This window comes from Homo sapiens, chromosome 22 (assembly GCF_000001405.40).
Source record: "Homo sapiens chromosome 22, GRCh38.p14 Primary Assembly".
NCBI classification, from domain to species: domain Eukaryota; kingdom Metazoa; phylum Chordata; class Mammalia; order Primates; family Hominidae; genus Homo; species Homo sapiens.
This window is the reverse complement of record NC_000022.11, coordinates 27487252-27616575: the sequence shown is the minus strand read 5'-3', so window position 1 is coordinate 27616575 and position 129324 is coordinate 27487252. Positions and strand designations below refer to the sequence as shown.

Below are 129324 nucleotides of genomic sequence, written 5' to 3'. Positions count from 1 at the left end.
TTTGACATCCCCTGGCATTCTTGCCCCACATTCCAGGAGGCAACTCTGGGTCCTGGGGGTCCAGTGAGGGGGCACTGGCTTCTATTTTGGGGACCTCAGTTTTCTCATCTGGCAAATGGGAATGCCAATCTGGGCACGAGTGCCTCTCTCTCAGGCAGCTGTGAGGATGAACTGGGAGCCCAGAGGGTGAATCCCTCATGCCTTGGGAAGGCATCTTGGCTGCAGTCATTCCTGAGCTTCCAGACACCTCCTGGGACAGTTTGGAATTTTTATTTTTTGGTTTTTGTCTGTGAGGGGGAAGCGTGGGCCTCTGCATTATTTTCATTCCATGAGGCCGGAAAGGGGGGGTCTGCACAGGTGTTTTCTGGAAGGAGGAGGGGGAGGTGGGAGCCCTGGGGCAGCTGTTATTGGCAGGAGGCCAGATGTGCCTGCTTTTCAGAAGGACGGAGTGAAAGGAAAATGCTGTATGATGGAGCACCTACTGTCTACCTGTTTGTGTACCAGCTGCCATGCATACCCTAACTTCTGAACTCCTTCCAGCAACCCTTGAATCAAGTATTGCTGCCACCCATTTTAAAGATGGGAGAACTGAGACTCAGGAAGAAGACATTTGCTCAAGGTCACTCAGCCGGGAGGTGGCAAAGCCAGGTTTATGTGGCTCCAGAGTTATGATCTTAACCTCCAGTGACTGGCGCATCCATGGAGCTGGGTTCCAGTTCCGGCTGTGCAGGAATTTGACTTCTGGGAGCCTCAATTTCCTCATCTAGAAAACTGAAGTAACAAAATCTGGTGTGGAGACTTGAGGTGAGTCTTTTAAGCCTTCTTTCGAACAACGGTACTGACAGGAATAATAATACTCTTTCCATATGGAGAATTCTCCCTGGCTCACAGAGGGCTTCGGGGACACAGGGGAAGCCCAGAGAGACAAAGTGACTTGTCCAGGGTCACACAGCATTTCTAGACCCCGCGATGCCGCAGAAGCTGTTTTTGTCGTTGTCCCCTTGCTCCTTAGACCTGTCCCGGATAATCTCACCCTGACCCACACAGGCCTGCACCCCTGACCTCAGCAGGACCGGCTGAGCGGGGAGGGTAATTAATTCCTCAGCACCCAGGAACTCAGGGAACACATGTTTCTGGGCCACCTGCCCACCGCACGCTAAGGAGACCCCAGATGGTTGTGAGAGGCTGAAGATGTTATGTCCCACTGAAGGGGAAGAAAGGTCTCCTTTTCTTGCACATTTGCAAGCACCGTCTGGAGCATCTGCCCACCTCCTTGCTACTTCTAGCTGCTCCCTCTGCCTGGAACACTTGCCCACCACTCCTTGCCTGGTGCTTCAGCTGCCTCCAGAAAGCCTTCCTGGACCACAACCTAAATCGAGGTCTGACCCCCACCCTGGCCTCCCTGACTCTCTCATGCTTGCTTTTCTTCTGGAGCCTCTATCTGGGTTTTGAGGCACTCAGTAAATAGCTTGATAGACTAGATGCGTCCTCCAGTGCCTGTGAGGCTAGGGTTCAACCCAGAAGGAGGACAGAGGTAGTGAGCTCCCCACACATCTCTGGATGATACCAGGCAGGGGGCCCAGAAGGTTACCGTTCAGGGGGTCCCTCATCCCTGTGGTGTCCCAACCAGGGAGCAGACTGAATTCTCACCTCGAGTCTCCACGCCAGATTTCGTTATTCCAGTTTTCTAGATGAGGAAACTGGAGCTCCTAGAGGTCAAATTCCTACACAGCCAGGAAGTGGCAGAATCGAGACTGGAATCCAGCTCCGTGGATGGGCCAGACACTGGAGGTTTCTGCCACCCGCTGCCTGCCAAGGTTTGCAGGGAGTGCGCAGGGCTTTGCAGGGAGCAGGGACGATCTGTGCCTGAGGCCCAGAGAGATTAAGCCACTTGCTCAAGGCCACGCATGGGGTGGCTAGGGGGCCCTCCTAGAGCCCGCTGGGCTCCCACCCCGGGGTCGGGTGGTGGGGGAGGCGGTGCTGGGACTGAGCCGGCGGCTGAGATCCCGTCCCTCTTCTCGGGACCATCCCGCGGGCGCGGCGCCCGTGACATTGGGACATGCAGGCCGTATTTCAGCCGCCACCGCCACGGCGCCCGCCGTGGGTGCGCGCAGTTAATTAGCGGGCCTCGGAAAGTTCATCAATAATAGATCTGGCGGCGGCGGCTGATTGCCGCCGCGCGGCGGGCGGCGAGCGCCAGTAAATCAGCCTGACGGGTGCTGACCACGCCGCCGGCCGCCGTGCGATGAGAGCGCAGCCCCCGGAAGTCAGGGGGTCTCCAGGACCGTGGAGCAGGCCTGGGGCAGGGGGGCGGGGACGGGCTCCCCCCGCCCCCCCCCGGTCTCCAAGGGTCTCTCTCAGCCCCTCCGGCTTTCTCCAGCTTCCTTATCTCCATCTCCGGGTTCTCCGTCTCTTCTCTCTTTTTTCCTCTCTCCTGGTCTCAGCAGTGAGAACTCCACCCCCACCCCAGCCCACGTGTGGCCACACACAGCCCTCAACACATGCACACCGCCTTCCCCCCACCCCTCCATGACAGTCCTCTGGTTTTCTTGTAGGTGAGATCGTGCCAGGCCTCTTCCCATGCCCATGTGTGTGCCAGGTACATGTGCCATGAACACACACATTTATTTATGCAACATGTGCCCACGTGTCTACAAGTGTGAGATCTCCACGTGCCTCCCGGTTAGCTATGCGAATCAACTGGGGGAGAAGGTGCATCTGACAGAGGAAACAGGATGTGCAAAGGCCCTGTGGTGGGAGGGGACGAGTGTGCTCAGGGACTGAAAGAGACAATGTGGCTGCTTTGGCCACATTCCCTGGCTTTCCCCAAGAAGACCCCAGGTAATGGGCACTTCTGAAACCTAATGCAGGGTGTGATTCGGTCTCTGTCACAGCCTCGCCAAGCAAATGCTCCTCAGGTCCAAGTCTTTCAGCCAGCCTCCACTCTGACTTTAACCACGAAGTCGGCATCTATCCCTCCTGATTCGACTCTTTTCCCCCTGCCCCCGAGAGGGGCTCAGGTCTCTCTGGCCAAGCCCAGTGACCTCACTCAGCTTTGGCGTGAGTTGGGCAGAGAAGCCCGGACCAGGGTGGGGAGGCCGGCCATAAATCTTCAGCAAGTTGTGGCTGGCAGTTCTCTGCCTGTTCTCAGAGACTGTAAAATTTTACTAGAGCAAGAGCTGCTGCCCACTGGGGAGGCCATACAAGATTAGAACCCGCTAGGGTGGCAGCCGTCAGCGCCTCCGTCACCTGCCAGGCTGCACCCCCTCTGCCCCAGGGCTCATCTGCCCTGCTTGCCTCCCCAAGAGACTTGGGACTGGCTACCACCTGCCCAGGGCAGAGCTTTACAGCCTAGGAAGTAATTCCCACCAGGCTGGGAGGAATCTTCCAGATCTCCCAGGGAGCTGGCAGAGCTGTTACCATGCTCACTTGACAAATGAGGAAACGGTTAGAGAGGGTGAACCTCTCTGGTGCACAGCGGATTAAGTTGAGGTGGTAAACTTGAATCTAGGACCCCCAAGTCTTATGGCAACAGAGTACTTTTTCACTCTTGGTTTCTCTCCTTTCAAATTCTGTCTACTCATCAACCCATTGTTCTTTCCAGCTATCCATCCATCCACTCCCCTGTCCCTCCATCCGTTTATCCATCCACCCACTCACCTATGCCTTCAATAACCATTTTGAAGCATAGACTACATACAAGGCACAGAGGTAGAGAATGCACAGCCCTGTCCTCAAGGAAAGAAAAAGATCCCCAGGGACAAGGTCGCAAACACCCCCAAAGCACCCACTGGGTGTCTCAACGTGCTGGGTGCTGATAATGAGAGCCTAAACATGACAATGGCAGCAGCCATCATCTTTCATGGCTACGAATCTCCCCTCCGTGTGGCAGAAACGGTGAGAAGTATCCTCCGCTCCTCCCACAAAAGTCTATCGAGAGCCTACCATGTGGCAGGCCTTACACAGTTGATCTAATTTACTGATCAACTCAGTCTTTCGAGGTCAGAGTATTTTGACTCTGGCTGTGAAATAGGGAACTGAGGCTGGGGGATGGGGTGGTTGTGGGGTGCAGTGGGAGCCAGGTGGGGTGTGCTGAGCTTTGTCCCAAGGCGGCTGAGGAGTGGGGGCTTCTGGGGAGGGCTTGCGGTGGGCACTGGGCAGGTTCAGCCTGGCTGCAGCCTGCACAGGAAACATCTTTGCCTGGCAAACAGGATGGTCGTTTGCTGCTTAGGCCTTGGGGTGCACGGGTGCCGGGGGGTTGGGGGAGGGAGAGGGACCTAGAATAGCTACTGTCCTCCCCATGACCCCTGCTCCTAGCCTGGCCCCTGCCAGCCTTTCTGCAGTCCCCAACTCCCTCCAGTGCCCACAGCAGGGAACCTTCACCAATGAGGCCACTTCCTTAGAGCCTCCCACAGTCGTGAGCCCACAGAAAGGAAATGGAGGCTCAGAGGGGAATGGCAGCTGACCCTGCCTGTTTCAGCTGGTGCATGGTGACCCCTGACTTAAACCCACTTCCAGCTCCGCACTCAGGGTTCTCTCAGGATCTGGGGTGGGGAGAAAGAGAAGCTGCCTTTGGGGGTCTACCCTCTGGCGAAGCTAGCATCTGAGGAGGCAGATCCAAGTCCCCTTTTCTTGGGGCTCCCAGCCCTTGTCACTGCACCCCATTTCTCCAGGGCTCTCAGAGAACTCTTGCCACTGGGGAGCAGCAGGTGACAGACTCTTCCCAGGTCACTGCAAAGGCTCTTTCTGAAGGCAGGCAGCTCTGATGTGGGATTTCTGGCATGGTGACACAACAAGGTGTGCATTCATGATCCTCCTTGCACCCCAAAGGTCAGCTGAGCCCTCTCGGCCTCTGACAAACTTGGAGTCTAACCCATCCCAATGGTTTCCCCCTCTTGCACCATGCAAACTGCCAGTTCGAAGAAGAGCGGGACACCAGCAGCTCTGCCAGGGCCTGGGATTGGGGGACACACTGGACTCCAACCCAGCCTGCCCCTGGGAAACCCAGCCCTGCCTGCTGGGTGATCTCAGGGTCACACACACCCTCTCTGGGCCTCACCACTCACTTAATGGAGAAGACACCATGGGGATTCTTGCTCTTGAATTTTCTGATTTGATGATTTTTAAGATCCCATTACCTTCAGGTTCTGCAAGTTTATTTCACAAATATTTTGATTTTAAGATGCTGTGAATCTCCAACTCCAGAATTCAAAAGTCTTTTTGGAATTTTCTTAACCATGTGCACACCTGAGTGTTCTCAGGTGAGACACAGTGCGGGACGGGTTAATCTCGCGTGAGACGCAGTGCGGGACGGGTTAATCTCGCGTGAGACGCAGTGCGGGACGGGTTAATCTCGCGCGAGACGCAGTGCGGGACGGGTTAATCTCGGGTGAGACGCAGTGCAGGATGGGTTAAGGCTCTGAGAAGTCCAGTGATTCCCTCCAAGGTCATGCTTCAGAGGTGTCACCCCTGCTTAGGACTTGCCCCTGTACCCCCAAAGTTGTTTACACTGTGGCTTGCCAGGCAGCAGAGCTCCCATGAGAAAAGTATGCCTCTGCTGACATGCTTGAGGCAGAACCAAATTCTTTCCTTCCTTCCTTCCTTCCTTCCTTCCTTCCTTCCTTCCTTCCTTCCTTCCTCCCTCCCTCCCTTCCTCCCTCCCTCCCTCCCTTCCTCCCTCCCTCCCTTCTTTCCTCCCCTCCCTTTCTGCTTCACATTTATTTTCTCAGTCCTTCACTCTTTTATCCAATCATTTATTCATTCAACAAACAACGCAGAAATAATCTCTCTTATGTGATTTGTGGGCTTCCCTTTAAACGACATAAAAATGTCCCAGAACCTTTTTATTATTATTATTATTATTATTATTATTATTATTATTATTATACTTTAAGTTTTAGGGTACATGTGCACAATGTGCAGGTTAGTTACATATGTATACACGTGCCATGCTGGTGCGCTGCACCCACTAACTCGTCATCTAGCATTAGGTATATCTCCCAGTGTTATCCCTCCCCCCTCCCCCCACCCCACAACAGTCCCCAGAGTGTGATGTTCCCCTTCCTGTGTCCATTTGTTCTCATTGTTCAATTCCCACCTATGAGTGAGAATATGCGGTGTTTGGTTTTTTGTTCTTGCGATAGTTTACTGAGAATGATGATTTCCAATTTCATCCATGTCCCTACAAAGGACATGAACTCATCATTTTTTATGGCTGCATAGTATTCCAAATGTCCAACAATGATAGACTGGATTAAGAAAATGTGGCACATATACACCAGAACCTTTTTTGAACAAGGAAGGGAGGGCTCCTCGATGGCTTTCAGGCTGTATGAGCTTGGGCAAGTCACTGCATCACTCCAGGCCTTAGTTTCCCCATATAACAAATGCGACAATGGTGCCCACCATCCTTCCTTTTCTGCCTGCTGGAGAAAGGTTCCCTTCAGGAGAAGACATGGGCTGGAATGAGACTCCAGGACTACTGTTTTGGTGGGGAGACAAGGCATCAAGTGGGGACGGGGAGTGTCCTGGAAGACCCAGGAGGGGTCTGAGGGCCCAGGAGGCACCCTGGGCCCTGGGTCCCAGCCTCAAAGGCCCCTGTGGGAGTGAATTCAGGAGCCGCTGGGCAGCAGACACGGAGAAGCCGGGCATGAAATCTAGGCGCATGTAGAACTGCAAAGCATGGGCTGGGTGGACGCGGACCATCCTTTGATGTGCTTTTGGGGTGTGTAATTAACTGTAACTGAAATATTATTTGATCTTTTATGTGGAAAATCAAATTGTGTTGTGTCAGACGTGAATAAATACACACCAGCCGGTTTCTGGTTTCTGCAGCCGCAGTAGCCCCGCCCCCGCCCCCACCCCCACTCCCTGCCCCTCCCCCTTCGCCGGTGGAAATATAATTCTCGCCTTTTAAACTTTTCCCTTTGTCTGGTTGTGAAAGGCCCCATTGTCCTGGGGGAAGGGACGGGAGCGGGCTGGGGGCCGGGTTGAGGGGCCGAGGAGGGGGTGTCGCGCCCACAGACAGGGCTGGGGCTTAGGAACTTAGCCTTTGGGAACTCCACGCCCCTTTCCCTGGCCACTGGCCTGGGGCAAAGCGCTTCAGCTATCTGAGCCTCAGTTTCCACACCTGGGTTCCATGTGACAGGCGCACTGCCCACCCCAGGCACCCAGGCCTCTATTCCCGCTGGGGGAGGCGCATGTGCAGGTGACGGGCCATCATAGCTCAGATGGTGGAATTTGAGGTACTGGCAGTTACTTTTCCATGGAGGTGACAGCCTCTATGGAGACCCTAAAACCACTCCCAGAGCTCCCTGCTGGATTCTGAGATCTTCCTGCAGGGAAGCCAGGAAGGATGGGGAATGCAGGGTGCAGGAGCTGGGGGCTAGGGAGGAATAGTATCGCCTAATAATTACGAACACACTTTGGAACCAGGCAGGCTTGGGTGTAAGTTACACCGCCGCTGCTCACCAGCTCTGAGACCTCCCTGAGCCTCAGTTTCCTCACCTGTAAAATGGGGATGACCTCCTTCATTGGGTTGAAAGTCACCTCAATCTTTGCATACTCTATCCCCTCTACCTAATAGGCCCTTCCCTCCTCTCTCCTCCTAGCCATCTCTCATCTGTGTGGGCTCAGCTTAGACATCACTTTATTTTTAGGAGAAACTTTTGCTGACCCATCTGAACTTGCCTCCTTGGGGCGTTTTCTTGCTCCCCTCCCACTCCCCTCCCTACAACCCCATGCACTCACTCTATATCTGCCTTACCTGCCACACGGTGAGCTGAAGAAGGTCCCAGACCTACCTCTCAAGTGTTCCAGATGGAACAGCATCTGGCACAGAGTAGGCGCTCGGGAAGTGTTAGTTGTAATTACACCCTGCAAACTCTGGCTCCATTAGGTGCCTCCCCTACCCCAGGCTGTGTCCAGGAACCCCCTCGAAGATGCTTTACCAGTTCCTATAGGGAAACCTGGTGCTGGGAGCAGGGGGATCAGAGACAGTCCAGGGAAAACATTATGAGTGGGCCTCGGCCTAATCAAACATCCGGGAATTATAAAAATAAACAAAACAACAACAAAAAAGCACTAGAGAAGCCACAGTTATTGTCTGAACCTGTAATACTTAGATGAGATGATTTTTCAGAGTGGGCCAGCGCATTGCCAGCTCACTTGCCCCGGGGTGGGGTGCAAGGTTTCATTGCTTCCCCAGGTGGAAAGGCAGAGATCCGAGCCAGAAGGAGACCCCCAACTCCAAGGCTGTCACTGTACCACTGGTGAAACTGAGGGCGGCAAGGAGACAGCTTCCAGAAGTTACACAGAACGGGACAGAGCCCAGAACACTATCTTTCCTGACTCCTAAACTAGTGCTCCTTCCTCTGAGGTCAACACCAACAAAATGCTAAGAGCATTTGTTGAACTCATGCTGGGTGCAGGCCGAGCTTTCCATGTGCGTGCACACACACCCCTGATGCTGGGTGCAGGCTGAGCTTTCCACACACACACATACACACACACACACACACACACACACACAGACACACACACCTCATGCTGGGTGCAGGCTGAGCTTTCCCTGCGTGCGTGCACACACACATACATACACCCCGATGCTGGGTGCAGGGTGAGCTTTCCACGCACACACACACACACCTGATGCTGGGTGCAGGCTGAGCTTTCCACACACACACACACACACACACACACACACAGACACACACACACACACACACACACATATTTTGAAATGGAGTCTTGATCTGTTGCTCTGTTGCCCAGGCTGGAGTGCAGTGGCATGATTTCGGCTCACTGCAACCTCTGCCTCCTGGATTGAAGTGATTCTCCAGCCTCACCCTCCCGAGTAGGTGGGACCATAGGCACCCGCCACCATGCCCAGCTAATTTTTGTATTTTTAGTAGAGACGGGGTTTCACCATGTTGGCCAGGCTGGTCTCAAACTCCTGACCTCAAGCGATCTGCTCACCTCGGCCTCCCAAAGTGCTGGGATTATAGCTGTGAGCCATTGTTCCCAGCCTCCATGCAAATATTTTTTATCTTCACCACTTTATAGAGGCCACATGATGGCTTTCCTGGGCCCCTTTCTACATTAAAAATATTAAAAATTATATTTCATGACTGTGGGTATAAAAATGAAAACATTAATTTTGTATATGAAAACATTTTCATCAAAAAGTCTTTTTTCTTCTGATTCTTAAATAAATTAAAACATTTTTAAAGCTCCTAAAAGTATCGTTGGGCCCTAGGGACGGTGCTTACCATGCATGATGGAGAAATAGGCTCTCTATAGAGGGGAAACTGAGGCACAGTGAGGAACCTGAGATTCAGTGTGGTAAGGCCACTCACTCAGGGACACACAACCTGTTAGCAAAGAAGCTGAAAAGAGTCCAGGCCCGTAGTGTGTGCATATTGCTTCCAAGTTCCCCCCAGGAAAATGGGGGTACCCCTGCTGTGCCCCAGGGTTTGCACCTGTCCCCAAGCCCCCTCTCCCTCAATGTTCTTCTGGGGCCTAGCTGCTGCCATGCTGGTTGACGTCTCCTGTCTGTGAGGCCACGGTGGCCCACAAGGCGAGACATTCCCAACCTGTCCTCCCAGAAGCCAGCTCAAGGGCCTCTCATTCTTGGTATCTGTGTTTTTGTGGCCTCTTGCTGACTATCCAGTGGGGGGTTTGGGTCAAAAGCCATTGTTGGGTGTGTGAGCACAGGGACCCCTTAGATCACCCCCTCCCTGCCTCGGCCACTTGTAGGTCAGGACCTCAGGTCTTTCCAAGGGCTGGATCACCTGCTGTTGACACAGAGGACATTAAACAGCCCAAATCAGGCAGCGAGAAAGTGGTTCTCCATCAACCTTCTTTTTTGTTTCTTTTTTTTTGAGACGGAGTCTTGCTCTGTCACCTAGGCTGGAGTGCAGTGGTGTGATCTCAGCTCACTGCAAGCTCTGCCTCCTGGGTTCACACCATTCTCCTGCCTCAGCCTCCCCAGCAGCTGGGACTACAGGTGAACACTGCCACGCCTGGCTAATTTTTTTGTATTTTTAGTAGAGACGGGATTTCACCGTGTTAGCCAGGATGGTCTCCATCTCCCGACCTTGTGATCCGCCCCGCCTTGGCCTCCATCAACCTTCTTATAACATGGGAGAAAGTCTCCGTTGGGTGCTAATGTATCTTAACACTTCTCTCCAAAGCTTGCTAATCTGCCTTTGTAAAACCTGGTGGTGGAGTGGGGAGGGCAGCAGAGGATATCTCTAAGCTGGCGATGTTGTTTTGTCTTCATTTTAATGGTTCTTTTATATCTATGACATGCAGAGCTAGTTTCCCATTGAAGGTAATGATAAAAAGTTTTTAAAATAAATGTCCTTATTTATTTACTCAATAGATAAGTTTTTTTTAAGTACAAGAAGGAGGTCAATTTAGGGAAAAATACTAAGTAGATGATCACAGAGAGGAAGTGTGACTAGGACAGAAATCATGTTGAGGGCATCTGAACCAGGGAAGTTTGGACAAGCAGTTAGAGGCGACCAACACTTCTGTGTTGCTTTGACTTTGGGGCTCAGACAGGGGCAGCGACTTGCCTAGGATCACACAGCAAGACTGAAACTCAGGTCTTTGTGACTTCAAAACCTATGCTTTATTCCAGGGGTCGTTAACATTTTGGAGTGGGTTGGGGTGAAGGTCAGGGCCTTCTTGGTGGACTATTTCCTCAGCAAAGCTTATGGGAATACAATTTCAGAGGTTTGGTGGTTTAGGCTCACCAATTCTAAGTGTCCTATTCTGCAGACACTCTGCCACCGTGTCCTCATGAATCCCCATCCTTAGATGATGACAGATGTTTTCCCTGGCTGTGACTCCATCCTTCTCCTGAATATGTTCATAGTGTCCCAGCAGTCCAACTGGCCCCTTCTGTAAGGACCACCATGGATGCAGGAGAGGCTAGAGGTGGTTAGGAGACACGTGTTCCGGTCATGTGTCCACATGGCCCCAGAGGGCGTGCAGGGAGCCTGTTCTCATAGCCAGAGCTGTTCAGTAGGGCTGCCTGGGCAGGGAATGATCTCTCCATCACTGGAAGTGTGCAAACAGCAGCTGGGGGGCCTTGTGGTTGGAATTCCCACCCTGGGAGAGGGACTGTCTCTAAGACCTCTTCTTCCCAGCATGTCCAGGGGGTTGGTGATTAATCCAATAATCTCAAGCCTAAGGCAGGAGTAGGTGGCTACCTCCCTGCTTTACTGCCCTTACCTCCTCACCTGGCTTGATTTTTCTTTTTTTTCTTTTTTCTTTTTCTTTCTTTCTTTTTTTTTTTTTTTTTGTGATGGAGTCTCACACTGTTGCCCAGGCTGGAATGTAATAGTGCTATCTTGGCTCACTGCAACCTCCACTTCCCAGGTTCAAGCAATTCTCCTGCCTCAGCCTCCTGAGTAGCTGGGATTACAGGCACCCACCACCATGCCCGGCTAATTTTTTGTGTTTTTAGTAGAGACAGGGTTTCACCGTGTTAGCCAGGATGGTCTCGAACCCCTGACCTCGTGATCCGGCTGCCTCAGCCTCCCAAAGTGCTGGGATTACAGGCATGAGCCACCGCGCCTGGCCTTGATTTTTCTAGCACTCTAGCACTTTTTAGCACTCATTACTATGCCTATTTCATATGCTGTTCCAGTTATCCGTTGCTGTGTAGCAAACTACCCCATAACTTAGTGGCTTAAAACAGCAACAATCATTTATTTGGCTCATTAATCTATAATTTGAATAGGGCTCAGCATGGACGGCTTCTCTGTTCCAAGCAGTGTGGGCTGGGGGCTTGATTGGAGACTGGAAGATCCCCTTTCAAGATGGTTCACTTCCGTTACTGACAAGTTGAATGCTGGCTGGGAGCTCCTCTTCCCCTCCATGTGGGCCTCTCCATGAGCTGCTTGGGGTTCCTCAGAGCATGGAGGCTGAAAGCATAAGGTGGAAGTAAATGACATTGTTATGATCCAGCCTTGGAAGTAAAATACTCAGTTTGTCAGGCAGTCATAAAGGCTTGCCCAGTTTCAAAAGAATGGGGATAAGGGGTCCACCTCTTGAACGTAAGAGGCAGAAGATATTGTTGTGGCCAGCTTTATAAAATACAATCTGCATGCGTCTATTTGCTTCTTTATTTACTGTCTGCCTCATTAGTTCTGGGACCTTGTCTTACTCACTGCTATATCCCTGGATTCTGGAACACAGCCTGTCAAATAGGTGCTCAATAAATGTTTGCTGATAACCTAAATGGAGAGATGAATGAAAAAACAGACAGAGATATAAAAAAGACAGAAAAGTGCAGAAAGAAGGGGAAAGAGACAGAGACATAAAAGGGGGAAACAGAGAGAGACAGACTTGGTGAGATACGGTCAGGGCCTGGCTGAGGGTACCTGGTCCAATGGCAAGGAGGCCTTGGGGGAGGGGAGGCAAGTGGGGGGGACACCTGCCGGGCCTGCTATGGGGAGGCAGGAGTTGGGCAGCTTCTGGGGACTGCAGCCTGTGAGCTGAGGCAGTGCCAGCCCAGGGAGGGGGGTCACAGGCAAGGCAAGCGAAGGCCACGTCCAGCAGGAGCCTGGGACCACAGCCAGCTGGGGCCTGGTCTGGCGGTGGTGGCTGGTATAGGCAGCTTCCCCTCTGAGCAATTTCCCTACGGCCAGAGCAGCCGCAACCAAGAGTAACGAAACAGAGGAATGTCGGTGACATTTTTCTAAAGAGGAAAAATGTGAAGTTTCCAGTCAAGCTGAAAGACTTACTGGGTTCGCAGTGAGGCTAGAGCTCACTTTTGAGAACAAACTGCTAGACAAGGGGCACAATCGAGTCCCCGGCAATGTTCACTCCTGGCCCAGCGCGACGCCTGCCGACACTGTTTTGACTACATTGTTCACGTTGATTTTCCTCCAATTCCTCAGCAAATGCAGACTCAAGACATCTTCAGGGATCGAATCAGGGAGGCCAAGAAGGCTCTTCAAAGAGAAGTGCCAAGCAAGTTGGGTGCCTGGGGGCTGTTGGTCTAGGGCACTGGCTGGGCAGGGGCACTGTCTGGGCACTGTGGGATAAGCTATAAAATTGATACCCATAGCTGGCACAATTTGCCCAGCATTTTTCATTTTTTCCACTGAGAAAGTTTGTCTGTCTGTCTGTCTTGCTCTCTCTCACCTACACAGTCTTATTTCTGACCCTTCTAGCAACCCCACCCGGCTCAGAGGGCTAAGGGACTTGCCCGAGCTGACACAATCAGCCAGTGGCTGGCCCAACGCTGCCCAGGTCTTCTGGTTCTTGGGCCACTGTGTCTTCTGAATGGCAGCAGTCTCTGGGTAAATGAGGGCATCCTGGCTAGTTTTCTGGGCTTCAACAGCTGCTTTGGGGACCTGCATTTCACACCTCCTGACCTATTTTCTGCTGCAAATGTCAATTCTCTAGTCCTTCATTTACTGGGTCATCTGACCAATGTGATTTTCAATTTTTCTGTTTTTCTATTGGAACATTGGTTATGTGTTTAGCTGTGGGCACTTGATATCTAGAACTCACCACGTCCCAAACCGAGCTCACCATCACCCACCTGGCTCTCCTCTGGGGTTGTCTCACACATAGCAGGGCCACCTCAGTCTTTCCTGGAGTCCCCCTCGACTCTTCTCCCCCTTACCCACAGTCACGACCACCTCAAAGCCTTAAGATTCTTCCAACTAAATCTCTTTTGAATCTGTCCTGCCCCTCCCCACCCTACTGCCGCCACTCCCTTAGGATCACCATCTTCTCTCTCCTCAATGACTACTATGGCCTCCCTAAGGTCATTCTTGCTCCTGTAACTTATCTTCCACCCAGCAGCCAGAGGTACCTCTTCAAAATGCAGATTACACCCTGCTTAAAGTCCTTCTTCTTGGAAGGACTTGGTTCTTGGGCCCCAGCTTCTCACTAAAGCCCGTGAGGATCTACAGGACCAGATCCCGTCCACTGCCAGCCCTACCTCCCAGGCCCCGCCCACAAATGCCCCTCCCTACCCTCCAGGCCCCGCCCACCCCAGCCCCGCCCACCTCTGGATATCTCACTTCTCTCAAGACCAAACCACCTTCCGTCTCCTTGAATGTTCCCTTCTCTCTCATACCTCAAACCTGCAACCCCTTGCCCTTTCTGCCTGGAAAGCCACAATACATTGAAATGATCTGCTTTCCTGTTGCTGTCCTGCCCCAGGCTGTGATTCCTTGGAGACAGAGTCTGGGCTTCACTCGCCTTTGCATTTCTAGCATCCATCAGAGACCTTAACACATCCTGGAGGCTGGGTGCATGCTCATTGAGTGAGTGAATGACTCCATCTTCTTGGTCAATCAAGTCCTAAGAAGAGGTGGTCTCAAGCACTGGGGCTTGACAAGGCACTTGGTGGGTTCCAGGGGCCTGGACATTCAGCACAGGAGTATCATGGGGTCCAGCTGTGGGGAGGTGGTCTTCAGGGCTGGGGGTAAAATGGGCTTGCCATCTGGGAGCTGTGAGCACATGGTTGTTCAGGGAAGACTGTCAGGCTAAGGTGGTTTGAGTCTTGTTTAGGGGACAGGGAAGGGAGCCCTACCTGCGAAAGGCATACTTTGAAAGGTGCAGTGGTTTGTGCAAAGGCACTGAGGCTTGAAAAGGAAACGGCTCCAGGATGCAGGGAGGGAGACATCAAACACCAAGGCTTGTCTGAAGTCACAACTGGTGCAATGTCAGTAAGACTGTCAAAGCTGAAAGAACCTGTAGAAACATCCTATCTAGCAGGCCGAGCGCAGTGGCTCATGCCTGTAATCCCAACACTTTGGGATGCTGAGGCAGGTGGATCACTTGAGGTCAGGAGTTCGAGACCAGCCTGGCCAACATGGTGAGACCTCGTTTCTACTCAAAATACAAAAATTAGCTGGGCGTGGTGGTGCGCACCTGTAATTCCAGCTACTCAGGAGGCTGAGGCACCAGAACGGCTTGAACTTGGGAGGCGGAGGTTACAGTGAGCCGAGATTGTGAGATTGCGCCACTGCACCCAAGCCTCGGTGATGGAGTGAGACTCTGTTCCAAAAAAATAAAAAGAGACTTTTTATCTAATCCTCCATGTACAGGTGGAAAACTGAGACCCACGATGGGGGAACTTGCTTAGTCACATAGCAGAGCTGGGCTTGAAAGCCAGGACTTCCAACTCTGAGTCCAGCTCTGTTTATTCAGGAATAGGCTTGTGATTCATTCTCAGGGGGAAACTGGGAGATTCTTGGCCTAGAAGAAAGCGTGTGGAGGCCAAGGAAGAGAGTCGCCAATTCTCAGACCCGTTCAGATCACCTCCATTTTACTTAAAGGGCGGTGGGTGTTTTAGATACACTGATTGCAGTTTCCCCAGAGGAAACGAGCTGTCGTCTACAGAGAAAAAGACCTGGGGCTGAATGCTTGGGGACCTGAAGCAGAGAGGGGGGAACAAAGAGAAGTGAACCTGACAAAGCTGTATGTCACTTTTCTTGCCAGCAGCTGCGCCCGTCCTCTGGGCCAGCCCTGCTGTCCATGGCCAGGGCAACTGGAGATCTCCAGCTTGGAAAATTGCTTTCTTTCTGATCCTGTTCCAGCCCTGTCCTGAAGGGCTGGATGGGGCTTCTGTCTAGACCCTTCATCAGCTGAGGCTCAGATATGATCATCATAACAATACATAATAATCTCTACCATCAACTGAACATTGCCTCTAAGCCAGGCATTGTGCATTGTGAGTCTTACTTCTTTTAAACTTCAGGAGTTAAGGATCTGTGATTCTCTCCATTTCACAGATGAGGAAGTGGAGGTTCGGTTGTCTGGTTTCAAATCCAGGTGCTCTGGCTTCAAAGATCTCAGGGATTAAATTCTGAGTGTCATGGATCTTCTGGAGACTGAGGCTCAATGTTCTCACTGCCGCTGCATGCTAGAAACTAGCTGGCCCCAGCTTCCATTGCAGTGTGTGTGGGCATCTCAGTTCTGTGATCTAAGGATACTGACAAGGCACAGTATCTTCCCCCAGATGCTTGATCTATTGGGAAGGCCAGGCTTCCCATAATATACCTTACAGAACATCCCAAAGGATGCCTTCCTGGGGTCTCATTAGATTTGAAACTCATGAAGCCTGGGACTGCATCCCTAGCACAGTGCCTGGCACTCATAAGTCCTCCATCAACTCTTGGTTAATATCATAACACACACACAGACAGACACACACACACACACACACACCCCAAAGTAAGCCAGGATATGTAATTGAGTAAGCCAGGACATGTAATAAGTAGATTATAATCAGGAAAGTGCTTTGAAAGGGCTACTACTTTATGTTTACCCAAGTGAGCCATGTTCATTATAGAAATACTAGAAAATTAGGGCAATAATTACACACTCACCCTCCATACTCCCCCATAGCCACTATTACTATTTTGGCAAATAACCTTTCAATTCTTCTAAGCTAAATGCAGGGTTGTTGCATTCCCTGACTCTGGAAGCCACCATACATGTCAAATTCTGAGTGGCCATAGTAATCCATTTCACAGCCTGGGCAACTGTGTATGGCAACCCTGGATATGTATATGTCTGTCAATATTTATTCTTTACAAAAATGACACCAAACTACACATACTGTTTGAAAAATTGTATTTCTTTTCTTTCTTTTTTTTTTGAGATGGAGTCTTGCTCTGTCGCCCAGGCTGGAGTGCAGTGGCACGATCTCAGCTCACTGCAAGCTCCGCCTCCCAGGTTCACACCATTCTCCTGCCTCAGCCTCCCGAGTAGCTGGGACTGCAGGTGCCCGCCACCACGCCTGGCTAATTTTTTATATTTTTAGTAGAGATGGGGTTTCACCATGTTAGCCAGGATGGTCTCGATCTCCTGACCTCGTGATCCGTCCGCCTTGGCCTCCCAAAGTGCTGGAATTATAGGCATGAGCCACCGCGCCCGGCCGAAAAATTGTATTTCTTACTAAAAAATACTGTCATCATCTTTTGTGTTAATACAAATCTCATTTTATAATGTTTAAAATAAATTACTGGCTGTTTTTTATTTTATTCTTTCCAATACCATGATGTACATTCTTTTTGGGCATTTGTCCCTTATGTTTTTGAGATAAATTATATATATATTTCAAGCAAGAGAATTGATGTTTAAGGCATTTGATACAAGCTGCCAAATTCTTCTCTAGGAAAGTTCCAGCAGTGTGTTGTTCCACCATTAATGCAGGAAAGAAAAGACCTAGGTAAATTTGATAAAAAAAATGCTGGGAAGAGGAAAAGGAGAGGGTATCATGAGGGTATTTGACCTCCTAGGGATCTGTGGAGTGGGCTTCCTCTTTAAGAGGTTGAGAGAAATACAGTCTGTTGGTGACTGTGCGGCCTCCTGGTCTGTTGTAATAAAGCCACAGCATCCCAACTTCTACCTTCGACTCTGCCCTGAATCTCTATTTGACTTTGAGCAAGTCATTTCCCTCTCTGCAGCCAAGTTTCTCTTCCTGCAAACTTGCAAGATTGGGCTAAATCTGGAATGGCAAATAAGATCACCTCATGATTGATTGGTAGTGCCTATCTTGGAGGTCTGTGTTGAGATTGTCAAGCTGTCTGAACTCAGCAGGAAAGAGTGCTGTGATAAATTAATAATGTCTGCCACAGCTGTGGGAAGTGGGATGGTGGTACTTTTGCCATGTATTTGTTATTCCAGGACTAGACACTCTTAGAGGCTCCTCAAGCTCTGAAAAGGCAGAGAGTTTTTCCTGATGCTTTGTTCCTCACAGATGTCTAGATTTGGGGGAAAGCTTCACTGAGTTAGTCAAGTGCCCCCATCTTGGTCTATCTCATTCTGGGTGTATTACAATGGAGCTAAGAGGAAAATGACATCCAATTTCTGTTTCTCAACCTTAATCTGCATCTCATGATATCGTCTTCAGCCTGCAGCAAGAGGATTGGGGATTTCCTGCAATTTCAGTATTCCATTCAGTTTTTATCATTTTAAGGTTCATGCGTTTCTAATTGTTATGAATACCATGGCAAAATTAATAGTTCTATGGTTGGTTTATTACATTTAGTAAAATTACGTGCATGCAGTGTTTGCCAAGAGATGATGCGGCAGGCTCCTTAATCATGTAAAGATGATAATTTAGTTGTTACACTTGTTGAAATGATGGGATTAATTTTTAAAAAGTTTGCAAACTGGAAGAGAAATGTAAAACATTAATTTAGTTAGACAAGCAAGCTGACAACTGACAAATCCTTTCAGCCAAACCTGGTAATGGAGATGCTACAGACCCAGTGGGAAGGAGGCTCATCAAGGAGGCATAGGCACTTTTAAGGAATTGGGAGCTTGAGGATAGAGTGTGCTGTGTGACTTTTGGGGAGACACTTTCCCTCTCTGGGCCTTCACTTTTCTTCTATAAAACAGGACCAGATGAGTAGTTTTCAAGCCATGTTCTGCAGAGCCCTAGGGCTTCAGAAAATGTCATGAGGGCTAAAAGAGAGGCAGGTGGGGTGAAGTTTCAGTGGAGGGGGCATCAGTTTTGGGGACCCACCAAGATTCCCTTTTTGGGTGCTTTCACCCTGATTTTACCTTAGGGAATCACTCTTTCCTTGTTATTAGTCCATGTGGTTCTGGAGGGATTATTTCACCTCTGACTCCAGAGGGTGCCATAGGACTCAGCAGGAGTGGCCCATGAGATCAGTGCATTGCCCTGGTAACCGTGATTGGCTGGGAACAATCACATGACTCAAGCCTGGGCAATCAGAGCTGATTAACCTTTTCCCTAGCACCATTGCTGGAACTGTCTAGAATGAGACTCTTTCCTTTGGGGGTGGCTGAGCAAGGAGGATGGGAGGCTACAGCTTTGGAGGCCATCTGGGTCATGATTTGGGAAGAGAATGTCTGAGAATGAAGCCAATGCAAAGGTGAGGAGAGCCAAGATACAAGGCAGATTCCCAATGTCATTGTTTCAACTCCTGAATCCAGGTCTACCTGATGTCTTGAGCTTTCCTGTTACATGGGCCCATAAATTCCTTTTTTTTTTTTGGGCTTCAGCAACTTCCAGTTGAATTTCTGTAACTTTTGACGCAAAGAATATCATCTCTTGCATTTCTTTCATCGCACTTCAAATGGATCCAATCTACATTTATCCATTTTATACTTTGGAATTCCATTTCAAAATTTTGCTTGAACACAGGATTCTGTCACTAAAAAGTAGGACTAGGACTAGATGATTCCCAAGGGGCTTGCTTTGCCGTGATATTTAGGTAATGACATAGGTGCGTGTGTGTGTGTGTGTGTGTGTGTGTGTGCATGTGTCCACAGTTGTATGAATTAGGTGCTGACACACACAGAGCAGGGAGGACTGACTCCAGGTCAGTTTTACTAAGAAGGACCATTTGAAGTGCATCCTGAAGGATTAATAGGAGTTTTCCAGAGAGAAAGAGAAAGTGAATGGGATTCCAGGCAGAGGGAACAGCATGTGCAGATGGCCTCAACGTGGAAAGACTGGAAGGCATTTGGGGAAGACTGGATTGTCTGGTGTGGCTAAAGTAGGCAGCCTGTGGGTTGTGAGAAGGTGGAGGCTTGAGGAAAGGACATGGAAAAGCAGAAGAGGCCCACTGTGAAGAGCCTTGAATGTCAGAGCGAGGAGTTGGATTATAGCTGGCAGCCACTGGGCAGCCATGATAAATTCTTGAGCAAGAGAGGAGCAGGGCCCATGGAGGGCTGTTTGCTGGGAATAGGAGAGACTGTGGGAGGGAAATTAGTCTTTCTGGGTGGCTGTGCTTGAGACTTCTGGTTCTTCTGTATGAGGCAGGAGGTGAGGGGGATCAGACATTCGGCTCTGGAAGGATCCCAGCTCTCCACAGTCTGCATTCCAGAGCTGGCTAGGCCTCACCATTCTCAGCACTGGAATCTGAGCACTACATTGAGGAGGGGGCCTGGGAGGCCGCTTCGTGGAAATTAGGAGGATGGGGAAGGAATTCCTGACTCTGCTGGCTCCATTTAACTGGCTGTGATTTATGGGGATGTTGCAGTAGTTCCCAGGGGGAACCAATCCTTTCCCACCACAGTGGAGGCTTTGAGTCTAAAGATATTATGAAAATTCCTACGAGTTCTGAGGGCCCTGTTTTCCTCTCCCTTGATGGCCCGTTTCCCCAAATCCACCATATGGGCTATGTTACATTATACTTCAGTGGCTTTTACTCATGCCATTCCATCTTCCGGATCACCCTTCTCAGATTTTTCATGCCCCAGGGTAATAGTAACAGTAATAGCCAGAGAACCAGCAGCAACAACTATGGCTGTGAACGTGTATTGCATGCCCACTCTGCGTAGGTACAGTGCTAAATGTTTATTTACATGCATTTTCTCATTAAATTCTCTCAGCAATCCTACAAGGTAGAGACTTTTATTATCTTCAGTTTACAGGGGAGGAGGTACAGAGAAATGAGGTCATCTGCCTAAGGAGTATAGCTGTGAAGAAGAGGAGGGGGGATTTGAACCTAGGGCTATCTGGGAAGGAACAGGCCTTGGATTTGGGAAGGCCTGGCTGGAATCCATGGCCAGAAATGTGGTAAAGGAGAAGAGTAAGAAGGGAGAGATGAGACAGAGAGGTGAGAGGAGAGGATTTGGAGGAGGAAGAGAGAGAAATAGAGTTATGTCTTGGCATCCTTGATTGAAAGAGTCTTAGAGGAAGAAACAGAACTTTTGTAAAATATCCACGAGGCTCTAGGTAAGAAGTAAAAGAAAAAGGTGCAGGCAGAAGAGGAAAGACAGGGAGTCTGTGTTAGGAGGAAGATGAGTGGGAAAGAGATGGGGGTGCAGCAAGCCGGAGCTCCTGGGCCCACAGTCTGAGGGGAGGTGGTGGCGGGGGAAAAGGTGCCTGATACTCAGGGCTTTCCAGGGAGAAGGGAAGCGGCCAGCCCTGGCTCTTTGGCTTTCTGTGCCTTCTGATCTATATTCTCAACCAAGGAGAGGGGTCCCAGGGTGACAAGTACACAGGGGTCTTTTCCATGCTCGCTTTGACCAAAGTGCAGCTTTTAAGGCAGTAAGGGTGTAAGGCAGGGAAATTGGGTTGTGAGGGGAAAATGACTATATTTTAAAAAATATTAATTTGCAGGGTGCCATGAGGGGTGTGATCTGGATACCAGGCAGAGCCAATCATGGCCTCCTTTCAGCTCTGTTCACGAGTCACTTGTTCCTTTTTAAAATTTATTTATTATTTATTTTTTGAGACAGAGTCTCGCTCTGTTTCCCAGGCTGGAGTGCAGTGGCACCATCTCAGCTCACTGAAACCTCAGCTTCCAGGTTCAAATGATTCTCCTGCCTCAGCCTCCTGAGTAGCTTAGACTACAGGTGAACACCACCATGGCTGGCTAATTTTTGTATTTTTTATAGAGATGGAATTTTGCCATGCTGGCGGGGCTGGCTTCAAAATCCTGACCTCAAGTGATCCACCCGCCTCAGCCTCCCAAAGTGCTGGGATTACAGGGATGAGCCACTGTGCCCAGCACGGAGCCCTCCCTGCTGCCCCTGACCTTTGTGGGTCCCTGTCTCTGGGTGCAGCTTGGGATCTGAGAGTTTGACTATCACTGATGCCTCCAGGTAACCTCTGCAGCATTTGGCTCTAGACCCAGCTTGACCAGTGGGGCCGTGGAAGCTGCAAGCTACAGATAAGATGGGAGAGGAGGATAAGGAAGAATGGCGTGCAAGTCAAAGGAACAGCAAATGGAATTACATTCATGAAGGACACAGGCAAAAATAATAATGATAACGAGCAGGCATTCTCTGAACGCTGTGCCTGTGGCAGGCCTTATGTTGAGTGTGTTTCGTGGATTATCTTACTGAATCCAGACAGCAGTCCTAGGAAGCAGGTACATTTATAATCCCCATTTTACAGATGGGGAAACTGAGGTTTAGGGAGATGAAGAGAAGGGCCTGGGATTCTGGCGTCACTTACACATCACCCTATGCTGTGCAAGATCCACCTCTGTGATGGGTTCAGGAGCACACAGAGGCAGGGGCATGGCCAATGTGACTCCTTGGGCCATCTGTCCTGTCCACAGACTCTAGGCAGCATAGAACCAGAGCTGACTGGGCCATCCAGTAACATGTCCCCCTTCCCTTGCCTGAGAGATACATAGGTTCTAGGGAATCGGGACTGGTTAAGCCAGCCAGGCGGTTCCTCTCCCCAAGGTGGGGCTTTCCTTCCAGATCTTGGCTAGTTTCCTTGGCAGCAACAACAGCAGAGGGCAGGGGCTGTGCTCCTACTCTGGGCCTTTGCAGAGCCAGGCCCTTGCCTCATTATCTAATTGAATACTGCAACATCCCAAGGAGGTATGATCAATATGCCCATTTTGCAGAACAAAGAGACTAAGGCACAGAGAGGTTGAGTGAACTGCCCAAAGACACTCAGCAGCAGGCAACAGGGCTGAAAGATAAACACAGGGCCCTTCCTCCCTCCAGTCCCTCCCTTCATCTGTTCTGAGGCCAGCATGGCAGGAGAACTGGAAGTGGTTGACCCACCTTCGTTCAGCCTCTTAGGGACATGCTGAGCAGGGCTGTTGTTTCAGGCCTGACATGGACCACGACAGGAGCCACCACTTGAGGCTGCACTTACGTAACATGGTTTCACCCAGCCTGGCCCAAGTGAAAGGTTGCGATTTATGCTGAAACAAGCCACCATATATGTTTAATCCTGAGGCTGTGGTGACCACAGCATTGGCCTGATTTATGTAGCTGTTTTTTTTTTAATAGGAAAATCACTACCTGATGATATTCTGGTCCTCCTAGTATTGACAAGTGTTGGGCCATAAGCTTGAGAAGCTTTGAGAGAAAAGGAGAATTTTGTTTTGTGGCTTCTGTCTGTGGGTTGTGGCTGAAGCTGCCTGGGGATGGCAGGAGATGCACACGCAGGGAGTCCCACACCCTTCTGGAAATGCATGCACCTGTATATGGTGCACGTATATGAACATGTACTTGGTAGTACATGTTCATGCCTACACATGCATGTGCACATGCTTTTGGCATGCCCACATGTATTCACACATGCACATATGTGGAAGAGGGAATGTACACAGTTACACATATGTTCATGCTTATACCCAGCCACAGGCCATGTGCATACTTGTACATGTATGTGTACATGCTGCAGTCATGCCCACATGTATCCACATGTGCACATACAAAGCCATACATATGTGCTCAGGGATGCACCCAGTCACACCCATGAGTGACTAGGCGTATACCTAGCCTTAGTGCATGGGCACATTTGCACCAATACATGCAAGCACACCCAGTAGACATGCATGCCTATGCATACACATGAATGCCAAACTGCCAAACACACTGTACCCTCCTACATCCACACTGTAGGCATGCCCACACACTTGTGGATGCTCATGCATGCACATACACATATGCCTCTCTGATGTGTGTGCACACTCATGCACACCCCACACACACTAGCCCTTTTGCTTCTCCACAACTGGCCTGCAGATGTGAGGGGGGCCTGAGTGAGGAGATACATGGACCTGGGTTCAAATCCCAGCTCTGCCGCTCCCTAGCTGTTTGGCTTTTGGTAGATATTTTAATTCTCTGGGCCTTGGTTTTCCCACCTGTCCAAAGGGTGTCATGAGAACCATCATCTCTCAGAGTGGCCGTGTGTTTAGGGAAGGCAATGTTGATAAATAACTTGGCACAAAGTGAGACTTAGGAAATGGTGGCTCTTAGAACCAATGACCAGATCACCAGGAGCCATGATGCTGAAAGGTGTCACTACTTCTAAGCTTTGCTGTTCCTGCCTTTTCTGATCAGGCGCCTGCTGTTTCCTCTATGTCCCGGGAACAGCCCACGCTCCAGTTATCTGGAACTATTTATGATCCCAAGTCCAGTATGCCTTTCAGGCCTCCAAGATTTTAACCATGCTGTTCTCACTGCCTGGAATGAGCTTCCCCACCATTTCTCAAGAAAACTCCTACTGTTTCTACAAAATCCAGTCTAGGAGTCACCTTCTCAAGGAGGTTCTTCATGATCATCCTTCAACCCCAAGGCCCACCTACAGGCCCTGCCACATCTATTTGTTTGCCAGTCTCTCTCCATTAATCTTCAGTGGCTTGTGTGTAGTAATTACTCACTCCATCATACCCTTTAATAAGAGGTTAGCCAACGAACCGGCCGGCAGAACCCAGCAAGTTGAAATCTCAAGCCTTCTATTCTTAGGATTGTGCTCTTTTCCTGTCACCAAATTATAGGATGAGTGATAACTGTAAAGGCTGACACCAGCTGCTTCCTGCTGAACCCTGTGCTAAACAGTGCCGTCACCATCTCATTAAATGCCCCCACTGATACCGTGAGGTAGGAACTCTTATTATCCTGTTTTGCAGATAAGCAAGGCAAGGCATGGAGAGATGGAGAGGTGAAGTGGAGGGCCCGGGGTCTCCCAAAGGTGAGGAGCTGTGCCTGATACCTGCTTGACTCCAATGTTTGAGTCTCAGTTGTATCCCGTGGCCAATGAATAGACTGACTTGATGATGAATGGCTGGTGGAATGGCTGGTAGAATGACCACCTGTCAAGTGACAGGTGGAATGAATGAATGAATTAAGCAAAGAACAGAAGATGCAGAAACCCACATCTGGGTTGCTCCACAACAAGTCCCCTCAATGCCACCAACCCCAAGACAGATGCTGTAGTCCCCTCTCCAGCCATGTGGCTCTAGGGGCCCCGGGCAGCCTTGGTTTCCTGGCGAGCCCCATTCATCCCCTGACTCACAGCTCCTTTTGGTTATCTAGATGCTGCTGAATTCTGGGTCAGAGCTACCTGTTGGATGTGGATGCTGGGTCCCTCAGCCCTGGCAGGCACTCTTGCCTGGAGTTGCCAGGACTCCAGCAAGCAGGGAATGACCAGGTATCACTCCAGGGCCCAGTCCTCCTGCAGCTGATGGGCAGAAATTTGTCCACAGTGAGTTAAGACCCTCTTGGCCACTGCTTGTGTGTTCCTCCCACTCTGAGGCTCAGGACAGCTGGGGCAATGAGACAAAAGTAGGGCAATGGCAGCTCCTGCCTGTGGACGGACGCCGGGCATAATTCACACGGGAAAGGTGTCAGGAGCGTATTTTGACTACAGCGTCATGAGCTCCGGGATTCGGGTCTGCAAGTGCCATCCTGACAGATAAATTGGTCAGAATTCAACTGTCTGTGACAAAAGGGCTGATCTCCCCAACTGCTTTCCTCCTGGGACCCTGTGGCCCACAGGAGGGGGAGCTGGAAGTCCTTTGGCTTGCAATCGCCCAGCTTCTGAGAGGTCCAGCCCCTGGGCAGAGCCGGCAAGGGGGCTGGCTGCCTGCCCTGGTGCCTCCCCCAGCTCTGGACGCCCTTGCCAGCACATAGCTCAAGGCCGGTGCAGGCCTTCCTGGTGTGTGCACAAAAGACGGGAGAGCAGGTGGACAAATGGGGTTGTACCGAAAGGCTGTGACACTTGGGGACCTGGATGCTGTCTTGTTGTGTGTCCTTGGAACCTCTTTTTCCTCTCTGGGCCTCAGTCTTTCTTGTTTTAAAATGTGGAAGTTCATTACTTCTCTTTTTCCTTCCCTTCTTCCTTTTCTCTCTCCCATCCTTCCCTCACTCTTCCTTTCCTTTTTCTGCCTCTCTTCCTCCCTCCCTCCTCTTCCCTCTACCTATAGACTTTCATGAAAGCTCCTAAGTGTTATACACTATGCTGGGTGCTAAGAGTTAGGTAAGTCTTAACCCAGGAGGTGGAGCTTGTAGTGAGCCGAGATCGTGCCACTGCACTCCAGCCTGGGTACAGAGCGAGACTCTGTCTCAAAAAAAAAAAAAAAAAAAAAGGGGTAAGTCTTACAAGGGTCCTAGCCCTCAAGGCAGATTTTCCTTCATTCACACATTTATTCATTCAACAAATATTTACTCACCCCTGACCTTGTGCCTGGCTCTGGTAAACAGCAGGGCACTGGGAAGACAGGGCCCTTACCCCCCTGGAGCTCACAGTTCAGTGGGAGACATTAATCAAATCAATCTACCAATGAAGTCATGATTATTAATTGTGTTGAAGAGCTATAAAGTGAAAAAATAAAAAGTCTGGGATACAGAAAAGCAGGGAGTCCTATCTGGAGAGGGAGGTCTTGCAGAGGAGGGTATATACATATTTTTTGAGACGGAGTTTCACTCTTGTTGCCCAGGCTGGAGTGCAATGGCACGATCTCGGCTCACCACAACCTCCGCCTCCTGGGTTCAAGCGATTCTCCTGCCTCAGCCTCCCGAGTAGCTGGGATTACAGGCGTGTGCCACCATGTCCAGCTAATTTTGTATTTTTAGTAGAGACGGGTTTTCTCCATTTTGGTCAGGCTGGTCTCGAACTCCCGACCTCAGGTGATCCGCCCACCTCGGCCTCCCAAAGTGCTGGGATTACAGGCATGAGCCACTGCGCCTGGCTGAGGGTACATTTAAGTTGAATGGAGGTGGGCAAATTGGGGTGAGGAGCATCCCAGTAGAAGATGGGTCATGCCAAGGTCCGTGGTGGGATGGTCAAGACTCCAAAGGGGAGTCATGGTGATTCCAGAATTTCCGGGGGTGAGAGAGGCTCATTGTTTACCTCCTGGGCCACCTCAGTCTGGTCTGGATCTTGGCCCGTCTGAGATTTTACACTTTAGCCATCAGGGCTTCAGTTTTTGCATCTGTACAATGGGTGCACTTCTATTTGGGCGGTCCCTTTCACCTCTATTATTCTTTAGTTGCTGAGTAGAGCTAAAAGTTTCCTGGCACGTTTGACTTAAAGAGTCAGCAGAAGGAGGAGTTTTGACCTAGGTCTCGGCATCACACACGCCCTAGTCTGAATTCTGGCTCTGCTGCTCTAGGGCTGGTTGACCAAGCTACTTTACCCCTCCAAGTCTCAGTTCGTCTGGTCCATGAAAGGGTAGTTTACTAAATGTGAAAGGTCATCCTGAAGATTGAACCAAAGGACACAGCATTTGCCAAGGGGTGGTCTGAATTTCATCAGCAGAAGGAGCAAGACATGAGCAAACTTTCCACTTTCATGTATTTATTCCAGTGTATATTGGACACAAATAGAATGAGCACATTCTACCAGTACTTTCGTGGATGTTCTTGCCTCAGATGACACCGAGATTAAAAAAGTGTCCCCGAAAGTTAAAAAAATGATGGACAAATAGTGGGGGAAGGATTTATTTGAAGGGGCAGAAATGGTGAGAGTGGATGAATGGCCAAAGTGTGTCAGGTTCCAAGGGAGATCATGTGAAGTACTTAGCATCACGCTAAGGGCTCACCATGGCCTCCAGGATGGGTGGCTACAAAACAATGATGATGATGATGATGGTGATGGTGATGATGATGATGGTGATGATGATAGTGATGATGATGATGGTGATGATGATAGTGATGATGATGCTGATAATGATGGTGATGGTGATGGCGATGATGGTGATGGTGATGATGATGTAACGATGATGGTGATGATAATGATGGCAATGGTGATGGTGATGATGGTGATGGTGATGATAATAGTGATGGTGATGATGATGGTGATGGTGCTGGTGAGGAGGAGAGGAGAATGAGGGTGATGATGATGGTAATGAGGAGGATGATGATAATGGTGAGGATGATGGTGATGGTGATGATAATGATGATGGTGCTGGTGACTTTTTGTTGTTGAGGGGACACCTCCTGTGTTATTGAGAAATGTGAATTCTTTTTGATTAAATTACTATGCAGCCTCAGGCAAAGTCCTCCCCCTTTCTGGGCTTGGACCACTCACCCACTCGAGATGTTAGTGGACTACAACGTCCTTTTATCTCCTATGGCTGCTAGGCCTGCCTGTTTTGCTGAGGTTCTGAATGGTAAGGCTGTGTTGAGGCAACCTCTGTCCTCAAACCCTGGGGGAAACTTCTGGTGTAAATACCCAGGCAGAGCCCCAAAATGCGAACATCTGGTTAAAACCTGGCAGGGCCCAGCCACTGCCTCCCAGAGGTGGGATGGACATAATAGTTCTTTTGCTAGACCCGGTGATTTATGTACCTGCCCTGGAGGCTGTGATGTTTGCACTTGTTTGACGTAGGAAGCAGGGGGGCCAGGAAGGTATCAGGAAGAAGGTGTTTAATGATATTGGGTAAATATTAGGTGAGCAGTGGCGATGACCATAGGCTGGGAGCTGGGCCGAGGGTGTGTCTCCAGCTGGGAAGCCTGAGAGGTCTTGACTGTATCAGGGCCCTGTGACAGCTGCTGCAATCCATATTCCTCACTCCAGAGTGTGCGTCTGAGCAACAAACTCACCTGAAAGGGAGATACTAATCCTTAAACTGCAGTACCTGAATCCAATTCACATCTTGTTTTTCCTCTCCAAGAGCAGCCTGGAATAGGGAGGAGAAGGCCAGGCCTCAGATCAGTCTTGGATTCAAATCCTGGCTCATTAACTATGTGATTTTGGGTGTTATATTTTGCCACTCAACCTCAGTAACTTCCTCTGTAAACTGGAATGAATCAATGCAGCTAAGATTCCTGAAGAAGAGCCAAAATTGCATGGAGGTGATTGTGCTTGGCACAAATATTGGGTAGCAGAGCAGAGCAGAGAAACCCAAGGGCACTGTGAGGATGAAGCCCACCTCATGCCTGGCATGCAGTAGGCACCCATCAGTGTCAGCTCATGCTTAGCCTTCAGGCTTGAGAAACATCTCTCAGGGAACCTGAAAAAGAGGCCATGATGTATATAGCAGCAAGAAGGGGCATCCCTGGCAGAGGGAACAGCACATGTGAAGGCCTGGAAGTGGGATGGAATCTGGGTTTGGTTAGGGAACAATGACACATTCTAGGTGACAAGAAGCAGGGTCAGTATTGCAGGTAGTGAGGCCAGGGAGAACGAAGAAAGGGTTTGGGGGTAGCACATGGGGAGGTACAATCAGATTAGGGTTTTCTTTTTCTTAAATATTTATTTTGTTTAATTCCTTTATACACTAGTCATGTGCTATGGGGTTGAATGTGTCCCCCAAAGTTCGTGTGTTAAAAACTTACTCCTCAGTGTGATGGTGTTGAGAGGTGGGACCTTTAAGAGGTGATTAGGTCATGAGGGCTCTCTTCTCATGAGTAGATTAATATTGCTGTCATGGGGAATGGCTTCATTATGGCGAGAGTGGATTTGTTATAAAAGTAAGTCTGGCTCTTGCTGTCTCTCTCTTGCACATACTTTTTTGCTCTTCTGCCTTTCGCCAGGGGGTGATGCAACAAGAAGGCCCTCCAGATGTAGCTCCTTGATCTTGGACTTTCCAGCCCCCAGAACCATGAGCCAAATGCATTTCTTTTCTTTATAAATTACCTAGTCTCTGGTATTCTGTTATAGCAATACAAACGAACTAAGACACCAAATACGTAATTTTATATACCTGCCTAAGTGTCATGTCACTTATGTGTTTCTTTAGTGCTGACAGTTTTGCTTCCTTTTTTCTTTCTCCTTGGCTTCCTCCACTGCTTCCTCCCATTGCAGACCACCCCCCAAGCCAGGTCACCCAAGTTAACTACCTAGTCTGAATTCTCCTATAATTTTCATAATTCTCTTCATACTCATGTCATCACATATGTGAAGCATTGCGATTGATGTTCTTTTCACAACGGGATCACATTGCACACACTTTCTCCATAGTGCTTTTTCCATGCCAGACATCTCCTGGTAATATCTTGAGCTGATTGGTACAACTCTATTCCCTCCTGTCCTTGGCTGCATAATACTCCATGGCTTGGCTGTACCCTGATGCTTTCACCATTCCCTGACTGAGGCTTTGCCTTTCCTTTCTTTTTGCTGCTATGAATGATACTGCAGGAAACATTCTTGAGCACATGGCTTTAAGTGCTGTGTGTTTGTTTCTGTGGGAGAGATCCCCAGGAGGGGGATTGCTAGGGCATAAGGTAGATTTTACATTTTCAGAGATGTAGCAAGATTGCTTTTCTAAAAGGCTGTAACACTTTACATCTCCAGCAGCGATGATTGAGAGGGTATTTTCTTCCCAGTCTAGTGGGGGTCATTGTTTCCAGGCTAATGGGAACCAGAGATTTGGGTTTTCAAAGGCTCTCTCTGCCTCCAGAGTGGGGAATGAGTTAGAAGGTGAGATGCATTTATTCAGCTGATTATTCAATTGATATCTGCGTTGTGAATTCTTCAAGATCAGAGTCTGGTCTATCTAGTCCACTCCTGTATCCTCCAGTACCTGACACATGGTCTGGCCCAGAGAAGGTGCTCAATGAATATTGGTGGAATGGAAGAAGAAATGGATAGATGGGTGTGTGGGTGGGTGAATGGGTGAGGGATAGGTTGGTGGGAGGAAGGGTGGGTTGATGGGAGAATGGGTGGCTGGATGGGTGGAAGAACGGAGGGATGGATAAATTCTGAGAGTGAGCCATGATTTCTGAGGACTTCCATCTTTCTCCGGTCCTGGGTGTGAACAAATCCAAAATTAGTAAACTATCTGCTCCTCCTTTCACACTAAGGAAATATAGCAGGACAGGTAGTTGGCAGAACGCCGGGAAAAATGTGTCCCTGAAAGGAGAATTAATGAGCAGTTGTGAAGATTACAGAGTAAGTTGGTTTACCTTGCCCTGCTGGAGCTGGCTTAAGACTCTTGGGGTGCAGCAACAGGCAGCCACATCCACGACACCCCCCTGCCCAAATGCGTCCCGTGGTAGAGAGAGAGCTCTCGAAGGTTGAAGACAAGGCTCCCCTTGGAGGGCCCAATTTGTGATGAGAGGCTGGAGTGATGCCACTTCTCAAGATCTGATAAGAGTAACCAACACTGGCGGGGCACGGTGGCTCACGCCTGTAATCCCAGCACTTTGGGAGGCTGAGGCGGGCAGATCACCTGAGGTCAGGAGTTCGAGACCAGCCTGGCCAACATGGTGAAACCCTGTCTCTACTAAAAATACAAAAATTAGCCGGGTGTGGTGGTGCATGCCTGTAATCCCAGCTACTTGGGAAGCTGAGGCAGGAGAATCGCTTGAACTCGAGAGGCAGAGGTTGCCGTGAGCAAAATTGCGCCATTGCACTCCAGCCTGGCGACAGAGTGAGACTCTGTCTGAAAAAAAGAAAAAAGTAACCAACATTTATTGGGCACTTACTGTGTGAAAGGGGCTGTGACTTACATGCATCTCATTGTGTCCATATCAACTGCTTGGGCAGCTACTCCTATTATCGGCATTTTGTAGATGAGTAAAAGGGGGCTCAGACAGGCTTGTTTACTCATCAGATTACACAGCAAGGAAGTGAGCAGTTGACTAAGCTTCAGCCACAACTTTAATCCACTGCTCCTCTAATGCTGCCCAGTGGCATCCTACCTATGCAGGAGGGAGCTCAAACTTTCCCCTTCACATTCTGGCCTTAGCCTACCTACTTGGCAGCCCCAAGTGATCTTCGCCAAAGGGCCAGGGTGCTTTCAGCTCTTCCTGCCTCCTCTGCCCTCTGGAGGTCTATGGTGGGGAGGAGGGGAGGGAAGTGTGTCATGAAGAGAGGAGACCCATCTTCTAGTTCTGCCTCTGCTACTTCCTGGGCCTCAGCATCCTCATCTGCAAACTGGGTTTATATCTGCCCTTGAAGGATGCTGTGATGAATCACAAGGTTGCTGTATTCTTGGGAGAGAGATTATTATCCCTGACCCTGCAGGATCTTTCTTGCTGTCCTTGCAGGGTCATGCATCTGGCTTCATGAAGCTTTTGCGATCACCTCTAGGATGGCCCCCACACGGCATAACAAGAGACCCTGATTTCCCACTTTATTCCCAGCCTTGGTCCTGGACCACACACTCAGCCCTCCTCGCCTCCGCCTGCTTCCATTGTTCTTTCCTTTCACCTGGTCCTTGTCTTACCTTGGAATTGACACCTAGGCATCCCTTCTTCTAAGTGCCTTTGTCTGCCCTGGATAAATTACTCTTTCCTGAACCAGTCCAGCCTAGACACTTTAGCTCAAACACATAAGGAGGAATGCTCTCTGTATGTTCACCCCAATCTCATTCATTCATTTAATCACTCAATAAATATGCATTGAGAATCTATTATACCATGAGCCAGGCGCTGTTCTAGGAAGTAGGAAACTAACAGTAAAAATACTCATCCAATTCTCATGGTATTTGTATTTTTCAATGAAGGCATAGGCAAATAGAAAAAAATTATAAATGGGACTTGGGAATTTTTCAGGCTTTGTTCAGTGTGGTCCAAGGGGTGGAGGAATGAATGGAAAGATGATTAAGCTCAATGGAAAGACAGCACATTACTCTGTACCTAAAATGGGGAATGAGCTCCCTGTCTTTGGAAGTGTGCAAGCAGATCCTAGACAACTCCTTGACAGGGCTCCTGGCATCAGTGATGGGGTTGGCCTGGGAGACTTTTAAAGCCCCTCCCAGCTCCAGGTGTCCGTGACTATGGGCTGGACGCTCTCCAGGCTCCCCTGCTATGGAATTGCCGGAAGCCTGATGGCTGTGAGCCCGTTTGCACTCAGCCTTCCTCGCTCCCAGCTCACCTCACACTGACTTCTGGCTCCTCAAACCTGTCTGGTTCTGCAGGGCACCCCTGGATCCTGGGGCTGGCTGGGAGGGGCCCTTCCCCCACTGCCTCCTCCTGGGCCCCTCCTGTTTATGAGGCTGTTGTCCAGGGTTGCTGGAGCGACGCTGGATCCACGCCCCACTCGGAGCCCACTGACTTTTGGGCTTTTTCATGGCTTTTGAACATAGCAGCTACTCCTGTCTCCTGTCTGAGTGGGTCTCTTGGATGAAAACCCATCGATGAGGGTGTTTCCAAGCACCCTGGGCTCACAAGAGCTCCTGGTTTTTCCTTCTGGCTCCAGCCGTGAGACCTTCTTCCCAGCCAGGTAGGGTGAAGTTCAAACCCAGGCTCTGTGGCTGGGCTGTATGAATTCAAATCCTGCGGGATCCTTAATCCTCCCTATGGACGTGCTTAGCTAGAGTGTCTAAACCCTCCCTGTGTCTATCTCAATGATGACAAGGCTTAGTCTCTCCTGGGGAACCTGGACAGGCTTGGGTGGTGAGGAAACCCTCTTGGGATGAGGGAACAGAGCCTAGAGCGCCCACCCCGACATTCCCACCGTAGTGGATTTCTGTTTGACTCCAGGCTGAAGGCTGGGTGTCCATGATGACCGATGGGCCTGCTTGTTTCCCGAAAATCCCTTGACATTCCCGTCATTTCTCTCCCATCTCTCACCTGACCTTAGGCCCGGAGTGGGGCTTGTGTCCAGGATGCTCTGTCCCTCCTGGACCTTGTGGAACCCAGAGTCCCTTCCACCCCCCATTGGAGGGCCAGACACCACTGGCTCAGCAGATGGGGAACCTGAATGCTACGCTACTTTATTAAACTCCACTGTTTAGCTTTCGGCAGGTCATAGCTCCTTTCTGGGCCTTGGTTTCCGGTCCAATGTTTGGGTCAGGTCAGGTCAGTGATTTTAGACTTTATCCTCCCTCTCCCGCACACCCTACTTTTTAAATTTGCAGCAACATCTTTCCTTTGAATAAAATCTTAGGTGAAACAGCGCGAACAAGAGGGGGGCAGACCAAGACACAGGTGGGGATCTAGAAAATTCTCCCTTGGAGACAAAGGCAGCATTAGGGACTGGCAAGGAAAGAGGCTGAACAGTTAAAATTTAGGATCACCTGCTGGGCCCCTTGCCCTGTCAAAACATGTCTGTCCTACGTCCCATTCTCTCGTGTTCCTGTCCTCTGTTTAGAACCAATTGTGTATAGACAGTCCCTAGGTGAACCTATACATTTTTGGCTTTAAGATGGCTCAAGGCTGGGTGTGATTGCTCATGCCTGTAATCCCAGAACTTATGGGAGGGGGAGGTGGGAGGACTGCTTGAGCCCAGGAATTTACAATCAGCCTGGGCAACATAGTGAGACCCTGTCTTTTCCAAAAAATTAAAACAAAAATTAGCCAGTCATGCTGGTCCGCACCTGTAGTCCCAGCTACTCAGGAGGTGGAGGTGGGAGGATCGCGTGAGTCCAGTAGTTTGAGGGTTCAGTGAGTTGTGACTGCACCACTGCACTCCGGCCTAGGCAATAGAGCGAGAGCCTGTCTCAATAAATAAATACATAAATAGAATAAAGATGGTTTGAAAGTGATACATATTCAGTAGAAACTGTACCTTGGATACCCATACGATCATTCTGGTTTTCACTTTCAGTACAGTGTTCAAGAAGTTACATGAGACATTCAACACTTTATTATGTAGTAGACTTTGTGTTAGATGATTTGGCCTAACTGCAGTCTAATGTAAGTGTTCTGAGCACGCTGGAGGTATCCTAGGCCAAGCTGTACTGTTTGGTAGGTTAGGTGTATTAAATGCATTTTCAACTTACAATATTTTCAATTTACCATGGGTTTATTCGGACACAGCCCCAGTGTAAGTCAAGGAGCATTTGTAATTGGTTCTACCAGGATGAATGGGTTTGTATTTTAACAGGGGTTTCCCAGAGACTTTTAGCTGGAGACGACCCTAAGAGGGAATGACAGGAGGGCTGAGGGCCTGGATGAGCTCTCGGGAGCAGGTGGACCGTTGGCGGAGACGTGAGCAGTTCCTTCCCAGCACTGAGCAGCACATTTTGTTTATACTGGGAGGCTTTCTGACTTCACAGCGAGAGTATTTTGGGAGAAACTGTCTCTCCCACATCTGGATTGGGGCAGAGACCAGCTGTTACTCCCATCTCTGTGTTCACACTGTTGTCATGTGTGGGGAAGTGCTGCCAAGTGCTGGGCGGGGACTGGAGCCTTCTGAATTCTCTCCCTCCCGCGCTCCCTCTGCCTCTTCTGGTCTTGTTGGAAGACTCTGGCTGAGGCAGTGGGACCCAGAGGGCTCAGGCCCAAGGGTCTGGGTTTGGATTCTGACTCCCACTTGCTCACTGTGGGGCCTGTGTGCATGACTTCCCCGTCCCCAAGTTCTTGTCTGTAAGATGGGAGTGACTAGTAAGACCCACCTCTTCTAGAGTAGGGAAGATGAAATGAGACCATGCACCCAGACATTCAGGGCACAGCAGTCGTGGCCACCTTTTCTTCTCCACACTGGAGGCTGTGCAGAGATGGAACCGTGAAACCTACCCAAGGGGCAGGGCCCTTCCTGGACTCTAGCCAGTGCCTTTAGTTCTGGGGCATCTTCCCCGAATACACACGCCCACTGTCTCCATGGACACACATCTATTCAGAGATGGACACAGACAGATGCATGCAGACACACTAGCACACGGGTGCACATGCCAGCCCTATACACATGGGCACATGCACACACACACCTTTGCACACATACACACACGTGAACACTCAATATGATTTAGCCGATGAGTGTATTTCAAGCAGGTCACGTTAGACAGCTCTTGCCGACTTTGAGAAAGGCAGGTGAAGTCCACATCCTCATGGAACATCTTGTCTAATGGGGGAGGCAAGCTCTCAGAGAGCCCAAAACAAACCACATAGAACAAAATCATTTAGACTGGGGAGGAGCTGTGCTGGAAATAACCTGGGGTAGGATGGTGAGGGTCATGGGGGGCACAATGGGGGCATCAAAGAGACATCTTCCCACCTCCCCCACCCCATATTGAAGCCCATATTGAAATAGTGGAGGATGAGAAGGAATCGGTTTTGGGAAGATCTGGGGGCAGAATGTTCCAGAAGAGGGACAAGGCCTTGAGGAGTGGCAGGAAGGCCGGACGGAGCAGGTGGAAATGAGGCCAGTGACAGTGGTAGTGGTAAGGCAGCACATTCAGGTTCCTGCGGTCCTGGTGCGGAGTTCAGATTCTTCCAAGTGCGACTGTGAGCTTAGAGATTGTTCTAAGACCTCCATATCCGCTATATGATGCCTACACACATGTATGCGGGACACCCTCAGGCACACACGTGTGATCTGGTCTCATTTGTGCACAACCATGTGTGGTTCCTGTTGTAACATGCATGTGGGTGAACTCTTAGGCACACACGCACTGCACACAGAGGGACACCCATGTGTGGTGCCCGCTTGGCACACACATGGCCTCACCCCTTTCCTGCTGGTGTTTCCACTTAGCAGAAGTGGCCAGGAGGTGGCAAACTGCCGACCCGCCTTGGTGCCCCCATCTGGAGCCGCCAGGGCTGAGGCCAGGGCATGACTCAGGGTTCCTGGTTGCAGAAGTCAAGGGGCAGCCTTGGCTCAGGTTTAAGGCTGATTTCAGTGAGCGGCTGCTTGCTTTATGTTGTTCTTTTGAGTGGTGGGGAGGCAAAGCCCAGAGAAGCAGGGAGGTGGAGAGAGCCACACTGGCTCCGTTTTCCATTGTTGGGCCTCAATTTCCTCATCTGCAAGCTGAGCAGGGCAATCGTGTGCCACTAAATTCTACCACGACCTGAGGATGAGGCAGTGGAATGACCTGTGATTTTGAGGTAAGCCCTGCAGTAGATTCAAGGCAGGAGAAATCAGCCTGACAAGAGGCAGTCAAGGAAGGCTTCTTGGAGGAGGAGCACTTGTGCCAGACTGCATAGCCCATTCCTGCTGAAACAGAACCCAGAACTGAGCTGCCCTTCATGGCATGTGCTTGGGAAAGCTGTGGCAGGACCTTGGGCCACTTTTGTGCTGCTGCCTGTGATGTGCACCCTGTGTGCAGTTCCACACACGGGACCCTGCAAGGTTGATAGGATTATCCCCATTTTACAGATGGCAAAGCTGAGGCTTAGGTTTTATGGCCCATGTCAAAGAGCTGGGAAGTTAAAGCCTAGGTAGGAATGCCAGATCTGCTGCCCGATTTGCAGGAGCCCGCACGGTGTCCACATCTCCTGCAGTTGCCTTCTCCTCCTTCCTCACACCCAGCCCCATCTCATTCAATCCTTAGTGCTCTGTAAGTGACAAACTGACTCCTTTCGAATGACAGTACCTGGAGCCCATTATGGGCAAAAATTAGGGTACAGGTCCCTTAGGAACGAGTTGGAGCCTCCAGTGTGTGTCAAGTTCAGCATGCATGGTTCATTAACATGCCCTTGGCGTCTCTCTGTCCCATGGTGATCCCCCTTGCATGGGCAAGGGGTGACAGTAACCCCATCTCTCTGTTTGCAGATGATGGCAGTTGGGGCTGTCTCAGCCTCTTGGACACTTATGTCCTCCAGTGGGGTCAAGGGAGGGAGCATCGAAGATGAGGGTAACTGTCGGCTCCTGCTCTTGTGTTTTACATGGATGGGTCTCCAATCTCCTTCACAGCTGCCTGGGTGTGAAGATGCTCTGACTGTTCCCGGGGATGGGGAGTCCCTGTGGGGACAGCCTGAATACTCGAATCAGACAGACTCAGGCTCACATTTGCCCTTTGCCTTGTCCTAGAGCTTCATCTCATCTCCAAGACCTCTCAGCTATAAAACAGCCCTTGTATCACTGAAGCCTCACCAGGCAGGGATTCTCCTGGCTTGTTTACTCTGGAATCTTCTGTGTCTTGAATCAAGTAAATGCTCAATAGCCATCTGTTGGAATTGTGAACTACAGAGCCGTTTGTGTGAACTACAGAGCTATTAAATGAGATAAAATGTGGTTAGGGCCTGTTACACAATCAGTGCTTCATAAATGATCCCTGCTGTATTCATATAAAGTGCTTGGAACAGTGGCTGGAAAATAATAATAATACAATTAATAGTAATTCAGGATATGATGATTAATTTTTTAGGCTTCTGATACAAGTTCCGCAATAACAGTCACTCCTCTGGGCATCTGTTATTTGCCAGGCATCTTGTCAGGTGCTTTTCAAGACATCTTCTCATTAGACCTTCGTCGTGGCCTTGGGGGGCACCTTTTATTATCCCTATTTCACTGACTAGGAAACTAAGGCTCATAGATGCCATGACTTACCCATAATTTTATTTTTTAGTTTTTCTAGAGACAGAATCTAGCTCTGTAGTCCAGGCTGGAGTGCTGGGGTGCAATCCTAGCTCACTGCAATCTCCAACTTCTGGGCTCTAGTGATCCTCCTGCCTCAGCCTCCTGAGTAGCCGGGACTGCAGGCACACATCATCACACCTGGCTATTTTTAAAATTTTTTGTAGAGATGCAGTCTCACTATGTTGCCCAGGCTGGTCTCAAATTCCTGGCCTCAAGTTATCCTCCTGCCTTGGTCTCCCAAAGTGCTGGGATTCCAGGCATGAGCCACTGTGCCAGGTCCTTACTTATAATATCAAAACCAAGAAGGAGAGAAGCCAGGGGTTGAGATTACCTTCTCTGTGGAATATCCCCCAGTCTCGGTCTTTCATGGCCACCTAGGTAGTTTTTGCCCCATTATTAACCCAACGTCATTCTTTAAATCCACTTTACACTAACTCACTTAAAAAAGATTTTAGCCTCAGCCTTAGCAACAATATCCATGACATCCCAAATTGGAAGTGATGATATTTTTAATACACATAAAAATAAATATTTGAGAATTAAAAACAAAAAGTTTTATGCCTGTGTACCACCATCTCCCAGCCACTGGGGTGTTTAAACCTCTTTTTGGGATTTACTGATCCAGTTCAACCATCTTATTTCATGGGTGGGGAAATGGGAGTGTCACACAGAAAAGTTCAGTGATTTGCCTAAAGCCACACAGCAAACACAGCTGAGACCTCCTGACTCCCGAGCCTGGGGCATTCCCTGCCCCTCAAACAAGTGTGTATGTCAGGAGAGGCGGAGCTCACCCAGGGGTAGGCCCTGCCTGAGTTTGGAAGGAGACCAGGCTCCGCTTCACAGACACCATCTCTGTTAACCCTCAGCGCACCTCTTAAGGAATGCCTTCTTGTTCCTATTTTAAAGTTGAAAGGACTGAGGCTCAGAGAGGTAGAGCAAGTCTCCAGAGGACACACAGTAAGGGGTGGAGCTGGGATTTGAACCCCAGATCTGGGTGCTGTGCATTGGAGAATGTCGCTAAGGACGCGCGGACTTGGTGGAAGGAACACCGCTGTCAGGGGTGACGGTGCGGAGGACACAGGTTGGCTGGGAGCCTTCAGTGTTGGGACCGAACGGCCTTCTTTTCCTCTTAGCCTGAAACATCTATGCTGCTGTACCTTTCCGCTTTCTGGAATAGATTTAGGTTGCAGAGGCCTTTGCTGCAGCTGACGTGCTGCGTATTTTTAACTTGGAGAAGAATGTCCTGGGCTTTCTGAGCCTCCCGCCAGCCGTACCTCCTTGGGACCAGGAATGCAGCCTGCTTCCTGCCTTCAGTAGCCTCTCATTTTCTCCCCAGCCCAGCAGCCCTGTCTTCTCAAGTCGAGACGGCTAAAGGTCTTGGGAATTTTCGTAAAACTCTTAAACCTGGCTGTGAGCCAAAGGGAAACAGCTCAGAGAAGGCTGACGCTGTCTGGGAGATGATAGAAATATGGCATTCCTGCGGCAGGCGATTCCTGAATTTACGGGGGGCGGCATGCAGGCCCATCAACAAGCAGCCGGCCCTGATGGCTGGATCTTTGCGGCACCCAGAGACGCAGCCGGCAGGAAAAGAAGCGGAATAATCGCAGCCAGTTATGCAGCTTTTGCTGTGGGCCAGTGTTCATTGGTCTTCATGGGTTAGCTCCCCAAAGCCTCATGAGCTGAATGGGGTGGGTGCTATTGTTAGTGACCCAGAGAGGTACACTAACTGGTTCAGGGTCACACAGCCAGGAAGTGGTGGGCCTGGAATTCAAGCTCAGTCTTTGCTGCTATACATCCCTGTTACATACACCTAGACACATCCACCTATCCATGTATGTACACACAAGCAAGCACGGACACAATACATGTGTGCATGCAAACACACAGACAACATACACACAAAGACATGGATGCAGCACAAGAACACATATGCATATGCAACATGCATGCACATACAACACACGATGGACACAGTGCTTACACGAACACACGTACACACACGTATACCATGTGTGTGCATGCACTGACTCATAGACACATTCCAAAACCTGAAGCCAAAGTGCTTACCTGGCTATCTGGAGCAGGGCCAGGACTCTGTCCCTCAGACCCTGGGAGCACCAGCTTCCTTCCTCCCTTCCCTCCCTTCCCACAGATGTTTGCTGTGGTTCCGGCCAACTAGCCAGATGTGCGCCACGGCCCAGGATGTCTCAGAGACCCAGAGGCTGAGGGGGTTGCCAGACTGCCCCCAGATGTCTCCGTGACACCATCCGGCCCCAGGCTAAGAGGAGCCAGACCCTTGAAAGGGACCCATTGCTCTGCAAGGTTGCTGGGCTCTCATGGTGCGGGGGGCAGTTTGCCACGAGAGCTGAATTTTGTGGTCCAAGCAGGAATTCTAAGGCTGAGTCCAGTTTGAAGCTACCACGAGACTGGGGGCTAGCCCTCTGCCCTTCCTGAGCCTTAGTTTCCACTGCGTGCAATGGGGACAGCCAGGCCAGGTTGGCCTCTCGAGGGTGTCTTGGGGACTGAACACATTTAAAATGGAAAGGAATCTTAAAGATATCTTTAGTTCTCAATTTGCTGATGGGGAAACTAAGGTTCGTATCACACTGAGAGTCAGTGGCAAAATTGAGCTTGGAAACCGGCTCCTACAAATCTTGGCTGGAAATGTCTCATATTTAACTTAACCAGCTTCTTCATCGGCAGCATGTAGCGGAACACAGGAATGAAAAGATTGTTCTGTCTTCTTGCTAGCAGGCCTGTTCTGACATTTCCTTTTTGCCCTAAGACATTTTTCTCTGGGGTTACTGATGAACAAAATGGAATTTTTTCTGAGACGCATCCAGTTGGTCCAAATACCAGTGCCCCCAAATATAACATTTACTTCTCCCAAACCCCGGGCTTTGGTCTGTTTCACCCCAGACTCCCCAGTCCAGATTTCAGAGGCTTGGGGTCAACGGCAAGGACATTGCATTATAGTGCCCCGTACTGATGCGACTATAGGCTGGGTTTGGGCTGTCTCTCTCTTCTCAGGGAGGTGGCAAGGAGGGAGAATGTCAGTGTCAGGAGTATGGGCTTCCGAGTGAGGCAGATGTGAGCTCAAATCCCCGCCAGGTCTCTCACCAGCTGAGTGACCTTGGGCATGTTTCTTAACCTCTCTGAGCCTCAGTTTTCTCATCTGTAAAATGGGGATGAACGTATGTCTTGAGGCTTAAATAAGATAACAGATGTGCAGTGCTCAGCAGGGCTGGCACGGGAAGTGCTTGGCAGTTAAGCTCATTTTCCAGACAGACAAAGGGACGAGTCCTAGGTAGGCCACCTTCAGAAGGTGAGCACTGGGCAGAACCCGGGGCCAGATGAGCCCACAGCTTGGCTCTGGCTGTAGGCCAGCCTCCTGGGTGACGTGTGACTTCATTTTTCCATGCTTTCCCTCTGGAAAAGACCTCAGCTTCTCTGCAGCCACCATGCTCGCCTATCCTAATTTCTCTTTGCAGACAAAGATCCCTGTAACTAGTTCCTGCACTACCTACTCAGTCTCAGCCCTATAAAAAGCTGACCGGAGCTGTTATTTTAAGGGCTGTCACTGCATTTCCCTTCGAGGGTCCCTGCTGGAACTGGCCTGCCGTTCCCATGGCTGGTGGCAGATCTCTGAGCTGGCTTTCAAGGACAAGGAATGGACAGAGAGTGGCGGCCACTGCCTGGGGATGGGGGCTAAATTCATGCTCTGAGGAAGAGCAGCCCCACCACCCTCAGCCCTTCCTCTACTTTCTCTCTTATTTTTCGGCAGCCGGAGTACCTACTCTATGCTCCGAGGACCTCCCGGGTAATCTTTTTACAGATGAGGAAGCCATGACTCAGAGAGGGACAGCGCTTTCTCCAAGGACACACAGCAGAAAAGTGCATGGTTCTCCTGGACTCCCGGCTCCAAACGCTTTTCCCGGCTGCCTCTTTTCTTCATCTGCTGCCTCTTCTCCCCTCCCTGAACTCTTCCTCCTCTTCCCCTTCCTGTATTCCTTTCCTTCCTTCTCTTCCCTGTCTCCTTCCTCTTCCCCTTCTTCCTCTCTCAGCTCCAGTTTCCCTTCCCTCCTCTCTTCCAGGTCTTTCTCTAGACGTCTTCTTACCCCACCGGCTTTTCCTGTCGCCATCATCATTATAACATTGGAAACACATCAGGAGAGAGAGAGATGACATTCAGCAGCATGTCTGGGTTCCCCCCGGCCCAAGTCCTGCACCCAGTCCATCCCATGCATGATGTCCTTCAACAACCCCAGGAGATGGGTACCATATCTCACCATTTTACAGGCAAGGACAGGACAGGGGGACCCGGAGGAGGAAGCCACCTGCCAAGGTCACACATGAAGCTGGGGCTTGGGCTGGGGTCTCAGTGTAGATCTGGCTGACATCAGAGACTTCATGTTGTAGTAAACACACACACACTCACGCTTTAAAAAGGAGAGTTAACTTACAAACTCTCAAGCATACAGAGTATAAGAGAGCAGCGCAATGCATTTTTACATGTATACACCACCCATTACGAAATAGCACATTTTCAGCACCCGGAAAGTTTCCCTTGTGCTAGCCTCCCAGCTGACACCCAGAGTCCCTGGTCTTAACTCAAAACTTCAGCTCTAGCCGTATCTGGGCTGAAATCCCTGTTGTGTGACATCGATCAAGTTGATTTGCCTCTCCGTGCCTCAGTTTCCTGATCTGTAAAACAGAGCTACAATCCTCTCCCTCATAGGACAGCTGCAGAAAAACCCTGACTTAGGTCACGCAGCAGGCACAGCCGAGAAAGGTGGGCCTTGTGGTTAATGTTATGAATGTGCCGGAGCCTGGGCCCCCCCTGCTCCCAGCAGTCATGGAGGCTGCTGTCACCCATCAGGCCCCCAGCCCCTCTCTGAGTCCCAAGGCCCCAGCCTGAGAAGGCCCCAGGAGCCAGGCCTGCTTCTCTGGGGAAGTGAGGCACAGTGGCCCCTGACCCCAGCCATTTTCCCGACCCCCAGACCACAGCCTGCAAGAGGCTAACCTGCCCCCCGAATACTGCCGGTGACCCCCCCCTGGGCTGGCGAGGCTGCGCCCGCCCGCACCCATTCATGTATTTTGTATTATAAAATGACTGCTGTCTCCATGGCAACATAAAAGGAGCCGATCTCATTACTGGGGCCCGGACACATTATTTTCTCCAAGGAATTTCTTCTTTTCATTATTTCCCTCCAAAGGTCAGTTATCCTCTCAGGCGGGGCGGGGGGCGGCAGCGGGGGGGTCTTCGAAAGGTGAGCCGGATTCATGGCAGAATTCCCCTGGCGGAATTTACAATCATTTTGCCTTTTTCCCCTGCTCTAACACCGTTGGAGAGATTTTCTTGCGGCCAGGCAGTTCTCTTTAACCCCTGCAGCCCCGGCAGGCAGCAGACAGGCTGTTCCTGTTGCACTGTCCTGGGAATTCCCGCCCATCTCTGTGCCTCCTTCCTCCTCCTCACAGTCACCTGCAGCTGCCCGACTTCAGGTTCTGAGAGCAGGAGAGGTCTGCAGTTTGTCTGATTAACCATGGAGTAATTGAAGGGCTCAAAGGCAATTTGCTTTTATTCTAAGCCCTCCCACTGAGAAAAGCACTCCTTTAAAAGTTAATACTAGTGATAATAATAATTTATATGGATATCTGGAATGCTGTGTAGTGTAGTAATTCAGAATTTTGGTTCTAGGGTCAGAGGGACCGGGGTTCAAATCCTGCTTCTGCCAATTTCAGGCTGTGTGACCTTGGGCATGTTGCCGCATCTCTCTGAGCCTCGGTTTCCTTATCTGTAAAACAGGCCTCATACTGGCATCTGCCTTGCAGTGTGGGGTAAGGATGGAATGAGATATGTATGTAAATTACTGAGCACAGTACCTGGCACACAGGAAACAATATTGGTGATGATTTATCTTTGGGTATATAGCTGTCAGTTACTGTGTATGTCAGTTATCTGTTGATGTGAAACCAATCACTCCTAAGACTTAGTAGCTTAAAACAACAATAAGCATTTATTATCATTCATAGTTTCTGTGTTTTGGGCATCTGGTAGCAGCTTCATTGGATGGATTTGGCTCTGAATTTCTCTTGCTGTTGCAGTTGTGTGTCTGGGGCTACAGTTATCTGAAGTCCTGACCAGGGCTGAAAGCTCTAATTCCAGGGTGGCTCACTCATGGCTGGCTTTTGATCAGGGGCCTCAGTTCTTCTGGATCTTCACATGGTCTGTCCTCAGGGCTGCTTGAGCATCCTCACAAAATGGCAGCTGGCTTTCCCCAGAATGCGTGATCCAAGAGAGCAAGATGGAAACTGTGATGACTTTTATGATCTTCTTTAATCTTCTCAAGGGAGATTCAAGGCTGATTTCCATTTTACAGAGGCGGTTGGGGCCCAGAGAAGGAAAGCAATTTGCCCAAGCATTGAATTCCAGATCTGAGTTCTTTCTCCTGCCCCTGCTTCTCATGGACCCAGTAACTATGGTGGTTGGATTCTGCTGCTCCAAAGGGAGGGAGACTTGCTGGGAAGAGAAACTCTGGGCAGCCCGAGTCTGTATTGCAGCTGGTTGGGGCAGAGCAGTGCACAGACACTCAACAAGTGAAGCCAGTCAAAACACTCCCCCCAACGAAGCCAGTAGAAGAAGCGTGTTTGTAAAACTGACGGCGTTTTTGTTGACAGGCAAATGTCTATATTACATGGCAACAAATGGCTGGAAGATGCAAAAATGCAGTCAATCATCAGGGATTGTTTTTTCTCTTTAGAAAAGAAAAGCTCTCCCACCACCAAACAGGATGAGTGATGTTTGCTTTGTGTTTGCAGATCATTCTCTGATTTAGCAGGTTCCTGGGGTGCGGCTATGGAGACCCAGGGGCAGCCCAAGTCCTTTTGAACCAAGCAGGGAGGGGTTTTCAGGGTCTTTCCAGTGACCCAAGGGAGGAAGGGCTGCGCTGAGATGTGCCACTTTCAGGCAGAGAGAGAGAGAAAGATCTGGGGGTGAGGGGTACTAGACCTCTGGATCGGGTGTCATCGGCTCGCTCCTTGGCATAGTTTCAGACCCGATTTTCTGGCTGACTTTCAGAACTACAGTATTGCTCAAACTCTGCTGTGCTCAGAGCCTCGTAGGAGAACTGGTGAGAATGCAGATGCCCAGGCCCTAACCCTGGAGATTCTAATTCACAAGGCTAGGGAGGTGGCCTAGGTACCTGCATTTTAAAAATACCCACCTTCCCCTTCCTAGAGATACTAATGCAGGTGGTCCTGGGAAAACACTCTTGGAAAAACACGTGATGTGGAAGATAGACCCTGTGGCCTCTGTTCCCTTGATCTAGCACATTCCTGGTCATGTCAGGGCCCAGCTGGGCTGTGTCTCCAGGAAGTCATCCCTGATCCCCTCTTTCACAGAATAGGTCGCACTCGTAATGACACTGCTGCGCCTATCCCTCTCATTTCTTCTGGCTCAGTTTCTCAGAACTACACAAGGGGAGCCTGAGGTCTGAGTCCTCTGCCTGATGTCAGTTCTTCAAATGTGGAAGCCATTAGTTCATTCATTCATTCATTCATTCATTTGCCAGGTCTGTATTGAGCACCTGCTGCATGCCAGGCACTGAGGACAGAGCAATGACTGAGACAGATTTGGTAACTGTAACTGTTGCCCTCCCAGAGTCCAAGGTCTAATGGGGGAGACAGCTCAAACAAGCCAAGACACAACTCTATAAAACATCTGTAAGTTGTATGTTTCCCAAGGGGATAAACATAGATGGGGACCTGGGGGGCAGCTACTTTCACTACAGGGCTGGACAGAGAAGGGCTCTTCGAGGAGAGGACTTCTGGGTTGAGATCCAAAGATAAGAGGAGGCTGATTACTTGAGAACTGGAGAAATGCCGTTCCAGGCAGGAGGAACAGCATGTGTAGCGGTCCAGGGGCAGACAAGACCCAGAAGTGTTCAAGGCAGAGGAAGAAGGCCAGCGTGGCTGGAGTGGAGTGGGTAAAGGGGAGAGCACCATGAGATGGGCATGGAGCACACCACATACAGACTGCAGCAGAGTCTGGGTTTTATTCTGAATCAGACAAGAAGCTGTCAGAGAGTGTTGCATGGTTAGAAGTGAAAAGGCTGGCCGGGTGCAGTGGCTCAAGCCTGTAATCCCAGCACTTTGGGAGGCCGAGATGGGCAGATCATGAGGTCATGAGATTGAGACCATTCTGGCTAACACGGTGAAACCCCATCTCTACTAAAAATACAAAAAAATTAGCCGGGTGTGGTGGTGGGTACCTCTAGTCCCAGCTACTCGGGAGGCTGAGGCAGGAGGATGGCGTGAACCTGGGAGGCGGAGCTTGCAGTGAGCTGAGATCGTGCCACTGCACTCCAGCCTGGGCGACAGAGCAAGAAACCATCTCAAAAAAAAAAAAAAAAAAAAAAAAAAAAAAAAGAAGTGAAAAGGCTAACAGCACACCATTTTTTGGACCAGATCCCTATCCTTTGGCAAGTGAAGCGTTAGCATTTTACCCATTTCCTGGGAAGCTTGCAGTAAATGTGGCAATTACTACTATTATGACTTAGACCTTAGATGCCACCTCCTCCAGGAAGCCGTCTGTGCTTCTGCTCCAACAGCTTCGTATTCACCTCCACCAAAGCATTCGTGATGGATACATGAATATGCCATGACATGCCAATATATCTGCAGAACTGTAGCCAGTGCCCGTTTTGCTGAATGGGAGAATCCAAGAGGGCTCAGCCTCATCTTTCATCTGTGTCTTCCAAACACTGAGTGAGGCCTGGCACAGAGGAGTGTGTGCGTAGCATGGTGGGCAATGGTGAAATCAGACTGAGTTCAAATCCTTGTCTACCGTTGGCTAGCTGTGCAACCTTGGAGGGCTCCATGAGGAGTGAAGAAATAGTAGTCTTTGTCAAGGTGTGTGCTGTGATGAGTAGGAGAGCAAGTGCCTACAAACTACACACCACGGTGTTTGGTGCACAGAGAGTGCTGATGGCTGTTGGCTGTGCTTGTTATCCTGTACCCAGATATTTATTGAATAAAGGTTTTGGGGGCAGCCCCGCTACCCTTTCATTGCTCCCACCACCCTGCCACTGCCTGCTCCCACCCTCCTGTGGACAGGAGTTTGGCTCATCAAATCCTTGAGTGCTGGATAAGGATGTGTCAGGTTTGATATCTGGCTGCTACTTCCAGTTTCTCGGATTTCCGGTCCTCATACACTTTGGAGATCTGTGTGGGGATTTGTGGTGACCTGGGCACTTTATAGTGAAACAGCCAGAAGAGCCTGGAGAGGGCCTGGGGCTGGGGATCACAGGACCCCCACCCCCAAAGCTGATTCCCTGGTTAAAAGTACAGGAGGACACTTTCCCTGGGAGGGGACGGGGACGGTAGGACATTGTCCCTCAGATGGGATGTTTGGAGCTTGGGTCACTCCATATCCATCTGTCCGTCCATCTGTCCATCTGTTAGTTGATTATTCACTGAGCACTGCCTGTGTCTGGCACTGGGGACCCAGCAGAGAACAAGGCAGATGCCATCTCTGGCCTCATGGAGCTGATGTTCCCTGCAGAATAAGAAAGGAGCCGGTGTTTGGTGAGCGCCTGATAAGCGCTGGGCATTTCTCCCACGTGATTTTTTTGGGCTCACCATCACTCAAGGTTGGTTTTGTTGCCCTGCTTTCCAGATACCAACCTGTGAGGTTCAGGGAGGTGATGTCAGTTGCCCAGGGTCACAGGCTTGAGGGTGGTCATGCTGGAATTTGGACCCAGCCTGTCTGGTTCCCCTATATCTCCCATCTTTCTGTAAAAGGGAGCTTACCTTCAACTTGGAGGTTGCCGTTCTGTCCCACCTCTGTGGTGCTCCGATTCTTAACCTGGATCTGCCTGAGGACAATATCCACGTCTTCTATATCCTGGTTCCCCGCAGATTCCAGCATGTTGCCAAACTGGCAGCAAGGGTGAGACATCAGGGCACCAAACAGAACCCTTCCAGCATCCGTCCCCTTTTGGGCCCTGGTTAACCCACCTTTTACATGAAGCCTGCCCTGATTGCCCCAACAATGGGGACCTTACTTTCCTGTCTCTGACCCTGAGAAGCCCAGACTCTCTGAGGCATCATTAGTGCCACCATTCTCCTCCCCCTTGCATTCGCTCCCGCTCCTCTAAGTGGCAAATATTAATTAAGCACCTCCTGCGGTGAACTGTGCAGTGGTTATGGGCATGATCTCTGGGTTCAGAGGGCCTGGGCTTGAACTCAAGCTCTGCCATTAGGGATGTGGCCCTATGAAAGTCCCATTACTGCCCCGACCTTCCATTTCTTTATTTCTAATGTCAGAAGGTTCTTCTGAAAATTAAATAAGATACAATGTAGCCCTTCCTTCTTCCTTCCTTCCTTCCTTCCTTCCTTCCTTCCTTCCTTCCTTCTCTCTTTCTGTCTTTCTCTTTCTCTCTTTCTTTGACAAAGTCTTGCTCTGTCACCCAGGCTGGAGTGCAGTGGCAAGATCTCAGCTCACTGCAACCTCTGCCTCCCGGTTCAAGGTTTCAAGTGATTCTCCTGCCTCAGCCTCCTGAGTAACTGGGACTAGAGATGCATGGCACCATGCCTAACTAATTTTTGTATTTTTAGTAGAGACGGGGTTTCACCATGTTGGCCAGGCTGGTCTTGAACTCCTGACCTCAAGTAATCCACCTGCCTCTGCCTCCCAAAGAGCTGGGATTACAGGCGTGAGTTTCTTTCAATTAAGAGAGTGAATCTGGGAGACTTCAGAGCACACCAGCTATATAGCCAGGAAGAAAATCGCTCTGCCCAGTAGAATTCCTGATGACTTGCTAAGAGCGGATGAAGAGCTGTGAACTAACCCCTCTTAGTTTAACCGCTCACATCAAGCCATCAAATAAGCTTTGGAAGAATACCTATTACGTATTTACTACTGAGAAGGGATCAAGACACACGAACAGACAATTCTGTGAAGTGCACATCTGTGCCTTCTCTCCTGATGTTTCCCTCCCCAAGGGCTCCACAACATTCTTCAGCTTGGAGCACAAACCTGGAGTTCCTATGAACTTTCACTGGAAGGATATTGTTAACACCCCCTGCTCATTAGTATTTCTGCCAGGTGTGACCCTTGAAGAAGCTTCATTCATTAGGCAGATGTATCAATAATCCAGATATATCTTTCAGGCAATTTTTTTTTGTTTTTTGTTTTTTAATGAATAAGCATTTATTCTCTTTAAGGCCCTGGAAAACATGGGCTTTGGTGCTAGAGCATTCAGCTTACGCAAAACACCGTGAATGCTAAAATTTGCTTCTTTTTGATTTAGTCTCTTGCTAGCTTGAAGGACTGGATTTTATAACAGGTCAATTTCAGACCATTTGATATTGATATATGAAGATCCTTAGGGATTATTGAATGCATTTTTCATCCAGCTGCGATAGTATCATATAAGGAAAATGGGATTGACTGTTAAGTACAAATTGAAAAAGACATGGTCATTTAAGATAACTCCTTATCTGTATACAAGGAAATGGTATCAGGGAAATAGACCACCAGTTGACAGAAATAAATTTCACCTTGGGTTCCTCCTCCACACACCTCCTCGACTGCTGTTCACACTCGTCTGGGATTATTCAATTATTCTGGGAGCTCTTTCCTGGGGCCCCTGTTAGAGGATGCGTCTGGAGGGAGAAGAAAGTCCTCTGCTGTTTTATTCTAGAAGGAAGGATTGGATAGGAAGAGCTGGGGCCATTCGTGGGCTAACCCTTCAGGACTTTGCAATGGGGCAGCTTTATCCCAGAATATGGCAGGTCTTCCCAGCAGAACCTCTGATGCTTGCTATAATAGAGCAGGCGGAGAGGTGAGAACAATGATTTCACACCTTTTTTCATCCACCAGGCTCACTCACATGACCTCTGTTGCTCACACTGGGGACACTCAGCCTGTGTCCTGGGTGATGGGTTGAGAATTTCTATTCTTACGTGGTAGAACGCTTTTCATAATTCACATCTCTTCGGCCCATGACAGCTCACACAATCTTTTGGAGTGGCGTATACACCCTGTGAGCCAACGTGAGTTCTGCCTGACTCCTAAATCTGTACGTTTTCCTGCATCGTGCACAAGAATTGTGGATTTGAAGCCCAGTTGGAAAATTCCCCAAGCCCCCAGATATTCCCTTTGCTGATGGTTGGGATGGCAGGAAACTTTTCTGGTCCTCTAGAGTGGTAGAGTGCACTGGCCTGTTTCTGTTCTTCCTGTGCCCTCTTCTCTACCACTCTGGGGGTGGTAGAGGAAAAGGGCTGCTACTTTTACAGGTCCTACTTGTGGAGAGGTCAGCTGGGAAGTGCATGCTCTGGGTCCCCTAGAGAACAAGGCTTGGGGTGGTGTTGGACATGACCTTGAGGGAAGCAGGGTACATGCTCCAACTTGGCTCCTCTCACACTACAGGGGAAGTCAACATCAGAAATCCTCTCCAACTTCATAGAGGAAAGGGCTTTCAGAGACCTTAGAGACCTCAGGGGAACCAGGTGATTTGAGGCCTAAAAGTCATCCCCCTTAAGCTGACTTAAGGCTAACTCATTATTCCTGAGGACTTACTGTGTGCCAGATTTGCCACTTCCAGGAGACTCTGAGAAGGGCGTGATGAAAATTGGACCAGTCTCTTTATATGCATAATGTTGTTAGAACTCACAGCACCATCACTCTCATTTTATGGATGAGCATCATCAGCTGGGCAACGTGACCCCCATTTTACAACTGAGGAAACTGAGGCTCGAGGTGAGAAGTAACTTGAACAAGTCACACAGATGTTAGTGGGAAAGTAATTTGAAACTGGGGTTGTTTAACTTTGAAATAATTCACTCATTCACTCATCCACTCATTTTTTCATTCATGCATTTCCTTACCCACCTACCCATTCATCTTTCCATCCATCCTTCCTTTCTCCCTTCCTTCCTTCTGTTCATCCATACACCCACCCACCCACTCACCCTTCCTTCCATCCATCCACCCATCCATGCATCCATGCACCCATCCATCCATCCATCCATTTATTTTTCCTTCCACCCATCCCTTCATCCATCCTTCCACCCCTCCATCTATCCATCCATTTATTTTTCCTTGCTTCCATCCATCCATCCATCCATCCATCCACCCATCCATTCATTCATCCACCCCCATCTATCCATCCATTTATTTTTTCTTCCTTTCATCCATCCATCATCCATCCATCTATCCATCCATCCATCCATCCATTCATCCATGCAATCACCCACCCACCCACCCATCCATCCGTCCACCCATCCACCCACTCACCCATCTATCCATTCATCCATCCAATGTCAATCAAGCACGTGCTTGGCAATAACCTCCCTTAATCGCTATGAATGATTTCTTGGGGCATCAAAGGGGACCCCAAGGCTTTCCCCAGGGCTACCACATCCTGGGGCTGACCAGAAGCCATCATGACAAGACACTGGAACCATGTTGAAGGCCTTAGTCTAAGCTTTGCCAGGAAGAGGCAGGAGGCAACAAACTGCAGGACATCTCCCACCTGGCATAGGGATTGGAATGTGGCATCAGAAGATGCGCTTGGAAGATGGTGTGTTTGGGGGGTGGAGAGAGTGGCTGGCATAAGTAGTTCACTTCCCTCCCAGAAACCCACAGGCAAACTCTCTCCACCAGCCTATAATTCCAGCTCACCTGTCAATGGGCACAGGGCATGGAGCCAATTCTTTCTGAGTCTCATGAATCACAGCACTCAATTCTTTGGTACTAATAAAATGCACTCTCTCTCAAAGACTTGACTGAATGAACCACAAGTCCATCGAGATCCTCAAGTCTCCTCTCTCCTTCTCTCCCTCTCTCTGAGTCTGCACTCAGGCAGGGCCTTAAATTGCTGGCTGAAAAGGTGATGTGCCCTTGGGGGCTGCAGGTCTGCTTGGCAGGAGCTGTGGGTGGGGTCCAGGGCCCTGGGTTCAAGACCTGCCACCCTCTGGTCCTGACCTAAGGAGATTGTTCCTACGGCTTCTGAAGTCTCTTCCAGCCTGGCCCAGCAGGGGCTGACTTTCTCTAGTGCAGAGTGGTTAGGCAACCCCACTTATCTGTAGATCTCCAAACGTAGTCCTTGTATTCTAGACATTCACAGTCTAGAGGAAAGACAGATGTGCCAGCAGCTGTAATTCACAATCATAGTGATGCAGGAATATTAGGTGAACCAAAACTGTTACTAGTTTCCTGTTGCTGCTATAAAAAATGACCATAAAATTAGTGGCTTAAAAATAACAAAAATTAATTTTCTTACAGTTCTAGAGGCCAGAACCAAAATCAAGATGCTGGAAGAGCTGTGCTTTGTCCAAAGGGCCCAGGGAGGACGCTTTCTGGCCTCTGCCAGCTTACGATGACTCCAGGCATTCCTTGGCTTGTGGCCACATCACTCTAGTTCCACCTCCATCTTTGTGTAGCTTTCTCATGGGGAGCTTCACTGATCCTGAGCCCAGGATGAGGCACTTTGTGTTCATCATCCCTAGGAATCACTGAAGACAGCTATGAGCCAGGTGGTGCGGTGCCCGTTGCACAGAGGAGGAGAGCGAGGCCCATGTCCTGTCCTCGTGGGGTGCTCAGCTGCAGCAGCCCGGAGCCCTGAGGTGGCCACGAACTCTGGCCAGGGGGTGGCAGGGGCACTGTATGCGTTGTAGGGCCTGTTTGGGAAGACATTGAAGAGTAGGCGCCGGTGAGTCAGGTTATCTCCAAAGAGAAGTCAAAGATGAGCTCTGGGTGGAGAGTGTGACCCTGAGTGGCCCTCTTCATTTTACAGATGGGGACACTGAGCCTCAGAGAGAAGAACGATGTGGCCAGGGTCCCGCAGCGAGGATGCGGCAGAATCAGGATTGGAACCCAGACCTGTCTGACTCCAGAGCTTTCGGGGACTAGGATTCTTTCTGCACGCCTTTCTCTCTCGCCAAGGTATGGACCTTCCATAATGATGAACGAGCGCCGACATTTGCCAAGTGGCTGCTCTGTGCCTGACCTGGAGCTCAAAGGTCTGGAAGAGACTCCAGCTGTGGCCTTGATGACCAGTGCCTTGGGGAGGGCAGAGAGGGGGGAAGCCCCGGGAGACGGTGCAGCAGTGGGAGTGAGTGTCAGCGGAGACCCCTTTAAAACCACTCCCAGGGCAGAGGGATGGAGGCAGGAGAGGCCCCTGATGACCCTGGCTGGAGCCACCATTGTCACTCCTCTGGATTATTGTGGCAGCCTCCTTGAAGGCGTTCCTACCTCCATCCTTGTCTCCCAGTAGCCTATCTTCAGCTCCAGCAGCCAGAGGGACCCTAAGGCATGAGTCTGCACAAGACATCATCTGCTGCACACCTTCCCAGAACCCCCTCTCACCGACAGCGCCAATGTGCTCCGGACACCCACACTTCCCTGCCTTCACCCATCTCTCAGGTCCCGCCCCAACACCTCAGCCTCCTCCTGGCTCCCTGACACCTTCTGCCTCAGGCCTTGCATTTGCTATTCCCCCTGCCATGACTGTTCCAGGTCCAGACATCTGCAGGGCCATCTTCCTCATCTCCTTCCCAATGTGACTTCTGCCACCTTCTCCACACGGTCTCCCTGGCCACCCTCTTAAGTTATTATCCTGGCCCCAGGACTTCCCATCGCCCTTCCCTGCTTTATTCCCTGCTTGACGGCACTTTTCACCTTCTGCCATATCACCTACTTATTTATTATCTTCCTCCCCTCAACTAGAATATAAATTTCGTGGAGGCAGCAAGTTCTCTCTGCTGCGTTCACTGTTCAACATCCAGGAGGCTTGGCACCTACAAGGCATGTAGTGGACCTCAATCCATCTTCTATGAATGAACAAATGGGTGTCAATCACAATTTTGGGGGTTTTGGTTAATGATCGAGGAGCCACATAGGAGAGTGGTTAAGGGGACAGACTCGGGGTCAGCTAGACATTAGATCAAATTCCAGTGGTGCCACGTATCAGCTGTGTGACCTGAAGCAAGTGACTCAGGTTCTCCGTGCCTTGATGTTCTCACCTGTTCAGTGTGGATGCTAGCCTCACCTGCCTTGGGAGGAGCTTGTGAAGACTGAGTGAGCCATTGCATGCAGGGCAGGTAGCATGAGGGGAATACAGTAGGTGCTCACTCAGTGACAGACCTTATTACTACAGATGCATGGGAGATTCTTGGAATTTCAGCAAAGGGGCTTGGAAGATCATCTGACCTTTCTTCCCCTTGCAAGTGGGGAAGCCAAGGCATATTCCAGAGCCTGGGGAGGGTCAGAGCTTTTCTTTCTTTTTTTTTTTTGAGATGGAGTCTCGCACTGTCACCCAGGCTGGAGTGCAGTGGCGCGATCTCGGCTCATGGCAACCTCCGCCTCCCGGGTTCAAGTGATTCTCCTGCCTCAGCCTCCCAAGTAGCTGGGACTACAGGTGCCTGCCACCACGCCCAGCTAATTTAGTAGAGACGGGGTTTCACTGTGTTGGCCAGGCTGGTCTCGAACTACTGAACTTGTGATTTGCCCGCCTTGGTCTCCCAAAGTGCTGAGATTACAAGCATGAGCCACCGCACCCAGCCAACTTTTCTTTCTACGTTAAAAGCCTGAACCCCCAGGATTCTCCAGGGTGAAGTCGAAGCTTGCAGCCAAGCCCTACTTCAGGGGCAGAATTCTCTGCTCTGGGCTGTGTGGAGCAAACACAACTGGGCCAGAAAGGCAGCTATATTCATCGGCGTTCTCTAGAAAGCCAAAACCAATAGAAGAGAAAAGCATAAACACATATATGAATATATATAGAGATTTTTATATAAAATATATACTTAAAAGATTTATATATAGAAAGAGGTTTATATATAAACATATATGAGGAGATTTATTATAAGGTTTTGGCTCATGCAATTGTGGAGGCTGAGGAGTCCCGGGGGGAATCTGCCATCTGCAAGCTGGAGATGGAGGAGGGCCAGTGGCGTAGGCTGAAGGCCTGAGAGCCGATGGTATAGATTCTTGTTGGTGTCCAAAGACCTGAGAACTTGGAGCAAGAGGGCAGGAAAAAGACCAGTGTCCCAGCTCAAGCAGTCAGGCCAAAGGAATTCAGCTCTCCTCCACCCTTTTGTTCTATCCAGGCCCTCCCCATCCTCATGGGGCAGGGCCATCTTTACTCAGCCCGCCAATTTCAATGGCAGTCTCTTGCAGAAACGCCTCGCGGACACACTCAGAAATATGTTTAGTCCTGAAAGATGAGCCCTAATTCCACCCAGCAGCTGGCACATCTGGACCGTGACCACTGGGGCTGACCCTTGGGGCTGCTGTCACGATTATGTCCTTGGGACACCTGGGAGGTTCAAGCCACTGGCAGCAGCTGGGTTGGACCAACAGCTGGTGAGTTGGGCTGGTTAAAGGCTGGCTGGGGTCATGTGCATTAACAATACTTTGCAGCTTGTGGGATCCATAAAACCTCACCTGCAAGGTCCCAGGTAACCAGGTAAGGTTTCCCTGCTCTGTTCATGTCCTCCTGCTTACCACTGCAGACAGTGAGTGATCTTGTTAAAGCACACATGAGATCAGCCCCTGCAGTGCCTTCTCCCTCTCCAGAGAAGGAAAACTAGACTCTTCCCCACGCTTGGCCCCCCAGGCCCCTCAGGATCAGACCCCTTCTTCCTGTGGGACCCGAGGTCTTGCAACTCTGTCCTCTCCCACTCCCTTGCAGTGACACCAGCCTTGTCTCTGTGCCACAAGCATGCTGAGCTTGCCTGGACCCCAGGGCCTTTGCACATACTCTCCTTTTCTGTGGAACCTCCTCCCCCCAGACCTTGACGTTGCCCACTTGCCTCCTGCTGCTACCACCTCCTTAACTCCTGGCAACCACTAATCCGTTCTCCATTTCTATAGCGTTGTCATTTTCACAGTGGAATGTAAATGGAATCATGCAATGTGTAACTTCTATGGGTTTTACTTTTTGGATTGGACATAATTTTCTATTGATCCATCCAGGTTGTCGTGTCCTCTTCAAACCTCCCCTCTCCAGATAGGCCCCTGACACCACTCCTGCTAAGTCACCTTGTTTTGTTGTGAAATTTTCTTGTTTATGTGATAACTGGTTTAACATCCAACTCCCCTAGTGGAGAGTGAACTGAGCCTGTTGTATCCATGCAGCCCCTCCCGCCTTGGTAAAAATGCCCCACACAGAAGCAGTGCTTAATAAATATTAATTTCTTTGCTGAGTGCGTGCTCAGTTGCAGATGTGGACACAGAAGCTCAAAGAGGAGAAGGGATGTGTCTTGTACTCCACTGGGCAGTGAGTGAGTGGGCGGTAGAGTCTGGAGCAGGAGGCAGGTGCCCGATTCCCCACATGCTGGGCGCTTCTCCTGTACCCTATTTTGGGCTTTCCCATAACTCTCTGCCAGTCTCATCGCAGCCCGCCGGGAGGTGGGGCAGCTGGGTTGGAGAGGTGAGGATGTGGCTCTGTGGCTGAAGGTTTGGGAGGAGGGCGGTGCTGGAGAGATAGCCACCGAGGGGTACGGTGTGGGTATGGGCATGGTGTGGCCCACCCACATGGAAAGGCTAGACAGACCTCAGCACTCCAGGGAAGATGCTGTCCCTTCTCTCTTGGCCTGGCGTGCCTTGTTCACTCACTTGCAGCCTGCAACCCCCACAGGGCCCAGGTGGTGAGTGGCCACACCAGCTGAAAGTACCAAAAGTTTCTGGCCGTCTGGAGCCCAAACATGTAAGCTATGGGAACCCATAGCTGGCATGCCCGCCAGTGACACTAACAGGGCTGGCATGCCTGCCAGTGACACTTCCCAGAGCCTGCACATTCTGGAGCTGGGGAATACCCTGGGGACCCTAGATCCGGTGGGTCTCCAAACTGCTGGTAACCCTGAAAGACGGAGTGGGGGCTGTGGGCCAGGCATTCAGTTCAACAAGAGTGTCTTCGTGTGCACCCGGCACACATATGGGCCTCATAACATTCTACTTGTAGAATGGGCTCTGTGGTTTTTATTTTTATTTTTAAATAAATCTTTTTATTTTGAGATAATCGTAGAGTTGCATTCTGTTGTAAGAAATGATACAGAGATACCGTGTATCCTTTACCTAGTTTTCCCTAGTGATGACATCTTGCAAAAAGTCTAATGTCCCAACCTTGATATTGACGTTGATACAGATACAAAACATTTCAAGATACAAAACATTTCCATCCCTCAGGTGGCCCTTTTCTAGCAGCCACGCCCACTTATCTCCTGCCTCCACCACCTCCTTAACTCCTGGCAACCACTAATCCGTTCTCCGTGTCCATAATTTTGTCATTTTCACAATGGAATGTAAATGTACATACAGCATGTAACTTCTCTGGGTTTTGCTTTTTGGATTGGACATAATTTCCCATCGATCCATCCAGGTTGTCGTGTGTATCGATAATCGTTCCTTGTTACCGCTAAGTCATATTCCATGATGTAGCTGTGTCACAGTGTGTTAACCCAGTCACCTGTTGAAGGGCACCTGGGTGGTTTCCAGTTTTGGGCTATTACGAATAAAACTGCTATAAACATTCATGTACAGGTTTTTATGTGAACATAAGTCTTCATTTCTCTGGGATCAGTGCCCAGGAGTGCAATTGCTGGGTTGCGTGGTAGAATATTTACTTTTTAAAGAAACTGCCAACCTATCTTCCCCACTGTACAGCGTGAGAGGGAGCCCGTTTTCCCTCATCCTCACTGTCATTTGGTGTTGCCACTTTTTTTTTTTTTTTTTTTATTTTAGCCATTCTGACAGGGGAGTGGTGATAGCTCATTGTGGTTTAAATTTGCATTTCTCTAATGGGTCTGCTGGTTTTTTTTAATGTTTTGAACCATGATTGGGTCCCACTGGCCCATTTCACAGATGAGAGAAACTGAGTCCTGGAGACTGCAATAAACATGGATCTCCTAGTTTTCACCCTGATCATAGGCCATTCAGAGAGGAGGGAGATTTTTGAATAGCTCTTTAAAAGCATGCGTACTTTTACTTGGAGGTGTGGAAAGCATCATTCTGGTATTTTAACTGAGGCGGGTGTGCTTTCTCTGATGTCCTGCCCCTCAGGATTCTTGTCCACTTGGAGTGCTGGCTTCAAGCTGTCTCCGAGGGATGTGTTGTCCCCCCACAACGTTGCTGGATGCAGGGACACCTCTTCTTTATAGATCGAGAGCTCTCTTGAGCTGCTCTGAGGGCAATGGTGGAGTCTGGCCAGGGAGTGGGGGCTGCCTGACACTGACCCCCACCCAGTCCACAGAGGCGTTGCATCTTGATGCTAAGGGGGTGTCACTAATCTCTGCCCTGAGAGAGACATGGCCACCAGCGAGGCTCGAGGCTATAGCTGGCCTGGGAGCCACAGGTCAGGGTTGAAGCCCCCCCCAGCCGTGCCCTTCTCCCTCTCCGGGCCCCCTTGCCCTCTGTCCCCCACACTGCCACTATCCATTCCTCACAAAACATCTTCTCCCCTCCTTGGCCTCCCAGAGCTGTTGTGTGTCTTATTTTATCTCATTTTATTTTTGGAGAAAGACGCATTTGTGAGACCCAGGAGGAGGGGAACACGGCATCTGTGAAGGAAGGGCGTCTGGAAAAAGACAACACAGGCGCACACACACACACACACACACACACACACACAATTTTTAAAAGCATGGTAATAAATGCTATTCAAAAAAAAAAAAAGAAAAAAAGTAGAGAAAAACCCACCCCACAATCTCTGAAAAACACAGCCCATTGAAATGACAAGCCGAAAATCATTTGCTAAGCGCCGAAACCATTCCCTTTGTCACCCAAATCCTTCTGTTGACAGTTACCTTTCAATCCCACAATTGTGTGGCAAGGGCTGATTTTTATTCAATGTTCTATTCACCCTCCGTATTAATGAAAAGGGAGGAGGGAAAAAAACTTGTAAGAATGGTGTTTAATAGGCTGATAGACAAGCCGTCTGGATTCCCCAGCCAACCCCCTCTTATCGGTGGCTCACAGTGGGGCTGACGCTGTCTCTCTGTCCTGGCTCAACTTGGCGTACTTGCTCAGTCTTGGCCCCTGCAATAGAAACTCTGGGATGGATGGATTGATTTTCTTTATATATATATATATATGGTTTGATCTTTTCTTCTTTAGGGAGGAAGGAACACACACAGGTCATGACTTCATCCTATGATTCAGATACGTACCCAACAATGTTTATTGAGTGTCTACTGTGTGCCAAGGGTCTCTGCTGGGTGCTGGGGTTGGGCATTGGACTTTGAACCGGCAGACAGATCAGCAAGCCAGGTTGGTCCAGGTGTCAGGAGAGATCATCGTAGGCCCCACTGATGTAGGAGACTGTGGGCCTCAAATCATTTCTCTAAGTTCCCCCAAGGCAGAGGGGCCTGGAAACTGTCTGGCCCCATCTTTGCACAGATGGGTTGTATTTCAGCATCGAAGGAGGAGGCTGCCCTGGGTTTCGTACTCACCTCTCTTCGTGCCTGGTGCGAGGCAGGGGGCTGGACAACACGAACACCCCAGTCAGTTCTGTTCAGAGACTGTATGGGATCTTGAGGCTGGAATCTCACCTCTGCCATTTACTTCCTGAGGCGCCTTGGGTGAGTCGGTTCACCTCTCTGAACCACAGCCCCCTGTCTGTTCTGTGAGGGTAGTGACATCATTGTAGTGGAGTAGCATGGAGGAAAAAGGGAGATTCTGTGAGCTGAAGTCCCTGGCCCATTCTCTTTCTCTCCCTCTTTTACCTCCTCTCTTTGTTTTCTCTCATGGATTCTAGAACTCCATGATGAGTGCTGTGCTGGGGCCAGGTGGAGGGAGAGCTCAGGAAAGCAGAGAGGAGTGCAGCTTAAAGGATGTGTTTCTGACAGTGAAACTGGCTCCCTGGGTGGGTGATGAGCTCCCCACCATCCGAGCGGTGTAAGTGGAAGCCAAAGCCAATGCCAACCTGGTGAGGATGTTCCAACAGTTGCCACGTGGATTGAGGAACCGGTACCAACCTTGCAACCAGCCCACTTCCAGTCCTGCTTTGTTCCCTACACAACCCACTCCATCCCCAGACCCTATAGCAGTTGGCCTCATTTTGCTTCCATCACACAGGCCCCATACTGGGAGGCATCCTTGAATCTTCTCCTACCCACCACCCCGTGCTCGACCTCGGCAACTTCATCTTTAAAACATCTCGAGTGGTGCAGTGACTCACGCCTATAATCCCCGCACTTTGGGAGGCCGGGGTGGGCAAATCGCTTGAAGTCAAGAGTTTGAGATCAGGCTGGCCAACATGGTGAAATCCCATCTCTACTAAAAATCAAAATTAGCCAGGCGTGGTGGTGGGTGCCTGCAATCCCAGGTACTCGGGAGGCTGAGGCAGGAGAATTGCTTGAACCTGGGAGGCGGATGTTGCAGTGAGCCGAGATCGCACCATTGCATTCCAGCCTGGGTGACAAGAGTGAGACTCCGGCTCAAAACAAACAAACAAACAAACAAAACAAAAACACATCTCAAGGCCACCAGCTCTCACCCCCTCCCTACACCTTTTACCTGGCACCTGCAGTGGCCTGTCTCTGCTCCCTGCTTCTCCCCGGGCCCTTCAGTCCTTCCTCTTCACAAAGCAGAGGGAAGCCTTGAATCCATGTGTCGGATCTCCCCCATCTGCTCAGAACTTTCCGATGACCCCCATCTCAAGGCCCTCATAACCCAGCCCCTGTTACCCACAACTACTGCCTGTCTCCCTCCTATTTGCTCCATTCACACCTCCCCGGAACTTTTGCTGTCCCTCGAATATGCCAACTGTGTTCCCTGTGCGCTGGCTGTTCCCTTTGCCTGGAATGTCCTTCCCCCAGGTCCTCACAGGGCTGCCCCCTTCTCCGTTCAAGTTTCTGCTTTAAACACCACCTCTGAGAAGTCTTCCCTGATTCCCCATCTGTCACTACCTAACCCCCTTTTCAGCTTTATCTTCCTTCTCTGCACAAATCACTGCTTTATACCACATCATGTATGTGTTCAATGGATCATTGTCTGCCTCCCATGCTGGCCCATGAGCTCCTGAGATCAGGCATTGTGTCCCCAGGTTCATAAATGGGTTCACGCATAACCTCCAGGCCTGTGGTGGGGCCATCCCTGGATCTCATCCTGGGGCTTGTGTCCACCGACCTCCTGAATCAGAGCCGAGGGGTGATCCCATTATTGCCCCCTCTTTTGAAAAACAACATGAGCTGGGCAGCATTGATGAGTAACAGCCACCCCTTATCCTGACCGCTCATTCAGTCACTCAGCAAACATTTATTGTCCTATGCCAGGCAAGGTGCAAGTGTTTGGGACCCAGCTTTCGGATAAGATGGGCACAAAGCTGACATTTTAAATGGGGAGATTGAGGTTAAAAGTAAAAAATATACATGATGGTGTCAGTGTTTATGAAGAAATATAGAACAGGGTAAGGGATTGGGAATGATGCTATTGTCAAGGGGGCAGTCAGGGAGGACTTCCTGAAGGAGGCAACCATAGCAGAGTTTTGAATGCAGTGCTGCTGACGGGCGCAGGTTGGTGGGGGGACTGGTGAGGCAAGGCAAGCAGATGTCAGTTAGAAAAGGGCCTCACAGGCCCAGGGAGGATTGTAGGCTTGGTCTTTGGTGCCGCAGGGAGATGTGTTAAGGAAAGGATTCAGCACAGTGAGAAGTTTGAGTGGGTGCCCAGGAAATGCTGAGTGAATGAAAGAATGAATGAGTGAGTGAGTTGGTGAGTCAGCACCCTACACATACTGTGCCCTCCTGAAGTTCGATGTCCCACCCTCTTTTATCCCTTTCCCCCAACATCGGCCCCACCTGGCAGGTGTCCCCTTTTGAAAGCACCACCTGCACCATCTTGGCCCCTCTTCCTTCTCTTGGTGCCTCAGCTCCACAGCCAGGATTAGTTCAGCTTTAAACGTGAGCATTTTTAGTGAGCAAAGCAAGAACCCCCCCCCAGGCACACAATGAGCTTCCCGTCCCCTGGCCTCCTTGGATGGAGCGATCATCCAGACAGTCATTTGTGTTCTGGGTTCTGCATGGCCCCTCCCCTCCCCGCCCTCCGCTGTGATTGCTGACGACGCAGATTTTAATATATTCACACTGGCAGAGCTATTTGCATTCAGATACAATTATGAGGCAAGATACGGCTTCCTCAGAGCGGGCCCCAGAAAGGGGAGGAGGATTTGTGGCTCTTAGGCTGGGCTGTGTAGTCCTGGCTGAGCTGAGCCCTGTACCCCTGCTTTCCAGAGGAAATATCCCAACAGGTCTGGCACCCTCCACACCCTCAACCCTGAGCTTGCTAAGATCTGGCTTATTCTGGCTTATTCTCGGGGTAGGAAGAAGTGTTTGTGCTGGTGGAGATGGGGGCAGGGCAGCGTTTTCTAAACTCCTATGTGCCAGACAGTGTGCTTGTCTCTCTGTCTAGGCCCTCAGGAGCCACACACAAGAAGGGGTTAACTACTAAATAAACAAGCTTATGACACATTGGGGCTGCGTGTGATGGCTCTCGCCTGTAATCCCAGAACTTTGGGAGGCTGAGGCTGGTGGATCACTTGAGGTCAGAAGTTCGAGACCAGCCTAGCCAACATGGTGAAGCCTCGTTTCTACTAAAAAATACAAAAATTAGCCAGGTGTGGTGGCCTGCGCCTGTACACTCAGCTAGTTGGGAGGCTGAGGCAGGAGAACCGCTTGAACTGGGGAGGCAGATGTTGCAGTGCGCTGAGATCACACCACTGCACCCCAGCCTGGGCGACAGAGTGAGACTCTGTCTCAATAATAATAATAATGACACATTGGAACACGGGCAAGGAGGGAAATCAAATAGGCAAAGTGACACTCTCTGAGGGTATTTCTTAGATAAAGTGGTCAGGGAAAGTTGACGGCAAAAATGCCCTGAACCTTTCACTCCTCCTGGTAGCCACTGCCCTTTACCGCATGACTCTGCCACCTAGAAGGGGAATCTACTTCCCATCCCTTGAACCTGTGCTTGGCCATGTCCCCTGCTTTGGCTGATAGGATGTGGTATAAGTGATACATGTCCAGCTCTGACCTGAGGCCACAGAGGCCTTGCACATTTCTTTCTTTCATTTTTTTTTTTTTTTTTTAGAGACAGAGTCTTGCTGTTACCCAGGCTGGAGGGCAGTGGCGTGATCATAGCTCACTGCAGCCCCAAACTCCTGGGCTCAAGCCATCCTACCACCTCAGCCTCTCAGGTAACTGGAACTACAGGCACATGCCACCATGCCTGGGTAACTTTTTAATTTATATTTTTTGTAGAGATGGGACTCTCACTACTTTGCCCAGACTGATCTTGAATTCCTGGCCTCAAGCGGTCCTCCTGCCTCAGCCTCCTAAAGTGCTAAGATTACAGATGTGAGCCACTGCACTGGCCTGGCCTTGCACATTTCTGCTTACTCACTTGGAACCCTGTGACCACCTTGAGTATAAGTCTGGGCTCTTCTGCTGGAGGATGAGAAGCACATATAGCAGAGATGAGCTGTCCCAGTTGAAGCCAACCTAGATCAACCAGAACTGGGCTGATCTGCTAGCTAACCTCAAAGGCAGAGCAATCATTTGATGAGCCCAGATCAGTAGAACTGCCCATCCAACCTTCAGCCACAGAAGCTCTGCAGCCATACAAATGCCTGCTCTTTGTAAGCCACAGAGTTTTGAGATGTTTTGTTATGCAGCAGTAGCTAACTGATACAAAAAGTCAGTCTGAGCGGGTGACATTTTGTCTGAGGCCCAAAGGATCAGAAAGTAGTAGTGGTGAGAAAAGCTGCAGGAGGAGAATTCTAGGGATAGGGGACAGCAAGCACAGAGGCTCTGAGGTGGAAAATGCAAAGGCTTGTTTTGGGGACAGAAAGGAGGCTGATGTGGCTTGGGTGTGGTGAATAAGGAGAGTGGCATGGGATGTGGGTGAAAGATGGATGGGGGCTAAATCATGCAACCCTGTAGATGATCCTGGTGTTTGAGGAATAGCTGTCGTGGGTCTGGGTTCTCATCCTACCATGTAGCAGTAGGAGTGTGAATGAAGGCGGCTGCTGCTGTTGCTTATTTTAACAGTGTACATGGCAGGATGCAGAAGAGGCGACATTTACTAAAAATATGATCTTGGCCTAAATGTGCTTAGGGAACCAGTGACTGGTGTGTGTGTGTGTGTGTGTGTGTTTGTGTGTGTGTGTGTGTGTGTGTGCGTGCGCAGAAGGGGATTGTATTAGTCTGTTCTCCCACTGCTATAAAGAAATACCCAAGACAGGGTAATTTATAAAGAAAAGAGGTTTAATTGGCTCATGGTTCTGCAGTCTGTACAGGAAGCATGGTAGCATCTGCTTCTGGGGAGGCCACAGGGAGCTTTTCCTCATGACGGAAGGCAGAGCAGGAGCAGGTGTCTTCCATGGCAGGAGAGGGACTGAGGGAGATGCCACACGCATTTTTTTTTTCTTTTGAGATGGAGCCTCGCTCTGTCGCCAAGCTGGAGTGCAATAGTGATATCTCAGCTCACTGCAACCTCTGACTCCCAGGTTTAAGCAATTCTCCTGCCTCAGTCTCCCGAGTAGCTGGGATTACAGGCACACACCACCACACCCAGCTAATTTTTGTGTTTTTAGTAGAGATGGGGTTTCACCATGTTGGCCAGGATGGTCTTGATCTCCTGACCTCGTGATCCGCCCGCCTTGGCCTCCCAAAGTGCTGGGATTACAGGCGTGAGCCACTGTACCCGGCCACCACACATTTTTAAAACAACCAGATCTTGCAAGAGAACTCACTATTGTGAGAACAGCACCACAGGGATGGTGCTGAACCATTCATGAAGGATCTACCCCATAATCCAATCACCTCCTCTGGCCCCACACTCCAACGCTGAGGATGGCATTTCAACATGAAATTTGGGCAGGCACACAGATCCAAAGCACATCAGGGGTGCATGAGAAGGTACGTGGAGAACCCACACCCTCATTTACTTGCCCCACCCATTCCGGTAGGAGAGTGTGTCAGTGTCACAGGGCTGCCATGACAAAACACCCCAGTCTGGGTGCTTAAACAACAGAAATGTGTTCTTTGGCAGACCCGGAGGCTGGAAGTCCAAGATGAAGGTGTTGGCAGGTTTGGAGATGATCACGTTCTCACTGCGCCCCCAGGAGGTCTTTGCTCTGTGTGAACACAGAGCAAAGGTCTGGCGTCTCTGTCTGTGGCCTAGTCTTCTCTTATAAGGACTGTTATATTGGATTAAGGCCCACCCTGTTGACCCCATTTCCCCTGAATTATCTCCAAATACAGTCCCGTTCTGAGGTCCTGGAGGTTAGGACCTCATCATGTGAATTTGAGGGGGACACAGGTTAGCCCGTCATGGAGGGGTTTTAGCTCATTGCCCCTCCACTCTGGCCACACACCTTTCTGGCATCTGGTTTTGAAGTTTTCCTTCATTGGTGTGACTTCTCCCCCAATGGGTGTTCCCCGCCCTCCACCTGAGATGGGGGAACTTGGGGAACAGAGGTTGGAGGTGGCGTGGGGCATGAAAGGAAGGCTGGAAGGGGAGGTGTGCCCGCCCAGTGAAGTAGGAGCTTCCTGTGTCCCGTGTCACAGACCCTTGGCCTCCACTCTGATTTCAGGGCAGCTGTGTGCACAGACTGGGACATGGTGCTAGCACCCCACCTGAGCCCTGGCATAGCCTTGTTGTCTGTCTCCGGTCTTGAAGGAGCCCCTCAGCCTGCACAGGTGCAGCCTGGCTCTGCAGGATGCCAACTATGGATGGGGAACTGGGATCCTGGATAAATGGCCCAGCCTCCTGTCTTTTGGAGGGGGCAATCCTGAGGCATATTGTATTTGGTTTCTGGGAAGGTCTCCAGAGGAACAGAGCCCTGGGTGCCCACAGAGTCATCCCCCAAATCACCCCTTTCCTGGCTCTCCCTCCTTCCCTGTCTCACTCTCTCTGTTCCCTTGTTGCTTTTTTCTGGAATCTCCTCCCCAAGTCCTCAAGTCCTTGTCTCAGTGACTGCTTTCTTGTGCAAAGATAGGGGCTTCACCCTCTGCTGGGTCAGGTGGAGGCTTGGCTGGGACACCCAGAGGGGAGTCATCCTGAAGCTGCAGGGGTGTACCGTTGGGGGATGCGGAGAAGCCACTGATCAGGCAAATGCGACACTCCCCAACATGGCTCCTGCTGGAAAAAGAGTAAACACAAAAGGAGCACAGCACTCTACGGTTTATAAAACCCTTTCCCTACCGTTGGTCCTGGGCTGTCACAACAACCAAGTGACCTCAGCCAAGAGGCACAGTGCACCTCATCCTCAGATGAGTCCAGTGAGGCTCAGACAGAGGCAGCAGCCTGCTCAGAGACACACGAATTGCCTGGGACCAAGGCCGCCACCTCCCAGCAAAGTGTTTTTTCTTGGGAGATCCTGGGTGCATGCAAAGCCAAGTATCAGACAGATCAGTTTCTAATCCCAGCTCTGTAACCTTGAGCAAGTTACTTCCCCTCTCTGTACCTCAATGTCCTCCTCTCTAAAATGAAAGTTATCGTGAGGGATTAAATGCAATGAGTGTGTCCCTGGAGCGGCCTCCCACTGGCCTCCCTGCCTCCCGCTGTCCTCCCCAAATGCCTTCCCCAGAGTAATTTTTCCAAACAGCAAGTCTGGCTGCCTCTCCTGTGTGTAAAACCCTCCAGTGGCCCCTGGGGTCTTCAGGACAAGAGCAGACTTGAGCACAGCTAGCCAGCACTGAGCCCAGTGAGCCAGGCCACACTCTCCCGCCTCACCTCTACCCTTCCAGTCATTCTCTTTGCAGATTCTCTCTCACCCCAGAAAGTGAGCCCAACCTTTGCACATGCTGTTCCTTCTGCCTGAGACTCCAGCTGTCTTCCCGATAGCCTGGTCAGCCCTTTGGATTTTTTGTTTTTTTTTTTTTTGAGATGAAGTCTTGCTCTCTCACCAGGCTGGAGTGCAGTGGTGCGATCTCAGCTCACTGCAAGCTCCACCACCTGGGTTCAAGCAATCCTCCTGCCTCAGCCTCCCAAGTAGCTGGGACTACAGGCGTGCACCCTCACGCCCAGCTAATTTTTTGTATTTTTAGTAGAGACGGGGATTCACGATGTTGGCCAGGATGGTCTTGATCTCTTGACCTCGTGATCCACCCGCCTCGGCCTTCCAAAGTGCTGGGATTACAGGCATGAGCTACTGTGTCCCGCCTGTTTTTTTTTTTTTTAACTCAGTTTTTGAATCAGCATCACATTCAGATGCATCGAAATTCACAAGGTACAGAAATGTATACACCGAAAACTGAAACTGCAAAGCTCTCTCCCATTTTTATTCTTCAGTCCGCCCAGGCCCCTCCTCACAGGCAAACCATGTGTTCAATTTATATGAATCCTTTCAGAGACATTTTATGCAAATATAAGGACATCTTAAAAAGATTATCCACCTGCTGCCTTTTACACAAAAATGTACAATACTCCCTGCATCTTTTCCCACTCACTGTAATTTGGAGCTCTTCCAGATCAGTAAATAAAGTGCTTCCTCATTCATTTTACAGAGCTGCATGGTATTCTGCTGCATGGACACAGCCTCATTTATTGATCTAGTCTCCTGTTGATGGGTATCTAGATTGTTTCTGGTGTTTCGCCATGACTTAAAATGCTTCATTGAATAATATTGTACATCTACCTGCATCTAGGGGAGAAACTATAGCATTCCTTCCTAGGCCTGAAATTACCAATTTATTATATTGCTAGATTGTATCTAATTATCCCCCATAGAGGATACCAATGGACACTTTCCCCAGCCGTGGACTGACTGATGGGTCAGTGTTTTTGAGGACTGTGAACAGTGGTCACCTCCCTCAGGAAGCCTTCCTAGACCTTCAAGCTAGCGCAGGAGCCTTGCCTGGGACCCCATCCCAGCGCCATGCATGTGGCACCCTGTATTGTAATGGACTATTTCTTTTTCTGTTCTTGTCATCGGACTGGCAGCTCCCCAAGACTTGAGACCTGAGACTTTGATTATTGGAGAGTCTTCTCAGTGCAGAGCTGAGGGCTGAGTAAATATCAGCTCCCTTTCAGCAAGCTCCCAGGGCTGGGGGCCCCAGGATGGGCAGCTTCTACTTACACCTCGTTCCCTCTGCCCCAGAGAGAGGGTCTTGGCCTCCGCCTTGACACCTGCAGGCCAGTCCATGTGTGTGGTGTTCCAGCACCGAGCCCCCTCTCCCAGCCTCTGGGGCCTCCACCTTCTCCCTTGAACAAATAATAATTGTTAGAAAAAGGCCTGTGGATAAATTATTATCGTGACCCTCATTCCAGTGCAACAAACTTTTCCTAGCTGCCAAGTGAAAAGTCAAAATTTGCATTTAAATAGAAAACGTTAGGCGGGCTGAACAGGGAGGCCAAGGCCCCCAGAGGCCTCTCTTGGGTGGGGAGCAGCAGCCCCCGAACCTCCTCAGGATCCTAGCAGCGGGGGAAACCTTCAGAGCCTGAGTTGAACCTGGTCCTTTCTGGGGTTCATGGTCTCCTTGGGGCCTATAAGTTCCGGTTTCTGCCACGGTTCCCCAAAGATCCTGCAGTCAGGCCAGATAGACCTCTTAGGTGCTCTCCCTCCATCACCCCTTGAACTTGTTTTCCTTTCTCGACCCACAGTGAGAAGGTAATCACAAACATTAAGAGCAGATAGAAACTTCACAGATCATGTTCAGAGCATAGTTTTAGAGTTAGATTGATGGGTCAGGGCTGGCTCTCTGCTATGTCGCTTAGCCTCTTCAAGCCTCAATTTCCCGATTCGTAAATGACAAATAACACCTTTTTTTTTTTTTTTTTTTTTTTTTTGAGACAGGGTTTCACTCTTGTTGCTCAGGCCGGAGTGTAGTGGCGCGATCTCGGCTCACTGCATGCTCCATCTCCTAGGTTCAAACGATTCTCCTGCCTCAGCCTCCTGAGTAGCTGGGATTACAGGCATGTGCCACTACACCTGGCTAATTTTTTGTATTTTTGGTAGAGACAGGGGTTTCACCATGTTGGCCAGGCTGGTCTCGAACTACTGACCTCAGGTGATCCACCTGCCTCAGCCTCCCAAAGTGCTGTGATTACAGGCGTGAGCCACCATGCCTGGCCAACACCTTTTTTTTTTTTTTTGAGACGGAGTCTCCCTCTGTTGCCTAGGCTGGAGTGCAGTGGCATGATCTCGGCTCACTGCAAGCTCTACCTTCCGGGTTCACGCCATTCTCCTGCCTCAGCCTCCTGAGTTGCTGGGACTACAGGTGCCCATCACCACACCCGGCTAATTTTTTGTATTTTTAGTAGAGACGGGGTTTCACCGTGTTAGTCAGGATGGTCTCGATTCCCTGACCTTGTGATCCACCTGCCTCGGCCTCCCAAAGTGCTGGGATTACAGGCGTGAGCCACTGCGCCCAGCAGGCCAACACCGTTTTATAATTTATGTGTGTGTGTATATATATATATATATATGATGTATAATCATATCATAAGTTACTACATTAACTTATTAACATTAACATGACATGACATGACATTAACATTACAATACATATTTATTATATAATAATACTCATTATTAATTATAATTTACTATAGTTAATAAATGCAGTTATTTCAGTTTGTTAGTCCAGTTCTTTTTTTTTTTGAGATGGAGTCTTGTCTGTTGCCAGGCTAGAGTGCAGTGGCGTATCTCTGCTCACTGCAACCTGCGCCTCCTGGGTTCAAGCGATTCTTGTGCCTCAGCCTCCTGAGTAGCTGGGACTACAGGCGCGTGCCACCACATCCAGCTAATTTTTGTATTTTCAGTAGAGACAGGGTTTCACCATGTTGGCCAGGATGGTCTCAATTTCCTGACCTCGTGATCTCCCCACCTCGGCCACCCAAAGTGCTGGTATTACAGGCGTGAGCCACTGTGCCCGGCCCGTGTTTCATTTCTACCTGGGTCACCGTGGACGCACCAGCTTCTCTGAGCGTCAGCTTCCTCCCTGCAAAGTGGGAAGGCTGGTGATGATCTCAGCATGTCCAGAGTCCAGCTCGGTGGTGTGCATCAGTGCTCAGTGAAAGCTCATGACCAGCTTACAGCCATTTGGTTCTCATATGCATAAGAAGATAAAGACTTCTTATTCAATTCAGCAGTTGTATCTTGAGCTCTAACTCTGTGCCCATTGCTGGTATACAGCCTTCTTTCTTAGATGTGATCAAAAGCATCCCTAGGAGGGCAGGGACACTGTCTGCATCGCAACTGTTGCATCCTGATATGGTTTTGCTGTGTCCCCATCTAAATCTCATCGTGAATTGTAGTTCCCATAATCCCCACATGTCGTGGGAGAGACCAGGTGGAGATAATTGAATCATGGGGCGGTTTCCCCCATCCTGTTCTCGTGATAGTGAGTGAGTTCTCACGAGATCTGATGGTTTTATAAGGGGCATTTCCCCTTTTGCTCGGCACTTCTCCTTGCTGCCACCACGTGAAGAGGGATGTGTCTGCTTTCCCTTCCCCCAGGATTGTAAGTTACCTGAGGCCTCCCCAGCCGGGCAGAACTGTGAGTCAGTTAAACCTCTTTCCTTTATAAATTAGCCACTCTCTAATATGTCTTTATTAGCAGTGTGAGAATGGACTAATGTACACCCACACTGCCCAGCACATAGTAGGTGCTTAATAAATATTTGTGTCTAAAAGTTGTGAATAAAAGTTGCTTTTTCTTCAGCCTCCAGGACAATGCATGGCAAATAGTAGGTGCTCAATAAAACTTGGCTGGAGGAGGGAGTGTAGGTACAGAGGAAATATATGGCTAGAGTTCTGAGTGGCTTGATCAGAATAGGCATTTGGAGCCACATGGATCTCACATGGGACCCTTCTCCTCTGTTGACACATGTTGGCCATTGCCCTACTATGTGGTCACTCTGTTGGTCTCCCAACAAAAAGCTGGGCTGAAATTCTCTAGGTGAGAGGGAACAGCAGAGGCCTCTGTACTTAGGGCTTGTGGTGCTGGGGAAAAACAGGATCTGAGTGGGAGAACTTGCACCTGACAAGGGTGGCCAGTGCCCTTGCTGGACATGTAGGTACTGCAGAAGGGGAAGAGGGGCTGAGTGCTGGAAAGATCACCAGCATCTTCCCAGAGGAGGGGACCTCTGAGATGTGCTGGCTCAGGCTCAGGACAAGGTCAAAGGCAACCATTTGTCCAGTGAATTGGGGGTCTGGGGAGGATGCCAAAACTAGGTTGCAATATGAACACGGGAGACAGGAGGTTGGAGGGTGGGGCTGCCAGGGGCTGGGGCTCCTGAACGCTGCACACACCATCAGTCTGTTATGAAGGAGCTGATGTGGGCTACACAGAAATCTAACTCATAGCAGAATGTTCATCAGACTGCTCCTCCTGCTCTGCTCCTATCTGCCAGCCTTTCCACTACTCTCTCTCCTCTCTCAGATTTCACAGCACTGGGGAGATGGATCTGTCATTATCATGCCTTCTAAGTGCTGTGTACTGAGCTACTCATTTTCCACAAGCGGAGACTCTAGCAAGCACGTCCCCAAACTACAGCAGTGGTTTATTGCACGTCCCTTGAGCCCCCCAGGTTTATACAATCATCCCATTTTAAATCCCAGCGATTGAACCAAACAGGTGTTCTTATTCCCACGTTACAGCCGAGGAAATGGATTCTCAGAGGGGTCAAGAAATCAGCTCAGGACCACGCAGCCAGGAAGCAGTGGAGTGGGATCTCAAGCACTGTGTCTGTCAGATTTTTAAACATGTATTTTTAGGGAAAACATGTCTATGTAATTTTTTTTAACATAATTAAAATGGAAGGAATCAAATATACAGTGATACATATTATTGAGAAACGTGGAGTTAAGAAATGGGTGAAAGTGTGGAAAATAGCTGCCTCTGGGAAGCAACATGGGGAGGGAGGGAGTGGGGGGTGGGGTGGGGACCCCTCATTTAGTTTACAAGCCTTACAGTGCTACTGGATTTTGTTTTTAACTATGAGCCTGCATTCCTTTTTTTTTTTTCTTTTCTTTTCTTTTTTTTTTTTTTTTTTTTTGAGATGAAGTTTCACTCTTGTCACCCAGGCTGGAGTGCAGTGGTGTGATCTCAGCTCACTGCAAACTCCACCTCCCAGGTTCAAGCAATTCTCCCGCCTCAGCCTCCCAAATAGCTGGGACTACAGGCATGCACCACCATGCCCGGCTAATTTTTGTATTTTTAGTAGAGACGGGGTTTCACCATGTTGGCCAGGCTGGTCTTGATCTCCTGACCTCGCAATCCATCCACCTCGGCCTCCCAAAGTGCTGGGATAACAGGCGTGAGCCACCGAGCCTGGCCGCCTGCATTCCTTTTACAGAAAATAAAAGATTAATTATAAAAAGTGACAATTTCCCATAAAAGACTACCTAAACCGTCTTCAAGGTCCTCAGGGGGAAAGGAAGCTCTCAGCAGCTCAGGTCCCACCCCAGCCCATGGAGGTCAGATTTCTAATTTTTAAGGTTGCACGGCATCCCTCCAGCCTGGCCACATCTTGTCCCCAATAATAGACATGGTGGTTGTTTCCACATTTGCAAGAAGCAGCCAGGCTGAGAGCTAGCACGGATTCTCAGCCTCCCTGGTACCGACTCTGGGCTCATCTGACCTTATACTTGGTGGGACCCCCTAAGGGCAGAGGCTGGGCCCCACCCGCTTTCTACTCCTGGTACCCAGCTCCTGCCCTACCACAGTGACCTTCCTCCACAGCAGGACTGACCAGGCAGACCAGAGCCTGTCCTTGGTCTCTCTGGTTGAATTAGAGGAGACAGAGAATTGCCCAGATAAACTTCCCTAATTACAGTCAGTAATCGGTCCTCTGAAGGAGATCGCCTGTGCTGAGAGTTGGCAACAGGGAGGGCTTCCTGGAGGAAGTGACATTTGTGTTGACCTCTGAGGGCATGGAGAGGCATGAAGCCAGCCAAGGTGCTGGGAACAGATGTCTAAGTCAAGGGAACAGCATGGATGAGGGCCATAAGAAGGGAAGAGGTTGGTTGTCCAAGGAACCACCTGGACACCAGTGTGGCTGGACACATGGGAGGAGGGGAGCAGGGAGAAGGGAAGATGAAGGAGGAGGGAAGGGAGGAGGGAAGAAGAGGCAGGGAGGGGAGGAGGCAGGGAAGAAAGAGGAAGGGAGGAAGGAGGAGAGGTGGGGAGCGGGAAAGAGAGATATAGGGAAGAGGGAGACAGGGAGGAGGGAGCAGAGAAACAGGGAGGAGGGAGGAAGAAGGAAGGGAGGGCCGGGCCAGGATTCCCCAGGGGACCTTGTCTCAGCAGGATGAGATCAGTGCTCAGGGCTGCCAGGAGGCCTTGGTCCTGGGACACCTTACCTGGGAGAAGAGCTGGAAGCTCTGAGGGCTGGAGTCCCCTCAGTGGGCAAGAGGAGGTGCTCCCTAGGCTGGACAGGCCTAAGAGAGACACCCCAATGAGCTAAGCCCCACGGAAAGGTTAACCAGGTTCCCGCTTCCCTCACTAGAGTCCCTTTACACATTTACAATGTACCAGTCAAACCAATTAGCCATAAAATGTTGTAGGGACTGCATTTTATTGGATTCTGTTCAACTCAGAATTGGTTAAATAATGTCTGCTAAGAAAAATAAAAGCACCACACAAGACCCTCCAGGTGGGGGTCCCTGGAGGCCTGTGGTGCAGCTGGGGAAATGGGTTGGACCTGGGCTGGGAAAGGTTGTGCTGAACTTCTGTAAGGACATCTCTGCCCACAAAAAGTGGGGGTGGTGGTCCTCACAGATCTTTGAGCCCCCCGTGGGTCTCAACCTTATCAGGTCATTCGAATCCCTGGGGAACTTTTGAAACCGACAGCATGAATGCCTGGGCTGCCACCCAGAGCGGTTGCATCTGAACTATGGAGCAGAGCACCATTCACCTCTCCAAGTCCTCCCAAGGGGATCTGCTGTGCAGCTGGGGCTGGCTCTACTCCAGTGTCTCTACTGGGGGTGATGTTGTCTCTGCACCCAGAGGAGGTTTGGCAATGTCTAGAGATGTTGTTGGTTGTTACAACTGGAGGGGGCGGCTGCTGGGATGCAGTGGGTAGAGGCCAGGGATGCTGCTTGACATCCTGCAATGGACAGGACGGCTCCCCAACAGGAACCCTCCAAGCTCAAGCATTAGTAGTGCTGAGGCTGAGAGACCTTGAACTGGTCTAATCTACCTGTTTGACAGATGAGGAAACTGAGGTTCAGACCGGTCAGTGGGGTGTATCTGGGGTCACACAGAGCCTGGCAAGCAGGGCTCATGAATGTCCATCCCTGGGTGGTGTACCTGACACTGCTAAATGCTCAGGGTTAGAGATTGTTCTGTTAGATTCTGCAGGCCAAGGTGATCAAGTGACTTTGACGGACATAGCCTGACCCAGGCTGGGGTGAGTCTGAGGGTCTGAGGACTGTACCACTTCTATACGTTGTTCATCTTCCCCTGAGGAAACTCCAGACAGAGCCCATTCCTCTAGCAGGCTTGACCCCAAAAAATGGTTCCACAGAGGGCAAGAGAGGCCTGTTTTGATGTTGCAGAGGGCACAGGCCTGAAGAGGTTTCAACCCCATGCCTTTGGTCATGGACTGCCGAGGGACCATCCATTTGGCCATTTGTGCATCCTGTGGGGGTAATCTGAGCCGTGTGCAGGGCTGGGGGACCAGGCTAATTGCAGGCTTGGAGAAAGCCACATTGAGCAGTGACGGCGGGCAGTCGGGCAGGCGTCTGGGGCCGGGATGGTACCTGATTAGCTAAATTGCCAGCACCTGCTTGCTTTTATTGCAAACATAAACACGGCCGTGCAGACAATCGCCAGCGAGCCTAATGTTTTCCGCGTTTGCCACATCTGCAAGGTCCAGGGTCGGGCAGGGGGAGGCTCAGGCCTCAGCAGAATGGGAAGACAGAGAGAACTGGGTGAAAAGGCGCTGGATTAGGCACTGGAGGAGGGAATTCACACTTGGTGAGAGGACACTTCTGTGGCAGGCACGGCGCGAGGCCTTTCTATCCCCGTGCAAAGACATCTGACCCTCAAAGCCTTCCTGCGAAAATAGTATCACTTTTCTTTTTGGGACTCAGAAAAGTTAAGCGATGTCCTCTGAGTGATGTAGCCAGGAAGCAGCTGATACAGAATTTGTATTCGGGTCTTTCCGTTTCCAAAGCCCCTATTCTTTTTACTAACTGGAGATAGGGAGTCCTGGGGGTTCCTATTGTGATTTATTTAACTTTGCATCTGCAGCACCAAGCAATTAGCCAGTGATTGCGTGTGTGTTCAGGAAAAGAAACACTATTTCTAGTCTTCCCAGTAATTTGCTAGGCGACCGCAAATTTGCCATTTCTTCTTTCTGTGCCTCAGTTTCTATATCTGTAAAGTGGTCATCTAGTTGCCTATCTTCTGCTTTCTGAACTGCGGGACAAGGAGCATGGTGTGTGGGAGCTTAGCCTGCAAAGTTGTCTGAGATCAAGTCCAGCACTGGCTGCCATCACCCACTGAGGCTCCTCCGTGCTTCATGGAACAGTGTCGGCTGTCACGTCGGTCGCGTGATCCCAGGATGAGTCCGAGGCCTGCAGGACCCCACCACGGCTAAGGCAATATTGACTTCAGCCCTCTCTCAGCAATTGGCTGACAAGACAAACGGCCAAGGAAACCATTTCAAATTAACTCCGTCTCCATTACAGGCGCTTTTATTAAGATAAACTATTTGGAGGATGTTTACAGGAGAGAGCCCTTTGGAGCTGGCCAGAAGGTCAGAGGGAAAGTCGGACCGGACTGCACAATTGTCATTTGCAGGCGAGCGGCACTTCTCTCAGATTCAAATGTGCGTCTCTCCCAGTCAGTGACAGATGCTTCAAGCCTGTGACATGCTTTGTCAGAATTTCATTTGTCCGAGCAAGCTTCAGCCTCGTTCTTGGCAGATGCCAACGATAGGGGAGCGTGTGCGTTTAAATTCCCTTCTGCAGTCCTTGGAAATGAAGTGCGGGTATTTCTCCATCAGTGCAGAGGAAATTGCCAAATGTGTCCTAGAGCCCAGGAGAAGGGCAAATTTTCATTCATTCATTCATTCATTCACTCACTCATTCATCGCTCCCCTTGCTGATTATAGTAACTGGTTTATTAAATAGTTCTTGTTGTCATTTAGTCATTCCTCTAATCGCTTTGAATCTTGACTTCTTGTGTGTCCTTATGTATGTCAGAGCCTCAGTTTCTGCTCCTGGGAATGGGAATGATGATAGTTTAGGATGACACGAGGGCTAAACACTTTGTTTACTCCCTGGCGCTCTGTTTACTCCCTGGCACTCGGCAAACACCCGCAGGAAGGAGCTGGTACTGTGGCTGGGGAGGGAGTCGTGGAAACTAACTCCATCCTGCAGAGGTTAGGTCGCTGCTCACAGCGTGGTGTGTGGATGAAGTGGATTGAGCCCACCAGGGGTCTGGTTCCGGAACCTTTATTCCTTCCTTTGGATCTGCTCTTCTGCACGTGTTGCCTGGGTGTGGTGACAGCCCTGCACTATCAGCTCCACAGTTAAGTGGTATTTGCAGAGCGCAGATCCAAACTCAGATTCTTAGGTCGCCTCTTGGATGTCTCTAGGGTGGGGTCATCTTCTGTAGGATTCCCCAGCAGCCAGTGCAGGCTATAAGTGGTATTCATTGCCATCTTTTCCAGAAAGCAACATTAGGCAAAGGCCCCCCTGGGGCCAAAGAATTGACTTTCTCTTGAACCTTGGGCTGGCCATTCTCTTCTCTCCAGGCCTCAGCTTTCTCCTGTAGGCAGTGGGCCCTTGAGTCATATCAGCCTCTTTTGGACTCTGAAATGATATGACTTTTTAAGTGGAGAGGATGGGTGTCACCACAACCCGAGGAATTGCTGTTTGGGGTGCTTGGACCACACAGTAAACATTCACCAGTGCTTGAAAACTCCTTCTCCTAGAATTCCTGTCCCCAGAGACCTTCCTTCTCTGGAGCCCCAAGTCCCTGCCAACACCCATTCCACCCCCAAGGGACTCTCAGCACCCAGAGATTCCCTGTAGCAAACAGGCTCCCAGGAAACACCAAAGATTCTCTTTTTGGAGTTCTCTGAGGATGACAAACACTCCCGTTTCTCCTGTACCAAATTCCTTTTCTCAGCTCAGGGAGCCTTATCAAGCTGGACCATGTCCCATGTACTGTGAGTGACATGTCACAACCTGGTCTGGGCACAAGAGGCAGGTGAGTATATGATATAGCCTGATGGGCTGCCGCACATGTGAAATGGGTATGTGTTGGGAGAGCGGGATGTGGCTGGCAGGCTGAGTGGAGGGAAGGTTTCCCCTGGCTTTGCCAGAGCTATTTTATTTTATTTTGCCTTGTGTTTTGAGATGGGGTCTCACTATGCTGCCCAGCCTAGTCTCTAACTCCTGGGCTCAAAAAATCCTCCCACCTCAGCCTCCCAAGCAGCTGGGACCATAGGTGTATGGCACCATGCCCAGCTAATCTTCGTATTTTTTTGTAGAGACACAGTTCCACTTTGTTACCCAGGCTGGTCTCGAACTCCTGGGCTTAAGTAATCTTCCTGTTTTGGCCTCCCAAAGTGCTGGGATTACAGGTATGAGCCACGGCACCCAGCCAACTTTGCCCAGAGCTTTGCTCTCCACTTGGAGAGAGCCCAGAAAGGTGGAGAATTCCTACGGTCATCTGGGCAATGGCTACAGCAAAGTCAATGGCAAAGGAAAGTAAAGAACATTCCACGATATATATTTAGGAGGCTGGGAGACGGGAAAAGGAAATCAGGTTAGATTCTCAGAGTTCGCAGCCTAAGCAGGTCTCCAAGGTCCCCGAGAGAGGTTGTGGGATCCAGATGTGGACAGGGAAGGAGGAAGGGGGAGGGGAGGCAGCCCGGGGAGAGGGGGAGGTCTGTTCACAATTAGCCTTGATTTTGTGTGATGACATTCAAATTGTGGGCAAACATGAAAGCAGAGTGGTGAGGACACGTCTGTCCGAGAAGCTGGAGGATTAATCCGACGTGAAGGACGTGGGCCGAGGGCTGGTACCACATGGAAGCGTTTTGTGTGGGTTTTGATGTCCCGCCAGCTGAGGGGCCCTCCACCCCCACCCCTGCTCCCTCACAACTAGCTGACTCTGGGCGAGAGAGGTTAAGTCCCGAACACCAGGAGGTTCTACCTCCTGCGGAACTGCCCTCTGGCCTGCCCAGAACTGAAACCAGCATGGTGGCCCTGGATGTCCCCAGAAAGTCAGGCACTGGGGGGTACCCTGCTGGCTCCAAAGGTGACAGTGGCGGGCGAGTGTCTGTAAGCTATTTTCAATATTTCTGATATTACAAAGGCTGGGATAGCCCACATGCTGGGGGGTTGGCAGGCAACTGCCTTCTCATAAGGCTGTGTCGGGATAGGCCTTGGTTGGGAATCTTGGAATTTTATAGTTGAGGCCATTTGGGAGCCCCAGGGTCACCTAGCAAGGGTTCTGGCTCAGGATGAGCCTTCTCATTGAACTAAATCCAGGAAGAAGCATCATTCTGATGTCTCCTTACAGAGCTGAATGTTGGGACTGGAGAGAAAGATGTGGCCTAAGTTACAACTCCAGGCTCTACCCCTTACCATGTAAGTGCCCCTGACAGGAGCCAACCCTCCCTTAAGCCTCAGTTTCCTTGTCTGTAAAATGGGGAGAATCATCAGTCCTCCCTTGGAGGATAGATGTGAGAACTGGATGCTCTAGTGTTGATAAAACGGTAGCATCTAAGAAGCAAGCCAGTCAGTGGCTGTCACCATTTCCAGCCCTCTTGGAGATGGTGAGCTCTCAAATAGGGCAATTATCATTATCAGTGTTATTATTGACATTGCTGTTTATTGTTATTATGAAAGGGTTTTGTTAAAGACACAGAGTGTTACAACATGTGTCTGTTGCGAAAATTAGGGCAAGGATTCCTTTCCATCAATTCAGGCGGCAGGCTGCGGCTGTCCCCTCCAGACGCTCAGCTGTAGCCCTCCAGCCCCGTTGTTCGTGACCTGGGGCCCCATCACGTGCCGGTGGGCCGACTGCCAGGCATCTAAAGCCGTCTGGAAGCCCAGAGCCCCTTGGATCGGAGTGGAGGAGCGCATTTCACGCAGTCCCTGTGACCCCTGGAGGTCCCTGGGGAGACAGGAAGGAAGGGGCTCTGTTACGGTGGAGGAGGGGTTGGGAGAGGCTCTTTGGAGGAGAGAAGGAGTTGATGAAATTTCAGGATGTACAGAGGTCAGCTTCCAGCCGGCTTGTCTAGCTTAGAGAAAAGTGATCGCCACCCCAAACACGCTTCTTAATGAAGCACAGCCTGTGCTTACAAGCCATTCCCTTCCTGCCTTTTCCCTCTAGGAGGAAATTCTAAATCTTGAACACAAACGGCCAAAGAATTATATTTACATATATTTATATTTTATATTCACACATATCTAGGGAGCTGGGAGCAAGGGAAAAAAAAGACTAAGGTTTATTCTGGACAGCAGTGATGTTTCATAAGAGCAAATGAAGAGAGGTGAATAGTGGTCGAGCTTGCCTTGGTGTTTGAGCTTTAAACACAGAACCAGGTCTGTCCCTCTGAGGAGTAGAATTAAATTGTTCAAAGCAATAAATGGGAAAAGGTCTGCAAGTGTAATATGGATGGGAAGAGTGGGATAGGAAGGTGAACTTTGCATGGTTGTTCATGAGGGTTGGCCCAGCTGGGTCTAGGCATGAGGTCTAAGGGGCTGACTATCCATCTAAGTCAAATGAGGAAGCTTGCCTTGCTCTAGCGTGTTGCAGAAGAGAAAAGCAACAAGATCTGTACCCATGTGGGTAAATCAGAGAAAGATAGGAAGCAGGGAAGCTTGGCCATTCCATGCAGGAGAAGGCCCTGCCACTGGCAAACCTGGCCCAGTCACTGCCCCAAATCTAAGCAACTTGGGGTGACTCCTTCTCAGTGGGAGAGATAAGCTGGGGAAGGGGTTGTTGAGACAGGGCAAGCACACACCTGGAGCAATGTTAAACATGCACCTGTAATCCCAGCACTTTGGGAGGCTGAGGTGGGAGGATCACTTGAGCTCAGGACTTCGAGACCAGCTTGGGCCACATGGCAAAACCCTGTCTCTACAAAAAAAACCCAAAACAAAACAAAAAAATTAGCTGGGCATGGTGATGTGTGCCTGTAGTCCCAGCTACTCGGGAGGCTGAGGGAGGACGACGGCTGGGAATTTAAGGTTGCAGTGAGCCATGATTGTGCCACTGCACTGCAGCCTGGGCAACAGAGTAAGACCCTGTCAAAAAATAATAATAATAGAGTTCACATTCCCTTTCCCAGCAGAAAACATCAGGGACATGGGTGGGTAGTGCCCCTACAGGGCCGCACAGTTGGGCAAAGCTGTCCATTCAGGCCTTACCCCAAGTCCCTGTAGAAAAAGGGAGGCCCAGATACCTGAAGGTGCTGGGAGGTCATTTTTCTAGGAAGGCCCTATAATAAGACAGCCGTCTTCCTTCCCAGTAGGCTCCACACAGAGGACCCTGAGGCCTAGAAGTGACTTGGCCAAGGTCACTTGGCTGCTAGGCAGCAAAGCCAGCACTTGACCCAGGACTTTCTGACTCCAAAGACCAAACCCTTTTTAAAACTTATTTTTATGGAGATATTTTATACAAATAAAATGAAATACATAAGGTAGGCATAAGGGACAAAGCAAAACCAAACAAACAATAGCCTCTCCACCACCGAGCTTGAGAAATGCAATGCTACCCATGCGGCTAAGCCCTGTGGACTCCACCACACTTGCTACCTACCTGTCTCTATTGCCAAGGCTAACCCCTCTTCCGGGTTCAGGGTTGGCTCTTTGTTAGTGACTTATTACGTGTATAAGATTCCTAGATACTATAGTGTAGGGTTTGCCTGTTTTTGAACTCAGTATAAATGGAATCCCACTGTGTATTTTCTTCTTTATCTTTCCTCATTCTGTTTTGAGATTCCTTTATGTTGTCGCATGCACCGTAATTAATTAATTAATTAATCAGTTTTAATTCTTTTTTTTGAAATCATTAAAGACTCACACAAAGTTGAAAAAATAATACAGAGAGAACCTGTGAACCCTTCACCCAGCTTCCCCCAATGATAATACCTTTCAAGGCCATAGTAAAAATGATCAAAACAGGAAATTGACACAATAGTACAATCTCATTGAGGTTACTACTGTGGAGACTCAGCTTGGGATGATTTAGCTTGGATGAGACAAAACACACCCCTGGATCTGTGGGACCCAGAGCCCATGCACCTAACCACTGGACAATACTATTAACTCAGGGGTGGACCATATTCAGATGTCATCAGTTTTTTGTTTTTTTTTTTTTTTTTTTTTTTTTACATGCATCTTTTATTTCTTCCCCCGACCCCAGGTGTACAGTTCTTGAAAATGTGTGTAGGTTTGAATAACCATCCCAACAGTCAAGATACAGAGCTATTCCACCAGGAAAAGATTCCCTGGTATCGTTCCATAGTGATGTGGTTAATTCATTTTTAGGGCTGTGTGGGAGTCCTTCGCTTAGCTGTGCCACAGTTGATTCATGCGATCTCCTGGCCATGGCACTAAGGTGTTTTCTCGCCCAAAACTCCCTTGAACACACTGCTATGAGCATCCATGTGTATATCTTGAGCACATCAGCCAGAATTCTTTTTGGGCGTCTTCTTAGGGGTGAAATTGCTGAGTCAGAGGGTATGTGCATCTTCCACATGAGGCTACATTGCCAAATTCTTTTCCAAGTGGTTGTCATAATTCACACTCTCACCAGCAGCATACTACACTGTTTCCCAAGAGGCCCCGACCGGGCCACAAAACCAGTATCCGTACAGCACTGTTTACAAAACCCATCAACACTCCTTACGCTGGTTAACCCTCACAGGCCCTGGTGACATAGGCATGAGTTATCACCTCGTGTCTGTTCAGAAAAAGAAGCCAGAGCTGAAGTGACCCACTCAGGTTCACACAGTGTGCAAAGTCCAGGTTGCAGACTCCAGACCTTGTTATCTTTCCCGTAAAAACCCAAGGCTAGGCATGGTGGCTCATACCTGTAATCCCAGAGCTTTTGGGGACAGAGGTGGGGCTATCCCTTGAGCCCAAGAGTTCTGTAATTCTGGGATCATCAAGATTTTTGAGCCACCAGGATTCTGCCTTGAGACCAGCCTGGACAACATGGTGAGATGCCCCTCTACACAAAATTAAAATTTTATCTCTACACAAAGTTTAAAAAAATTAGCTGGGTATGGTGGTGCATGCCTATAGTCCCAGCTACTATGGAAGCTGGGGAGGGAGGATCACTTGAGCGCAGGAGTTTGAGGCTGCAGTGAACTATGTTTGAGCTGCTCTGCTCCAGCCTAGGCGACAGATTTTAAATAAATAAAACCCAGTGCTTGTGTAATTTTTACCAAGGGCCAGGCACTGTTCTAAAGGATTCCCTTCTCATGTATTAACTCAGTTTAATCCTCATAGTGACTCTACGATGTAGGTATTTATTATTATACCCATTTTACTTACAGAGAAGTAGAGGTACGGATGGAGAGGTTAAGTAACTTGCTCAAGGTCATTCAACCAGGAACTGCCAGTGCTGGACTTTAAGACAACCCTCTTGGTATCTTCTCTGTGAAACCCTCTACTTGAGGGGACACCCCCAACCTCCTGGGTGCATGACTTAGGTCTCACACTGCCATCCCTCTCAGGCACCCAGGGGCAAGTTACAATGCTAAGAGCATGGCTTGGCTGGGTAGGGAGAGGCACCAGTCTTCTCTAGGTCTGGGCTGGGCACCGGGTGGGCACCTGGAGCTCGGAGCCCAGCCTGCTGCCCCAGGGAACCCGCAGGGATGTGGGGAGCATGCGGAAGTCTCAATCCGATTATGCTATTAGTTTGGGCATTCTGGGGTTGTGCTCTGTGTCTACTTGACAAAACACAGCCCCGGAGCGGAGCCCTGATCGCTTTAACCAGGTGGAATTGAGCTCACACTTCAAGCAGCTTCTCCGTTATTACTGGCTTAGTGCTGCTGAAGAACCAACAGCAATAAATACGCCACCAATTTGCTCTCTGAATGTTCTTATTTGCAGCACGCCATGCAGAAAAAATATTAACAAAAAACAAACTCCTCACTCATAACAGGCTGAGGAGAGCCTCTTTAGAGTGGCGATGTTTGCCTGGATCTCTTATCCCATGTTTTCTTTCTGTCTAAAGAAGCTATAATTTGAGCTAAGCAGCTGCTGGTAATACTCTTCTGGGACATTGAGCTAAGAGAGGCGATGGTGTGGGAGAAGGTTGGCCCAAAAGGAGGACAATGGAGGGAGAATCCCACTCCAGGGACTGGAAACTGAAGGAATGGGGGAGGCCCGTCAGCTGAATGGGAAGATCCAGAGAGTTGCTCTCAGGGGTGATGAGGAACCCTGGGGTCTTGGGGTCCTGAATACTAGGAAAGCCGCTACTGCTTTCTGGGACTTGATTTCCACATCTGTGAAATGGGCTGATTTGATGACCTCTTCCGGTTCCAGCACTCTGTATTTGCCAAAGTATTTTTTATTCTTTCTCATGTTCTGGGTTCTGACTTAGCAAGAATTTGTGGGAGTGGACACTGTTCTGTAATTCTGGGATCGTCAAGATCCTTGAGACACCAGAATTCTGTTCTATTGTTCTTTGATTTGAAGACTCCAGGGGACTATGAATATGCAATTGTAATAAGAATAATGGCAGCTAACATCACTACAATGTAGCCAGGGCCAGCTTCACGGGGGGCCCTGTGCTTGGTTTAATGCTCTGCTGCCATCAACTTGAAATTCATCATTATTATTATTTTTTCAAATCCCCTATTCCGAGAAGCAATCATCATTGTTTTTTAACAAGGGGCCCCGCATTTCATTTTTTTTTGTGGGTCCCACAAATTATACAGCCAGTCCTGAGTGTACCAGTTAGAAGATTTTGGAGGCAAAAGGACTTGGTTCAAATCCTGGCTCGAGCCTTTCCAGCTGTGAGACTCCGGGCAAGTCACAGCCACTCCCTGAGCCTCAGTGGCCTCATCTGTAAAATGGAGCTAAGATCTTGGCTGGGCGCAGTGGCTCACACCTGTAATCCCAGCATTTTGGGAGGCTGAGGTGGGCGGATCACGAGGTCAGGAGATCGAGACCATCCTGGCTAGGCTAACACAGTGAAACCCCATCTCTACTAAAAATACAAAAAAATTAGCTGGGCATGGTGGCGGGTGCCTGTAGTCCCAGCTACTCGAGAGGCTGGGGCAGGAGAATGGTGTGAACCTGGGAGGCGGAGCTTTCAGTGAGCTGAGATCGCGCCAGTGCACTCCAGCCTGGGTGACAAAGCGAGACTCCATCTCAAAACCAAAACAAAACAAAACAAAAAATCTCACTGAGGTTACTACTGTGGAGACTCAGCCTGGGATGATGTAGTTTGGATGAGCCAGGACACACCCCCAGATCTGCGGGACCCAGAGTCCATGCACATAACCACTGGACTGCACTGCCTTTCCACTGATTTAATTTTTCACTATGGAAAACCTCAAACGTGTGAAAGCAAAAAGAACAGTAGTATAAAGAACCCCCAGGTACCTATCAACTGCCTCAACATTCATCAACACACTCCCAGCTGTGTTCATCCATGTCTCTACCACCCAAACTAGATTATCTAGAAACAAATTGGTGATTAGGACAAATGTGGTGGTTATCACAGTCTACGTTCCAGTGCCTGCAGAGGTCTGGAATTTCATGACTCATAGACTTAAGGAGTTGATGCCTGGAACATTCTGACATTCAGAGAATCCACATGGAACAGTGACAGCCAGAGAGGTCTTTTTCTCAGTCCAAATCAGGTTCCCAGGCTAAGCACTGTGTCAGGCTGAGCAGAGCAAGGCTGCCTTGGTTAGTTGAGATGACCTCAAGCAGGAATGTTCTCCTCTTGTGAATTTGTTTAAGATAATTACATTAGGTCCCATTTCCAAGCCACTTGTAAGAAGAGTGTATTTTCATGTTCAACCACGTCTGAGCTCCCAGGGACGGTTTTAAGAATTCCCCTTTTCCCTCCACTCCCAGCTCCAAATGGCTCCAAATGGTTTTCTTTCTTCTCTCTCTCTCTCTCTTTTTTTTTTTTTTTTTTTTTTTTTTTTTTTTTGAGACAGGGTCTTGTTCTGTCACCTAGGCTGGAGTGTAGTGGTGCCATCGTAACTCACTGCAATCTTGAACTCCTGAGCTCAAGTGATCTTCCTGCCCCAGCCTCCTAAGTAGCTGGGACTACAGGTGCCGCCACCATGCCTGGCTAATTTTTAATTTTTTTTTTTAAATAGAAATGGGGTCCTGCTATGTTGCTCAGGCTGGTCTTGAACTCCTGGCCTCAAATGATCCTTCTTGTCTGGCCTCCCAAAGTGTTGGGATTATAGGTGTAAGCCACCATGCTCGGCCATTTTGTCTTGGTAAAATCTCCCTTGACTGAAACTATGGAAGAGGAACTGGTTTGTGAATGAGTCAAATTGGGAACTATGGCTATGGCTGTCTCTGGCTGTGTTAGTTATCTACTGCTGTGTAACATCTACTAATTTTGTGGCTTAAAACAATTTACATTTATGATCTCGTAGTTTCTGTGGATCAGGAGTCTGAGCATGGTGTGGGTGGGTCTTCTGCTTAGGGTCTCACAAGACTGCAGCCAAGGTGTCAGCTGTGGCTGTGTTCTCATCTGAGGCTCAACTGGAGAGAGATCTGCTTCCATGATCATGCAGATGATTGACAGGAGTTAGGTCCTTGTGGGTGTAGGACTGAAGACTTCAGCTTTTTCCTGCCTGTTGGTCAGAGGCCACCTTCAGCTCCTAGAAACCCCCACATTTCCTTGCCACATGGGCCTCCCAACATAGGCAGCCTACACCTTGGCAGCTTGCTGCTTTCAAAGCTGTCAGGAAGCAAGAGATTCCAGGAAGATGGGTGCTATAATCTTAAGTATGTAATCACACACATCTTGTCAATTTGCTCTATTTTGTGGATTAGAAGCAGGTCACAGGCTCTTCCCACATGCCAGGAAAAGGGACTGGCTACATAAGGGCATAAACATTAGGAGAAGAGTCTGTCTGCTGCAATGGCTCACTTATTCATTCAGCTAGTATTATTTTTTATTTTTCTTTCATTTTTTGTAGAGATAGGGTCTTGCTCTGTGGCCCAGGCTGGAGTCCAGTGGTGCAATCACAGCTTGCTAGAGCCTTGACCTCCTGGGCTCAAGTGATCCTCCTGCTTCAGCCTCTGGAGTAGCTGAGATTACAGGTATGAACCACTGCCCCCATCTCAACTAGTACTATTGATAGTAAGCAAGATAGATGTGGTCCTGCCCTCAGGAAACTTCTATGGAGCAATGCGTGGATCCTGTGTGTGGGGTTGGGACAGTCCCAACTCTGATCTTGCTGTGAGACTTTTGGCTTGACATTAGCTCTCTGGGCCTCCCTTGACCTATTTGACCAGTGGAATGAATACCACAGAGCTATCCCTGGCTCAATGGTGATGTGAGGGTCCAGTCATCATGGACCCTCCATCATTTATCAAGTGGGTATGGAATACCAACTACTAAGCCAGTGCTTTACCAGTGCTGTCTCAACCCTTACCACAGCCCATGTGCAGGGACTTTAACCCTGCTGTTGGCTGTGACCCTCATTCTGCTACCCACAAGAAAATACGTGCAAATGGCCTCTGGAAGGAGTCGGAGGATGCCCTACTATGTGTAAAGAGGAAGTGGGGCAGAGAAGGAGTTAAGAAGACAGGTGGTTGTGATGGAGACCTGCTGTGAGACCTCTTTGAGGCCTTGGCCCTGAAAAGAAACGTCTCCAAGCATCAGTCTGACAGACATCTCCAGAACAAAGAGGATACTGGTTCCTACCTCATGGAGTAATATGATGGTTAACTATGTTTATGAATAGAAATTCTCAGAACCATGAGAACATGGTAACTACTCAAAGAATGGTGGCTTTTGTCATGAAACACCTACTGTGCACTGGCTCCGTGCTGGGATGTTTTATACTGAGCCTGCCGGCCTTCAAGGTGTGAGGCTCTGAGATGAAAAAATGTGGCCTTGGGGTTGAGAGCAGTGATAAAACCTGGCTGTGAGCTCTCCTGGGATGACTTTTTGGTAAAGACAGAGCCTTCTGGTGGCAGCCAGGGAATGTTCTAGGTACCTGACCCTGAACAAACGTCTTGCCTGTGAGGCCCCTCCTCCTGGCACTCAGGCTAAACCTAATTTATGAATGAACCCATCCCCAGTACCTAGTCAAGTGTGGCCACAAAAGGCCCCACAGGAATTGCTGCTCGGGGCAGAGGACTCTGGTCTTCTATGAGCTTATCAGGCTCCTTCTAGGTTGAGCCATCCATGGCTTCCCAGTGCCCTTGAGAAAAGTGCAGAATCCTGCCAGTGACTTGCAAGGGCCCATGTGAACCGGCCCCTCTGGTCTCTGAGGCCTCATCCTCTAGCTTGGTCTCTCTGGTTTTCTCTGCTTCAGCTGTTCTAGACATCCTTCCCAGAGCTGCAATCGCCTGACTCAGGGTCCTTGTGTGCGTTTCTCTCCTTCCTTCCCCTGGCTGGCTCTCGTTTACCCGAAGTGCCTCTTCCATGTGGAAGCCTCCCCTGACCTCTGTATTAAGTCTCACGCTTTTGATCCCAGAACGCTCTGCCTTCTCCTCTGCAGCAGGTTGCACACTTGGACTCATATAAGTGATCATTTGGGATCATTTGTTTGCTGTTTCCCTCCGAAGCTGTGAGTGGCATGTGGGCTTGTTATTCATGGTGTCCCCAGGTTTGGTACATCATAGGTGTACAGTTAGCATATGTGATGGAGTTGATTGGGTTCCTCTGATGGCCAGAAACCACCCCAGTTTTCCCTGCTTGGCAGCTTATGGTGTCAAATACACTCTGAATGTCAGGGTAGCAGGACCTCAAAGGGTGGCAGATCCCACTGCCTTATCAACAGATGGGGAAACTGAGGCATGGAGCAACGAGGTGATACACAAGTTTGGGAGTCAGGCACACATAGGCTCCTATCCCTGCCCCATCATTTAGTCACAGTTCATGCCTTAAAATACGTTCATTTCGTAGTCCTTAAATATGCAACTGTGATAGGATCCTTATAGGAAATTGGAAAAAAATACAAAAGCTATATCTAAAAAAAATCTAAATCTGAACATTATTGCCTCCTAAAACTTAAACCCCCCAGTTCAGAAGTCCCCGTGCCAGATATAGCAGCCCTAGGGCAAGCTACTCCTTTTTATCCGCAAAGAAAGCCCTCTTCAGTTCCACCATCCGGGGCTGAGTACCCCTCATGTGGAAGTACTTCCTTCCAGTCTTTTGTTCTAGGTCTAATTTTTTGCATAGATGAGACCTGCTGTTGATGTGTAATGTTTTTATTTCCTTCTAATGACAAGTCTCCCTTGAAGATGGGGCCCACCTTCTGTATGTGCCCAACTCTCAGGGCCTAGGACAGAGACCCACACGTATAGGTATCAGCAAGCATCGTCTGATAATTGAAGGAATGCCAGAGAAAAAGGGATCCAATCACAGATGACTTTTGGAAAGAGGCAGCCTTCCATCTGAGCCTTGGGGAAGCTTCCCTGGATGCAGGAGAGGTGGAGGCACTTCCTGGCAACTTCTGGGCAGGGCTTGGTCTGAACTTTACCAGTCACTGGGTATCCCCCTAAACATGTACATATCTGTTTTCTCTTTAAGGTAACAGAGGATGCTTTTTGGAAAATGCTATTTTCCAGCACAATCACTGCTGGATTGGCAGGGTGAAGTTCGAGGCCACGGTGGAGTTTAGAAGTAGAACAAGCACTGGCTTTTGAGTTGGGGGGACCTGGATATGCATTCTGGCTTGGCTCAGTCTGGCCATGCAGAGCTGTCCTCATGGACACCACATCGGGCCCCACGCTTGACCTAATGCTCGGCTGTTGTCACCTTGCAATTCTTGATAATTTTTGAACAAAAGTCTCCATGTTTTTATTCTGCGCTGGGCCCCACAAATCACGTAGCTGCTCCTGTGGCCGTGGGAACGTGGAAAAGTCATTTAACCTCCCTGGGACCTTAACTGTTGATTTGAAAAGGAAGATAGTCCTCTCAATCTCACAGTGCTGCTGTAACAATTACAATTACAATCTCATATACAGAAGTAATTACTATAAATTGCATTGACTGCACACGTGCTAAGTGCTTGACACTGATGACTCTCTCCCAGTCGCCCTGTGAAGAAGGGGGTGATTACCATGCCTGTTTTATAGATGAGGAAGCTGAGGCTAGGAGTGGCAAAGTTGCTTGCAGGATTTCAGTGGTGGAGTCGTGAATTCAACACTATTGAGAACCCATTGGATGCCCAGCTAGAGCCTGCTGCTTGCCCACAGGGCTGGTGAAGCGGGTGCATGGCCAACGGTGGTTGCACAAAGTAGGTGATTGGTAGGTGCACATCCTCCTTCCCAGGACACAGGCATTGGCAAGCATGTGTCCCTAGAGCTGTCTCCCCCCTTTCCTTTCTGAGCCTGGAGCATGGAAAAACCTCAAATTTCTAACAGCTGTTGAGAGAACAAACTGTCTCTAAGGAGGAAGGCTTTGTTGCTCCCCATCCCCTTCCCCAGTATCCACCCCCCGGCCCCCACCAGGTCCTCCCACCCGCAGCCTCGCCAGCAGGCGCTCGCCAAGCCCTGAACAATTTCAATTGCTTTGGCAAGAGCCTCCGTGAGATCATGGGCTGGTCCTGTGCATGCCTGTGGGGCGGGGTGGGGGCTGGTGGTCTGCAGAGCTGCCCCGGGGGTGTTTTCCGTGGACACTCCTGAAGGCACACCTGAGGCAGGCGGCTGTGGCAGTGGCAGTGGGTGGGGAGGGGGGGCATTTTCCCTTTGCTGTGTCCTGAGATTTGGGGGGTGTTGCAGGTTGCCCCTGCCTGCCTCACCAGCTGGAATGGAGCGGGAAGACCCCTATGCCCGAGCCCCACATGGACTAGTAAGTTGCTGTGTGATAGTAGACAAGCAACCCTCGTTGGACCTCAGTTTCCTCTTTATAAGAGGTGAGCATTTCTGTCTGACTTCTCCTGCTGTTGGTGGGAAGAGTATGGAGGAAAACCTAGACACGACAGGATCAATAAATCAGTAGCTTCCACTCATTGCCTTCTGCCCGCTGGCCATGAGTCTGAGTTGTTTCTCTGGAAAGCAAAAGGCCAGAGCCCCACCTGCTGCATGTCTTGGCTTCAATATTACCTTCCCCTGGAGACCTCCCTGAACCACCCTATTTAAACCCTTAGCCATTGCTACCAACCCCCACCCCAGTCCTTCCCTAGCTACTGCTAATTTAGTCTCTGTCTCTATAGATTTACCTGTTTTAGACACTCCCTATAAATGCATCATACAATATGTGGCCTTCTGTGATGGGCTTCTTTCTCTTAGCACCATGTTTTCAAGGTTCATCCTTGAAACATCCATGTTGTAGCACGGATCAGAACTTCATTCCTTTACATGGCTGAATAATATTCCATTGCACACATAGACCACATTTTGTTTATCCACTCCTCTGTTGATGGACATTTGGGGTGTTTTCACTTTTTGGCTAGAATGAAGACTGCCGCTGTGAGCTCTCGTGGGCAAGTTTTTGTGTGGAAAAGTGTTTTCACTTCTCTTGGATAAATACCTGAAGTGAAATTGCTGGGTCATGTGGTAACTCTATATTGCACTTTTTGAGGAATGGCCAGACTGGTCCTAGGCATACTGGGTTAATAGGTCTCGGGTAGAGAGGAGGAACCTAAATTTCCAACCATTCTCCCCTTACATTACAGATTAAAGAATAACCTCCTTGTTTGACTTTGACCTCCTTCTATGATATAACCCTAAGCTACTATTCTGGCTTCTATCCATTGTGCCAACTAGTGAGGCTATTTGCTATTTCCTGAACAGAATGTTCATGGTCTCACCTCTGCACCTTCCTTCGCTCATAACCATTTCTCCCACTTGGAATGCCCTATCCCTCTATCACCTCCCTTCCAAAATCTTTATTTATTTATTTATTTTTGAGACAGAGTCTCACTCCGTGTAGCCCAGGCTGGAGTGCAGTGGTGCAATCTTGGCTCACTGCAACCTCTGCCTCCTGGGTTCAAGCGATTCTCCTGCCTTAGCCTCCCAAGTAGCTGGGATTACAGGCATGCGCTACAACACCCGGCTGAATTTTTGTACTTTTAGTAGAGAGGGGGTTTTGCCATGTTGGCCAGGCGGGTCTTGAACAACTGACCTCAAGTGATCCGCCCACCTCGGCCTCCCAAAGTGCTGGGATTACAGGCATGAGCCACAGTGCCCAGCCCTAAAATCTTCATAGTCTCAACATCCACACCAAAGGCCACATTTTCCGAGAAGCCCTTGTTAACCTTCCTGGGTTCTGTGACACCCTCTCTGTCTATTTTACCTTCCATCATGAATTTCCTTCAGTTTGTGATTGTGTAGGTGCGCTATCCAAGCTACTGGATTTTCTGGGACCTTAAACTATGCCTGCTTCCTCTTTGCATTCCCCAGTCTTGACACCGTGCCTGGCATCAGTAAGAGCCCCTGAAATTCTATTAAATGCCAAGGTGACTGGGAATGAGTTTACAAGAGTGGCCAGCAGGTCTGGGAACTCCACCACCTTAGACTGTAACCTCTCCAAGGGTAGAGACATGCCTGGAATTGCTTTCTGTGGTTTCCCTAATTTCTAACATAAAGCCTGGTCTATAGTAGGTACTTGATAAATATTTGTGAAATGAACGAGTGGTTCAAAGACCTCCTTTAGAGAATGAGTACTTTAGTCAAGAGATGGGGTGTTGAGCGAGAATCTTGCCTGGGAGTCCAGAAACCTGGGTTTGAATTCTTGTTCTGCATCCACCTCTCACTCTTTGACCTTGGGTAAGCCCGTTTCCCCTTCTGGGCCTCAGTGTCCCCATCTGTAGGATGGAGGTATTGGAGTAGATGAAATTGAGGCAATTTCTAGCTCTGCCAGCCTGGGATGGCCTCAGCCAGTGTGAGAAGCCAGCCTTGGAAGGGGACACGGGGCAGCTCGCTCCTGTCTGCCCCAAGAGAGGTAATTAAGGCATTCTCAATTTTCATTTCTGAAATTGCAAGGGACATCCTATCATGCAGGGAATACACATTGTCCTTGGAGCCTGACCTCAGGCCTCTGATAGATACAGACGTATTTTTAACGCACATTTCACAGAGGAATAGCTCAGAACCTACCTCCCTGGTTCCCCAGCTGCTCCATCCAGGGTTGTCTAAGCACATGCTCCGGCTCCTTCCATGCAGGCCAGCCCTGGCGTGGACCATGCAGTTTGCTCCAGTTGATCAATAAAATCTGCCAAGGACCAGGGCCTGGGGGCTGTAGGACAGCATGCCCTAGGAGTCAGGACTCGGGTGTAGGAAATTCCTCCTTGGCTTGCAGCCTCCTGAGCAACGGGCCTCTGACCTGTCCCCCTGCACTGCTGGGTTTACCGTGGGGGTCACAAGTCTGCTCCCCTAGGGAAGCTGTGCTCTCCCTCTTCCTATACTTTTTGCTAGACAAGGCCCCCTAGTATTATTATTGATTATCATAACCAACATAGGTGAACTCTTGCTGTGTGCTAAGCATTTTCCACACCTTAACTTAGAGGGGTAGGCATTAAGACTGTGGGGGACTTTGGTTTCAGAAGGGTCCGGGGTCCAAGTCCCATTTTGAGGCTGTCATAAGTCTTAGATGAAGTCCCTACATACTTTGGAAGTCCCCACATACTTTGGAACACAGACCCTGGAACCAAGCAGAACTGCATCCAGACCACAACCTCTGTCGCTTAGCTCTTTGTTGGATCTCTAGAAAAGAACTTCACCTTTCCGAGCCTCTGTTTCTTCATCTGTGAAATGGGTATGTAAATGGATGAGGATGCATTGCACATTGAGTGCTTAAGATGCTGCCTGGCTCACAGGGGACACTCAAAAATACGCCATCTATGACAACTGTTCTCCTTGTTTTGTTTTTGGCACCCCCACCCCCTGCCCACCAGATGGAATCTCTAGCCGGACTTCTAACAGTGCCAGTTTTTGAATTTCCCCTGAAGGACTCAAGGAGTGCGAGTTCTTTCACGTCCAGCTTCTTTTGCTCACACTGTATCCACAAGATTCATCCACATAGCTGTGAGTATCAACAGTTCGTTCTTTTTCCTTGCCAAGGAGTTTTGCCTTCTGTGAATCTTCCATAGTCCGTATATTCATTTGCCTATTGATAGGCACCTGGGTAGTGTCTGATTTAGGGCTAGTAGGAAGAGTGGTCCTGCTAACATCCTCCCGTGGGTCTCTGGTGCCCACACACACTTTATGTTGGGTGTTTGCCTAGGAGCAGGGTTGCTGGCTCCCATGGCAGGGGCATGTCTGGCTTCAGCAGGCACCGCTAAGCAGACTTCCTGAGTGGTGCACCAAGCATTGCTTTCATGTTTAAAAAAGTTTTTTGTCTGGACATGGTGGCTCATGCCTATAATCCCAGTGCTTTGAGAGGCTAAGGCAGGAGGATCACTTGAGGCCAGGAGTTTGAGACCAGCCTGGGCAACAAAGTGAGACCCCGTCTCTACAAAAAATAAAAAATTTAGCCAGGCATGGTAGCGTGTGCCTGTAGTCCCAGCTACTCAGGAGGCTAAGGTGGGAGGATCACCTGGAGCTGGAGAGGTTGACGCTGCAGTGAGCTATGGTTATGCCACCGCACTCCAGCCTGGGCAACACAGTGAGACTCTGTCTCTAACAAAACAAAAATCAAAGGTCAGCCTCTCTCCCACCTCCTTCTCCAGATAACCATTGTCAACAGACTGTTGTCTCTCTCTCTCCCTCTCTCTCTCTCTCTCTCTCACACACACACACACACACACACACACATCAGACACACCAGGCACACGCACACATTGTACAGTGACCTAAATGGAGTTCTCCAAGGCATCTTGTTGGCAGTTGGTTTTCTTCCTCTCCCTTTGAAGTCACTGGAGACAAGGCGGGAACTCCACTCACCTTCCCCTAGAAATCTTTCTCACTGGTCTCACTCAGGGGTTCCAGCCCCATGACCTGGCATGTTGTTCTCTCTGTTGCCGGAGTCTGGCCACCAAGGTGTCTCCTTGTGGAAGGAAGAATCTGGTGGCACCTGGGGATCAGGTGGGGTCCCAGGGAGGCAATAGGGAGGGTCTCCACTCCTGGGAGGCCCTTCCTCCCTTCCCGAGTCCCCACGGGACTTGCTTTGTGTAGGGCGAGGAGGTTTTGCTGTAAGCATCACTCCATCCTCAACTTATTCCCTAAAGCTTGCCCCATTTTCAGTGGCTCCTCAGTGGTATACCTCCCTGGTCTGCAGCTTAAAAAATCATGTTCTCCTTCCTCTTCTTGCCCAGCTGGTTCCTGCTTCATCTTTACAAACCTTCCTAAAACGCTTAAGAATAGGATGCAGGTTCGGGCACTGTGACTCATGCCTGTAATCCCAGCACTTTGGGAGGCCGAGGTGGGCAGATCACCTGAGGTCAGGAATTCGAGACCAGCTTGGCCAACATGGTGAAACCCGTCTCTACTTAAAATACACAAAGTAGCCAGGTGTGGTGTCGTGCGCCTGTAGTCCCAGCTACTCGGGAGGCTGAGGTGGGAGAATTGCTTGAGCCTGGGAGGCAGAGGTTGCAGTGAGCCAAGATCACGGCACTGCACACTCCAGCCTGGGTGACAGAGTGAGACTCTGTCTCCAAAAAAAAAGAATAGGACGCAGGCTGGGGTGACAGGGGGAGGATGAAGGGGCTTGGTGGGGGCCCATGAGAGCCGGGCTAAGGCAGGTCGAATTCTTCAGGGGTTGTATTTCTGCCGACACCAGCTTCCCAAGGTGCCATTCTACTTAAAGAAAACAAATTGAAATTCAGTGCAGGTGGCCTCGTTGGTCTTGTCACCTGGAGGATAAATGGCTTAGGCTGCTCCCCAGGAAGCCAGCTTCGTCTGGGGAGCTGGGGTTCACCCATGTGACCCCCACTGTGGCTCCAGACTATCAACTGTGGCCTCAGTATAGGATGCAGCCAGGAGACCTGGGGGCAGGGCTGGCTTCATGGCCTTGGGACCTCTGCAATTGAACAAGGCCTTGAGCTGAGAAGGGCGCCATGTTTGTTGAATGCTCTATTGTTACCATCTTAAAATTTTTTTTTTTTTTTTGAGACAGAGTCTCGCTCTGTTGCCCAGGCTGGAGTGCAGTGGAATGATCTCAGCTCACTGCAACCTCTGCTTCCCGGGTTCAAGCAGTTCTCCTGCCTCAGCCTCCCGAGTAGCTGGGACTTACAGGCACCTGCCACCATGCCCAGCTAATGTTTGTATTTTCAGTAGAGACGAGATTCACCATGTTGGCCACACTGGTCTCAATTTACTGACCTCGTGACCCACCTGCCTCGGCCTCCCAAAGTGCTGGGATTACAGGCGTGAGCCACCGCGCTCGGCCAAAATTCTTAACACATTTAAAAATGAGGAGCCCTGCATTTTGGTTTTGCATGTGGCCTGGCAGATTATGCAGCCTGTTCTGCCCCGGGGTCCAGGCATAGCCTTCGCAATGTCTGGTTCTTGCACATTCTATCTTGGGACCTCAGTTTTCCCAGCTGCAGAATGGGAGGACTCAGGTGATTGCATGGAATGACACTTGAGGTGCTGCCAGCCCTACCTGAAATATCTTAAAAAAAAATTTTTTTAATAGCTTGAAAATGCCTGACAGGTCCCTCATGATAATCACTGATTCTCACAGTGGAGGCTGTGGATCAGCAGCATCAACATCACCTGAGAATTTGTTAGAAATACAGATTATTGGGTCCACCTACACCTTCTGAATCAGAAACTCTGAGCCTGGGGTCCAGCAGTCATCTGTGTCATAAGAAATCCTCCCAGGGATGGCTGGGCATGGTGGCTCATGCCTGTAATCCCAGCATTTTTGGAGGCTGCGGTGGGCAGATGCTTGAGCCTAGGAATTCGAGACCAGCCTGGGCAACATGGTAAAACCCTGACTCTCCAAAAATTCAAAAAATTAGCCCAGCATGGTGGGACGAGACTGTAGTCTCAGCTACTTGAGAGGCTGAGGCAGGAGGATCACTTGAGCCCAGGAGGCAGAGGTTGCAGTGAGCTGATATCATGCCACTGCACTCCAGCCTGGGTGACAGCAAGACCCTGTCTCAAAAAAACAAAAACAAAAAAAACCAGAAATAACCCTTCCAGGGGGTGCTGAGGTTGTGATCCATTGTTGCAGACCTAGACAGACTATGCTGAACCCTAGAATCCCAGCCTGGGAGTCAGGAAACTGAGGGCCCTGCCTGGATCTGATTAACTGGCTGTGACCCCAAGCAGGTCTTTTCCCTGCTCTGGGTCTCAGCTCCCTCATCTGTAAAATGGGCAGGTCGGATCTTTCTTGCAGGTGGCTTTGAGGGTGACAAACTGCCTTGCGCATGATGTATATAAAGCATTGCAAACACATATCATTTTTTCCACTTTTTATAGAGACAGGGTCTTGTTATGTTGCCCAGGCTGGTCTTGAACTCCTGGCCTCAGACAGTCCTCCTGCCTTGGCCTCCCAAAGTGCTCAGATTACGGGTGTGAGCCACCATGCCCAGCTGCACAAATCATTTTAAAAACACTTTTATGAATAAGGAAATAAATGACTTTGGCTTCTGGGTTACCTGGGTGGGTGGGCTGTTCTGGGCACCCCCAGGTCACCCCTTCCCTGGTCCCAGTGTAGACTAGAAGATTCTCTGACTCTTAAAAGTGATTTTTTTTTCCTTTTTGGGCAACTGTTAAATGATGAGTTTGGTAGAGAGAATGTAAACCTTTCTCTTCTTGGAAGATAAATACCACCAGACACCTCAGTTTCCTCATCTATAAAATGGAGACAGTACTACCCACCTTTCAGGACTGGCATGTAGATTAAATGAAATAATTTATAGAATGGGCATAGCACAAGGTGCAAGTGCAGGGATCAATAAAATATTCATAATCTTATTTTTAGTAAAAACGTAGGCCGGGCTTGGTGGCTCACCCCTCTAATCCCAGCACTTTGGGAGGCTGAGGCGGGTGGATCACCTGAGGTCAGGAGTTCGAGACCAGCCTGGCGAACACTGCGAAACCCTGTCTCTACTAAAAATATAAAAATTAGCTGGGCGTGGTGCTGCATGCCTGTGGTCCCAGCTACTCGGGAGGCTGAGGCACAAGAATCACTTGAACCCGGGAGGCGGAGGTTGCAGTGAGCTGAGATTACACCACTGGACTCCAGCCTGGGTGACAGAGCAAGATTTGTCTCAAAAAACAAACAAACAAAAAACACCAAAAACGCTCAACCATCAGTGCCAGTCTGCCCTTGTTTCACAGGGGCAGGAATTCTAAGAGCCATATGCCCCTCTACTTCTTAGCACATCTCACTGGAGTGAGAAAGCTGGTTGGTAGAGGCACGGTGATGCTGAGAATCAACACCGCGATGTGGGCTGCCCATGCAGTGTGTGAAGCGTTCACACCCTTGGTCTCCTTCCAGCCTTACGGTTGCCCTGAGAAGGCCTGGCAGCTGCAACTTCATTTTCCAGGAGGACTGCAGCCCCAGATAGGGGCTATGTGTCACCCATACAGAGGACGCAGGCCTAGATATTGCTGCTGTCAGCCTTGTCTCTGCCACAGATCTCCCCAGGGAAGGGTCCTTCTCCGCCTAAGAGTAAGTGGGTGGTTCATCGTGTGCATTTCACGCGCGTCTTCACCTTCAGAGGCAATGGAGGCAGCAGAGGTGTTGACAGGGCTCCGGGCTCCCACAACAGTGTGTGACAGAGGAGGCTCTCTAGGCAGGGCTCCCCTGCACAGCCTGGGGGTCTAGGACTGGGGAAGGCCAGGGAGCAACAGAGTACAGGTCAGCTGGTAGCCCGATTGCTTGTATCCTAGGCAGGAGCAGACTGGGGACACAAGAGATGGAGATAAGGAGGGAGGGAGTAGGAAAAATCCGTGGGACTTGCTAGTGGTAGCCAGAGGCAGGAGGGAAAAAGGGCAGGGTGTGTGGGAGGAACCGCACAAAAGCAGCCCTGGAGTAGGGGAGGGGATGGGGGAGAAAATGGGGGAAGGGGTTTCCCTCTTCTCATGTGTTTTGAGTTCTGGGCTGGCTGTGCTCCGGGCCCTATTTGCTTTGGAAGGGCATCCAGTTAACTCCTTCTTGCCTGGAAGGCTGCTGGAGGCTGGCTAGGGAGGGAGGGGGCTTGGGAGGTGGTAGCCAGACTGGGGAGCTTACGGCTTATTTTTCCTACCTGGTTCATCCAGGGGATGTTGGAGTGATGGAAACAAGAACCCCCACCAGGACTGGGACTGGATGCCTCCATAAAGCATGCATCCCGGGCACCTTGCAGGCCTCCCCTTGGTTCCAGCCCTGGCTCTTACACTTGCTCAGATAGTCACACCTACTGGACACTCTGCAAGGGGTGTGCATGCTCACACACACATCCACACACGTGCGTGTGCACACACACGTGCACCTCAATAGACTCCTATGCTCAAACTCAGGTCATTTTCTCTCTTATCCTCCACCAGGACCCAGCCAGCTGCCATACCCCCAACAGGACAGAGAAACTGAGGCTCAGACAGGAACAGGGACTTGCTTGTAGTCAGACAGTAGGTGGCTGAACTGGAATTCAAACCTCAGCACCTTTGGCTCCTGGGATCCCTGCTGTGGGCTGGGCATGGGGGCTGGTTTCGAACCCACCTTCTTCTCCACTCTGCTGTGTGGCCTGGATACCATGTGGCCACCAGCTGAAAACCCAGAGGCATCAGGCCTTGGCTCCATTTTCCTTCTGTTGGGGCTGAGCCACCACCCCCGAGTTACTTTTTTCCACATCTGGCCAGAGTTCATCCTGCACAGTGAATATTTGAGCGGAAAAAATGTATTTCACAGTGGCTGTTAAGGTTAGGCAGCAGGAAGGGGTCCCCCAACCTGTAAACACCCATGGGGAAAGGTGGTTCTTAGGTTCTCCTTTTAGATACCTTCCTTGAGGGGATCCCTCAAAGGCCATTTTTTTGGTTTATATCCACATTTAAAAAAATTAGCAAAATGAAAACAAAATTAACAAAATGAAAGAAGGTGACCAAGGCCCTGGTGCTGCAACGAGAAGGGCTAATATTTATCATTTGCCTCTTGTGTGATAGGGCCTGTTATACCCATTTCACAGACGGGCAAAGAGAGGCACAGTAAGACGCAGCCATTTGAGCCAAGGCACAAGCCTGGGGTGGTCTGAATGGCTTGTAGCTCCTACAGCAACCCCCACCCCCCATTGTGGATTCTTCCTGGTGTTGCTGGGGCTTCTTAGCAGCTCTGCCCGAGGTACATGTGGAGCCCAGATTTACTGATCAAGTGAATACACAGAAGGGTGACTCCAGACCTCTTTTCTGCTGGCTGTGGGAGAACCATCCCCCTTGTTCAGGTTGGAGGCAAGTGTGTGTGGGAAGGGGTTTGGAGAGGGATGCGGCAAGAGTTAGGAAGTGTCTAGATCCTTGGTTCATTTATCAACAAATGTGAGCCAAACCATGTGGTGGGTGCTAGAATACACCAGCGATAAGAACTGGGAGAACACTGCCTCATGACACTGGCCTCCTTCCTTCCCCTACAGGTTCCTGGTCACTGTGTGACTCTGGACAGGTTGCTTTTTCTCTCTGTGCCTCAGTTTCCTTGTATCTAAAATGAGGACACTGGACTCTAATTTCAAAGTTCCTTCCAGCTGTTTATTTAGTTGCCACTTCCTCCTAGTGGGTAGAACTTGTGTTTATTTAATCCTCATGACAGCTATGTTGGGCTGACATTGGAATTCTTGGACTACCATACTTGGCTGTCTGTTGTCTTCTTGGTGTCCACTTATACTGATGGTAGAGCATTTTGAATTTTACCTTTGAGTATTTCCACTTCACACACTTAGAAACACAAAAGGTCATATGCCCCAAATGTTTCTGTAAGGTTGATGACTGGAGCAACCTTGGATTTATTGGAGGGGCCAATAATCTGTAGGGGAATGACCTGTCAGGAGGCTCTTGCAGAAATCCAGGAGAGAGAAATTGGTGGCTTAGAATACAGTGGTGGTGGGAAACGAGAGGAGAGCGGAGAAGGAGAGGAGGTAAACAAAAAGGTTCAGACATACTTGGAAGGTGGAATTAACAGGATGAGGTGAGGGGTGTGTCAGTCACCTGTTGACACAATGATGCCATGTTAACAAACCACCCCAAAATGTCATGGTGTCAATTCACGGCATTTATTTCACTTATGAGTCTGCAGGTTGATGATTTAGACTGGGTTTGCTTAGATGGTTCTTCTGCTCTTGGCTGGGCTGGCTTACATTTCCAGGGGTTGGCCTGGCTGTTGGTTGATCTAGGATGGCCTCAGCTGGGGACAACTCATCTGAACCCCCTTGTCAATCATCTTCCAAAAGGCTGCCCAGGTCACGTTCTCATGGCAATCATGGAAGAGCAGAAAGTGTAAGTGAAATACACAAGCATCATGTTTGTTAACATCTCATTCGCCAAAGCAAGTCATATGGTTGAACCTTGTGAGAGGACACTCTAAGGTCAGAGTGGAAGGGCACTGTAGGTCCCATGGCCAAGGGCATGGATGCTGGGGTGAATGCTGGAGAATTGGGGCCATTCCTGCTGTCTGCCACAAGAGTGGAGGATGAGGGAGAGGAAGGCACATCCACAAACACGATCACACCACAGTGTCCTGCAATATTACTTTTCTACTTAATAACACATCAGAGATTTAATAATCCTTATCAGTTCGTGCAGATCAATTTTACTTTTTTCTAGCCATGTAGTAATGTCACAGCCAACTGTTATTATCTCCATAGTACACATGAAAAGACCGAGGTTCAGAGAGGTAAGGTATCTTGCCCAAGGCCACACAATTATAATTGAGAGGCAGACACTAGATCTATTCTTTTCCAAACCTTGGCCTCTTTGGGTCTATCACACCGACATTTCTTCCCCAGGAATCATCCTGGGGCCAGTTTGAGCGATTCCAAAAGTCAGTCACCAGTAGTAGTTACCTAAGTTTAAGAAACTATAAGAAGAGAGTTCAGACTCAAGTTCTTCTCACCTCCTGATCTCAAAATATGGAGCAAAGTTTTCCTTGCCTCTGAAAACAACTTGATGTCTTCTGTTTGGAAAGAGCAGAAAAGGCCTCAATCCAAAAGAATCATGTGGTCTGGTGGAAAGAATAATTTGTTGGGAATCACATGCCCTGGGCTCCAACTCTGCACCTCTTGCCTATGGCTGGGTGGCTTTGGTCAAATCCATCAAACACTCTGGACTTGGGTTTCCCCATCCGTCAGCTGTGGCCTCTCCTTCAAAGGAAACATAAAAAACATGCCGTAGAGCTTGTTGAAACTAGGAATAAAGTCTAACTTGCTTGCTTAGGAAAGTGTCCAGGAATGTTGGATCTGGACAGCCAGTGCAAGTCTCCCTGGGTCTCTTTGGCCTCAATTTCCTCCTCAGCAAATTGGGGGAAAAGTATCTACCCCCACAAGGGCTGGTGAGCTCATAGAGGGAGGGGCCCTGACACAGACCTGGCACCCTGCAGGTATCCAGGGAATTGTAGCAATCAGCTCAATGCTATTCTCCAGCTGGCTGTCCAGCTGTTAGGGCTGGAAGGTCCTTAGAGTGTCTCGGTCTCACTTTGCCCTTGGGGAAACTGAGGCTCAGAGTGGAGAGAACTTTGTTAGGGCCCAGAGAATTCATGACATTGCTGGGCCCCATCGGGGGATGTTGAAGAAGATGCTAACTGGAGTTTACACAATACTGTTTGCACTGCATTCTGTGCTTGGCTCTGCCATGTGAGATTTCATTTAATTCTGACAACATCCTGCGAGGTGTTTGCTATCATTTTCGCCATTTTATAGGGAAGGAAAATGAGACTTGGAGACCTCAAGTGGTTGGACATGCAATTCCTGCAGAAGGCCACCCGCAAATCTCTGGCTTTCTCTTCACTGGACAAAACCCATCAGAAGGTGACTGAGTGAGGATGATGTCATTAGAATCCACACTAAATGAAATGAAAAAGAAACTAAGTCATTCTAAAATGTCAGCACTTGAACTGTTATTGGCAACCGATAGCTTGGAACAGAGTTCACAGCCAGACGTATCAGGGTGGGCCTTGGTCATCATCTGTTTACATCAGAAATGATGCTGACATCCCCAGGGCCTCAGAGACACAAGGGGCTTAGGTCAGGTAAATTTGAGTGGAAGTTTTGTGGCAAGAGCAGGGGTCTGTGGATGGCAATGCAGGCTCTGAGATGGGCTTGCTGTGTGGCCTCAGGGGAGTCACTTGACTTCCCTGGGTCTCAATCTCATTTGTAAAATAAAAGGGTTTGGACCAGAAAATATGTAAGGTCCCTTCTGCTGCCTCATCTAAGACAGGGTATCGTATATGCTGGTTAAGAGTGGGCATTGGAATCTGGAAGACCTGGGATTAAGTCCTGATAAAAACTCTAGGCCCTAAGAGGCTTAGGAACAAACAAAGCAAACAAAAATCAACACAAAAAAAAATGGGGATGGGTGAGTAAGGGAGTAATAATATATTGGCCGAAGTGGTTGGTATTAGCTTCAGGAATGGATTGATCCAGATGCTTACACAGAACTCCCATGAGAGTATCCATTGGTTTCATTGGCTCTGACTGAACTATAGTACCTCCCAGAACCAGTCACTATGACTGAGAGAATTGTGGAAGCAACTAACCTAAGGCAATTATGACCCACATATTCTGTGTGGGTGAGATTAGAACAGGTCTTTCTGAAGGGATATAATGATACCCTCGGCTGAAGAAGAGGTGGATGGATGCTAGGGAGGTAAAAACATTCACTGCAGTGAGTGGTGGTCTGTCTGAGACTTCATTTTTCCATATGTAAAGTGGGGATAATTCTTACATTTGCCTTTTTATGGCTCACTTAAAATCAACTTACTCCTCCCAATTTTCCTGTCTCCTTGTAATTAGGCAGAGGGCATGTGACTTCCCAGCAAAGGGTGGTGCATGCATGATCAGGTGTGAGTTCTTTCTGCATTCTCTTCCCTCTATAGTGAACAGGATGCCGAGATAGTATTGAGATAGTAGAGCCATGAGATGGACTCAGATTGGATCACTGAGTCACAGCATGGAGCACAGCTACCCTGGAGAGTGACCAGGCTTCCATTAGACTTTGTTTGAGCAAGAAATGAACCTTTTTGTAGTAAGCCACTGAGGTGTTCAGACATACTTGTTATTAAGCATAGCCTAAGCTACCCCAGCTAAACCTTTATGTGACTTTCTTTGTTCATGGATGTCTTTCCATGCCTGACATGTAGACCTAGCTCATTCTTTTACATATCTGCATAATATTCCATAGTATGGTGACACCTTGACTTATTTAACCAGTCCCCTTTACATCATTCTTGCATTATTGGCAGATTTCATTATGACAAACAATGGTGTATAAACAATACCATTGTATTCTTATACTTCCTCATACATCTTTGTGCACGTTGAGTTTGTGCCAGTAGTATTGCTTGGTCAGGAGCGTGCACATTTAATACTGGTTTTTACTCCCACTAATAATTTTTGAGACAGCCTGTTTGCTCTACCTTTGTTAATGAAGAATATTATTGATGTTTCCATTTTTATCAGTGTGATAGACAGAACAGGGTGTCTTATGTTAATTTGGGTTTCATAGCAAGTTTTTGGTCAGGTTGGATTTTTCAGACATCCTGCCAGCTTCACCCTACTTGTTCCAGAGAAAAAGACTGGGCTGACACTGCAAAGAGAAAGAGAGAGATACATACAGGTGACAAGATGATGAGGCAGAGACTGGGAAGAGAGAGAGAGAGAGAGAGAGAGAGAGAGAGAGAGAGAGAGAGAGAGAAAGAAAGGAAGGCACCCAGTCCCCTGTTTCTCTCCAGATTCACACACCAGCCCCCTGTCAGTCTTACTCAAGCAGGGCTCAGATCCTGAAGTGGGACCCCCATCACCTCTGTGGCCAATAGCGGGGGGGCCAGCCAACATCTGGGTTTGCACTGGGACAGGGGAGGGTTGTTGGCTCAGTTCCTCTTGGCCTGAAGCCACGAGCCTAGCTTGTTTGTATAGTCCTTCAGGCTTCTTCTCCATATCTTGGTGTTTTTGGCTCTAAGCTAGCTCCCTCCCAGCCAGGGGAGGAGATAATTCCACTCGATCTGGGCCTCTGAGGCACTGGGAAGGACGTCAGGAAATAGCAGGAGCATTACGCACCTCTCTACCCTCCACCGTCCAATCTCATTTTCATAATGTGTGGAAAAGGAACGGGGTTGCAGAGGGAGGCTTGAACACTTGGAGTTGCTTCCTGTTTTCTCTCGAATCAGTCCTTTTCCCCAAGACGCCGCTGCTGGGCCTGTTGAACCCTGCCTTCTGGTAGGTGTGTGCGTCGCATGTCTATGCATGCCCATGCAGATGTGTGTGTGTACATGTGGGTTACGTACTCAACGAGCCAATCAACAAACAGACCTAGGAGAACCCTGGAGAGGGACTCCTTCTTTCCTTGAACATGCTCTTTACTCTTGCAACCTCCCAAGAAAGAAAAAAAGGAGTTAGCTTACGTGCCTCTTCTTCCAAAGGTCAGTCACCAATAGTAGTTTCCTAAGGTGTCTGGGTAAAGCCTTCCCAGATGCCACAGGGACCTTCTTTGTCATATTCACATCTACACCTACCATGTTGAGTCCAAGACTCAGTACATAGTAAGAATGAATCCATTAATCAGGGCTAACACTTTAATTATAGAACAGAGAACAATATGGTCCAGAGAGGACAAGGACTTGCCCCAAATCATGGAGTATGTCAACGGCAAGGCAAAAAAGTGGAACCCAATGTTCCTGACACTTAGTACAGTTTTATTTTATGTCATTATGCAAGATGCTCAAAGAAACTGACTATTACTGATCTCTGACTTTATAGTTTTAACTTCTTTGGAACAACCTATGAAGGAGGAATATTCGCCATGTTACTGATGGAGAAACAGGTTCAGGGAGGTTTGAGCTGGCTCCAGGTGGAGGACCCAGAATTTGTCTTGAAGTGGCTTCTTCCAAAGCTTGATGCCTGTGTTCGGTAGCACACAGAGGGCTGGTGGGGGCAGAGCCTTACCCAGCCTTGATCAGAACCTCTGAATAGGACTCTCTCACTGTTTAGGGTCTTTTAGAGAAAGAGATCAATGGCGTTCAACTGAAGCAGACTTAAAATCTACTCCTTTGGGAAGTTTTCTCTTAAGTGCAGTCTACTTTTTTCCAGAGCTCACAGAAAGTCCTCGTGCTGATCCTGGGAGAGCAACCAGCCCATGGGGGTCTGGACAGTGAAAAGCCCTTTCTGTCTAGGTATCAACAACAATTTCCAGTAGAGCCCTGGTGGGGCTGATGTGGCCCCATTGTTGGAAAACAGGGGAAATGTGAAGAGGATCACAGAGTTACTGGTGGCTTGAAGTGTGGGGCACCCATTGCAGCCACCTTGAGGACCAAACCTGCTCTGAATCTCCCATTCTCGCATCCTTCCTGTGTGACACCCACATCCATGCACACATACACAATGGGCACACACACAGCCACTCACACGCGCATGCCCTCTCCCATATCTGTGCACACACGTGAATATACACACACCCCTAAGTTCCTACAGTAGACTGGAAGACTTTGGAATCTGAAACCTTGTCTTCACCTCTCTGTGGGGTTGCTTGGTGACCTCACCAATACCCAGCTGCTTTCATCTATAAAAGGGGGTAAAATTCCCAGGGATGAGTTGAGGATACAGTGTAATATGCCCGTCTGCTCCTTAGTATTTGCTGAAGTCATTATGTGACCGTGTTGCTCTGGGCTGCTGCCCCACCTCTCGCTTTCCTCAGTAGAGCCTACTGCATCCCTTTCTCTTAGGACAGTTGCCTAGTGCACATTCCTCCAGGTGACATCTGATTGGTTCAGTTACTTCTTTCCACCTGTAAGTCCCTGGCTAATGAGTGGTTTGCACTAGGGCACACAACCATTGCTTTGTCCAATCAGTGTGTTCAGGGCCAGGACACATGATCCACCCAGACAAAGGCTACTTAGGGAAGTAGGGGTGGTGGGTAGTCTGGCACCCTGAAACAAGCCTGGGGCAGCCAGTGAGAGGTGGGATTTCAAACCCTGCTCTGTCTCCTGCTAGCTGGGTGCCTTTGGACAAGTCCCTGGCATGAAGCTGTTTTGTCATTGGCAACGTATGATGATAATAAGGACAGCACTGTTTTCCAGCACCACTGTGCACATCCAGCTGCATAATTTAATCCAGACTGCCGGCACAGGGCCTGGCACCAGATACATTTTCAGTCCATGTGGATTCCTTTCATCTCCTGAGTTCAGGCTTTGAGTAGTTTGAGCATCCTCCTCTCTATCCTTTACCCAAGACAACCACCCGCCATGGACAACAGTTTGAACCAAGAGGGTTCATCTAATTTTAAGCCCTAGTGTGTCACCAATTTATTTTGGTCCATGAACTATTGCTCGCACCTGTTGGCATCTTGGAATGCAAACTCCTTCTAATTTTAAGCACCAGCAGGGGCAGGTCTAATTTTGGGTGGCCCTTGTGCCGGGGGCTCCCAAGGGAATTCAAGCTCTGTTGTTTGGAGCACCTGGGGTGAAGTGGGTGCCTTCCAGAATAGATTAGGGTTGTGATATGTTCAAGAGGGACCCACACAGTTTGTATCCACACAACATTAACTACAATTTTCTTCAGGACTTTTATTGTGGCAGGTCTTGTTCCAAGTCAAGTGCTTTTCATGTATTATTGGATTACTTTTACTTTGAAGTGTAAATCAGCCAACACGGAGTGCTTACTATGTGCTAGGAGCTGGAGATGCAAAAATGAATCTGACATAGTCCCACCTGCAGAGAACTCATGATCTAGTGCTCACAGGCACGTAAAAAAAAAAAAAAACAGTTATAGTGCAGTGAGATCAGAGAGCCGTACAGTGCCTGGCACCCAGCTGCCTTTGAGGGAATGTCCAGCAAATGAATGGAAGCAATGTTTGTGATAGAGACAAGATAAAGTTGCTGCAAGAAAGCAAATTCCCATTCTCCTTGGGAGATTAGCAGAAGGTTTCACAGAGGAAATTATACTCTGAGCTAAGTCTTGAAGAAGATAAAGTGTTTCTCCAGGTGGAGAAGGGAGGAGGATGTGGCATGTATTTTAGTGCTTCACCCACATTGCTCTCAGCACAAAATGTTTCTATGTGCACCTGGCCCATTCCAATGGCCAACACCAAATGCTCTTTGTCTGAGGGTTTTTCTGGTCACCAGAGTTTGTTTGGTCCTTGTGAGTGGTAGGCAGAGAGAGGCTGGGAATTAACACTCCCAGGAAGCCCTCAACTGCTAACAGATGGAGTTGTTGTATCAATACCCCAGCTCCCTCCCCACTCAGGTGGAATAACATTGAGATGTATATTCTGCAGAATCTCCCAATGTTCCCCAGTGGAATTGAGCCCTAGTTGCCCATGGTGGTAATTGCCATAGATAATGCATCCTGTATGGCTGGCTTCTTCCTTATCTCCTTTTCCCACTCTTCAGCAAGGGCTTTCTGCACATTCCGAGTAAACTGCTGTTCATCTGGGGGCCAGCTTTTGGGAAAATCCAAATCAAGACAGTGAAAGAAGCATGGATCACCAACGTGACACATTCCTGAAATGTGATGAGTGATATATTGTCAATGATTAGGCTAGGTATCCATCATCACTGGCCATTCCCATTCTGATCTGGTTTGCAACCAGCCCACTGGGGAACATCATCAAATCTTATTTTGCAGGTAAAGACTCCAAAGCTCAGAAGAGTAAGTTGACTTGCTCAGAAACACAGAGCCAGTGGTTGTGTGGTGCAGACAAGAAGCCAGGAGTCTGTGATTCAAGGCCAGGAATACCACCATGTCTTGCTGTATATCTTTCAGGACTCTGTGACTCAGTTTTTCTGCAGGTTACTGTATGATTCTCTGGAGCAGGGTACAAGGTATGTTTCCACTGTGTGCCTCCCCTGTCCCTCACCCACAAGCCATCTTCTTCCCTTGGGGCAGCTGACACATCTCACAGGCCCTTGGAACAAGGTCGGGGACAGCCAGGAGGGTGTGTGTGTGTGTGTGCGTGTGTGTGTGTGTGTGTAGGGGGGTGGCTAGTTTTGTGCCAGCAGCAGGTGCTGCTGTGCAAAGAGCTCCAGCCCTGCTGGATGGGGCCTGGATGCTGGCTTCTCTGAGTAGTAAGCAATCAATTGATGAAGTGTGGTTGAGTGCATTCAAAACGCTTGGGGACAGTGGGGCTGGGAAGATTCTCTATAGCATGATAGTATTTGAAGAAGCCAAAAAGAAGAGTAGGAACTTCCATGAGTAACAGGTTGGGAAATTTCCAAGGGAAGCTGTAATGGGCATTTGTCTTTTCCCCCCTCCTCTCTGACTAATTTGTTGCTTTGGGATGCATCACCCCTCTCTTATTCTTAGCCCTGGGGTTGGGGTTAGAGTGAGAGTGGAACTCACTCTCCACTGCAGGGAGTGCCCTGATTGGCTTATACCAGTCATCATTTTCCACTGTCAAGTCGTAGTGATTGGTTCAAGGCTAGACCATGAGAGCCCATCACAAGCCAAGGAGATGCAAGAAGGCATCTGCTGGGATTTCTAGAAAAGAGACGCTTCCTCTTTCTTCTACTTAAGAGTGAGAAGTAAAGATATAATCTCTGTGATAGATACGGTCAAATTGTTACCAGGTCAAGAGACTCTGGAGCTTCTGTGTTCCTTATAGGAGACACCTTGAAGCTTGCTGGATGCCTCAGAGGGAAGTGAGAGAGAAACAAGCACCAGAGAAGGCAGAGTGAGGAAACAGAGAAATTGGGACTTTGGAGACATTGTTTGAGCTGCTGGACCAAGCCTTGCCTGAAAGCAGCATATCTAGACTTCAACATGTAAGTTAATATATTTTTCTTTTTTATTGGATGAGGGTTAGGTTTATTGAGGTATAATCTACTCATGGTAAAATCCACATTCTTCAGTGTATAGTTTCATGTATTTTGACAAACACATATAGTCATATAACCACTACCACAAATTGGAATATCAGACAGTTCCATCAACCACTCCCACCCCATCAAATGTTCTTATAGCCCCTCCCTGTCCTATGTTTTTAAAAAAGATTTTGGCTTAGGCCAGTTCAAATTGGGTTTTCTGTAATGTGCATACCAAGTGTCTGACTAATAAAAGTCCCCAAGATCACCCCCTCCCTCCTTTCCTTCCTAGCCCCTTTTGGAAAAGATTAGTTAAATGTTTACCATGCCCCAGACACTGTGCTAGCCCCAGCCCTCAGTCCCACTCCTCTCTCCAGCAATCAGATTGGGTATCCCCATTTAGGTTTGGAGGAGATGACTGCCAAGAGAATAACCTGGTTTGCTGGAGTGGGGCTGCTGGCCAAAATGCTGTTTGTTCCTTTCAGCCCCACTCTGAGGAGCTTCTGGGAGAGTTGGCTAGGTCTTTCCCAAGCCTGGGAAGCAGAAGCCGGGGCAGATTAACAATGCCAATTACTAAGATCCTGCAGTCGATGAAAGGTTGGTGTTTTGCAGCCACTTCCTTAGCTGGACAATGAGGGAGCTGACCTTTCTGTGCTCAATAAACCAATTGCCACTAGAGAGTAGGTTCCCTGGTGACCAGGAACCAAAAGCCAAGTTGCAGATATCATTTCTGGGGGGTGGTGGCAGGGGGAAGGAGAAAGGAGATAGGTGCTGGGGGTTGGGAAGCCTGGGTTTCGATCCTGCGCCACTATGTGGCTTGGGGCAGTCACTCCCTGAGCACTTCTGCACTTAGTAGGCACCTGCTGTGTGCCTGGACCCTGTAGACCAATGTCATTTGTGGTCATCTTACAAAAGGACTCAGGGATGCAGAGGAGGAGACTGCAGGATCACTTTGTCCAATCCTCTGGTTGTACAAGTTGGGAAACCAAATCCCAGAGAAAGACTTAGCCCCTGAAGGCTGCCCATGGGACGGTCCTTCCACAGTAACCTGTGCATCACACTTGGTGGTTTACAGAGCCCTCTCTGACCCACTCTGACCACAGTCTCCCCACCGTCCCCGAGGAGACTAGATCTGGAAGAGGATATTTCTTGGATCTGGTCACCTGGCAGAGATGAAACTCTGATGAGAGGCTGCCCATGCTTCACCTGCCTCCCTCCCCCTGAAGCACCTGATCCAGGGTTGGCCTGCACCAGGAGCACTTTCCTTCTCCCAGGAGGAGATCTGCCCTTCTCTAACTCCAACACTTTGTTAGAACCCTGAAGGTAGAGGAGCCAGACAGACCTGGGTTTGAGTCCTGACTTTGGCACTGATGGACTGCGGGACTCTGCCCTTTACCTTAAGATCTCAGGCCGGGTGCGGTGGCTCATGCCTGTAATCCCAGCACTTTGGGAGGCCGAGGTGGGTGGATCACGAGGTCAGGAGATGGAGACCAGCCTGGCCAACATGGTGAAACCCTGTCTCTACTAAAAATACAATAATTAGCCGGGCCTGGTGGCGGGCGCCTGTAATCCCAGCTACTCAGGAGGCTGAGGCAGGAGAATTGCTTGAACCCAGGAGGCAGAGGTTGCAGTGAGCCGAGATTGTGTCACTGCACTCCAGCCTGGGTGATAGAACAAGATTCTGTCTCAAAAAAAAAAAAAAAAATCTCAGGATTCAAAGAGATGGTGCATGTGAGGATAAACCTGCCCAGCCCTGCCTTGCCTTAAGCCACGAATGTGAGGGCTCCAGATACATCTGTGGACGTCACTGAGATGCGCCTGGGCTGCCTTCTCATTTCTGGCCTCTGTGCTTCTGAGAGCCCTCTTCTCTCAATTGAAGCCCCCTTTCTACCCCTGCCATTCTTTTGCCCTTCCAATTCCTGTATCCTAGGAGTAAGGCTGGAGAATGAGTGGAAAGAAGACACCTTTGCTTGGGAATCTTTCAGATGCCAGCTGGCATGGGTTTTTGCCCTGGCTTTGAGCTGAGCCTCAGCCAAGGACTGATCCCCTGCCTGCAGCAGGTAGGTCCTGGTCATGCCAGGGAGGCCCCTCTGTCTAGATGGGAGGGAATGTCCACATCCCACTGCAGGAAGACCCAGTAAAGGCCCATCTGTGTCCAGCATCTTCTGTGCGCCAGGCTTTTCCTCACTCAACCCTGATCCCAAGTTACATGGTTAGCACTCTTAACCCCATTTTACAGAAGAGAAAACAGAGGCTTGGAGAGACTTAACCACCATCCCAGGATTGCACACAGAAACCTAGAGAGTGTTGGTACCTGGGTCCAATGTCGCAGCTGTTTCTGCTTTCTGGGTCACCTGGGCAAGCCATGCCCCCTTCTCTGGAGCTTTGGTAACCCAGAAGCACAAAAGGAGGCTGTGAGTGAACTAGTCAGTGGTTCTCAAGCTTGGGTGCACATCAGAAAGTTCTGGAGGGCTCGTTACAACACAGATCACCGGGCTCACCCCCAGCAATGAATTGCTGATTCATTAGGTCAGGGATGGGGCCCAAGAGTGTGCATTTCTGACAAGTTCCAGGGAGATGCTGTTGCTGATGGTCCAGGGACCACACTTTTGAGAACCACGTGGCTGGATGAACTCAGATTCTTTTGAGTAGTGACATTGAATGGCTTCTTCCAAGTACTGCTGAGTCCGCTGGTTTCCCTTGTGATCCATGACCCACTTCCCCAGTGACTCTGCTCACATGGGTCCTGACAGAGATGATGTCCTGCGAGTTTTCTGGCAAACCCAGAGGAGAGGTCCAGAGAGTGGATCCGGGGGCTTTGCAGCAATGGAGTGGGCTTTCAGCAAACTCAAACATGGCACAGGTGAGACGATGGCATAGAGCTTCGGGAATCAATATTCTCGTGCAGCGTTGGAGAGCAGGGCTGGGGAGCGGCCAGGGGGGTCGAGGTGACAGCTCCTCGGAAGCCCCCACCCCTCCACCACCCCATCAGGATTTGCGCTGTGTCTGCCAGGCTGCTCTGATATATTGGCCCTCTCCTGGGAGCCTCCCAACTTGCCATTGGTAAACAAAGCCTTTATTTCCCAGGCCAGTGGGGAAAAATTTCAGACCTTTATAATTAAGTGTCCCGGTGAAGGGCAGCTGCCGAATTCTGGCACTGGGTGCCTGTCAGGCTGGTGATGGATGGCAACAACACATCATCCCAGCGGCAGCCCGGCTGTGAGCTATGGGGGTCATATATCACAGCAGGCCTGGCTGGTCTTCCCTGTACACCGTGGAGGCCACAGTTGGCAGGCAGCTTGGGCTCTGTCTGGGGTTGGGGGTGAAGAGGGGCATAGGCTAGCCCGGGAGGCCCTTCCCTATCTTCTTATGGTTCAGATGAGGAAGCTGGGGGCCAGAGTGGGCTGTGGTCAGCCCCACACCTATTTTCTCCTGCCTCCAATACCCTCACCATCCAACCCCTCACTCTGGAAGACATTGAGAAGCCTAACTTGAGTCTACCCTTTTCCCCACTTCTTTGGTCCAACCCATCATCAACATTCCTGTTGTTTCTGCCCCCTAAATGTCTCCAGAATTAATCTACTTTTCTACTCATCATGATCGCCATCCTTGTCTAAGCCACCACCTCTCCCTCTCTCTTGCTGTGCTCTCCTACTGTGGTTGGGATGGAATTGCCTGCTCCTGAAGGTGGCCATGTGACTTTGTCACTAGAATGAAGCAGAAGTATCAATGTGTCAGTTCCAGTCAAGACCTCCAGTGGCCTTGTGGCTTCCACTCTCTTGAGATTCTGCCATGGCTATAAGAAGGACATGCCCAGGCTAGCTTTCAATCCCAGGAGAGGATGAGAAAGCTAGGGGCAAATTTGCTCCAGCTAAAATGCTCCAGCCAAGCCAAACATAGAGAAGAATACTCCCCAAGCCAACTACTGACCCCTAGAAGTGTGAGCTATAATAATAGATGATAGCTGTTACACACCATCAAGTTTTGGGATTGTTTCTTATGCAGCAAAGCTAACTGATACATGTTGTCTATAAGCCCTTGCATGATTCGGGCCCTTCTGACCTCTCCAATCTCATCTCCTGTCCTTCTCCTCTATAATTATTGCTCTTCCCTCTCTCAGGGCCTTTGCCCATATAGTGCTTTCCATCTGGACAGCTTTTGTCATGTTTTTCTTCCTGCCTTTTAGGTCTCAGTATAAATGCCACCTCCTTAGACCTTCTTTGACCATCCCTTCAAAAGTTAAGTTTCTCAGTCTATTACATTCTGTATTTCAATCTCTTGTTTATGTGCTTCATAAAAGTTAAAATAAAAACAAGAACAGGCCGGGTTCAGTGGCTGATGCCTATAATCCCAGCACTTTGGGAGGCTGAGGCGGGCAGATCACCTGAGGTTAGGAGTTTGAGACCAGCCTGGCCAACATGGGGAAACCCTGTCTCTACTAAAAATACAAAAAAATTAGGTGGGCATGGTGTAATCTCAGCTACTCTGGCAGATAAGGCAGGAAAATCACTTGAACCTGGGAGGTGGAGGTTGCAGTGAGCCGAGATTGCACCATTGCACTCCAACCTGGGTAACAAGAGTGAGACTCCGTCTCAAAAAACAAAACAAAACAAAAACCCAAGAACAACTTAATTATTTTGTGTTTTGGTCCTTGCTGTTCCTTACTATTATTATTATTTTCTGTCTCTCTTTTCTGCTGCAGGTTCCATGATGGCCAGAGCCAGCTCTTGGAGTCTCTCCTCTTCTTGCCTTTGTCCCTAGCACTGAGCTCAGTGCCTGGACATAGTAGCTGCCCAGCAGATATATGATGGCTAAATGTAAACTGGATGTCTCACAGTGTGTTCAGGATAGAGCCAGGATAGAACCTGGCTCTTCTGGGAGAGAACACCAGTGCCTGCTTTGGGCTGACAAGTCCTTTATGTGTGCATTAATGCTGTGCGATTGGAAGGGCTGGAGTTGGAGGTGAGAGCAAACCTACAGAAAGGGGCCATTAGGTGTGGTCTCTACAAAGCAGGGCAGGGGACATACACCTGTCAGGTCATCACTGTGTCCCTGGTGCTCACACCATGCCTGTCCCAGAAACAGGCTTCATAACTATTGTCAGATTAGCAGATGAAAGAGGTAGGTTCCTAACTCAGGGCTGAGATGGGCCTCCGGGGGCCTGTGACCCTTTGAAATGGTGAGCACGCTGAAGAGATCACAGCTCTATGAGGGGCTATGTCACACGACAGGTCCTATGGAGCACTAATGCCCTTCTGGTCTTCACAAAGTTAATCAGATCTCTTTCTTACAGACCTTTTCAGAGCCTTTAATATGCTAATAAACTCTGGGATTCCCAGAGGGGATTAAGAGTGCTGAGTTGCCCAGTGGTATTGACCAGGGGATGCTTTTATCAGTGACTATTTTGTGGCATTCTTGGTCTGCAGGACACACTGACGTGGAATCAGGTCACAAACTGCTGTCTCACAGGTCAAATCCAGCTTCAGATATTTTTCACTAGGCCATTGTAGGGTTTTAAAAGGCAATAACTCTTACTTAAACATTTTTATTTTTATTTTTTAATTTTTATTTATTTATTTATTTTTTTGAGACAGAGTCTCGCTCTATCGCCCAGGCTGGAGTGTAGTGGGGCGATCTTGGCTCGCTGCAACCTCCACCTCCTGGGTTCAAGCGATTCTCCTGCCTCAGCCTCCCAAGTAGCTGGGACTACAGGGCCCACGTCACCAGACCCGGCTGATTTTTTTTTATTTTTAGTAGAGACGGATTTCATGTTAGCCAAGATGGTCTCCATATCCTGACCTCATGATCCGCCCACTTCGGCCTCCCAAAGTGCTGGGATTACAGGCGTGAGCCACCGTGCCCGGCCAAACATTTTTAAAAACTAAACTTGCAGTTTTGCTCTAAGAAATAAGAAGTGTGCATTCTGGGCCCACATTCCTGCCTGGCGATAACTGTAGAGCAGGAAGGGCCTTTGCTCTGCTGTTTGCCACAGTTCCCACCATGCCCTACTGCCTTGCACTCTGTTCAGTTATATATTTACCTTCCTTGTCTGGCCCTAAGCCTTCTCAGTTTGCTAGCAGCGACCCAGAATGTCACCTGCCATCCCAGCAAGCTGAGCTTTGCCCTGGAGGGGCATATGAATGTCTGAATCTCCTTACTGGCTCGGACATTTTCTAGGGAAGGAAGGGACCCCGAGGGATGGCTCCAGGGAAGGGTGTCTGGGCTTGCCTGGGGAGAGCAAACAGCTCCAGTGACAGCCCCCAGCCTGGGCAGGATAAAGGGGAAGGGAGAGAAAGGGGCAGCTCAAATTTCCTTTTAGAGGTCTTTTTGCTGTGGGGGAGCAGGGGAGTGAAGGGGAAGGTTGGGGGTAGGGAGGTGGGTGGGGGTAGGGAGGAGGAACAGGGCCTGAGACTGGCTCATACCTCCCCAGAAGCTAATTGTTTTGCCTCCTTCTGTGTGAGAGGTCACAGCTGGGCACACTACTAGGGGGAATCTTGAGGAGCTCACGGGCTGCAGCTGCTGACGCAGGGCTGTGACCACCTGGCTGGGGGCCTAGGGCTGGCATAAAACTGGGCACAGGGTCTGGGTCAAATTTCAGGATCTACATGGCCAGAAGTTCAAACTGAAACAGGAATATGATTGTCCTGAGCTATAATTTGAATGCTTCCTATATTAGTATAGGTGTGTTAAGCCTTTAATAAAATTTCTTATTTAATTTATTTTATTTTATTTTATTTGAGACAGGGCCTTTTTCTGTAGCCTGGGCTGGAGGGCAGTGGTGTGATCATAGCCTACTGCAGCCTTGAACTCCTGGGCTCAAGTGCTCAGATGATCCTCCTGCCTTAGCCTTCCAAGTAGCTGGGGCTACAAGCACACACCACCACACCTGGCTCGTTTGTTTATTTTTATTTTTTTGTAGATACAGAATCTCACTATGTTGCCCAGGCTGGTCTCAAACTCTTGGGCTCAAATGATTCTTCCTGCTTGGCCTTCCAAAGTGCTGGGATTACAGACATGAGCCACCGTGCCTGGCCACGTCAAGCCTTTTGCGTGCAGTAGATGAGCGGTTCTCAAAGTGTGGCCCCTGGACCTGCAGCATTAGTATTACCTCGGAGCTCGTCAGTAACGCAAACTCTGAATGATAATTGTGAAGGTGGGGTCCAGCAGTCTGTGTTTGGAGGAGCCCCAGAGATGGTTCCTGTCTAGTTCATTTCATTCTCACCACTGTGAGGCAGGCAGTGCAGTGGCCTTGATTTTGTAGATGCAGAAACTGAGGCAGAAGGAGGCAAAGTGACTTGCTGTGAGGACTGGAGCCCAGGCTGGTGTCAACCCAGAGCCCCAGTCTGGGACCCGGTAAGAAAACAAATTCCATTATTGGCAAAGCGCCTTTTGATTTCCCATCCTAGGGACCGTCATGAGTACAATCGTGGTGATCAGGGGTAGAGGATAGCCCATTTCAGAGATGAGCAAACCAAGGGCCAGAGAGGCACGAGGAGCTGCTCAGTGGGGCAGGCCTAGAACCAGGCCTCCCAGCCTCCGCTCAGTGCCTCTGGGAGGGAGACCCAGGGCTAAAGGAGGGCAGGCCACCCACTTAGGGAGTCTACCTAAGTCAGGCACACTCTACCTCATCTGTAACCCACTGACTGTGCCCATTTTACAGATGAGGACACTGAGGCAAGACAAATTGCCATGCTCAGAGCTCACCCAAGGTCTCACAGAGGGCAAGGGGTGGAGCAGGGGTTTACCCCCAGGAGATCTGGGCCTGAGTCTGCCACTCAGACCACAGTACCCCACAGCTTTGCTTGAGGAGGGGGCTGTGGCTGTCACTGCAGGGAATACTCCTCCCCTCCCAGTCAGAGATGCCCATGTGATGCTTCAGGTGTGCTCCACCCTCCTAGGGCCTCACACCGCCAAGGCTTTGCGCATGCAGCTCTCTCCACCTGGAGTCCTCCCTTATTTGTGTAATGAGTCAAACGTCCCCTTATCCTTCGAGGGTCAGTTCAAGTGTTGTGTTTGTTCTGCAGCCTTCCGTGGTCCTCCCTGAAGCCATCACCTTTCCTGGACAAGCTCCTAAATGGGCTCAGGGCTTGTACTCTCCAAGAAGCCTTCATGGAGGCCCCCGTTCCTCAGTCTCTGGAACGTTCCTCTTGCTCCTTAATCACTGGTGCCTCACACCCCTGTTAAAGCACGTTTCCTCCTGGCCCACAAGCTCTCGGGGGTCGGGGGCACACGTTTGGTTTGTCTTGTCCCCTTCTCCCCTGCCAGGTGTGCTCCTTCCATGCCTGGCACCCACAGGCCTCATGGTGAATGGCAGAGCAAGAGGAGGCCGGCTGCAGACCCCACTTGGGGCTGTGTCTGGGCCGGGCTGGGGGCGGCTGTGTGAAAGGCCGTCCTGTTTGAGCTGCTGCTGCTGTTCACGCCCGGCCCATGTGCTCATGTCCTGTGTGGGGCTTAGGTAATGGGGCAGCAGGTGGCGGAACAGGGACCCGGGTGAGGCTGGCCCAGCCCTGCTGCAGGATGAGCCGACTTTTCCAGGCCCCACTGAGTGCCGGTTCCTCCCACCGTCTGGCCCAGGTGCCAACACAAACATGGGGCTCTTCCCTCCGGGGCTCTGGCTGTGGAGACCAGGGTCAGAAAACGGCACACAGGGCTCCCTTCACCTTGCCCATGGGGATTAACCCTTTGTACCCTGCTCTGACCTTAGGCCTGGGACACTGCAGAAGGGCAGTTGAAGCCAGGTGACTCGGTTTCCCCCAGGGCTCCACAGGCTTCTGGGGATCTGGGGAGGTCACAGTGCTCTGTGTTTCTCAGGGCATTGCTTGTTCACCTCCTCACCTGGCAGATGGGGAAACTGAGACCTAGAAAAGAGAAGGTGGTCTCTTGCGGGGACTCTGTGAGCCCCCAGTTTCTACCCCGCTTCTCGTCTGTACGTTGGGCATGGAAGCAGGAATTCTGGACACACTAAACTGTTAGTTAGAGACCATCAAACCACGATCATTCTGCCTGTGGGGAAGCTGAGGCGCAGAGAGGAAAAGGAACGTACCCAAGTTCCCATCGCTGGTTGGCTGTGGGGCAAGGATGATGACGATGATGATGATGACGACGACAACCATAAGAATAAAAACCAACAGTTCTCGTGCTTATTGTGCACTGGGGCCTGTTCTAAGTACTTTATGATCACCGACTCATTTAGTCTTTACAATAGCCCCAGGAGGTAGGAATTTATTAGTATCCGCATTTGACAGATGAAGGGACTGAGGCACAGACAGGTTAAGTCACTTACTGAGGGTCACACAGCTAATCTGTAGTGGATCCATGATTTGTTCCCCCACAGCCTGGCCCTTGAGTCAGGGCTTCCATCAGTCACTCCTGTCTCCTGTCCAGTGTTACTTCCAGCTTAGTCCTCCTGGTCCTCTCTGACCTCAGGATTCTCATCTGTCCAGTGGGGATAAGAATCCCTCTCCTCCCTCCCTTTTGAGGCCACTCAGAGAAGCCAGGGAGCTCTTGGGAAGGAAAAGCATATTGCAAACTCTGAAGGGCTGTGCACCAGCCTAGGGTGGGCTTTGCCTCTCATTTGCATGTGGAACAGGATGATTTTCAGGGAATTACCCTTTACACTTCCCCCTGGTGCCCTGTCACCACTAGCATCTTCTAGGGGGCTGATTCTCAGAGACATCCCAGTAGAGGGGCCACTGCGCAGCTTCAGGATCCTTCCGCCAACCCTATGTGGTGGGAACGATAATTGTCCTCTCTTCATCCAAGTCCCTACAAAGGACATGAACTCATAAACCATCATTCTGAGCAAACTGTTGCAAGGACAGAAAACCAAACACCACGTGTTCTCACTCATAGGTGGGAACTGAACAATGAGAACACTTGGACACAGGGTGGGGAGCATCACGCACTGGGGCCTGTCGGGGGGTGGGGGGAGTGGGGAGGGATAGCATTAGGAGAAATACCTAATGTAAATGACAAGTTAATGGGTGCAGCACACCAACATGGCACATGTATACATATGTAACCAACATGCACATTGTGCACATGTACCCTAGAACTTAAAGTATAATAAAAAAGTGTCCTCTCTTAAGAGAGGCCCAGAAAGAGCTGATGGGCTGGGCATGGTGGCTCATGCCTGTGCTTTGGAAAGCTGAGGCAGGAGAAGCCCTTGAGGCCAGGAGTTTGAGACAAGCCTGGACAACATAGCAAGACCCTGTCTCCACAAAAAAATAAAAACGTTGCCAGTTGTGGTGGTGTGCACCTATAGTCTCAGCTACTCGAGGGGCTGAGGAAGGAGGATCACTTGAGCCCAGGAGGTCAAGGTTGCAGTGAGACATGATCGTGCCACTGCACTCCAGCCTGGGCGACAGAGTGAGACCCTGTCTCTAAAAATTAAACATAAAAAGGCCGAGCACAATGGCTCATGCTTATAATCCCAGCACTTTGGGAGGCCCAGGTGGGTGGATCACTTGAGGTCAGTTGTTCAAGACCAGCCTGGCCAACATGGCGAAACCCCATCTCTACTAAAAGTACAAAAATTAGCTGGGCATGGTGGCGCATGCCTGTAGTCCCAGCTACTTGGGTGGCTGAGGCAGGAGAATCGCTTGACCCCGGAAGGTGGAGGTTGCAGTGAGCCGAGATGGCGCCACTGCACTCCAGTCTGAGTGACACAGTCAAAAAAAAAAAAAAAATTAAACATATAAAAAAGAGCTGATGGAAGAACTGCAGAGACAGGAAAGGCCCAAGGCATTCCAGAATAACAAATTCCTCCTTGTGGGAAGAGCTTTTGAGATGGGATGGGGGAGACATGGGTAGGAACTGAGGGGGTTGAGTTGTCACATGTTTGTTAGGGATTTGTTGGGGCCAGTGAGTTTAAGGACCCAGAGGGAGCAGTTGGAGATGTGGCCTTCCTTTTTCAGTGCCTGGAGCCACCTATTAGTGAGCAGTTTGTATGAGAGCAGTGTAGGCCAGGTCCCAGGCACTGTGCAAGAAACAGGGATGACACACATGCTGGGAAACACCCAGGAAGGACCCATGAGCTGGGGTTACCTACCCCAGGGCCTTTTCATCACCTCCAATCTTGACAATTTCATTGGAGAAAATGAGATCACTCATTCATCCTGTGGAGGTTCAGTCCCCATGAGGAGCCACTGTGCTATACTATTTCCCCCTAAGTACATGGAACTCAGTTCCCAGTTATTTGTCAACAGAGGTGAGTTCAAAGCGTCTTTTTAAAATTTTATTTTGAGACAGGTTCTTGCTCTGTCACCCAGCCTGGAGTGCAGTGGTGCAATCATAGCTCACTGCAGCCTCAAACTCCTGGGTTCAAACAATCCTCCTGCCTCAGCCTCCCAAGTGGGTGGGACTACAGGCCTGCACCACCGTGCCCGGCTAACTTTTAAAAGTTTTTGTAGAGATGGGGGTCTCACTATGTTGCCCAGGCGGGTCTCAAACTCCTGGCCTCAAACCGTCCTCCCACCTTGGTCTCCCAAAGCACTGGGATTACAAGAAGTTGTCTTATAAATTCACTCCCCATTGCCTATTGTTATTTTTTCCCTCTGCACCTACAGGAGTTGCAGGGCCCAAGGCTTCCTGGGCTGCCCCAGCCCAGAGTGACTCCACCATCAAGCTCCTTGAATTTATTTTGAATAATGGGCTATTATTTTCTGTGCTATTTTCCAGCGGAGGCCAAAATACATAGGCTGTGAGTTCTTCTCCTTAGTAGGGAGTAAGGCAAGTTTTCTTTCCTCATTTCTTAATATTTTAGGTAACCTCCCCCCAGCCCCACTTTTCTGAAGGGAAAAGAGGTACCCCTGACCCACCTTTAAAGGGATGGACCGAAGCGTTTGGCCAAAGTGCTTCCAAGAGAAGGTGAGCTAAGAAAACTATGGACTGGGGCATTAGATGACACCAAGAGTTCACTCACTAACTTGCCCATGTGTTTCTCAGCCTCAGTTTACCTCTGGAAAGATTTTCAGAAGATGCTCTCAGAGCTTCTTTCTGTTTGAGCCACTTCATAGTTCAAGATCACTTCACCAGCTGCTCCTTCTTTCCGAGCAGAATTCCTCCCTGCCCAGCACTGGGGCCTCAACTCACAGACTCCCGTGCCATCCTGCCTCCCAGTTGACCCTCTAGCTACTGTCACCTTCAGCATTTCAGAGCAGCTCCTCTGTGCTAGCCACACACAGGCGCTTGTACCCTTCTGTCATCTTAGTGGACAGTCTCAACCTCGGGAGGCAGGAACTAGGGGCCCAGTCAAGGTGCAGGAAGCCAAGGCTCAGAGGGGTGAGGACGTCTGTCCAAGATCACCCAGCCCTGGACGGCCGAACCAGGACTCATTCCAGAACATCCTGTCCATCCTGCCTGCTCCCCTCTTGCAAATGGTAAAGAAACAAAACATTGCCCAGGTTTTGCTCATCACTCATCACTCCCCCTTGCAGCTTCCGATTTTGGGGCAAAATGCAACCAACCAAACCAATCAAAAATAAATAAATAATAAATAACCCTCTTAGCAAAACCTCGCTGCTTTCTGTTCCTTCCAGAAGACCTGAGGATTCTTTTTCGGTATATCTGCAGGAGGTAGGGGCCCAGCTAGGGAGGATGGTTTGCTCTCCGACTCTTTGTGGCCAGCTCCCGGGGGAGTGTTTCTGAGGCCGGCTGCCTTGTAGGCCCCGGTGCCCCCTGCTGTAGCCCCCTCCTTTTCTCCAGGTCTCCTGGCAGGGCCCAGGGGGACCTGGGCTCTCGTCAATGCATCTTAGCAATCGGAATGTGCCCTCTGACCCCGCCTTCACCTCCCCGTGAGTTTCAGAGAAGGTTCTTTTTTCGAAGCCCCTGCCCCTCGGCCTTCTGGAAACAAATGGAGCTTGATTCTGTCTGTGGGTGGCTTGCAAAGCCGCTGTTTGGGGGGTTACTTTTAAAAGAAGTCTTCTGAACCTCTGCAATGTTCGAAGGACTTTTATTTTCGACTGGGAGTATCCAACTGGTGCTTGGAATGCATGGTCGTCGGCTGTGAGAGGAAAAGCGATCTTGCCCATCTCGGGGAGAAAGAGGCGCTGGCTAAGCCCCCACCTGATAGCCCAGATTGGGTTTCTCGCTGACCTTTCATTCGATTCCAAGAGTCCTTGCAAGATGGGCTCCCTTGGGGGCGGAGGTCCCTGATGACTTAGAAAGTCAGGGGCTACATTCTCTAGAACATGCCAGAGCCCTGGAAGGAGCCCTTGAGCTGAAGAGAAAGGGGCAGGGTGGGTGAGCTGCCTGAAAACCAGTCCAGCAAAAAACTTCAGAGCAGCCCAAATCTCTGGCTTTTCATCTCTACTGGATGAGAACTTCCTCTGAGTTGGGCAAAGAGCCTTTCTCAGTTTCCCTTGCCTTCCCATGAAAGCATATCTCTCCTGAGTCCCAGCCTGGCAGTATATTTCTTCTTGAGAGCTCCATCAGCTACATGAGTGAGGGACAGAGTCCCGAGGCCTCTGCTCTTGTCCCTGCCCTGCCACTCTGTGGCCTCAGCTGAGGGATGCCCCCTCAGGCATCACTCTCCTCATTTCCATAATGAAGAGCCAGGATCCTACTGTCTTTGTTCTAGATCAGGGCTTGGTACACCTTTTCTCTAAAACTGTTCTCTAAGGGCCTTTACACAGTACATGTTTTTGGATATGCAGTAGTAGCAGTTGGAACTACTCAACTCTGCCACCATTCCACGAAAGGTATCACAGACAATATGGAACCAAATGAGTGTGGCTGAGTTCCAATAAAACTTTATTTTCAAAAACAGGAAGTGGGCTGGATTTGGCCCACGGTGGGCTGTGGTTTGCCAACCGTTGATGTAGATTTTTGGGCAAAGTTTCACAGGGTTGCCATGCCATGAGTCCCAAATGATAGACAGATGGGTGAGGTGAATGGTTGCAAGCTCTGAGGTCTTATAGGCCTGAGTTGGATTCCTATCTCTGAAGAGCGACAGCTGTGTGACCTTGGGCCAACCACTTCCCCTCTCTGAGCCTCAGTTCCCTCCTCTGTAAAATGCGGACAGTAACAGTGCCTATTCTACTTCGTTGTTGGGATGACAAGTTAGCAATGCCTGGTGCATGGTGAGCCCTGAAGGAACACCACACCGGTGATCGCTTTCGTTTGTAATAGAAACACACTATGTCCCAACCAGCCTCCCTTAGGTCCATGATGAGCAAGAGGGGGAAGATCAAATGCTTTTTGCTTCTCACCCAAGGTTCAAATCACTGTTCTGAGACTAAATTGTCAGGTGACTGTGGGTAAAATGCTGTGAGCCTCAGGCTCTTTCATGTCTAGAATGGGGCAAATTAGCCTTAACTCTTAGGGTCATTGCACATACAAGGAGCTCCCTCCTCTTCCACATGCAGTCCTGTTTGTTACGGGGGATGCTCCATCAACCACCCGGCAGCTTGGCATCCACACAGCCCAAGCAGAACTCCTGATTCCCTTCCCTTCCGTCAAGCTGGTCCTCCCTGGGTCTTCCCCATCTCAGTGGCACCACTGTGCACCCAGGGCTCAGCCAAAGCCCTGGGCATTGTCTTGAGTTCCACCCCCCACCCCCACCCACATCCCATCTGTGCTAGTCATTGGCAAATATGGTGGCCATCAATTCCTCCCACCAGTACGTGCATGCTGCTTCTCCCACCAGTAGGCAGAGTCTATTTTCCTTGCTCTTGAGCCTGGACTCAACCGTGTGAATTACTGTAGTCAACAGAATGTGGTGGAAGTGACTCCAGTGCTTCTGGGCCTAGACCTCAAGAGGCCTAGCGACTTTCACTTTCACTCTTCTGCTCCCCTAAGCTGCCAGGGAAGGAAGCCAAGGCTATCCTGTTAGACAAAGAGGCCACCTAGAAGGGACTGAGGTGCCCCACTTGACAGCCAGCCCCAAGGCTTCAGGCATGGGTAGATGCAGCTGGAATTTTCCAGGCCAGTTCAGCCCCCAGCTGAGTGTATGTAGCCTTATGAATTACCCCTGCAACACCCTGTAGAGCTGAGATGAACCGTCCCTGCTGAGCCCACCTAACCCACAGAACCATTAGCAATCAAATGATTGTTGTTCTCAGCCACTAAGTTTGGGTGATTTGTTACACACAATAAGCAATGGAGACACCACCTGCCAGCACATTCTGTCACAAGTCCCTCCATTATTTCTCTAGAATCTGCCCTTCATCCCACGACCCAGAGACCTTGTTATCACAATAGCCTTCTCCCTGGTCTCCCAGCTTCCACTCTGGGGCCTTCCAAACTGTTCCCCTTAGGATCAAAGAACTTTTAAAATGGATCTTATATCTTCTTAAACTTGCCAATGGCTTCTTCTTTGCACTGGGAACAGACTCCATCCTATTCCAGCCCACTCCATGCTACCCCAGCCTACAAGTGTCTCCCGACCCAGTCTCCGGCCAGCTCTCTGACTTCAGGCCTCGCCAGTCCTGCTCATATCTATTCTGCTCCAGCCACACTGACCTTACTTCTCTTCCTTGGAAGCACTCAGCTCCTTCCCATCTCGGGGCCTTTGCCCCACCTATTGCCTCTGCAGGATCATGCTGCACTCGGCTGGCTCCTTCTTGTCACTCAGATTTCATTTTGAGACCTTCCGTGGCCACCACAACTAAGGTGCCTCTTGCCTCTACTGTCCCAGTCACTCCCACATCCTGCTTTTATTCTTTTCATTGCACTTGAGTTCCTTTCAATAAACTCCTATGTTACCCTCCTGAGCCCCTTCTGAGGTGTCCATCTCTGTCATAGGCCAGAATGCCTAACGAGTGCTCAGATCTGGGCGACAAGTGGTAAAGAGCTTTGACTTTTCATTAAAACAGATACACAGCCTTCCTCTTACTGAGCCTTTGGTACATGTTGGGCCACTAGCTGAACACATGGCCAGCCAGGGCCTTACTGAATCTTCACAGTGACCTGGCAAGGGAGGTATCATATTGGCTCCATTTCACAGATAAAGAAACTGAGAGTTATTTCACTTAAGATAACATGTTTTTCGAGGGAGAAGTTCTGGGAGTGCTAAGGATTTGTAGCTGGAGTTAGGCCCACCTTGGGAGCTCAGACAGGGTCAGGAAGAAACTGCTGACGCATGCGGGAAGGAGTGTCCCGGGCTGAGAAAACAAGCATGTGCTAAGGCACTGTGCTGAAGCAGAGGGCATGAGGGGTGGAGAAAGATGTGTATCCTATGGATATAGGTGTATATGATACATGTATATGATACATCTATATCCTAATCTCGGGAACCTGCGAATTGAACTTATTTGCCGATGTAATGAAGTTAACGATCTCGAGGTGAGATCATTGAGATTATCCAGGGGTGCCTTAAATCCAGTGACAAGTGTCCTTATAAGGGACACATAGAGAAGAAACAGGGAGAAAAGAGAAGTCCAGGTGACAACAGAGATAGAGACTGGAGGGATGCGGCTATAAGCCAAGGAATGCCTGGAGCCACCAGAAGTTGGAAGCGACAAGGAAGGATACTCTCCTAGAGCCTTCAGACGTAGCACGGCCTGCTGGCACCTCAATTTCAGACTTCTGGCCTCCAGAAATGTAAGACACTAAATCCTGTTGTTCAAAGCCACACAGGTTTGTGATCATTTGTTATGGCTGCCCAGCCCCATCTAGCAGGAGAGGGACGTCCGGGCCACACCAGCATGGGCCAGGCTGTCCAGGAGCCAGAAACAGCCCCACACAGAGCAGCTGTGCAACTCAAATGGGAGGGCTCCCAGAGCTTTCTGAGACCAAAACTGAGGCGCAGAGGGGGCGTGTCAACCCAGGCGCCCAGCCCATGGGGGTGGATCAGTGAATAAATAGCACCTGGGCAGGCTAGGCACGGTGGCTCATGCCTGTAATCCCAGCACTTTGGGAGGCTGAAGTGGGAGGATCGCTTGAGGCCAGGAGTTTGAGGTTGCAGTGAGCCGGGATTGTGCCACTGCACTTCAGCGTGGGAGACAGAGGGAGACCCTATCTCCACCCCCGACCAAAAAAGAAAATAAAAAGGACCGGGGGCTCTGGGCTGTCTATCCAGTGCTGTATGCTCCCTGTTGTTTTTTTTGTTTGTTTGTTTTGTTTTTTTTGTTTTTGTTTTTTTTTTTTGAGACGGAGTGTTGCTCTGTCGCCCAATCTGGAGTGCAGTGGCAGGATCTTGGCTCACTGCAAGCTCCACCTCCCAGGTTCACGCCATTCTCCTGCCTCAGCCTCCTAAGTTTCTGGGACTACAGGCGCCCACCACCATGCCCGGCTAATTTTTTTGTATTTTTAGTAGAGACGGGGTTTCACTGTGTTAGCCAGGATGGTCTCAATCTCCTGACCTTGTGATCTGCCTGCCTCAGCCTCCCAATATGCTCCCTGTTTATAGCCACCTAGCAGCTGCACCTCCTGGCTACGGGCTTGTTTATTTATTTGGACACCTCCTTGTCCTGGCCCATGACCTCTGTCAGGATGGCTTCAGGGTAGATGTAAAGTGGGAGGGGCCGCTCAGTGCCAAAACCATCTCTGGCCACTTGCCTAGATTCCCAAGCAAGGTAATTGATCCTCCCACTGACCCATTTGTGGGTGGCCCCTTTGTGCCAGCCAGGACCTCTCTCAGACAGTAGACATGACCAAGGGGTGGATCCTGGACACCAGGCTGGAATTTCAGCCTAGCTGGCATAATTTCGTTGGGGGGTTTCAGATGGGGACACGGGCTAAGGACAAAGGCTTATGGTGGACACCTGAATCGAAAGATGGAGTGAAAGGCTTAGATTCAACCTTTACTATCTTCTGTGTGATCTGGGAACTGTGCCTCAGTTTCCCATCTATACAACCTTGGGGGCTGTGGGGAAGAGCAGGAGTAATATATATAAAGCAGACACAAGGTGCCTGGCTTGAGGCCAGTCCTCAATAAACAAAAGCTGTCATGATTATTGCTAATGTCACTGCTACAATTACTACAATGATTATTACTAGCAGCCAAGCACAGTGATTCACGGCTGTAGTCCCAGCACTTTGGGAGGCCAAGGCTGGAGGATTGCTTTAGCTAGGGAGGTCGAGGCTGCAGGGAGCCATGATTGTGCCACTGCACTCCAGCCTGGGTGACAGAGTGAGACCTCATCTCAAAAAAAAAAAAAAGAAAAAGAAAAAAAGAATTACTATTACTTCCACTATTACTACTCTCATGCCTTCACTATTACTCATCTAGGATTATTTTATAGAATGCCTCTCTTGCTCTGTCTTTCTACGGTAGAGTGGAAAAAACATGGCTATCAATATCCCTGGGGATTAAGCCTAGCTTAGTTCTCAATTTGCTGTGTGACCTTGGGCACATGAATAACCTTCCCGAGCTCTTAAAAAAAACAACTTTTAATTTTGCAATTATATTACAGACTCACAGGGCCCTGGAAAAAAAGTACAAAGTCCTGTGTACTCTCTCCCCCGCCCCCCCGCTTCCTCCAATGGCAACAGCTTATATGACTGTAGTATGACCTCAGAATCAGGAAATTGACACTGGTTTTCTACTGTTAACTAGATCATGGACTATATTATATTTTCATCAGTTTTTACATGAATTCAGTGTGTGTGTGTGTAGTTCTGTGCAACTTGGTGCCATGTATGGATTCCTGTGACCACCACCACAGTCAAGATACAGAATGACTTCATCACCCTAGAAGAGCTTCCTTGTGCTGCCCCTTTAGAATTGCGTCCCTCTCCCATCCTGCTCCTATCCCCAGGCGACCGCTAATCTGTTCTCCATCTCTGCCGTCTTGTCATTTTGAGACTGGTGCACTGGCAGCCTCACAGCAGCGTCACCGTGTGGCTCTTGGCACGTATATTTATCTGGACCTTCTTGTCCTGGCTCCTGGCTTCCATCAGGGCGGCTCCTGGGCAGATGTATATAAATGGACCTTTCTGAACTTGTGATTTCCATTTGAGAACGTGTTCTCAAATATCCTTCTTCCAAAAACCATGATCCTGTATGAGGACACAGTCTGCTGTGCTTTCATCTCTGCCTGTAGAACAGAATGGCTGTAATGCAGATGGGGAAACTGAGGCCCACCCAGCAGGGGAACCCAACTGGTCTCAAGCCACATAGCAAGTGAGCTCATGAGCTTGCTCCCAACTCAGGCCCCAAGGATGCCATCAGCCCAGGAAAAACACAAACAAACAGCCTAACCAGGTGACAGAACTCCAAACAGCCCCACGGACCTCCCACCCACCTCGTTTCTTGGGTGGCATCTGGCTTCTGGGCACCCCCCCCGCCAGGGGTGGGGTCTGGGTCCCTCCCTGCTCATGACAGTTTTCCCAGATGCACCCCCTCCCACCCTCCCTGGCCCCCACCAGCACCAATGGAAAAACTGATGCTGTGGTGCATTTGGAGAGAGGCTGCAGGTAGGCCCGGCCCCCACCCAGGTGAGCCGGGGCCACCAGCCCCTGCACATAGACGGGCCCCTCAGACTCGGGGCGCTGGGCAAGGGAGCAGACGCGTGTGTCAATAAACACTGCGGTCGGAGAGCTGACCCACGCCCTTGCTGGAATTAAGAGCTTATTCATAACTCTCTCTCACCACCAAAACACACTTTGGAGAGGGCTAAAGTAAACAGTGCCGTTTAACCTGACCTCCTCGGGGCTCGTGGCTCTGCCCAGGCCCTGCCACTCAGAGGGGAAATTTGGTACCTTTCCCCTCCAGACCACTTGGACCACCCCAAAGTCTCCCACTTAGAGAAATAATCAGATAATCTCCGGGGTCCAGTGAGGGGGGGAGGCGCATGTTGGGGGAGGGTGGTGATGGATGGAGTTGCAGAGGAGGTGGCCCCCTGTGACCGAGAGCACGCTGAGGAATCTGGATCCTATTCCAAAAGCAGTGGGAAGCCACAGAAAGGATTTTAAGTAGGGGGATGATGTGAAATGATTTATGTTTTTACAACTATTACCCTGACCACCATGTGGAGAATTGACTGCAGGGGGCAGGAGTGGAAGTTGGAAAGCTACTGGAGACACCCAGGTGAGAGGTGACGGTGGCTCGGGCAGGGTGGCAGCGAAGACAGAAGGAGGCAGTCCAGCCCACCATGGATTTCAACATCCATTCCATCCATCCATGGAGGCAGCAATGATGACGGGGAAGGGAGTCCTCTAGAGGGGAGAGTGGAATTGGGAAATCAGTGTGGGCACATTGAGTCAGAGGTGAGCAGAGGTCTTCCAGGTGGAGTCTGAAGGGCCATCGGCTGCACATTCTTGGAGCTCCAGGAGGCTCCAGCCTGGGGTGGTCATTGAGCATCCTTAACCCGAAGGTGGGATTTGGTCCCAGGAGCAGATGAGATCACCCAGGCAGTGAACCTGGGGGATGCCCACATCAGGCAGGAGGGGCACCTGGCATAGGAGACCCTGGATGAGGAGCCTCAAGTCTGGGGAGAATGATTGAAGAGGGAAGGAGATGTCCATGGTGCCGGATACCCCTGAGGGTCTAGTAGGGTGAGACTGAAAAGACTTAATGGAATTTAGCAATATGGTGGGCATTGGTGACCCCAAACTGGAGCATATTTAGAGGGCGG

At 49.8% G+C, this 129324-nt stretch overlaps 1 long non-coding RNA gene across 1 annotated transcript, besides 9 other annotated features; it reads left to right on the top strand.

Annotated features, from left to right (window-relative positions):
* Positions 12051-12566: an enhancer, noted in NCBI's record as "H3K4me1 hESC enhancer chr22:27999971-28000486 (GRCh37/hg19 assembly coordinates)". NCBI's record gives its function as "activates a minimal SCP1, AML or CMV promoter by ChIP-STARR-seq in naive H9 embryonic stem cells {active_cell/tissue: H9 hESC(naive)}" and the evidence as "EXISTENCE:reporter gene assay evidence [ECO:0000049][PMID:30033119]".
* Positions 12567-13084: an enhancer, noted in NCBI's record as "H3K4me1 hESC enhancer chr22:27999453-27999970 (GRCh37/hg19 assembly coordinates)". NCBI's record gives its function as "activates a minimal SCP1, AML or CMV promoter by ChIP-STARR-seq in naive H9 embryonic stem cells {active_cell/tissue: H9 hESC(naive)}" and the evidence as "EXISTENCE:reporter gene assay evidence [ECO:0000049][PMID:30033119]".
* Positions 24793-25292: an enhancer, noted in NCBI's record as "H3K4me1 hESC enhancer chr22:27987245-27987744 (GRCh37/hg19 assembly coordinates)". NCBI's record gives its function as "activates a minimal SCP1, AML or CMV promoter by ChIP-STARR-seq in naive H9 embryonic stem cells {active_cell/tissue: H9 hESC(naive)}" and the evidence as "EXISTENCE:reporter gene assay evidence [ECO:0000049][PMID:30033119]".
* Positions 39636-40136: an enhancer, noted in NCBI's record as "H3K4me1 hESC enhancer chr22:27972401-27972901 (GRCh37/hg19 assembly coordinates)". NCBI's record gives its function as "activates a minimal SCP1, AML or CMV promoter by ChIP-STARR-seq in primed H9 embryonic stem cells {active_cell/tissue: H9 hESC(primed)}" and the evidence as "EXISTENCE:reporter gene assay evidence [ECO:0000049][PMID:30033119]".
* Positions 40137-40637: an enhancer, noted in NCBI's record as "H3K4me1 hESC enhancer chr22:27971900-27972400 (GRCh37/hg19 assembly coordinates)". NCBI's record gives its function as "activates a minimal SCP1, AML or CMV promoter by ChIP-STARR-seq in primed H9 embryonic stem cells {active_cell/tissue: H9 hESC(primed)}" and the evidence as "EXISTENCE:reporter gene assay evidence [ECO:0000049][PMID:30033119]".
* Positions 42215-42788: an enhancer, noted in NCBI's record as "H3K4me1 hESC enhancer chr22:27969749-27970322 (GRCh37/hg19 assembly coordinates)". NCBI's record gives its function as "activates a minimal SCP1, AML or CMV promoter by ChIP-STARR-seq in primed H9 embryonic stem cells {active_cell/tissue: H9 hESC(primed)}" and the evidence as "EXISTENCE:reporter gene assay evidence [ECO:0000049][PMID:30033119]".
* Positions 54603-55102: an enhancer, noted in NCBI's record as "H3K4me1 hESC enhancer chr22:27957435-27957934 (GRCh37/hg19 assembly coordinates)". NCBI's record gives its function as "activates a minimal SCP1, AML or CMV promoter by ChIP-STARR-seq in naive H9 embryonic stem cells {active_cell/tissue: H9 hESC(naive)}" and the evidence as "EXISTENCE:reporter gene assay evidence [ECO:0000049][PMID:30033119]".
* On the top strand, positions 55086-111657 carry LOC105372981 (uncharacterized). Its single transcript, XR_938124.2, has 6 exons — positions 55086-55220; positions 107631-107827; positions 108607-108766; positions 109291-109402; positions 110736-110865; positions 111373-111657. It is a non-coding gene; the product is annotated as an uncharacterized LOC105372981 (long non-coding RNA).
* Positions 74014-74514: an enhancer, noted in NCBI's record as "H3K4me1 hESC enhancer chr22:27938023-27938523 (GRCh37/hg19 assembly coordinates)". NCBI's record gives its function as "activates a minimal SCP1, AML or CMV promoter by ChIP-STARR-seq in naive H9 embryonic stem cells {active_cell/tissue: H9 hESC(naive)}" and the evidence as "EXISTENCE:reporter gene assay evidence [ECO:0000049][PMID:30033119]".
* Positions 74515-75015: an enhancer, noted in NCBI's record as "H3K4me1 hESC enhancer chr22:27937522-27938022 (GRCh37/hg19 assembly coordinates)". NCBI's record gives its function as "activates a minimal SCP1, AML or CMV promoter by ChIP-STARR-seq in naive H9 embryonic stem cells {active_cell/tissue: H9 hESC(naive)}" and the evidence as "EXISTENCE:reporter gene assay evidence [ECO:0000049][PMID:30033119]".
* Positions 111658-129324: the final 17667 nt, after the last annotated feature.